Below are 144,179 nucleotides of genomic sequence, written 5' to 3'. Positions count from 1 at the left end.
TCTAAATCATATTCTAAGATAGTAGCTATCCACTTTCCTCTTTTGTCATCAATTCCATTCTGAGTCAGGATGTCTTTGACTACTACATTAGGAACATAAGCTATTATATGAGAATATAAAATATAGACCCTTAAATCTTTAAGAGCTTTTACCAATGCAAAAGCTTATTTCTCCATTATTTGTATTTTAACGATGCATCTCTAAGAGCTTTACTAAAAAATGCTATGGGTTTTTCACATCCTTGATCATCTTTTTGTAGTAAAACTGTAGCTATGGTGTGTTCTGATGCAAAAGAAAAAATGATGAAGTCTCTATCAAATTGTGGGCTTGTGAGGACTAGTGTTCTTGTTAAGGCTATTTTGATTTCTTCAAATGATTATTTAGCCTCAATTGTCCAATTAATGGTTGAATCCTTCTTTAACATGTTATTTAATGATCTAATGAGTTCAGCTAAGTTAGAAATAAACCTCCTTAAAAAATTAATATTTCCTAAAAATGCCTGCAACTCTTTAATGTTTTTGGGATAGGGAATTTGTAAAATAGCTTCAATCCTGGAAGGGTCAATTCGAATGCCATCCTTAGAAATGATGTGGCCTAACAGTTTTCCTTCCTCCAAACCAAATAGACACTTCTTTGGATTCAACGAAATACCATATTTTCTGCACTTTAAAAAGACTTTCCTAAGATTCTCCAAGTGCTATTGATCTTATTTAGAAAAAACAGTGAGATCATCAAGATATATAATAAGAAAATCATGAATTTCTTTTTCAAAGGCAATTTCCATTGCTCTTTGAAAATTTGCTCCTGCATTTTTTAGTCCAAAGGGAATTTTAATGTACATGAAGGTACCCCATGGTGTTGTAAATGTTGTTTTCTCTTGGTCATCAGGATGAACTAAGATTTGGTTATACCCTGAAAACCCATCTAAAAGTGAGATTCTTGAAGAACCAACTACCCTTTGCAATATATGGTCCATTTTGGGTAACAGATAGTTATCTTTCAGAGAGACCTTGTTCACATTTCTTAGGTCAACACATAATCTTATTTCACTTGTTTTCTTTCTAGTAGGTACCAAGTTAGATACTCATTCTGAGAACCTAATAGGGGCAATAATCCCTGCTTCATACATGCATTTGATTTCTTTCTCAATTGATGGTAATAACACAGGGTTAATTCTTTTGAATTTTTGTTTAAAGGGATTTTGATTTTCTTTCAAATGGATAGTGTGTTGAATAATAGAGGTGTCATAGGATTTCAAATCTTCATAACTCCAAGCAAATACATCCTAGAATTCCCTCATAAGTTCAACATACTTTAGCTTATGATCAGGAGGTAAAGATTTTTGACAATTTTATCAATTTGGGATTATCATGTGTTCCTAAGTTATACTCTTCGATGTTTGCCTTTAAAGGCTCCATTTTAGGTTTCTTTGGAATGTCATTAAAGTCGAACAAATCTTCCAGAGGAGTCAATCCTTTGGGTAAGTGATTGTCATTTAGGTTGATAACCTTTGTTTCTTATTCAATTATTTCATCTAGTTCCATTTGTTTCAGGTCTTGAATTTCTGTTTGTGTGAATTTGGTTGGGTGAAGCATATTTATTAGATTCTTTTCCGAAATGTTAATTTCTACCTCATTTATTTGATTATAATTAGTAGTTGTATCAACATCTATTTTGAGTTTAGAGAATTCCTCATCTAAAATTAAAAAATTAGTAATCTGCTTATCACTATCAAAAATTTGCCAGTTCTTAAGATTATCAGGGATGGCTGGTTTGTGCCTAATCTCAGCAGTATACTGATGATTAGGTTGAAAAGGAAATTTGTAGGTGCTAACAAACATGGCCAGACTGTGGGCTTGCATGTTGTGTTTTCTGGGAATAGTTGCAATCTGGGTTTCCAAAAAAGTGTTGAGGATTTCTATGACTATTCGTCTATAATATCCTAGTCTAGTATCCCTGGTTGAGTAAGTCCCTTTAATCTATTTTACTATTAATTCCGAGTCTCCCATGATGGACGCTCTTATAGCTCCTAATCTTTTAACAAGTTTAAGACCTAATAAGAGAGCTTCATACTCTGCCATATTATTGGTGCATCTAAAATTTAATCTATAGGCATGGCCTTCAACATGATCATTTTCTAAATTGTACACCCAAACTCCTACTCCTACTCCTAGTTTATTTACTGAGCCATCAAACTCTAAATGCCAAAGGATTTCATGTTCATAATTTGTGTCTAGGGTAATAGGAACTTGTTTAACCATGGCATTTGGGTTTTCATTGTCATCTGATTTTTCTTTGTTATTTGATATTTCCTGAATATGAACAGTTGATTTTTCTTTTTCAATTTCTTTTGGTTCTGCTGCTAAAACCTCTAAGGTATTTGAAGGACCGAATTCTGCATTATAAAGAATGAAAGAATCCATATCAGAGTGTACTGAGTAGATGGGAAAATTTTCGGGTTTTTCCTGACTACTTACTACATATTTCATCAATGTTTCTTCGAGGGGGCAACCTCCTTTACATTACATAAATGAACAATTCTTGGATGATACAAATGAAAAGACCTCATTTCTATATAGCAGTCTAAGTGGTCATAACATAATCAAAGCCGACATAACAATAATAATGTAAGGGCACAATAATAACAATAGTGGGCTTCTATGGGGCACAATAGTAACAATATGGGCACTACATGGGTACATCAATATAATAAGTGGGTTGTACTAATAACAATAAGGGGTTACACTAGTAGTATAGGGGCCTAACATGCCTCTCTCCTTCAAAAAGCGTTGTCCTCAACACTTGAGTAGTTCTTGATGCTTCTGTATAAAATTCTTGTCCTCCCATGTGGAATCTTCAGCGGGTAAGTTCTTCCACTTGATGAGATACTTTGAAATTGATCGATTTCGTAGCTGTCGGGTTCTTGTTTCTGTGACTGCTCCAGGTTCCAATATGATTTTTCCTTCCTCTTCAATTTCTAGCAATATTATTTGAATTGGGATATTTTGCAACTTTTGAATAAGTGGCCATACTTCTTCGTCCTTCTTCCATTCATCCCTTGCTTCGTTTATCCAATCTGGTTGGATAATAGAAATAACACAAAACAATGCTTCCACATCCTCATCCTTGAAGAGTCTTCCCATTCGGTAAGGTCGCCATTTTTCAAGTGCATGTAGTATTGCCAACATTTCCTTCTCATAAATAGCTTTCTTGATATGTAGCAGTAAAAATACCCAATCACCTACATCAAAAAAAAATTCACTACGATCTTGATCTACCTGTTGTTTTGTTTGATTTTGCACCGAAGTGGCGTTATAGTTTAAAAGTTGGAGAAATTGTTGTTGATGCTCGATGTGATCTTTCACTGCTTGAACCTTTTTCTTCTTGATATGTCCTTCTATCTCTAGAGTTTGAGGAGTGGTAATTTCTTCCAATCCCTTACAAGATATGGTCGGATTCATTTCTTGATGCTCGATGTGATCTTTCACTTCTTGAACATTTTTCTTCTTGATATGTCCTTCTATCTTGATAGTTTGAGGAGTGGTAATTTCGACCAATGAATTACAAGATATGGTTGGATACATTTATTTTCTCTCGATGTGATATTTCACTTCTTGCACCTTTTTCGTCTTGATATGTCCTTCTATCTTGAGAGTTTGAGGAGTGGTAATTCTTGCCAATGCTTTACAAGATATGGTCTGATTCATTTCTTCTTTCTCTGGGGTGGGGTCCTGGTGTATACCTTCTTATTTTAATGTTTCTTGATCCTTTTCTTCCTCCTATTCATATTCTATGTAAAATAATTTCTTCTCAGCACACTTATGACCTTTAGTGCATTTTCTATCACAATTGTAACAAAGCCCTTTTTCTCTTTTTTCTTCCAATTGTTGTGGTGTAACCCTTGTAGGTTGTGGAAGGCTAGGAGAAACAACACTTCCATCTTTATAGTTGTGAGGGGTATGCTTCTTGGTTTCCATAATTTTGCTTTCCACTATGTCACAAAGCCCTTTTACTCTTTCCAATTGTTGTGGTGTTGTTCTAAAGAAGGTGTTTCTCTTTGTATCCTTATAATGTGCTATCATTTCCTCCGTGAAAATTGACCACATAACAAGTTGTTTACGAGAACAAAGCCCTTCATACCATAAAATTGATCCGGTTCTAAATATGAAGATGCAATGCATACCTTTTGTAACAGTGGTACACCATGTATATCAAAATATTGCTCCATCTGAAGTATCCAATTTACCGGATCCTCGCCATCAAACTTCCTCATCTTGCTTTTTCTTGATTTTAAGAGCTCGATCTTGAAACGACTGTAACTCTGTACTTTTGGATCTTTAAGTTCTAAAATTGCAACCTATAGTATCCCTCTGTGTCCTCTTTCCAATGCCACTAGTCTGATCCAAAATGGATTCTCCAAGAAAGAGTTATGCACAATCTCCCAAGATGACCTGATTATAGACCTTTCCAGAAGAGCGAACTTGTATTAAGTGCCATGTGTCACTGTTTTGACCTTTGGATCTGAAAAAGATATACAAGAAATTACAGTCCGTCCTCTTTCTGTACCTTCTTACTAAATTTCAATCCGATGCTCAGAGAGAAAGTTATGACAATTTTCCCCAGGTCACCTATTTGGAATGTAATTCAGGAGTCTGCAAAAAGACCAACTTCCTCAGATCATATCTCCGCAAATATAGCGCTAAAAGCTCTGAAATTCAAACCCGATGTTCAGCGTGATTTCTTCTCAAATGGTTTTTTTTTTATCTTCTGAAACGTCACAGAAAAAAGTCATAGCGAAAATGCCACGATGACCTATTTGGAGCAGCGAAACCCTAGAATCCAAAGCTCTGATTCCAAATGTTATGAAACCAGCTCACAAAAAGATAGAAAAGATAGATCAACGCCTTAGAATTTAGCCTCTTCGAGGGGGAAACCTCCTTTACATTACATAAATGAACAATTCTTGGATGATACAAATGAAAAGACCTCCTTTCTATATATAGCAGTCTAAGGGGTCATAACATAATCAGAGCCGACATAACAATAATAATGTAAGGGCACAATAATAATAATAGTGGGCTTCTATGGGGCACAATAGTAACAATATGGGCACTACATGGGTACATCAATATAATAAGTGGGTTGTACTAATAACAATAAGGAGTTACACTAGTAGTATAGGGGCGTAACAGTTTCTCTGTATAGTTTCCTGGGTTGTCCAAAAACCGATATAGTAGCATATGACATATCCAGTTGAAAATATCCCTGAAGCTTAGCACCCCAAGATATTGACAATAGCATGCCATATTTGGGTGGTATATTAGCTACCACTATGTCCATTAATATTGTTTTTGCAGGATATTGAACCAATGAAACACATAAGTCTTTTATCAATCCTAAACATCTCACTTGGCTAGAATCAAAATAAAATAAATCTTTGTAGAGTTGAGGCTTCTGTGATCCATAACAAGTTTATGATAGATTTTTCGGCGAAAATCACATGAGAAACCATTTGTCGACGCGTTTCGAACCAACCAGTGTGGTTCATCGTCAGGACAAGTTGAAGAACAGATCCAGCTTTGCCTGTTTAAATAGCTAGAGCAGAGACACCAACGGTTACCTGGGCCAAAGGTTGACTTAAGGAGCAAGGTCAAATTTAGTTATATTAGGTAAAAATAAATAAATAAATATCTAAATATATACATGATAAATTATAATATAATAATAAAAATAAATAAAAATATATAAATTTATATATATAGAAATATAAATTTAGTTATATCGGGTGTAAGATACATACATAAATATATAAATATATACATGAAGAAATATAAAATAATAACAAATTATTTATTTATTAAAAATATGAAGAATAATAATAAACTATTTATTTATTTATGAAAATATAAATTAATAAATATAATAGTAAAAATAAATTATTTATTTAATTTATAAAAATACAAATAAATAAATAAAAATATATAAATTTATATATAGAAATATAGAATTAGTTATATTGGGAGTAAGATACATAAATATATAAATAAATGAAGAAATATAAAATAATAATAAATTATTTATATATTAATAAATATATAAATGAAGAATAATAATAAACTATTTATTTATTTATGAAAATATAAATTAATAAATATAATAGCAAAAATAAATTATTTAATTAATTTATATAAATAAATGGTATCATTATTAAGGTAAATACACAAATTAAGTTATATTAGGTGTAAGATAAACAAACAATTGAAGAATTATAAAACTAATAATAAATTATTTATTTATTAAATAAATAAAAATGTAAATGAAGAATTAGAAATAATAATAAATTATTTATTTATTTATTAAATAAAGGAGTAAATATAAAAATTAATAAATAAAATAGTAAATAAATTATTTATTTAATTTCTATAAATGGAAATAGAAATGGTATCATTATAAATACTAGTTTATAAATAAATAAATCACTAATAATTAAAAATGTAATAAATAATTAAGTTACTAAGTACATAACTACTAATAATAATATTCAAAATAATACTAGAAAAAGTTATTAAAAATAAATAATCAAATAAATAAATATAAAAAAATCAGAGATACGAGCAACGATTACTATACTAGTACTGTATAATAAATAAAGTAATTGTTTTAATTTGTATATTTAATGATAGTTGTCTACTAAATAATAGTAAATAAGAGTACTAATAATAAGAGTATAAATAATAAAAGAGACAGAAAAAACGACTAAGAAGAAAGCGCTGGGACCCAGCACCTGCTGATTTTCCAGCCATCATCTCTATTGAGATTGTTGGGTCTCTTTTCAATCTCAATAGCTTCCCTAAATTTCCAATGATGGAAATGCGAAACTCTAGCAATAACACTAGCTTCCTCAATGCAAACATGATGATTGGTTTTTTCTACATGCTCAGCCAAAGCGGAAGATTTAGCTCTCCTATGCTTAAGGTCAGCAGCGTGCTCACAAATCCTCTGATTAATGGAGCGACCGGTTTCACCTATGTAAGGGGTCCCACAGGAGCAGGGGATCATATAAACCCCTTTCATATCTTTGGGGTCAATAGGATCCTTAACTGATCTGAGGGACGAATGAATGGTGTTAAGGGGCCTAAAGGTCACGGGGACACTGTGCATCCTGAGAATCCTTGCAACCTTATCAGTGGTCCCTTGAACGTAAGGAAGATGAACGTCTGGAATCCGTTCCTTCGGCTCTCTTTTCAACGGAGAATTCATGGTGGCTTTTCGGAAAGCCTTCTGTCCCAAGTATCTACTATAGCCATTCTCAACAAAGACATCAAGGAGATGGGATTTTTCTTTCTCAAAACTCTTATTATCCGAGATCCTTAGGGCCCGAGTAGCAAGGGTATTGAGAACACCCATCTTTTGAGCTGGGAAATGGTGAGAACTGGCATGGAGATACTGTTCAGTATGAGTTTTCTTCCGAAAAACCTGGTGGGCGATGGAACCATCATCATTCCTTGAAATAAGAATGTCAAGGAATGGGAGGCACCCATCAACCTCCTGCTCCTTAGTGAACTTGATGGCAGAGGATTGATTGTTAAGATGCTCAAAGAAAAGATCTAATTCTTTCTGGCCATGAGACCAAATGACATTAGTATCATCCACATATCTTTTCCAGAGCTTAGGCAAGAGACGAGAAGAATTCAGAGCCTTAGACTCAAAATCTTCCATAAAGAGATTGGCAACGACAGGGGACAGGGGGGAACCCATGGCGACACCACAGGTTTGCTCGAAGAACTCCCCTTCAAAACTGAAAAAGGTGGAAGTGAGGCAAATCTCAACCAACCTAGCTGTGTCAGGGTCAGTTAGGCGGTAGATCACCTCCAAGGCCTCCTTAATAGGAATGCAAGTGAACAAGGATACAACATCAAAGCTAACAAGAATGTCCTCAGGGTCAAGCTTAATGCCCTTAAGTTCATCAATGAAGGAAGCAGAGTCTTTAACGAAGGACTCCGTACGACCAACTAGGGGCTTAAGCTTTAACGCAAGAAACTTAGCAAGAAGGTAGGTAGGACCTCCAATAGTGTTGACGATGGGCCTCAAAGGAGCTCCTTCCTTATGAATCTTGGGGAGACCATAGATTCTCGGAGTAATAGGGTTGCTCTCAATGAGTTTATGGTGAAGGGAACTCAACGAACTAATGGATTTAATGGCAAGAGCCACATTCCTAGAAACCTTCTTTAAAGGATTCTTGGGAAGCTTTTTGTAGCTACCACTATTAAGAAGATGATCCAACATTTTGCTGCGGTAATCAGCCCTGTTGAGGATGACAGCAGCACCACCCTTATCAGCCTTAAGAACAATGATATCTTTGTTCTGGTTTAAGGACCTGAGAGCTGCTGACTCTTCCTTGCTAAGGTTGCTCTTAGGGGGTTTAGCCTTCCTTAAGACAACCGCACAGTCCTGCCTAATAGTATCCTTGATCTTATCAGGTAAACCTTTGATCCCAAATTCTATGTCACAAATGATATCATCCACAGGGATCTTCTTAGGGGCTAAGGCAAAATTTAGCCCTTTACTCAGAACCTTAAAGACGCCAGGGGGAAAGGAGAAACTGGAAAGATTGATCCCCTGTCGTTGCCAATCTCTTTATGGAAGATTTTGAGTCTAAGGCTCTGAATTCTTCTCGTCTCTTGCCTAAGCTCTGGAAAAGATATGTGGATGATACTAATGTCATTTGGTCTCATGGCCAGAAAGAATTAGATATTTTCTTTGAGCATCTTAACAATCAATCCTCTGCCATCAAGTTCACTAAGGAGCAGGAGGTTGATGGGTGCCTCCCATTCCTTGACATTCTTATTTCAAGGAATGATGATGGTTCCATCGCCCACCAGGTTTTTCGGAAGAAAACTCATACTGAACAATATCTCCATGCCAGTTCTCACCATTTCCCAGCTCAAAAGATGGGTGTTCTCAATACCCTTACTACTCTGGCCCTAAGGATCTCGGATAATAAGAGTTTTGAGAAAGAAAAATCCCATCTCCTTGATGTCTTTGTTGAGAATGGCTATAGTAGATACTTGGGACAGAAGGCTTTCCGAAAAGCCACCATGAATTCTCTGTCGAAAAGAGAGCCGAAGGAACGGATTCCAGGCGTTCATCTTCCTTACGTTCAAGGGACCATTGATAAGGTTGCAAGGATTCTCAGGATGCACAGTGTCCCCGTGACCTTTAGGCCCCTTAACACCATTCGTTCGTCCCTCAGATCAGTTAAGGATCCTATTGACCCCAAAGATATGAAAGGGGTTTATATGATCCCCTGCTCCTGTGGGACCCCTTACATAGGTGAAACCGATCGCTCCATTAATCAGAGGATTTGTGTGCACGCTGCTGACCTTAAGCATAGGAGAGCTAAATCTTCCGCTTTGGCTGAGCATGTAGAAAAAACCAATCATCATGTTTGCATTGAGGAAGCTAGTGTTATTGCTAGAGTTTCGCATTTCCATCATCGGAAATTTAGGGAAGCTATTGAGATTGAAAAGAGACCCAACAATCTCAATAGAGATGATGGCTGGAAAATCAGCAGGTGCTGGGTCCCAGCGCTTTCTTCTTAGTCATTTTTTCTGTCTCTTTTATTATTTATACTCTTATTTACTATTATTTAGTAGACAACTATCATTAAATATACAAATTAAAACAATTACTTTATTTATTATACAGTACTAGTATAGTAATCGTTGCTCGTATCTCTGAATTTTTTATATTTATTTATTTGATTATTTATTTTTAATAACTTTTTCTAGTATTATTTTGAATATTATTATTAGTAGTTATGTACTTAGTAACTTAATTATTTATTACATTTTTAATTATTAGTGATTTATTTATTTATAAACTAGTATTTATAATGATACCATTTCTATTTCCATTTATAGAAATTAAATAAATAATTTATTTACTATTTTATTTATTAATTTTTATATTTACTCCTTTATTTAATAAATAAATAAATAATTTATTATTATTTCTAATTCTTCATTTACATTTTTATTTATTTAATAAATAAATAATTTATTATTAGTTTTATAATTCTTCAATTGTTTGTTTATCTTACACCTAATATAACTTAATTTGTGTATTTACCTTAATAATGATACCATTTATTTATATAAATTAATTAAATAATTTATTTTTGCTATTATATTTATTAATTTATATTTTCATAAATAAATAAATAGTTTATTATTATTCTTCATTTATATATTTATTAATATATAAATAATTTATTATTATTTTATATTTCTTCATTTATTTATATATTTATGTATCTTACTCCCAATATAACTAATTCTATATTTCTATATATAAATTTATATATATTTTATTTATTTATTTGTATTTTTATAAATTAAATAAATAATTTATTTTTACTATTATATTTATTAATTTATATTTTCATAAATAAATAAATAGTTTATTATTATTCTTCATATTTTTAATAAATAAATAATTTGTTATTATTTTATATTTCTTCATGTATATATTTATATATATTTATGTATGTATCTTACACCCAATATAACTAAATTTATATTTCTATATATATAAATTTATATATTTTTATTTATTTTTATTATTATATTATAATTTATCATGTATATATTTAGATATTTATTTATTTATTTATACCTAATATAACTAAATTTGACCTTGCTCCTTAAGTCAACCTTTGGCCCAGGTAACCGTTGGTGTCTCTGCTCTAGCTATTTAAACAGGCAAAGCTGGATCTGTTCTTCAACTTGTCCTGACGATGAACCACACTGGTTGGTTCGAAACGCGTCGACAAATGGTTTCTCATGTGATTTTCGCCGAAAAATCTATCAAAAAATAAATCTTTGTATGGTCTAGTGATGTCTAGGTCTAGCTTTTCCATGATAGTATTGGGCATAAGGTTGTGAGATGCACCAGAGTCTGTTAGGCACCTAAACTATAGTGTAACCCCTTATTGTTATTAGTACAACCCACTTATTATATTGATGTACCCATGTAGTGCCCATATTGTTACTATTGTGCCCCATAGAAGCCCACTATTGTTATTATTGTGCCCTTACATTATTATTGTTATGTCTGCTCTGATTACGTTATGACCCCTTAGACTCCTATATATAGAAAGGAGGTATTTTCATTTGTATCATCCAAGAATTTTTCATTTATCTAATGTAAAGGAGGTTTCCCCCTCGAAGAGGTTGAATTCTAAGGCATTGATCTATCTTTTCTATCTTTTTGTGAGCTGGTTTCATAACATTTGGTATCAAAGCTTTGGATTCTAGGGTTTCGCTGCTCCAAATAGGTCATCATGGCATTTTTGCTATAACTTTATTTTCTGTTATGTTTCAAAAGCTAAAGAAAAACCCATTTGATAAGAAATCGCACTGAACCTTAGGTCCGAATTTTAGAGCTTTTCGCGCTATATTTGCGTAGATATGATCTGAGGAAGTTGGTCTTTTTGAAGACTCCTGAATTAAATTCCAAACAGGTGACCTGGGGAAAATCGTCATAACTTTCTCTTTGAGCATCAGATTGAAATTTCGTAAGAAGGCATAGAAAGAGGATGGATTTTAGTTTCTTGTATATATTTCTCAATGCCAAAGGTCGAAATAGTGACACGTGGAACTTCATACAAGTTCGCTCTTCTGGAAAGGTCTATAATCAGGTCACTGTGGGAGATTTCACATAACTCTTCCTTGGAGAATCCAATTTGGATCAGACTGGTGGCATTCGAAAGAGGACACAGAGGTCTACTACAGGTCGCAATTTCAGAACTTAAAGATCCAAAATTATAGAGTTACAGTCATTTCAAGATCAAGCTCCTAAAATCAAGAAAAAGTAAGATGAGGAAGTTTGATGGCAAGGATCTGGTAAATTGGATACTTCAAATGGAGCAATATTTGGATCTAAATGGTGTACCATTATTACAAAAGGTATGTATTGCATCTTGCTGAGAGGATGACGCTGGGTCAGAAAAATTGGTTGTAATCCTCTTTGTTATTCTTGATTATTAATAAAGCTATTCAAGTTTTCCTCCACATTCTTGTATGATTGATGATATATGCATTTGTGTGGTCAATATATATTTGGTTGTATATTGTTTATGATAGTAGACCTCTGTTCTTGGATAGTGTTATGCTGCTTTTATTCCACAGGTGCTCTTTGAAGCTAGGTAGACGAGGAAGCGAGTGGCAAAGATCTATCAGAAGGGAGAGGAATCAAGCAAGGAATCAAGCACAAGACAGAGGTTGGTCTCCTTATTCCCCTCTTATCTACTTCTCATAAAGGAAAATGAAAGTGGTTTTAGTTTGTTTGTTTCTAAGGTAGCTACCAACCTTAGTGGGACTAGCAGCTCTGCATAGACACTAGATTTCCCGATAACAAAATGGCGATTCCGCTGGGAGCGAATAGATTGTTTGTTTGTCTATATTTTTTTGCTTTATAAACTTACAGACGGAGCCTGAAGTCAAGCCGGCTAGCCTTCGAGCTGCATTCGCTATGCAAGTGCAAAGTAGATCAATGCTGCTTCAGTCTATCTCCGGGTTTTGTTTAGAAACTGAACAATCGATTTACAAGCTCTCTAATTTCCCTTATGGTGGCTCTAGTAACCTCCTTAGATCTACCCCTGTGATTTATTTACTAATTACCACTTGCTCGGCCTAAATCCCTGAACTGTGCTGCAAACTGTGATCAAGAACTGGATCAAAAGTCTCGCACTGTACCATTTCACCCTCTCTTCAAGGATATCAATATGCATCGTACTTCCCGTGTGTTGTAGGTGGGATGCATATTGGAATCCGTGTGTAACAGGTGCGCTGATCAGAAAGGGCTAATTTTGCCTTCAGACTTTGGTTTTTTCACTCTTTACAGCTCTATTCAGGAGTTTTGCTGTCTGTAATCAGTATACCTCTGTTGGAAACCCCCTTCCTTGCCATTATTCCGCCTCCATTGTGCAAAGAACTATAAATGTTTTTATGTATTGTGAGCCATTTTCTGTTCTCTTTTACAAAGAAGTAGCGTAATTGAACTGTCGTTTCTTGATTCGGAAGTGTCGCAAGTGTCGTTTTCAGTCATAGAAGAGAATCCAATTGTTCTTGATAGGCGATTACACTATTACTCTTGTATTTGATTTGAATTAATATTTTTTCAAGTGTCAAAAGCAAGTTTTCAATTCCAAATAACAAAGTGTCGTCATTGTCTTCATTTTGTCTTGAAAAGAAACTTGTTAGTAATGTCGCTTTGAAAAATAATTTAGATTTGTGCTTAGCTTTCTTTTTATCATTCACACATTAAGAAGGCTGAAAACAAATACATGCATGTGAATTTTCATTTAGATTGTTTGTTGGTTTGATTTAGGACAGTGCATATAGTGTGTGCTCTCTGCTCTATGTTGAAAGAATATCGTCTCGCTTTCCTTAGTAGCTAGGATTTTCATTGCAAAAAAAGAAGATTAAACGATTGCTTATCATCTTAGATTGCATTTTAGGAATTGTATATCTACATCACGCGGTGAACCTAAAAGGAAAATTTCTTAAGCAAGATCAACTATAAAATAAGTTTAATGAATCTAAAAACGCTTTGGAACCTAACGCACAACATTTAGAAATCTAGGCTAGAGACGTATTCTGGCATCGTAAAGCTTGGTAACTGTTGTTTTCATTGCTGGTTGGGTGATTCCTCCACTTTGAGACGATAAGTGCCAGTACGGACTTGTGCTCCCACGTACCGTCGAGTATATATTGGGAGACCACAATAGGCTTTATCCTTTATCCACAGGAAGCCATGTCTGCCGCCCTATCGATCGCAATGCATTGAACACAACATTCGGGAAGATTGACTGCCGTACCATAAAAAGTATTCTACAGTTTTGCGATTGGTTTGGTAATCCCTCTGTCTAGATTTCCAGAGTAGTCTCTTTCATTCCTTTTTAGACTCCTTAAAGAAAAAGGTCCATCTGAGAACTTGTCACTTCAAGCTCATTAAAAATCGAAAGCGACTAGAGTCATCTTTTGCTTTTTCTCGACTCTTAAAAATTGAAAAAACAAGTTGTGTCAAAGCATCTAAAATTTATTTTAATCGGAATAATCACCTTTCCTACGTTGGTCTTAGGTTGAGAAAAATGGAGTCCACCGACCAAGGATTTCCCCTTGGAGGAAATCCTAGTCCTTTCTCCTCTTGGGGAGATGTTGGTGCACCCCATATGGCCACATTATCGCTTACAGGATTGACAATCGGCTTGCCCGTATGGCTCTTCTCGACCTCTGTCGTTCAGAACACCGTGATTCTTGAATAATCAAGTCAGCAACTAAATGATACCAAAGTTACCCCCCAACCTTCTACTTCGTCCAATTCTCCCTCTCCTCCTTCCTCTTCACTTGATAAAGCTGGTAAAGCCCAAAATCAAGTAACTGAGAAGAAGAAGGAGAAGAAGAAAAAAGAGAAGAAGAAGAAGGAGCCAAAGGCAAAAAGGGGCAACCAGGCATCGTCTAGCGAAAATCCACACACTGCACCGTCCAGGCCTAAATCGACATGTGTCATTTGCAAAGGAGACCACTGTCATCAAGATTGTCCTTGCATCCCTCGGATCTTAAGGGACTGGTCTCCTCGTTTCCACAATTCGGTGTCATCAACCTCTGATGATCATGTTGAAAATACACCGTCAACTAGTGAAAGTGAAGCCCCTGGACAAAAAGGAAAATGTAAATTTCCTTGTAAACTGTGTGAAGGCGATCACATCATCCACCGTTGTCCCTTCTTAGACGAGGCTAAAAGAGTTTTGGACGACCTTCCGGTTTCACCATTACAGCGTCCTCCTCGATATAAGAAGCTCTTGCCGAGTTCATCACTAGTTGAAAATCCGGCTGACACGCCATTGTGGTCGGCTGAAACGTCTATCATTGAAGATAAACCATCTGAATCCACACCAGACGAAAGTCAAAATGTCGAGGCTACAGTTGACCCAATCCTGCCTTCAGAGGATCCATCTTCAGATGATACAGTCACCGGAGAGAACAAGAATGACACCGTCCAAATTCTCTTCGTAAGCACAAACTCCGATGAACATGGGGGCAGTCTACCCATTCCTTTACCGAAGGAAGGAAGTTCATCAGAGTCATATCTGGCTATCTATTCGGTCCCACCTCCAAGCAACCTAGTTGTTTCCTTCGATTGGAATCTACTAGGCAGACCCCGCTTACCGACTAGTGTACCATTTCGAATCATTGCTCAAATATATAGAATGGTCATGGCCGGTACCATCATAGATGAAGGGGCTTCTGTGAGTATCCTTTCCTCAACTGCTTGGAAAGCGCTTGGTTTTCCATCGCTTTTTCCTGAAATGAGAAATCTAACAGGCTTTGACAAAGGAACCAGTCGACCGTTAGGGATCCTTCCCAATGTGCCAATAACATTGAGAAGGAAAACTGTTCACATGAATGTAATGGTAGTCCAAGGACCCCTGGATTATAATATACTCCTTGGATGCGACTATATTTATTGCATGGGAGCTATTGTCTCCTCACTCTTTAGAGTAATGTGTTTTCCGCATGAAGGAAGAGTGGTCAAGCTCATAGACAAGCTTTCATTCCCCGGTTCACACATAGAAAATAGTCAAATACCATCCCTGAATTGTCTTTTCACGCAAAGAATGTCTCATCAATACCCAGTCTGTCCACCTGATGAGCGTGAGTGATTCGGAGGACATGACTGAAACCCAGGGGGCATGCACCCTGGTCTGTTTCGACAGGAAAACCTTGGGTATAGGGTAGGTTTCCGCGAAGGATATATGACTAGTTTATGAGATTAGACTGGAATAAGATTCCTTCGTCAAAGTTATGTGAGTGGAGCCAATTGCGCCACTCACCTTTGTTTATTTCGGTAGACATCGCCGAGGAAGTGTTTTGTCCACGGTGCGGATAGAAAAATCTTTGGTAACTTGGAAATTTTTCACTATATCTGGGGGCATGCAAACCTTTTGGCGTGCAAGAGAAGAGCGACCATTTGTTTTTTAAATTTGTAGGTCCTCTAACCCTTTAAACTCGTAGGATTGATCGTTTCCTAACTTGCATAAAGAAAGGATGTGGGGCAAAGCTTTGAAAAAATGCCATTTTAAATGAGACATCCGTATTATACGACTGGATCGAGCAGTTTTAACACGAAATTCAAGCTTGTTAAAAAGTAAACATAAGAAATGAGCAAATGTTCCCCCAGAGTTTAAGCTCATTAAAAATTGAACCAATTTCCGGTAAATAACCATCGTGAATGTATTATCATCAGCCTTTGAAGCCTTGGTCGTGTTCTCATCATCACCTCCACTCTATTTTGGCCGATCATTCACCTCCATTTGATTGTTTACCCTTTTTGAGGAACAGCTGCGAAGAGGATCCAGTTAGCCATCCTTGTGACACTGTCGTGATTGGAAAATTCCAAACCTTACCTGGAATTAGCTGCTACCCAAATTTATCACTCATTCCTCAAAAAATGAGTATCCTTTAAGCTCTTTGAAATTGACTTGCAAAATATGTAAAGATTGCCGAGTAATTGGCCTCTCCAGCTCATTAAAGAGACTGGAAGTGCTATCCCTCCTTTAGATTTTAATCTTTTTGGACTTGAGGGATTATTACACAAAAATATCAAGCGCTTGTTTTGTTCGGCCTGTTAAAAGTACCGAAATTTCATCCCTTTTGTATTGTTTTATACTTTTTCGGACTCAAGGGATTATATGACGAAAAAAGATTATTGGAGTTTTCTTTACGTCCCTTTTCAGACTCTCTAAAATTGAAAAGGACCGAGTTATCTTTGTCGTTAAACTCATTAAAACCGAATAGCGACAAACTTGTCCATACAGACAAGAATGAGTTTCACTATCGCTGGGCTCATTAAAACATAGCGATGGGTTTGCCTGAAGGGTAAATTATAGAACAAGCATATGTTATCCTCCTCAAGCTTGACAAAAATAAAGAGATACTAGTTAGAAATGACTGGGGAAAAATTGGGAAGAAAACTTGAAAAAACTTTATTGGTAGCAAGTCGCTCTTGAACATGACACTTTCACTCTGCATCTGAATCGGGTTGGGTTGTTCCGTTCACTAGTCATATAACCATGGGTCCGTCACACCATCCACATTTGGGGTTAATGCTACCAATCCATCATGTCAGTGTCACCGATATGTTCAAGAGAAGTCGCTTAGAGAATTCACATGTGTCTCATCCACTGCAACACATTTACGCTCCGTTCTTTCATGACCGCCACCCTGAACCTTATATCATCAGATCATTTTCAACTCCATTAAAATCATTTGCTCCATTCTGTGTCATTGATGTGGGATTCACTAAGGCCCTCCTATGACATATCGCTTCTTGTTGACATCAGCTCATTATCCAGGAAGTTGATCTAGGAACAACCCTTTCAGTACTTTGAATCTTGCATGCCTCAATGGCAAGTTTCTCACTTCCGATGACAGGTTTACATCAATGGCCTTCGACCGAAAGATTTTGCGTGGTGTTCGACGCCAAGTCCCTTATTCACACCACATAAATTGTACTGTAGTACCTTGAGGGTCATCATCATTATCAGTGATTCCTCTCGCGCCTGTTAACAGCTTACATCATTGGCTGGTAATCAGACGATGTCTTTCCATGTTCGACTCCAGAACATCTATCACATGGATCGACTTGTACTTTGAGTGAAGATCGAACGAGATTGAAGAGCCTAGATCTAGTTTCATCCATCCGGGCTGCGATATATATTCAGGAAAATAAAGACATCAAATGTACATCATTACTGTACAGATAATCATCCAACCTAAGGGATGATGGCTCTACCAGAATCATCAGTCTGCACGCAGACGATTGTCTATCTTATGTACATGAAAATGAATTTATAAAGCTGAGCATGGGAATGCCCGCCTCAACTAGATCATAAAAATATTATGAAGATAATGTATTGTATTGTATCTTATTACAGGTCACCTTCCATCTCGAAAAAACTTCGGATCCTCATGATAAAGCATTTCACCCGACATCAAAACAATTAACGATCTCATGCTTTAGGGGGCAACTGCTATAGACATTTTTGGGCATTGCAACCCCAATCCTAAATGTCCATAAACCAAGGGCTCTTAAGTCCCTAAAAGTGTTGTTCCAACCCCTAAAAGAACAAGGTCAGCTGATTACATCATCTCCCAGAAGTTCTCCATGAAAAAATACTCAGAACTGGTCAAAACTAGACCATCTCACCTACTCCATGGTCAAAGTGCACTGCATCCCACCTAAATGCACATGGGAGGTGCGATGCATACTGAAAATCCCTTCTATGGGGTGCAATGGGCGAGAATGGACAAATGGCAGGGTCAATCTGCAAGGTGGAGAATCATGGAATCTTCCAGAAACTTCTCCTGTGACACTTGCCTCTCTACATTCGCCCAGGGATGAGTAAGAGATCATCAATCTCCAAGTGGAATCAAGAACTATCAAAGAGAGGACACTAATCAAATCTCAAAATTTGACTCACCCCCCTTTCAAACATCTATATATGGATCCCTCATCCCAAAGATCCAGAGGCTGGAATTTTGTATCTTGTAAGGAACTGCTACTGGTTTCTTGGTGTAACATCATAGTGTTGGGTGATCTAAGCTTTTCATGAGGTGAAGAAGGGCTTTCTTGCTGAGAGGATGACTTTGGGTCAAAACAATTGGTTGTAATCCTCTTTGCTATTCTTGATTATTAATAAAGCTATTCAAGTTTTCCTCTACATTCTTGTATGATTGATGACATATGCATTTGTGTGGTCAATATATATCTGGTCCTATATTGTTTATGATAGTAGATCTCTATTCTTGGATAGTGTTATGCTGCTTTGATTCCACAGGTACTTTTTGAAGCTGGGTAGATGGGGAAGCGAGTGGCAAAGATCTATCAGAAGGGAGAGGAATCAAGCAAGGAACCAAGCGCAAGACAGAGGTTGGTCTCCTTTATTTCCCTCTGATCTACTTCTCATAAAGGAAAATGAAAGTGGTTTTAGTTTGTTTGTTTCTAAGGTAGCTACCAGCCTTAGTGGGACTAGCAGCTCTACATAGACACTAGATTTCCCAATAACAGGGTGAGATTTCTTCTTTTAATGGTATCCTTCTTTCACTCCTTGCTTTGGATCTCTTAGAGAGCAAGTTGGCTTCAATGCTTACTGCTATGCTTTGCATGTCTTCCAATGTAGGAGGGTTTCATTCTCTCTGCTGGAAAGCCATATTAGAATCAAATCCAACTGGGAATTTAATTAAGGCTAAGCCAGAGGGAGGCCTTAGGTCAAGGGGAATAGCACTATACACACTATTAAATCTAGTGCAATAGTCTTGCACAGTTTCTTGTGATACTCTTTTGAGGTTCTCGTATTCAGATAAGACCTAAAGAGGGTCTTTTATTTTCTCTCATCTATTCAGGAACTGTTGATAGAGGGTTCTTAGACTGTCTATGTTATTGACTGTTAAGGCTCTGAACCAGGTTATAACATCTCCAGTAAGGCTTTGCACAAAAATCCTCATTTTCACATTAGCAGTGTCTATTTCATACATTTCGAAGTAATCAATCATTTTCCTAGTATGTTGTTGGGCTGTATAAGATCTAGTGCCATCAAAGGATGTGATCTTACTTTGATAGTCTTGGGGCATGGCACCTAAATTGGTTGGTAGTACCAGGGGAGCATTTCTGTTGGCCATTGCTACAGGTAATGTTGAAACAAAGGCTGGAGTTGGGGTAACAGTGGATGTTTGAGGTGTAGATGGAGGACCAGGGGTTGAAGTCAACTGTGGAGTGGTTTGAGGTTAGGAGATATGAGGGACAAATGAGGAGCTTGCAGAAAAATAAGTGACTACAGAAGGGTTAGGAGTTCCTTCAGTGGTAAGATCAGATTGAGGTGAATTCTGCAAATGTTGGTCAATTAAAAAATTAGCTCTTTGGATCTCGAGTTCTCTGATGAACTCTGGGTCTTGTACTAGGTCTATTAATTCATAGCTAGATGAAGTCCAAAACAAAGAGGTTTCAAAGTACTCATCAAAGGGTAGGTCTTCTAGGTAAAGCCACTTAGCAGGACAAGATTGAGATCTAAATATGGGTCGAGGGCTAATAGAGCTTTCTTGTCTTCTAAGTATTCTGGGGATCAAATTGGGGTTCTCAAACACTAGGGGTGGATTAGGGTCAGGATTAGCCCTAGTGTATCGAGTCCTTTCTGAAGCTAGATTTTAGGTTTTTCATTTTGCAATTTCTTATAAAGACATCAAAATAACTTCTATGAACTCTTTAAGATGCATATAATCAAACTTTTTGTTTCTTAAAGATGTGTTTTGACTGAGGAATTGGTTTCCCCAGTGGATTCACCACTATGTTATCACTCAGATTTTCCCTTCGAAGTTATCAAAAGAAGGGACACTCCGAGATAACCACAAACCAATCTTTTAAGTACAGAATCTAGCCAATATGTACTCATAGAGGGATCTCTCTTTATGATTTAGCTTTTTTTTATGGGATATTAGGCTAGTTATGAAAGCTGGGGGGTTTTGATTTTGTTTGGTGGTGGAATTCGAGAGCAGATGGATAGAACAAGGTATTTTAGGCCATTTGGCTATGGAGTCAACTAAATGACAGCTTAACTGGATCAGGTTGATTTAACAAAGGAGGAATTTCACAGGGCAAGATAGCTAAACAAAAGACAAATGATAGTTCAAATGGGTAAAATGGTCTTGAACAGGGAGGAAGGGCAACTAAGAATCCTTCAACAGGGTCCAAGATGAGGGAAAGTGGGTGCTCATTAACAAAAAGCAATTAAGTATTCTTTGTTAAAAGGTCACAGTGATAAACCATGAAAGTAAGGAGCAATTAATAATTCCCTACCTATAATAGTATGGAAGAAAACATTAAGAAAATAAACAATTTTAAAGACAGAATGCAATAAAGCTCTTTCTGAAATATAACTTTTTGTTTATCATTCAGATATGAAACACATATGAATATTTATTAAACCAGAAAACTGTAAAAACACAAGATATAGAATACTTTTTGTTTCTCGTTTGACACAGGTATCTTGTAAAAGTCATTTTCTTTATTACTTTGTTCCATCCAGCCATATAATAGTTGTTCAATAGCACTTCAATTCCAAAAGTAAATTATCTAAAGAAATGTCTAAGAATCCACCCCTAATACTTCGAATGAAGAAGTATTTATACAAATGTTTACATCAAAATATCTCCTAACTAAGAGAGATATATTCTATGGAAACTAAATATCTTTTACATGAATATAGAGACAAATGGTCTCAATTGTAGAAACACAATGTGAACTGACTGTTGTTGTCCCTATTTTTGTTGAAGGAGCTGGAGGCAAGTCCTATGAATATGCATCTTGTTGTAGTGCTAGTAACTCTGTGCTGGACATCTAATTTTATCTTTTCACTGATGCTCTTTCACCTGTATCTGATACTCTTTACCTGTTCACCATTTTTCACCCTATTTACCAATATTTATTGTGGTAATTATTTCTCTTTACCTCACTTAAATCATGTTAATTTACAGGATTTCAGTCATGCTGGATCACCAATCATCTTTTGGTATTCTTGTCCTTGTCAGCTTCGTGTGGATTTCATCTGCTTCAGTATATTTCACAAAATTGGGTTGCACTCGGAATAGGTGCTTCACTTCATGTTCAATGTAAAAAAGGTTCTCCAAACCATCATAGAGAACTTTCCCTGTGGGCAATGCCTTGACTGCAGATGAACTGGCTTGACTGTCAGCTTGCTGATGCAACTTGTTGATGTAGTCTATCTGAACCATTAGCTTGTCATTGATGACTAAAGGACTTGGGAGTCCTTTACTTTGTAAGATGCCAAATTTACTCATGAACTCATCGATATCTTCCTACATACTTTGACATCTGCGTTCCAGGCCTTGCATTAGATTCCTTTTGGTCAACACTTTCTTTATTTCAAGGATGGTAGCAATCCTATCCTCAATGTTTAATTGTTCCAACTGTTGCCTGTTTCTATTATTTAGAAAATTGATTAACTAGATTGCCTCTTCAGGCTTTCTACCCAATTCCTCTCTGGTCCTTTGAACTTCTTCAAGAGCAGGCTTAACCAAATCAATTTGTTCAAAAATAATTTGAATGGATGACCAAATGTTGTTGATGGAATTAATGATATTGGTCCACAATATTCTCCTGATCTCTATCAAGGGATTTTCAAATTTAAGGTCTTTCTCTAGTGCTCTAATATGTTGGGTTAAGCCTTTGTTTTTCCTCATCTCTTCTGCAAAATTGATTTTTGATACATCATATTTCTGCTCCAAATTCATGAATTTCTCTTTCACTTTCTGCAGCTCTGTGACTTGGAGCTTCATCTCCTCCATGGACTTGATCAAGTCTTCTGTACTCTGTGTTGGTGTACCTATCTATGATGTACCTGTTACTTTTATGGGTGTAGTTGTTGCCAAAGGAATATTTGGTGCTAAAGCTAATACCAATGTAGAAGGGACTGCTATTGAAACTATAGGCACTACAATCTGGGGTTGTGTGGTTGACTCACTCTACCTTGACTGTACTGCTTTCTCTAATTCCTGCTTTGTTTCTTTTAATTGCTCATTTAGCTTAAGGACCAAGTCCATAAGCTCTTCTTCATTTTTCTTCTCAATCACTTCAGCAGTCTGAGGGTGAATGAGTGGTGGAAATTTCAATTGTTTCCTAAGTGCAGCTATATCTTCATTTTTCTTCTTTATTAGGTTTTTTGCTGCCTTGACATCTTTTGGGTCATGGCCCAACTCAATAATCAACTCCTCCAATGATTTGATTATGTTGTCTTTTGCCTGTGAGGAGGCCTTTTCTAGTTGCAATTGGGTAGTAGTGTTGCTCAGTGAATTTTGCAACCTATGTGCCATCATTGCCTTGCTAGTCAATGTAGAATAGACCATCTCTCCTATTTGTTTGTGTAGTTCTATCTGGTCTATTGGGTGGATGTCTTTGGCCATGACTTCAAAGTCAGTCTTGAGATAATCTGCCAAGGATTTTGGCTGTAGCACTGTGGGTTTTAAGAAACTCATTTGCATTTTGCCCTCTTTGATGTCAAAAGCTGACATCAATCTGGTTTGATTTGTAGGGGCCATCTTTAAATATTGAGCATAGGCTTGGGCCTTCAGCTGCTCATTCCTAGTCTTTATTTCTTTGAATTTCCCCTTTATGTCTATAATATTTTCAAAAGAATATCTGAGGGAGGCAACTTCTATGCTCTATTGCATTTTCGGTTCTTTCTTCTGGGAGCTTGAAGGTGTCCCACCTATTGGGGATGTATGTAGACTGTCTGCTCCTTCCTTATTTATGCTCTCTTTGGTTTCATCTATGAACTCCTCCTCTGAATAAGGATTCAACCTTTGCCTCTTAGCAAAGGTTGGATCTGTAGGTCTACTAGAAGGGGTAGCTACTTCCCTTTCTCTTTTCAAATTCTTTTCCTCATTCAGAGGAGTCTACACAACTGGGGGATTTCCCATGTTATTCTGAACTGGATGTGGCTGTGGTGGAGCTCTTTCTTCAAAGATTTTAGGCTGCTCTGATATCTCTGGCTGTTTTGATGCTAATGGTTGTCCTGTTTGTTCTGATGGAGGAACACTAGTTTCCTGTGTTTGTCCTTATGATTGCTCTGCTGTGGGAGCACTGGTTTCCTGGGTTGGCCTTTGGAAAGACTCGATATGCACTTGTACAAAAGAGTCCAGTTCAAGTGTCTTCTCCAAATCTTTCATTACATTCTCAACTTCAACTTTATCACTATCTTCCTCTATCAATGTCCCTTCTCTCCATTCATCTAAATTGGAATATTGTTCTATCTCAAGGATTTTGTGATGGATGTAGGGTGAAAGCTTATGTTTTTTCCTCCTGTCACTAATGAAACCATGAGGGTCCTAAATCCAGGAAAAGCTTTTCTTTAGTCTCATTATTGTTTCTATGACTTCTTCTTCTCTTTTCCCTGCTTCTCTATTGTTGCACACAAGTGGGCCTAAGTGATCTTTGATCCTCAATTGGGATTTCTTCTTTGCCTTGGTGAAATGAATTTGATCAGAGTTTAACATTTGCCTGTAATATTCCAGTGCAAACAATCTCATAGGAACATACTTAGGCAGCTTGAAAGGAGGGAGTTCACAACCATAGATTCGGATCTCAGTGTGATTCTAGTACATGTACCAGTCACCTATCTTGTATTGCTTTGAGAGTTGAAGTATTCTCTTGATATCATCATTGATTCTTGGGGGAGAATGTCTTGTCAGCATGGTGGTTACAGGATAGACAAATTGATCTATGAATTCATTGTATGAATGGGGAGAAGTGTATGAGTACTCAAAGATATAAGTCTAGAAAATGACTGATCTAGGATTACCTCTAGTATTAAGCTTATTCACAGAGAATGGGAATTTTTCAGTTTGGTAATACAGGAAGAGGTGATACAAGACTTTGGAATACTTGAACACTCTCATTTTCCAATCTCATGAACTGATCAGGGATTTTGTCAGCTATGAATGTAGCATAGTCATACATGGCAGCAGGGGGCTGGCCAGGGGTGAAGATAGTCATATAGGAAAAAGTCATTTCATCCACATATTCATTGCTTGAGAAACCAAGAACATAGGAAATCATGGGAGATTTGATTCCTATAGACCAATATTTTCAACATTATTGAGGTAAAGGTTTCGGTATTTACAATGCAGTATCAGGGGGGAGTCATCAAAAGTGAGGTCTTTGATTTGGAAATCTTTATTTGCTAAGGGAAAATAATCCAAATCTCTATGAGGAGTAGTGATAGGACGTACATTGAGGGCTACAGGGGCTTCTATTTCTGGTTCTTGTGGATTCAGAGATGGAAATGGGGTTTTTGAGTGGAATAGGTGAAACAGAGGGTCCTGGGAGCCTTTAATTTTAAGTTTCGCAACTGAATTACACTGAATTTTGGGGTTTTCAACGTAATTACAGAGGAAATTAAGTATTTACAGGGTTTCTGGAAGGAAACTGGTAAATACTTGTTTATGCAGTGATTGGCAATGGAGTACTGGTTCACTGGGTGCAAATGGTGGACTGGAGCAATGTCGAATTGCAATTTTCGGGGCAGTTGATGGTTGGAGTACGAGCTGGTCGAATTCACATTTTGGTTGCATGCATGACTTTTTAGAATAATAACAGAAAAAAATAGATTAACTTTGTTTTTTATGCAAATTCAAAGTTTTTGGCAAGTTTCGTGATACGGACAAGTGGCGTCAACGAGGAGGCGACTTGACATTTTGTCGTTAGCGAGAGGCAGTAAGCGGGTTTCATTGCATCGCTTTTGGAGGGTAAGTGGTATTTGGGGGGAGCAGTGTGATGCCATACATCTTTCGACACATAGCATCGGCACTGTACATGAAACCGCTCACATCATGCGCTAAAGGTCGACCAAAAGGCCCATGCGATATGAGCGAAGGCCATCGGATTTGAAGGATCCGATCAGATGGTTGTCAGGGTAATGACATGATTGATGGATAACAAAGGCGGGCCCAATATTAATTAAAGGATTTAATGGCATTGGGGGCAATTTGATTGGTTGGGAGAGTTATTAATTAGTCCCGATGACTAAATTAATCCTCATTAAATGGTGGCGGGGTCAGGTTCTTAACCAACTATAGATTAGTCAATTAATCCCATATATTATTTTTTTTATGGTCATACTTAACCATCGGGGCGGGATATGTAATAACTTGGGGTTTTACATAGTATAATAATACGGGCATGGGTAATTTTCTTTTATTTTGGAATTATATAATAAAACATTAATAGTTAATATGACCGAATGAATAGGAAAGCGCTAAGTCCAATGTTTTCCGAAAGTATTTCATCATATAACATATTGACTTAGGCTAAAGTGTATAAGAGGGTTTTTATGAAGATTTATTTCAATTTCCCTATGTAAAATAGGATTTTACTTAGGAAAATTTTTATCAAAGGAATGTGTGATCTTTATGGGGGGGGTAATGTTGATGAAAGGGATTTAAGTACTTTAGGCATTTCCAATTATTGGGCCGAGGGTCCAATCCCTCCAAAAGTTAGAGAAATGCTCTGAGCCCCTTTAACTATGACAATTACCTTTAGCACTTAGGGATTTAGTGAAGATTTTAGGGGGATGAGTAGGGAAGTTAATTATTGTGACTTTGAATGTTGATGTGCCTTCCATGTGATACATGCCTTTTCCTAGTGATGAAAGTAAAAGATTTTAAGCATTTAAACTTAACATTCACCACACATTTATTTTGCAACCATCATCTACTTACCCTACATACTTTACCCTAACATTTTCACTTCTTTATTAGGGTGCACTTTGACTGGAAAACCCTTCTCAAACTTTCTTTTCTTTTACATAGTGATGCCTATCTAAATCTAACCTTATTACATCCAAGGGCTCAGATTACACTGTTGAGCTCCTTTTATTTACTTTACCTATCTACTTATCTGCCAAGATTACACTGTTTGGTTAGATCTTTATTCTCTACTTCTAAAACATGAAATTGAAAATATGAACTATTCAAGCTTAAACTATTTGATTATTCATGAATTGTGGCATAGGTGACAAGCTGCACACAATTTTTACTATACAAAAGCAAAAAATTAGTGGCATTTAGACTTGCACACTTTCCTGGTCTTTTCTTTTTTGTTGGGGTTCATTTTCTTTTCTTTTTTGACCTTTTCTTTATTCTTTTTACCCTTTTTACATTTTTTTATTTTTTATTTTATTTTTCACAAACGTGGAATACCTTTTCAACAAGTAAAGGTATGAACATATTTCAAAGCTAAACCAAGTCAATCATGATATATGACACCTATTGGTATAGGGGCATAACAAATGGCATGTATTGAAAATAGTCAAAAATATTTTGATTGTGATATAAGATTATCATAGTTCTTTCAATTAAAATTTGAATTAAAAGAATTAATTTATATCGTCTTTCAATTTTGAAGTAAATGATTAAATTCTTATTCATCTACTAAGGAAAATTATTCTAGATCAAAATCAAACTATTAAGAAATAACCTAGGTAATAAGTAGTTTATTTTCATATGTTTTATCTTTTAGTCATAATCCATTCTAAATCCATCTTTTCCATCCCATTATAAGCATTTCATATTCATTTTATTACCTCTCATTGGGAAACTGGTCCCACCATATCCATTCGGAGCAACTAACCCAAACAGAAAAGGAGTTGTTTAAGGTCCGAACTGGGTGGTTATCCCCCATGTTGGTGCAGCGAATTTCAAGGCATCAACAAGATTCCAGGGGTGTTGTGGGCATATAGGACAATATGCAAGAAATTTACAGGTTTGACACCTTTTAGGTTGGTATATGGACAAGAAGCAGTCCTACCTATGGAGTACATTGTGCCATGTTTAAGAATTCCAACCTTCATAGACATGGAATATTTTGATATTATAAAGGAAAGCATGGCACAATTGCTTTCTTTGGAGGATGAAAAATTTATAGCAGGTTTTCATCAGCAAGTACAAAAAGCAAGGGAAAAAGCCTAGTTTAATAGACACATCAAGAAAAAGACATTTCGGGAAGGAGATATTGTACTCTTATATGATAGAAAAGTCACGAAATTCCCAGGGAAATTTAAGACACATTGGTTAGGGTTGTATATCATCAAACATGTCTATGATGGTGGCGCATTTTAGCTTGCGAAGCTAAACAGTCAGTTGATTCTAGGACGAGTGAATGGTAGAAAATTAAAGGTATACAGGGACGACTCTGTCCATGGAGCTTCGCACTAAAAGATGAAAGGAGAAGAGTCTTAGTGCCACCTTCAGTTGAAAGTGGGTACTAGACTACAAATTACTCTACGGAAGGGGCATGTTGAAGCTAAAAAACACCACGCCGAAGAAAGCTACTACATGATATTCAGGGGTATGTCAAAGTTAGAAAGAACCGCGTCGATGATGGCTATTGTGCAATATTTATGAGTATGCCGAAGTTAGAAAGAACCACGCCAAAGGAGGATTACTACACGATATTCAGAAGTATGTCGAAGTCCGAAATAACTGTGATGAAGGGTAGATTAATGTTCGATTGTCGAAGATAGCCGGAAAAATATGACCATTGGAAGGAAAAAGTTTTCATTAAAAGGCGCGAGAGAAACACATTTATGAAGCACAACTGGTCGGATCTAGCGCCATACCTACATTAAATGAATAAGATCTAAGCTAACTATGAGGTTTGAAATTCAAATTCGTTATAAAAGCTATGTCCTGCTCCACATTTTACACTTTTCTACCTGGAGAATTCAGTTTGAGAATTTGCAATCAAGAGTGAGTCCAGTGTATGTCTGCGAGAAGATTTGAAGAAATTGCTCAAGAATTTATAGAGAAAGCGCTAGCAGGAGTCATGGAAGCCTAGGCTAGAGCACCAAATGCACCCCTTCCCACAAGGCACACGAGGTCACTGCGAAAACATGTAGTTACAAAAGAACAACCCATGAAAAGACCTGAAAAGAGGCCAACTGAAGCCTTTTGAATAGAGCTAAGAACGTCCCCAAGGAAGAAGGAATAAAAATAGTAGTGGACAAAGACAAAGCAAGATAAGAAACCTAAGGAGAAGGTGAAGAATCCAGTATGGCAGGAAGAACCAAAGGAAATCCATGACAAGGAGGAAAAAGAACCAGAGATGCACCAGATAGAGACAGAGGGTGCCGAAATTCCATCTGTGTTGTTTCAGTATTTGCCACCTAGGAAACTAGGTGCCAAGCTAGTTAAGGACCCGAAAGACACAAATTTCAACACTTTCACACTGTTGTTACTAGAAAAAAGTGGCATTTGAAGGAGAAGTGCTAGGGAAAATCCCACAATTAAAAATGGAGGATTGAGACTTTAATGACAGAAGTAAATATCTGCAGTTCAAGCCGAGCAAGTACCTAAACCAGGTCTATTATCCATAGAGTGGAGTTATGAGGTTGGAGCCACACCAGTGGGCTACAGGATTGCAGATATCGGGCTTACTAAACATGTTATATGTGCCACACTTCAATAGAATAAAATCCAACATAGCTTGTGTTTGACAGTTACTAGTATTGATGCATGATGGATGCCTATGGTTAGGGAAGAGGATCCTGATTGATGAGATGTTCATAAGAAGAATTTTGGGACTTCCCTACCAAGGGAAGGACCCTACCAAAGATTCATCAGCTAAAACCAAGACAGGCAATGACATAGACCATGAAGGATAAGTTCGGGATTATCAAGAAGTCGCGTGGTTACACTATCAATTCTATTAGCAACCAAGGAGTTCACTTTGCCACATACATTTTAGCAGGAAAAATAATGAGGAAATGCAGAGAAAAATAATTCCCCACAACCATGGTTTCTTTGGTTGCGTAGTGCAATCTCGAGGTTCAGATCAACTAGGTCAGGTACTTATTCAAGGAATTTTTGGAGGATTTCTGCAAGGCATAGGAGGAAGGAAAAACATTTCATTATGCATGGTTGATTTTGATCATCGCGTTGTGAGGATGGAAGGACATGGACAACTCATAGTTTTTGTGAGTCGAAACAGATGCTTGTGAAGTCGCATGCGTATGCCTCCCTGTGGCATACCAAGGAGTCATTGCAAGTGCCGAAGAACAAAATTTTCTTTGTGCTATTGGACATGGATTTGCACATGGTGGTGAACCAGTATCCCAAGTTATCACCTAGAGTTTATGACCACTATCACAACATCGCAACATTCAAGGCAGATTTTCATAGAGTATACATCAAGGCTCGGAAGGATCCAATGGAGACATGGCACCCTCTGCCATATTTGGTCACTGCAAATGACCTGCTCGCAATAATACAACAATGATCAGCCGAATGGATGACTCCAACCATAGACGACACTAAAGTTGTGGGGGGCACTGTGCAGCATGAGTGTCCAAGTGGGACAGATAAAGGAAAAGAAGCATAGGAACCAAAGACAAAGAAAAAACATGATACCCATGACCCTCTCAACAACATAGATCCAATAGAGGAATCACCATTCATCATAAAAAACAAGGTACCTACAGTAACAACACTAGGCACATGGAAGAAATAGAAGGCGAACAAGTCCAAAGGCGCAGTAGCGCTTATCCTCACTAATGGGGACATTGACGATATTAGAGAAAAGGTCCAGGAAGTAAACACAGAGACCTGGAACAAGGTCGAATGATCTTGACAGACCTGTAGCAAGACATCACAAAGTTAAATGCACTAGTGCACACAGCCAGACAACCGACACAAATAGGTTAGCTACTACTGCCAAAGCGATGGATAGAGCTGAAAATTAGATTGAGGAATTTGCAGATACCAGGTGTAGCGTTACAATTTGAATCCGCTAAGGACAGAGAGTAAGCAAGAGGGTGGGATCGTGTTAACATGAACATCGTCGCACTACCAACTCAGGTATTACATGAGTTCCATCAAAGTATTATAGATGAACTACAGGAGCAAGAACAACGCACTTTGTTGTTAAGTATTTACGTGGAAAAGGACAGAGCTTCACTAAAGAAGGAGATTGATCAATTGATCAAAGAAAGGGATGAAGTGCATTGGAAACATCAGCAGCTAGAAGAAACCATTGAAAAAAAATTGTAGTGAAGTTTTAGATGCAAAGGTCCGTGAAGAAGAATCGCCAACAGAGAAGATCGTGAAGCTTGGCCTCGTGATAAAGGAGTCAAAGAATAAGCTCGTAAAAATAAATTTTGAATATGAAGTGAATATTTTTGAGCTGTAAATAAGGTTGCAACCAGTCACGCCACTAGAAGTACATGAGAAAAGGGAGAGAGATCTAAAAACTATAGTGAAAGGCATCTCCGACACAGTGACGAATTGTGGAAAGTTACTAGATGAGACCATGCAGATTTGGACCTCACTGATGGAGGATCCAAACATTCAAAGGATTGACTAGGAGCTATAGGTGAAGCAGAAGCAACGAGAAGAGATCTTAGCAACTTCAAAGACCCTACCAGTCTCATAGAGGCTTGCTAGCATCACTAAAGGGAAGAATCTCCATAAACAAATTGAATATATTCGAAGGAAAGAACATATTTTGATAGAGAGGACTCAGTTGTGGTGGGATGAGGCCCTCCAGCTTTTGAAAGTAGTAGATGAAAGGCTCAGGGAGCTACGACAGAGGGAGAAAGAAGTGTTGTAGAAGACTATTGGACCAATCACAGAGGCATTACTGGAAGAAGTGCATTGAGAATAAAAGTAGGTAGAGGAAATAGTCCAGCAGTACAATGTCGTCTGCAATGGAATCGCAACAAAGATCAAGGAAACCGTAGTTGAGTGACTCGGGATGAGTCACATGTGAGCATTGGGGGTTTGTTGGGCGTGGCCCAACTTGGTCCAGTTTGGTCAAAGAATCTGTATTTTGAGGAGCATAGGCGCAAAGTCTGTGAAGTTCTATTTACTGCGCATGTCTAGGGGCTTCATGGTGGGTGGAAGCCCCTCATTTTGTAACAGGTACAAAGGTTTTAGATCATTGTTTTGTTGATTCCGCAGTATGTGGACCATGATTTTTTTGCTAGCAATGTAATGTATTTAAGGACATGTAATGCTTTGTCGAAAATAGGTAATAAGAACACATCAAAGAAAGAGCACAAGTGATCGAGTCTTTTGTTCTATTTTTTGGGCCTAGGGAAAGGCTCCACGACTGAGTGCATTGAGGCTTTGGAAGAGTCTGCAGCTAAGTGCACAGACTACCTACAACTAGGTGCACAGGTTGATAAGTTGTCTGTACTAGAAGATCTATCTTAATAAAGAAGAAGAATTTTTGGTGAAGTCTTTTTTATCTATATCTGTTATTTGTGTTCTATATCTTTTTGCAAAGTAATTGCAAGTAATTGGTATGTTAGTGCAATTGTTATTGGTTTGTAATGTGTTTATATTAAACTAAATGTTACAAAATATGTAGTTAGAATAAACTGTGCAGTAATGTTATGAAAGTTAGAAGGATGATTAAAGTGCAGAAAAGCGAAGTTAAGAGCCACTCTGCGTTGTCCCTCAAAGGTTGCAAAAATTTGGTTTTGCAATCACCCATAGCCACCTCGGGTGAGACTTCAGCCTACTTGGGGGTCGTTGTTGAAAAGGCCGGTATCTGAGGGTTATGTTGGTGCGAAGTACAAGCCGAACCTAGGACAAGCCCAACCGAGCCAAAAAATGGTTCCGTTTGAGGGATGTGGATGTGGCATCCATTAAATAAGGGTACAAGATTGGGTAAATCAAAAAGAATGAGAATTCATAGTTAAGGAAAATAGAAATCCGCGATTATCGATTGAAGCCTGGTTGTAGAAGTATCTATTTACAGAATAACAAGAGATCTTCTTCACGATGTTTGCTAATGAACTATATGAATGGGTATCAAAATCTATCTAGCATTAGACTTGGTTCAAAAACGACGATCCTACTGTGTGGAGCCCTGAATTGATACAATGACTCAAGAATACTAACAACAGTATCTCAAGAGTGGTTGATTTTTGGATTGACAATATCCTGGGAGGATTTATTACTGAGTTCGTAATAGACACAACTATATCTTACAACGAAGCTGAGTGAAGATTTTTCAAGGGTCCGCGAGGTAAGTACCTAAATTCTTTGAAGTTGTGGATTAAAATGTTTTTGTGTGAAAAGGGTGTACTACGAATGTAGTCAGATTAATGTTTGGATGAAGAGGGAATAAGTCTGAACTAGGACCGGGGTCTACGCGAAGTGGAAAGCGATATAGAGTAGAATGTGAACCAAAGAACTTTATTGAGACTAACTATAGTCCCTTGTTAGGTGGGTCTGAGAGTGAAGAATAAGGAAGTAACTTGGCAGCCTTGCAGTATTCCCCTCCCATCCTGAAGGTGCGTCAAATTTAGGAGTTGAGAAAAATCAAGGCATCTTTGGGATTCCCCATCCATCTACACCCCTTACCCCGCATCCCCCTCCCCATAATTCCCCTACGCCCCCTCCCCCTAATCTTCCCCCTCCACCTCCCCCTAACCCCCCAATAAGAAAAATGGTCGATGACAATAAGCTACCTATATTTAGAGGACTTGGATCAAAGGATATTGAGCAATTCTAGTTTGTAGATGATGCCGTATGGAAAGTAAGAAAGATCACTGATGAATATGTAAAGAAGGCGCATCTCATCATGACGTTGCGAGAAATAGTGTTGACATGGTACATGAAGTATTCTATGACTAATCATCCAACTTCATTGCATGATATTAAGAAAGCGTTGGTATAAGAATTCAAGAAGCTGAAATCAGAATCCCAGTGCATTATGGAGCTAAAGGAAATAAAATAGAGTCTGTGTGGGAGTTGGATCAATGATTCGAGGTGTTAATGGGACAAGTAAGCTTTAACATACCCCTAGAACAACATAAAGAATGGTTTATAGCTGCGTTGTTTCCACATATCAGGTTACCCTTGACGCAATAGAAGATAGCGACTCAAGTCAGAGCATTGGAGATTGCAATGAAGTTGGAAGCCTTGCCAATTGGAGATACTCATGCAAGAGTACAGCAAATCCAGAGTCAGCTAGAAAATTTGACCTTGGAATTTCAAGATCTCAAGAATAGTAAAGAAACCAGATCAAAAGTGTGGTGTACAAAAGCAGAGGGCCATTATAAGGATCAATGTCGTGTGTTCATAGATTACTTGCCAAGTGGATCACTGAATCCAGTAAACCCAGGATCAGGTTTATGGTGAGATATTTGTAGAAAGAGAGATCAACATCACTCTAAATATTGTTATTTATTACAAAAGTACGTGTAGACCCCAAAGTAGTTGTTTTGTAACTTTTGTAGATTAGTAGGCCATGATGAGAGAAAATGTCGAATTTATGACTTGATGTTGGAGCGCACTACTGATTAACTGTGTAGATCAGGGAATATGATATGGATCAGGTAATCTTGAATTAAGGATCTGATGCCAATTTGTTACCTAAGAAAACTTGGGAGTTAATGGGAAAACTGAAGTTGCAATGGTTGCCGACATAGTTGAGGATGGCTAACCAACAAAATATCGTCCCTATGGGAAGGTTACCTGGTGTCTTAGTAGACATCGAAGGAGTCCGAACTGTTGCAAAGCTCAAAGTGATTAAAATTTTCAATGATAGCAACCCCTATCCTGTGCTGCTTAGATTGGATTGGGATTTCGATCATTTGGTGATAACCGATTTGAAGAGGAGACAAATGGTGTTCGAAAAAGATGATATGAGGGTCATTGTCCCTCTAGACCCCTCAAAAGGAGTACGTTATGTAGACCCTTTCCATGATGAGTATTAAAACACATATGTCGACAACATTTATCAAATAACATCTAATGAGGAAGATTTGATTAATCCCACTATATATGGAAAATTTGGTTAGGAACATGATATTTCTTGTACTTTAGATTCTGAGGAAGAACTGGAAAATTGGGAGAACATGTTATATGAAGTTTCTACCACAAATTCACTTCGCTACATAACTTCTTAGGCATGTGATATTCCTTATTATGATGGGATCAAAGATGTAAGCCAATTTCTTGACGAATATGAAAGAGAAATACCAGAAGAACATAGGTTGCAAGATTTAGATGTAGCCCTGAAGGCTACACCTTCTATAAGGTGGGGTACTCATAAACGAAATATAGCAGATTAGCAGCAATGTCAAAGATTAATGTGGATACATTTTGGCTCAATCAACATAGAAATAGAAGTAAAGTATGATGGTAAGGTTGATCCCCAAGAGCTTATTTGTCACTGCACTTCAGTTTAGAAAGAAATTCCAGAACAAGAGTGGGTACATGGGTTTATCCACACACTAGAAATGATTCCTATGAATTGGTATCTTGAAATATAACTGCAACATGGAACTACAAACTAGAAATATTTGGTTAAAAGGTTCATACTAACATTCAGTTTTGATGATGATTTCCCGTGTATAGACTCGGCTCTTCAGGAAATCAAAATAATTTTTTTTTGGGAATGAAGCTCCATTAACTTGGCAGCATGATTGGACTGCGTAGTTACAAAATGAATTGGAATGTTATAATATCAATACTGAACAAGATGAAGATCCATGCAATATTGATATACCAGAATCAAAATGACATCATGAAGTTGTTGGACCAAAACCAGAAATACTAGATATAACGCAGCTAGTAAGAACACAAAAAGTGAATATTGGGGAAGAGGAAGATCAATGTTCGCAAAAATTGGAGACTATTGGGACACAGATATAGTTAGTAAAATCACAGAGCTACTACATGAATACCAAGAGCTATTTCCTATGAAGTTTCCAGAAATGAAGGGAATATTAGGGGACTTAGGAGTTATGAGGATCCCTCTTAAACCTTACGCAAAGTTTGTGAAGAAAAGACCCTATAGGTTGAATCTGAAATAGAAGGAATAGGTGAAGGGAGAATTAGAAAAAAATGTTATTATTAGGGATCATTGAGCCTATCGAACAGTCTAAATGGGTAAGTCCCATGATAGTTCAAGAAAAGAAGACTAAGCGAGATATCAAAATTTGTGTTGACATGAGGAAACTAAATTATGCATGTGTGCATGACCCATTCCCTACACCATTTACAGATGAAGTATTGGACAATGTAGGAGGTCATGACTTCTATTCTTTCATAGATGGCTTTTCGGGTTACCATCAGATCAGAATTATGCCAGAAGATAGACATAAGACAACTTTTGCAATAGAGTGGGGCTCATTTTAGTACATGGTGATGCCTTTTGGCTTGAAGAATGTGGCTGCCATATTTTCTAGAATTGTAGTCGTAGCATTTAAGGATACATACACAAATTATTGGAAGTTTACTTTGATGATTGGACAATATTTGGACTATTAAAGAAGCATATTGCGAGCTTAAGGCTTATGCTGGATACATGTAGGCAACATCAAATTTCACTAAACTTGAAGAAGTGTATATTTTTTGTGCCTTGTGGCATACTATTAGGACATATTGTGTGCAAACAGGGTTTTCTGGTGGATCCCACGAAGATAGCAATCATTGTGAACTTGCTAGTACCAAAAATAATGAGACAACTATGCATGAAACTTGGACACATTGGCTATTATAGAAACTTTATTAATGGGTATGCACAGATAATTGCACCAATGGAGAAGTTATTGAAGAAATATGTCACTTTTAAATGGGACGAAGAATGTCAGAAGAGTCTGGATATACTAAAGGATAAGATGGTAACTGCGCCAATCATAGATTTTCCAGACTGGAATAATGAATTTCATGTACATGTCAATGCATCTTGCATTATGCTGGGTAAAGTGTTGGCACAACCACGATCAGGTGAAGTTGATCACCCCATAGCTTTTTCAAGCAGAAAATTCTCCAAGACGTAAAAGAGCAATACTACAACAAAAAGAGAAGGGTTAGCTATGGTTTATGCATTACATAAGTTCAGGCACTACTTGTTGGGAGCACATTTCAAGATGTTCAATGATCACTCCATGCTGAATATTTGGTGAACAAACCCATTTTAGGAGGAAAAATATGTCTATGGTTGTTGTTGTCAAGCTAGGAAGATTGAATTTCGGGCCCAATAATTTATCGAGATTTGAGATAGGAGAAGAACCCACCAGTATTGAAGATAACCTGCCCAACGTGTAGTTTTTCGCAATCAGGGTCGCAGATAATCACTTCGCCAATATTATTCAATTTATGGCCACAAGAATGGCGCCCACTTAGTACAATATGCAGCAGAAGAAGCAGTTGGTGGTAAAAGTAATTGATTTCATGTTGATTGTGGGGCACCTCTAAATAATGGGACTGGATGAAATAGTACGAAGATACGTCCTAGAACATGAAAGGTAGAGTATTCTAGTAGAATCTCATGGAGGAGTTGCAGGTGGACATTATGTAGGGAATGCCACTGCACAGAAAATCTTGAGAGATGGGTTATGGTGGCCCACAATACATAAGGATACAAAAGTGTTTTGTTGAGTGTGTGATATATGTCAAAGAATAGGAAGGCAATCTAGAAGAGATGAAATGTCATTAAATCCATAGGTTACGTTGCAAGTATTTGAAAAATGGGCTATTGACTTTGTTGTACTTAATAACCAACCAGGAAAGAATACTGGCACAAGATACATAATCACTACAACTCATTATTTAACGAGGTGGGATGAGGGATAGCTAGTGAAGGATTGAAGCACAGATACCGCCGCGAAGTTCATTTTTTAATACATTCTGTCAAGATTTGGGTGTTCAAAGAAATTAATGAGTGACCAAGGCTCACATTTCTTGAATCAGACTATTAATGTGCTGACTAAAGAGTTTCAAGTACCCCGTGTTGTTAGAAAATTATATATTACGGAGCAATGGAACACATAAAATATTGCAGAAATATAAAACACAGAAAACGCACAAAACAAGAGAGACACAGATATACGTGGTTCACCCAGTTTTGGCTACGTCCACCCCGAATAGCCAGTCCTTCCTTTCTATTATCTAGCAAAATGAAGAGACACAACCTACAGCAAATCCATTGTAATATCCTCTGTTTTCTCTCACAGTCTCACCTCTCTGTTTCTCGCTCACAGAATACACATCTATCACACAGCCTCAAATACAATACCCTCATACAAAGAGAGGGGTTGCCTTCTAGGGCAAAAAACCCTAAACTAAACATAAGTTCTACCGTCAGATTATCCGCCTAATGAACGGCCCAGATTGACTAGAAATTACTATACTTTTACAAGGTAATTTTACAGTTGTTTTTAGCTTCGGGGGCGCTGCCCCTAAAACCCTCCACCAGGGGGGGGGCTCCCAAAGGTCGGAGTTTCCCCCCCCCCCCTGGACCCCCCCTGCAGCGAATATTTTTTGAACTGGGGTCCTATGTGGCGATACCTTTGAATATAGAAGATAATCAGGCTCCACACCCAACACATATCACCCTCAAGTGAATGGGACAGTTGAAGCTTTCAATAAAATTTGGGAGAATGCACTCACAAAAGTGTGCAATGTGAACATAAATTACTGGGATCTAAGTATTCCAACGGTGTTGTGGTCATATAGGACAACATGCAAGAAATTGGCAGACCAGGCAACTTTTAGGTTGGTATATGGACAAGAACCAATCATGCCTATGGAGTATATTGTGCCAAGTTTAAGAATTTCAACCTTCATAGACATGGTAGATTCCGATATAATAGAGGAAAGGATGACACAATTTCTTTCTTTGGAAGAGGACGTATTTATAGCAGGTTTTCATGAGCAAGTACAAAAAGCAAGGGAAAAATCTTGGCAAGATAGGCACATCAAGCAAAAGACATTTTAAGAAGGAGATGTTGTACTCTTATATGATAGAAAAGTCACGAAGTTCCCAAGGAAATTTAAGACACATTGGTTAGGACCGTAAATCATCAAACATGTATGTAACGGTGGCACAGTCTGTTATGAATCCAGCTCAAGAAAATATAGAAAAGATAGATCAATGCCTTAGAATTCAGCCTCTTCGAGGGGGCAACCTCCTTTACATTACATAAATGAACAATTCTTGGATGATTCAAATGACAAAACCTCCTTTCTATATATAGGAGTCTAAGGAGTCACAATATAACCCAGCCGACCTAACAATCATAATATAAAGCCACAAAAATAACAATAGAGGGATTTTATGGGGCACAGTAATAACAATATGGGGATAATAGGGGCACAACAATGTTCATAAGGGATGCAACTACAATATTAATGGGGTAATCACTAGTATTATAGGGACCCAACATGCCCCTCTCCTTCAAAAAAGTGTTTTCCTCAACGCTTGAGTATTTCTGGATGCTTCTGTATAAAATTCTCATCCTCCCATGTGGAATCTATAGCGGATAAGTCCTTCCACTTGATAAGATACTCCGAAATTGATCAATTTCGTAGCTTTCGAGTTCTTGTTTCTGTGACTGCTTCCAGTTCCAATATAATTTTTCCTTCCTCGTCAAGTTCTAGCAATATTGTTTGAACTGGGAGCTTGTCGCCTATAACCTTCTTTAAAGATGAAACATGGAAAACTGGGTGCAATTGAGAAGCTGCAGGAAGCTCCAATTTGTATGCCATAGTACCAATCTTTTGCAACACCTTGTACGAATCATAATACTTTGGTGATAATTTATTATCCTTCTTAGCTTGCTTGAGGTACATTTTCTTATATGGTTGTATCCGTAGGAATACCCAATCACCTACATCAAAACTTCTTTCGCTGCAATGTTGATCTGCCTGTTGTTTCATTCTATTTTGTGCAACCACGAGGTTATACTTTAAGAGTTGGAGGACTACTTGTTGATGTTCGATGTGATGTTCCACTGCTCCTTAGAATTTTCTCTTAAATATGATGTGATGGATGGTGGTTGATATCCATAAAGTGCCATAAATGGGGTCATTTTTGTTGTTGTATGGAAGGAAGTGTTATACCACCATTCAGCCAGAGGCAACCATTTGACCCATTGTGTCTATTTATCAGATACAAAACAATGAAGATATCCTTCCAAACATTTGTTTACTATCTCAGTTTGCCCATCAGATTGAGGATGATAAGATGAGCTATGAGCTAACTGAGTACCAAGACAAGAAAATAATTTTGTCCAAAAATTTCCAGCGAAAATGGGATCTCTGTCACCTACAATAATCTTTGGGTTTCCATGTAGCTTTTGAATTGTTTCCATAAATGCAATAGATATTGTACTGGATTTAAATGGATGTGATAATGCACAAAAGTGTGCATACTTGGTAAGTTTGTCAACTACCACCATGATGACACTCTTTCCCTCGGACTTGGGTAAACCTGTGATAAAATCCATTGAAACCTCCTCCCAATGTTGGCTTGGAATGGATAAAGGTTGTAATAGACCTGGGGTCTTAATTGTTTCAACTTTATTTTGTTGGCAAACCAAACATTCTGCCACAAACTTTTGAATATCCGATTTAAGGCCATCCCAAAAAAATTCCTTCTTAACCCTGTGGTAATTTTTTTAAAATCCTGAGTGCCCTCCTAAGGGAGAAGTGTGCAATTCCATAAGAATCTTTTGTTTTAGTTGGGAATTCTTACAGAGGTACAAGCGATCTTTGTACCATAAAGAATCATTTTTCCAGCTAAATGTATCAGACGTACTGGAATCTTGTTGTAACTTTAAAATAAGTGCCCACACTTCTTCGTCATTCTTCCATTCCTCCCTTGCTTCGTTTATCCAATCTGGTTGGATAATAGAAATGGCGCACAACAATGCTTCCACATCCTCATCCTTTCTTGAGAGTGAATCTGCCACCACATTTTGCTTCCCTTTTTTGTAGATGATTTCAAAGTCATAACCCAACATCTTTGTGACCCACTTTTGTTGCTCTTCAGAGGATAATTTTTGTTCTAAAAATTATTTAAGGCTATCATGATCTGTTTTTACCTTGAAGTGTCTTCCCATTAGGTAGGGTCACCATTTCTTAAGTGCATGGAGTATTGCCAACATTTCCTTCTCATAAATAGCTTTGTGTAAAAACTTTCCCTTGATTGGACAACTTTCAAAAGCAATGGGTCTTTCATCTTGCATTAAAACAACACCAATTCCATTTATTGAAGCATCACATTCCACAATAAAGGTTTTTGTGAAGTTTGGTGTAGCTAAGACCGGTGCTTGGCACATTGCCTCTTTAAGATGTTTGAAGGCCTTGTTGCTTCTGGAGTCCATGAAAATGCATCTTTCTTCAATAATGTTGTTAGAGGTGCTGCTATTCTCCCATAATTCTTAACAAACTTGCGATAATACCCTGTCAACCCAAGAAATCCTCGCAGATGCTTTATGGATGTGGGGATTTTCCATTCCTTAATGGCTTTAATTTTGCTAGGGTCTACCTTAACTCCTTCATGAGATACAATATGACCCTGATATTCCACCTCTTATACTCCAAAGAAACATTTGGATCTTTTTGCATATAATTGTTTCTCCTCCAATAGTTGTAGCACCCTGTCAACATGTTCAACATGATCCTTCCAAGACTTGTTGTAGATTAGTATATCATCAAAAAATACTAACACAAATTTTCTAAGGAATGGTTTGAAAATGGAATTCATCAAACCTTGAAATGTTGAAGGTGCATTGGTAAGGCCAAAAGACATGACCAAAAATTCATAATGACCCTCATGAGTTCTAAATGTTGTTTTCGGAATGTCTTCAGTCTTCATTCTGATTTGATGATATCCTGAAAGAAGATCCAACTTGGTGAAGTAAATTGTTCCATGCAATTCATCCAGTAATTCATCAATGATAGGAATCAGAAACTTATCTTTAATAGTGAGCTTGTTGAGCTCCCTATAATCCGGACACATGCGCCATGATCCATCCTTCTTGTGCACTAATACTACTGGAGTAGAGAAAGAACTTTGACTCGGTTGAATTATACCAGCCTCTAGCATTTCTGCAACCATACATTCAATTTCACTCTTTTGGGCATAGGGATATCTGTACGGCCTGATGTTTGGAGGAACACTTCCTGGAATCAGATGAATAGCATGATCATGATCACGAATAGGTGGGAGACCTTTGGGAGTCTCAAATACCTTGGAATGATTGTTCAAGATTTTTTGGAGATCTGGAGAAATAGATGATTCCAATGTGGAAACATCTAGTGAACATAATTGTGCAATTACACCCCTTTGTTCCTTTCTTAGAAGCTTTGTCATACTATTAGAGCTGATTATCTTTCTTGGTTTCCCTGCAATACCCCTTAATTCAACTTCCTTTCCTTCCACAGAAAATTTCATGAAAAGTTCTTGAAAATTAAAAGCTATTGTACCCAAGGATTGTAGCCATTGGACTCCTAGTACAACATCAGCACCTCCCATTGGAATGGAAAGCATTGGGCTAGTCAATACATATTCTCCCATCGATAGCTTGATATTATGGCACTTTCTAGAGCAATTTATTGTTCCTCCATTTGCAACCATCACTTGAAATTCTGGTGCTAGATATAAGAAGCAATTCAATTCTTTTGCTACGTTACAATCAATAAAATTATGGGTACTTCCTTAATCAATCAACACTATTACCTTTTTCTTCTTGATTTGTCCTTCTATCTTGATGGTTTGACAAGTGGTAATTCCAACCAATGCATTACAAGATATGGGCAGATTCATTCATTCTTTATCTAGGCTTTGTTCCTGGAGTATATCCTCTTCTTTTGACCTTTCTTGCTCCTTTTCTTCTTCCTCTTCGCAATCTATGTAGAATAATTTCTTCTCAGCACATTTATGACCTTTAGTGTATTTGCTATCACAACTATAACAAAGCCCTTTTGCTCTTTTTTCTTCCAATTTTTGTGGTGTCAACCTTATAGGTTGTGGAAGACTAGGGGCAACAACACTTCCATCTTTATAGTTGTGAGTGGTATGCTTCCTGGTTGTCATAATTTTGCTTTCTATTTTTCTTGCTAACCTGAATGCCTTCTCTAATGAATCAGGTTCCCAAAGGCGAACATCATGTTGAAAATTATCCTTTAAAGACCCTATGAACACATCAATCCTATGCTCCTCTAGAATATTTTTTACCCTTATGTTCAATTTTTGGAACTCCTCAATGTGCTCCATTATTGAACCCTTTTGTTTGAGACTTATCAATTGGCTAAAAAAAGTGTTGCTTTTTGTATCCTCATAATGTGCTGTCAATTCTTCCATAAAAATTGCCCAAGTGATAATTTGTTTACGAGAGCAAAGCCATTGATACCATACAAACTGATTTGGTTCCAAATATAAAGTTGCAATACGTACCTTTTGTGTGTTTTGCACATTATTGAGATTGAAAAATTGCTCCATCTATAATATCCATGTTGCGGGATCCTTGCCATCAAACTTCCTCATATCGATTTTTGGAATATTGTGGGTCTTCGATCCCACATTGGAGTCTATGAAATCATGATTAACATTTCTTTTGTTCGCATCATGAGTTTCCTTTACAACCTTTTCACCATTAGTAAGTATTTCTTGTAGAAAATTTGTCAAATATGTCTTCAAATCTACCATGTCTCTCTTCAAATCTGTCTTCAAATCTATCTTCAAATCACCCATCTTAGCTTCCATGCCCTTTATCTTAGATTCCACGCCATTTATCTTAGCTTCTGTTAGCTTTTGTGAGCTTGACATTTGTTGCACTTGTTCTTGTAATTTTGATATATCATGTAGCATTTCTTCCTCTTCTTCATGAGTCATACTAGGGCTTTCAGGTTGCTTACTAGGTGTTTGCATTTTATTTCCTTAGGGAATCTATTACCGATAATAATGCTATACTATGCCCTTTGAATTCCTTCAAAATAAATTTTCAAACCAATCTTAAGCAAAAATTTAAAAGAATCTACACACCGTTTTTTCACTTTGTAGGAGCTCGATATTGCCTCTGATGTATCTCTGTACTTTCAGATCATCCAATTCTGAAATTGCGAGCTGCAGTAGCCCTCTGTTCCCTCTTTCCAATGCCACCAATCTGATCCAAATTGGATTTTCTAAGGAAGAGTTATGCAAAATCTCCCACAGTGACCTGATTATAAACTAGTTCAGCAGAGTGAACTTGTACGACGTGCCACGAGTCACTGTTTCGACCTTTGGCTCTAAAAACTATATACAAGAAACTACAGTCTATCCTCTTTTTGTACCTTCTTATGAAATTTCAATCAGATTCTCAGAGAGAAAGTTATGACAATTTTCCCCAAGTCACCTGTTTTGGAATGAAATTCAGGAGTCTGCAAGAAGACCAACTTCCTCAGATCATATCTTCGCAAATATAGCACGAACATCTCTAAAATTCAGACTCGAGATTCAGCGCGATTTCTTCTCCAATGGGTTTTTTTTTAGCTTCTGAAACGTCGCAGAAAAAAAGTTATAGCGAAAATGCCACGATGACCTGTTTAGAGCAGCGAAACCCTAGAATCCAAAGCTCTGATACCAAATGTTATGAAACCAGCTCAAGAAAAGATAGAAAAGATAGATCAACGCCTTAGAATTCAGCCTCTTCGAGGGGGAAACCTCCTTTACATTACATAAATGAAAAATTCTTGTATGATTCAAATGACAAAACCTCCTTTCTATATATAGGAGTCTAAGGAGTCACAATATAACCCAGTCGACCTAACAATAATAATATAAAGCCACAAAAATAACAATAGAGGGATTCTATGGGGCACAGTAATAAAAATATGGGGATAATAGGGGCACAACAATATTCATAAGGGATGCAACTACAATATTAACGGGGTAATCACTAGTATTATAGGGACCCAACACAGTCCATCTTGTGAAGCTAAACGATCAGTTGATTCCAGAACAAGTGAATGGTAGCAAATTTAAGGTATACAAGGACATCTATGTCCCAGGAGCTTCGCACTAAAAAATAGAAGCAGAAGACTCTTAGTGCCACCTGGAGTTGAAATTGGGCACTAGACTATACAATACTCTACAGAAGGGATATGTCGAAGTTATAAAGAACTGCGCCAAAGAAGGCTACTGCGTGATATTCATGGGTATGTCAAAGTCAGAAAGAACCACACCGAAGACGGCTACTACGCGATATTCAAGAGTATGTTGAAGTCAGAAAGAACTGTGCCAAAGGAGGATTACTACGTGATATTCAGAAGTACGTCGAAGTCTGAACTACGACAGAGGGTAGATTACTATGTGATTGTCGAAGATAACTAGTAAAATATGACCGTTGGAAGGAAAAAGTTATTGTTAAAAGGCGCGAGAGAAACTCATTTATGAATCACAGCTGGTCGGATCTAGCGCCATACCTGCATTAAAAGAACAAGATCTAAGCTAACCATGAGGTTTGAAATTCAAATTCACTATAAAAGCTATGTCCTACTCCACATTTTACACTTTGCTATCTGGAGAATTCAGTTTGAGAATTTGCAATCAAGAGTGAGTCAATTGTATGTATGAGAGAAGCTTTGAAGAAATTTCTCAAGCATTTGCAGAGAAAGGGCTAGCAGGAGTCATGGAATCCTAGGATGGAGCATTGAATGCACCCCTATCCCCAAGGCACACGAGGTCACCTCGAAAGAAAGTAGTTACAGAAGAACAACCCAAGAAAAGACTCGAAAAGAGACCAGCTGAACCCTTTGGAATAGAGCTAAGAAAGTCCCTAAGGAAGAAGACAACAAAAGAGCAGTGGATGAAGACCAAGGAAGTTAAGAAAGCTAAGGATAAGGTGAAGAAGCCAATACAGTAGGAAGAACCAGAGGAAATCCATGACAGTGAGGAAGAAGAACCAGAGATGCATCGAATGGAGATAGAGGGCGCCAAAATTCCCTCTATGCTACCGATGCATTTGCCACCAAGGAAACTAGGCACCAAGCTTGTTAAGGAACCAAAAGACACAAAGTTCCAAACTTTCACATTGTTGTTACCAGAAAAAAGTTCCATTTGAAGGCGAAGTGCTGAGGAAAATACTACAATTAAAAATGGAGGATTGAGACTTTAATGACATAAGTAAATATCCACAGTTTGAGTCGAGCAAGTACCTACACTAGGTCTATTATCTAGAGTGGAGTAACAAGGTTGGAGCCACACCAGTGGGTTGCAGGATTGCAGATATCAAGCTTGTTAAACATGTTATACATGCCACACTTCGGTAGAAGCACATCCAATATAGCTTTCGACAGTTACTAGTATTGGTACATAATGGATGCCTCTGGTTTGGGAAGAGGATCCCAATTGATGAGATGTTGATAAGAAGAATTATGGGACTTCCCTACCAAGGGAAGGACCCCGCTGAAGAATTCGTCGGCAAAAACCAAGGCAAGGAAATGACACAGACCGTGAAGGATAAGTTCAAGATTATCGAGAAGTCACGCAATTACAATATCAACTCTATCATCAACCAAGGGGTGTGCTTCGCCGTGCACATTTGAGCACGAAAAATAATGAGGAAATGTAGAGAAAATGAAGTCCCCACATCCATGGTTTCTTTGGCTACGTAGTGTAGTGCCTGGGTTTAGTTCAACTGGGTCGGGTACTTATGCAAGGAATTTTTGGAGGATTGTCACGAGGCACAGGAGGAAGGCAAAATATTTCATTATGCGTGGTTGATTTTTATCATCACATTGTTAGAATGGAAGGAGTCAGAGGACTCACAATTTCTTCCAATCGAAACAAATGTATGTGAAACCACGCGTGCATGCCTCATTGTGGCATACCAAGGAATCGTTGCCTGTGCAAGAGAACATGATTTTCTTTGTGCTATTGGACATGGATTTGCACATGGTGGTGAACTAGTATCCTAAGTTATCACCTAACTTATATGAGCATTATTGCAACATCGCAACATTCAAGGCAGATTTTCACAGAGTATACATCAAGGCTCAAAAGGATCTAAAGGAGACATGGCATCCTCTTCCTAAAGGAGACATGGCATCCTCTTCCATATTTGGTCACTGAATACAACTTGCTCGCAATAATACAACAATGGTTAGCTGAATGTATGACCCCAACCATAGACGACACTAAAGCAGTCAAGGGAACCACGCAACATGCGGGTCCAAGTGGGAAAGACAAAGGAAAAGAAGCAGAGGAAACAGAGCCAAAGCCATAGCCATAGATACAACATGATACCTAGGACCCTCTCAACAACATGGATCCAACATAGGAATAACCATCATCATAAAAAAGAGGGTACCTACAGTAACTATGTTGGGCACACAGAAGAAACAGAAGGCGAACAAGTCTAAGGGCAGAGTACTCCTTGTCCTCACTTATGGGGAGATCGACGATATTGGAGAAAAGGTCCAAGAAGTAACAACATAGACTTGGAATAAGGTTTATGATCGCTACAAAATGATATTTAAAAATATGCAGCAAGGCATCGTGGGGTTAAAGGTACTAGCGCAGACAGCCAGACAACTGGCACAGATAGGTCAACTACTGCCACCAGAACGATGCCTAGAGATGAAAATTGGATTGAGGATTTTGTAGATATGAGGTGGAGCATTATAATTTGAATCTGCCGAGGACAGAGAGTGAGCAAGAGGGTGGGACTGTGTTAACATGAACATCGCTGCACTGCCAACTCAGGTATTACACAAGTTCCATCAAAGTATTATAGATGAACTAAAGGAGCAAGAACAACGCAATTCTCTATTAAGTATCCAGGTGGAAAAGGATAGTGCTTTGCTGAAGAAGGAGCTTGATCAATTGATCAAATAAATGGATGAAGAATGCCAGCAACAGAAGCAGCTAGAGGAAGCCATTGAAAAAACTTATAGTGAAGTTGTGAATGCAAAGGTCCACGAAGAAGAACCGCCAACAGAGAAGGTCGTGAAGCTCGGCCTCACGATAAAGGAGTCAAAGAATAAGATTGAAAAAATAAAGTTTGAATATGAAGTAAAGATTTCTGAGCTACAAATAAGGTTGCAACTAGTGACACCACCAAAAGTACATGAGCAAAGGGGGAGGGATCTAAAAACTGCAGTGAAAGGAATCTCCGACACAGTGGCGGATTGTGGAAAGTTACTAGATGAGACCATGTAGACTTAGACCTCATTGCGAGAGGGTCCAAACATTCAAAGGATTGAAGAGGAGCTACAAGTGAATTAAAAGTAGTGGGAAGAGATCCTGACAACTGTGAATAATATCTAGAAATAGATTGAAGATCTTTGGAGGAAAGAGTATATTTTGATAGAGAGGACTCAACCATGGCAGGATGAGGCCGTCCATATTTCGCAAGCAGTAGATGAAAGACTCAGGGAGCTAATACAGAGGGAGAAAGAAGTGTTGTAGAAGACTATCAGACCAACCACAAAGGCATTGTTGAAAGAAGCGCCGAGAGGAAAAGAAGGTAGAAAAAATAGTCCAGAAGTACAATGTCATCTACAATGGCATCACAAGAAAGATCACAGGCACCGCAGCTGAGTGACCTGGGACGAGTCACATGTGAGTGTTGGGGGCCTGTTGGGCACGACCCAACTTGGTCTAGTTTGTTCAAAGACTCCACATTTTGATGATACAAACTTAAATAGGAACACAACAACTTATAGATATAATCATAAATACAAAGATGCAGTAGAAAAACACTTCATTTCATTAATAGAAACATATTGAACTATGCTTACAAACGGAATGGAAATAAGATAGCTCAGACAATGGTAGCTTATCTCTGAGAAGAGATGTGGCGGCAACATGCCTCTGAACTGTGTTACAATGAGGCTTAAGGGCCTATTTATTATTGGAAAACATGAGAAAACCCTAAACAACCAAAACCCTAACCCCATGAGATGTAACACCAAGAGTGTTTGGGCCCCATTGGGGTTAGTTAGGCAGCCAACTTCCCGAGGTCGTAACTTGGTCATATTATCTCCATTTGGCACATACGATACCTTGTTGTAAAGGTCTCTCTGAGTACTAAAGGTTTCACCATAGGCCCCTACCAATGGGTATGGGCCTATCGTGGAGCCCAAAAAAATGTCGTTTAGTGGGTCCAAACTACTCCGGAAGTTCAAGACCTAAAAAACTGCTAAAAATAATAAATGCTGAAATGAACAAGGAAACAGATGGAACTGACTGGGGGTTCTAGGTGGAATAGGTAGGTGGCCACCAATATCCTCCCGGATCATTCCTCACCCATTAGGAAGCAATGGTCTCCATAGCGTGTAGAGCCTCCATGAGTTGAGTAAATTTATGTTGAACCTGGTCCCTGGTGAACCACTTGCCCTGGTGAAGGCGTTGGCCTACTTCGACAACTCAATATAGTTGTATCCTCTGTTAGCGAGTGTTCTTGATCTATGTGTCCATGATTTGATTAGTTGTGGCTTGTTCCATGCACTTTAGGTTGATCTTTGTTGGTGTGAGTTGTTTTGTAATGTCAGATGTGTCCAACAATGGTGGAAAGTATGGCTGAAGGCGATCTACACTGAACACTAGGTGCAACCCAAGGAACAGTGGGATGTTGAGCTCGAAGGCATTGTCAATGAAATCCTTAGTGATGGTGTATGGCCCATATCAGAGTGGGCAAATCTTGCGGTGGGGTCTAGTAAGTTGCTCCTTCTATAAATGTAGCCAAACTTTTTCGCCCACTTGGAACTTGTGCGACACTTGATGTTGATTATGGCACTGGTTGTACTTAGCATTAGCTCTATCCAATATATCATGGACTTGGTCGTAGATGTGTTGAATGCACTAAATAAAGTTGTTATCCCTTTCAACTTCAGACTGAATGTGAGTCGAATCTACCAGAGTGGATGCAAATGGTATGGATACATCAAAGGGGCATAGTGGCTGAAATCCCAGCCCTACCTCAAAGGGGTTGTGACCTGTTGAACTGTGGAGAGCTCTGTTGTAGATGTGTTGGACATAGGGGAGACTTTCATCCCACGTGCGTGGATGCTTCGAGTTTTACATGTGTAGAATGTGTACGATCATATTGTTGACAACCTCTGTTTGGCCATCATTTTGGGGATGGAAAGTTGTGGACTTAGTAAGTTTTGTATCCAGCATTGACCATAGACTTGACCAAATTGCACTCAGGAATTTTTTGTCCCGATCTGAGACAATGGACCGTGGGATCCCAAAGTGTACCCATACTCACTCAAAGAAGAGATTAGTAGTGGCCTCTGCTGTGATACTCTTCTTGTAGGCCACGATGATGGCCATCTTACAGAATCTACTGATGCCCATCAAAATGAAATTGTTGTCGTGCTTAGTAGAATGAAGGCTCGACATGTAATCCATGGATATAGATTCCCAAGGCCGACTAGGAGTAGGTAGAGGAGTATACAGGCCTTGCTTCTTGATGGTTGGTAATCGGTGCAGGATCTATTGTACTTCCCAACATCTCAACGAAGTTTCGGCCAATAAAAATACTTCTGCAATATCGTCACTATTTTCTCTACTTCGAAATTTCCAACAACTCGACTATAGTTTGCCTCCCAAATAATCTTGGCATGCTCACTTGAAGCAACACAGATGTGTCCCAGGTGGCATAATAGTGCATCCAAAAGGTAAAAATTTGGAACTTGCTTCCCTTCCAGGAGTGTCTGGTATATGTTGTCGAATTCTAGATCGCTCCTGTAAAGATGTGGTCACCTTGATGTCTCGTGCCCATAGGAGTCGAGCACGGTGATCAGTGCCATGACCGGTGGTTGGTTGACGTAATCAACAACATTATTGGTGTTTCCCTTCTTATACTCAATGTTCAAATTGATCTGTTGCAAATAGGTGGACCATTTCTGATGGTGATCATTCTGCAACTTCCCTTGTGTCTGTACAAACTATAGAGGTTGGTGGTCTATGTGGATGACCGTTTCCTTCCCCATAATGTAATGCTTCCATTGATGGCAGGCCTGCACAATGGAATACATTTCTTTGTCGTAAGTGGGGTACTTTCGGGCTGTGTCTAAAAGTGTCTCACTATGGTAAGCTTGTTGTTAGGTTTCCGACCAAAAAAAAAATTATTTCGCTCTGCCCTTGGTGACTTGACTTGAAGGCCAAGTGATATGAGAGAACCCCAAGACGAACCTATGGTAGAAATTGGCAAGACCCAAAAAGTTGCAGAGCTCTATTAGAGTGGTTGGGGTTGGCCAATCTTGAATGACTTGTCTCTTGGATGGGTCCACGCGCACACCTTTCTCATCAACGATGTACCTTGGATATTGAACTTGGGTCAGGCCAAAGGGGCATTTCTCCAAGTTAGAACACAACTTGTGTTGGCACAGGGTTTGAAGGACTCGTCGAATGTGGAGGTTCTCTTCCCAACTTTGGATAAATATCAAGATGTCATCTAAATACACCACCACAAATTTATTGGTGAAGGGTTGCAAGACGTCGTCCCTTAGTCTCATGAAGGTTGTAGGGGCATTGTCAATCTGAACGGCATGACCAACCATTCGAAAAGGCCCTCCTTGGATTTGAAGGAAGTCTTCCACACATCAGAGGGTTCAATAGGCACCAGGGAAAATTTTAAGGATGGATATATATATTAAAGTTTAGAAACCTTGGAAAATACCACTAGTACATAATATGCAATCTGTAAAATGTTTGGAGGTATTTTTGTAAAAATATTCAAATTTATAATAATTTTATATAGTCTCTATATAATACCTTAGTGATTTTTAGGGTAAAATAATTTCATACTATAAACTTTGGGCAAATCATTTTTAGAAAAAAATGGAAATTAGCGAATCTTTTTATGGAAAAAGTATAGAAAATTAGCCCACCTACGAATATTATCCCCTAAAATTTTCCCTAATAGGCACCTGGTGATAACCTGACTTCAAGTCAATCTTGCTGAAATATTTGGCCCAGTTGCGCTGGTCAAGAAGGTCATCAATCCACAAGATTTGGTACTTATTCTAGACAGTTATCTTGTTCAAAGCACGATAGTTAATACAGAGCCTCCAGGTCCCATCCTTCTTCTGTACCAATACAATCAGGCTCCCACAAGGTGATGATATTTGCCTGATGTGACCTTTATACAATAGTTCCTGAATCTGCCTCTTTATATCATCGTTCTCTAGAACAAAGCGTCGATAGATCGGTCCATTGGGAAGCGACGCGCCCGGGGTCAGATCAATGGAGTGCTTGAACTGATAGTGTAGAGGTACCCCTGTGGGTGAGATGAAAATATCCTTGTACTCCTCCATGACCTTGTCCATCTATTGTTGTTGTGCAAAGGAGCCCTACCTAGAAGTTGTGGCCACAACCTTCCTCTTTCCCTAGGGGAGAATCATAAAGAAAACAAATTTGCTGGTCTGGGAAATGATCTTACTACATTTCTTTGCAGTGATCAAAGAGATGGCAGTAGGTGGGGCTACCTCAAGTATCCTGTACAACTTATTAGCCAGAGTAATAATCAAAGAGCAAGGTCTAGACTCATATACAACATGCTACTTCCACAAGTATGGTTGTCCTCACAATACATCACAAACTTCAAGAGGAGCAAGGTCACACAGTACCTCATCCGTGAAGGGCTTGGTGTTATAGGGAAGGTGGAAATGTTGGCTGACACAAAGATCTTGTCCTTGGTGAAGCCACCCGATGGTGTAAAGTCGTGGATGTGATATAGTCTTTAGGCCCAGCTGCTTCATGACCTCTATTGAAATGAGGTTCTTTTGGCTCCCGCTGTGGACAATGAACTGCAGTGGAGAACCTTCACCCACATTTGTGAGTGGAAGAGGCATTCCCCCTCCTTTGGATCTTCAGGCTCAATCTACTGGATCTTAGTGATGGCCATGGTGGCACTAGGCTCGACATCAATTATCTGCTTCCCTTTGCCAATTCCCTTATATGGTTATTATTCAGAGTCGGAACCTGCGTCTAATTCAAAAGCCTTTAGCTCGACCATCAGTTAATGCTTGGCCCGACACTCACTTGTATTGTGAGTGTAGCTCTTATGGAATTCACACCATTCTCCCATGTCCTTCTTCATCTTCGGGGTTTTGTTCTTTGCTTGTGGCCTCAGTGGGTTGTCCTGCATAGCGCTGCGTTAGCTTGGTCCTTTGTTCTATGGTTTGGGAGCACCTTTTCCTTACTTTGGATTCGCAGATCCAAAGTCCTGCTTCTTTTGTTTAAACTTCTTCTCAGTCTTGACAGCATACCGATATGTCGTGTTGAGCAAGGAAATGTACTGGAACTCCATCTCGTCCTCGATGTACTTGTGTAGACAGTCACGGTACTTGAGCACCAAATTCCACTCAGTATCCTTGATACCCAACTTCGTACGAAGCGTATGGAAAGTATTTGTGAACTCTGGCACATCTTGGTCCCTTCCCTACCGTAGCGTGGTCCACTTCATGTATTTGTCTTCATAGCTCCCGATAGGGTAATATTGTTCCTTGATGGCATCTCGGAAAGAATTCCAAGTGGGTGCGGCTGAAAATAGCGAGGGTTCACTCTCGTCCTTTTGTTCACAGTAGGTTTCCCACCAATCCTTGACATGTGGAGCGTCTTTAAGAAGAGAAAAATTAATATTTTCCCGATTGGAAAAGTCATGAACTGAAAAATAACCTTCCAATAGATTTAACCATTTATCTACGGGGCATGCATCTATCAAGCCTTCGTATATGGGAATATTGAAGTTAACTTGTACCTTAAAAGGAGTGGTGCCTCTAGAGTAGCTGTTGGATGAAGATGCATCGCTTGTGAGTAGTTGTCGAAGGATCTGGGAAAATTTATCCATCATCACGTCCCTCTGTCGCTCGAGGGATTCCTCAAGAAACATTTTTAAAGGATCTCCTACCCCCTCGTCTTTATTTTCTTCCGTCATGGGAGGTCATCGGGTTTTGCAAGGCTGATCTTGCAATGGTTCAACCAAATCAATCCCTAACTCGTTATACCCTAACCTCGTTGGGGACATGCAAAGAAAAATAGAGAAAGAGCATACCACTCTGATACGACTGATCTGAACTTAAACATAAACATAAAAAATTACAGATATAATCATAAACACATATATGCAACAGAAAAACACTTCATTTCATTAATATAAAAATACTAAACTATGCTTACAAACATAATGGAAATAATATAGCTCGGGTGAAGGTAGCTTATCTCTGAGAAGAGATGTGGCAGCTACATGCCTTTGAATTGTGTTACAATGAGGCTCAAGGGCCTATTTATTATTGGAAAACATGAGAAAACCCTAAACAACCAAAATCGTAACCCCATGAGATGTAACACCAAGCGTTTGTGGGCCCCATTGGGGTTAGTTGGGCAGCCAACTTCTCAGGGTCGTAACTTGGTCATATTATCTATGTTTGGCGCATATGATACCTTGTTAGAATGGTCTCTCTTACTCCTACAGGTTTCATCATAGACCCTTGCCTATGTTTACAGGCCTGGCTCATACCCCAAAAAAACATCGTTTAGGGGGTCAAAACTGCTCCAGAAGTTCAGGACCCGAAAAACTGCTAAAAATAGTAAATGATGAAATGAACAAGGAAACAGATGGAACTGACTAGGGGGTCTAGGTGGAATAGGCGGGTGGCCACCAATATCCACATGGATAATTTGAGGAGCAGAGTTCGCGGAGTCCGCGAAGTTCTATTTACCATTCATGTCTAGGGGCTTTGGGGTGGGTCGAAGCCCCTCATTTTGTAACGGGTATCAAGGTCTTAACTCGTTGTTTTGTTGAGTCCATGGTATGTGGACCATGGTTTTTGCTAGCAACGTAATGTATTTAAGGACATGTAATGCTTTGTTGAAAATAGGTAATAAGAACACATCATAAAAAGAGCACAAGTGATCGAGTCTTTTGTTTTGTTTTTTGGGCCTAAGGAAAGGCTCCGCAACTGAGTGCATGGAGGTCTTGGAAGAGTCTGCAGTTGAGTGCGCATACCACCTGTAGCTGGGTGCACAGGCCAAGAATTTGTATGTATTGAAAGATCTATCTTAAAAAAGAAGAAGAAGTTTTGGTGAAGTCTCTTGTATCTGTATATGTTATTTGTTTTCTATCTATTTATGCGAAGTAATTGGTATGTTAGCATAATTGTTATTGGTTTGTAATGTGTTTATATTAAACTGAATGTGACAAAATATGTAGTTAGAATAAACTGCACAATAATGTTATGAAAGTTAGAAGGAAGATTAAAGTGCATAAAAGCGAAGTTAAGAGCCACTCCGTGCAGTCCCTCAAAGGTTGCAGAAACCTGGTTCTACAATCACTCATAGCCACCTCAGGTGAGACTTTGACCTGCTTGTGGGTCGTTGCCGAAAGGACCGGCGTCTGAGGGTTTGTTGGTGCGAAATACAAGTTGAACCTAGGTTAAGTCAAACCGAGCCAACAACAGAGAAAGATAGAAGAAACAATAGTTGAAGATGCATTGATTTCAGTGTACACGTTAATTTTTGATCTAACGTAAATAGATGGATGATGCACATTATTTTGAAAGTAATTGAATTAATAGTGTACATTGATTTAAATGTATGCACAAAGTAATTATTATGTTCGACATGCATTAATATTTGTGTTATAGTAATCATCAGCCTAGATCCATATTAAATTGAAATGAACAATAAAGAGCCTAGATCCATTTTCATTATCACCTTAGATCCATCTTAAGTAGAAATGAAAAAAATCGTAAATTGACAGAGAAAGACATAAGAAATGGCAGTTACTATGGAGTGGAAATGACAAAGAGAGAAGCAAAGAGCATATCAACAAAGACAATCACAAAAAATGACAACTAAACAACCAAAAGAACAAATGACGGAAAAAATTGATTGACAAAAATCATATTAAAGAGAATATCAAAGAGCATATTGACAAAGGAGGGCACAAAAAAAGGCAATTGAATAGTGTCAAAAGTAAATAATACAAGAAAATGCACAATGAAGAGGAAATCAACTAAAAAAGGTAGAGGGAATGACAATTGAAGAGTGTAAAAAATAGAGGAAACGAAAGATGAATAACAAAGAGCATATAAACAAAGAAGACAATATTCAACCAACATAGACATTGTATAAGAGACAAGAAAATCCTATGAAAAAATGATGTTTATAAGATATCTATGCCCAAACTCAACATGTAACTCTCGTTGATACAAATATCGCACATAAAAAATTTTGTGACAAAAATTATCGATTAGCTCAAGTTCATGGAATTCAAGTATTTAATACAAATATAAGCCAATGTGCATGAGATGTAGAAAGAAGGAAACCATCATATTAATCGTAGACTTATTTAACATATTTAAAATGATTAGATTAATTATATGTTAGACAAATTTTGTGGCATTGTGCACGACTGAAACAAACATAGATCAATCTTAACTTATAATCTATCAAGTGCCGAGAGGGATCAAATTTTTCGAGGTGCACCTTCCCTCAAATTTTGCATTCAAAAAGTGGTTTGCACCTTGAGAGATTTGATCACTCTTAGTGCTTAATAGATTCAGAGTTAGATGAATCTAGGCTACTTAAACATGAATAATACAACAAAATTATTTTGTAGCTCTTAAAGATATAGTTCCATCTATTAATTTTAATTTCTTTAATATTTGAAAATCAAATTATCTAAATAAAAAAATATAATGTCTTTTTTAATATAAATTGAAATGTAAAAAAATATTCGAAAGTTATAAAAAAAAATTTCAAATTCAATTTTGTATTTATATTTAAAATATGATTAATGATTTTAGGATGTAGATTAGTTTGAATGATAAGGTAACACATTGTTAACAAACTCCTTATCTTCAAATCTCACCTATTTCATTAAGTTATAATAATAATAATAATAAAATAATGAGAAGTTATAAATTTTATTAACTTTATGGGAAATTTTATTATAAATTAGTAGTGGGGACAGTTATTACTGGCTACTATCCAGGAATGTAAGTTGATTCATCATTGTTATTTGAGGAAAACTACGACACCCTAAATTACTTGATGGTGGTTCATAAGGGGGTAGACTCTCACTCCTACTAGATGTTTTCAGGTCTTGGGCCATTAACATGTTTCCTTGCATCTCAGGAAGACGAGCTCTTAGTCAAATAAGAACAATTTTAAGACATAAAATATTTATCTTGAATAATGAGAAATCTTTTAGTAAAATTCACACCATAAGTGTTTTGTCGACGCATTTCAAACCATCTAATATGGTTCATCATCAAAACAAGATCTATTTATCTTATTATAATAATCTATTTTTCACTCTATTCTCATTTAAAAAAAATAAATACTACGCTAAAATACTAAGAAAACATGTCCATGGAAAAGTTTAAATGTTGATCGGTCTTACCGAGAAAAGTCCATATGAAATTTCGTTCCAAACAAGACTGCATAGCTAGCGTTCCCTACCGCTTAGTTTAATTACTAAACTTTGAAAGGTATGAACCAACTCCCACATTTAAACAAAGGCTACAGAGTGGCTACTTTAGCTTAGTTTAAATATAGTTAAATTAGAGTAAAAAACAATAAAAACATACAACTTTATATTGATAAAAACTACAATTAAAATAGCAAGGTAATGCATGCAAAGATAATAAGAATTTTATTTGTGGATGATTTTTTTATAAACTTTAATATCATATTTGTTCATTTTAATCTATTATTTGTATAGGTGATAGAGGAAACACACTAGACACATGAATGCTATATAGATAATTTATAAAATATATTGTATCAAGAAGATACTTCTAAAACATTTTTTTGATTAGCCGTTAGAATAAGCTATGGGCATGGTCATCTATAGATCTACCATTGATCTAGTTGTATCATCATTAGTTGGCAAAAAAGACAAGAGAGTATCTAAAAAACCCTACAACTAGGAGGAAGTGTAGTTGCATGAATTTGACCAAATTTGTACCCCTTCCATAGGTCACTTAAGTAGTCAACCAAGTTATAGAACCATACTTAAAACCAATAGCAAACAAATAAATCTTATAAGCAAAATAGAAGCTTCTAGATTTATTCTATTTATTTATAGAAACAAAAACATTAAATTAAGTAACATTTTTTAATTTTTCTTTTAAAATTAAATTTAAATTTTACAATTTGTTTTATAATCAAATAAAAAATTACATATCATTATTATTAACTAATAATGAATTCACATTTTTAAATTTTATAAATTAAAGATATATTTGTTTTAAAAAATTAAAATTAATAAAAAGATTAACTATTTTTGAAATGTTTTACACAATCACAGATAATAATTCAAATTTAAAACTATTTCACCTACAAATATTTATAATAAAATAAATTTAAATAATAGTTATTATAACTATTTTATAAACAAATATATATTTTTATATGAAATATATTCCAATAATAATTTTTAGAAAATAAATCTAAAATTTGAATTTATAGAAATATTTTCTGAAAAATACATCAGAAAATTTTATCTTAACAATGAGTCATATTCGTTAGTTCGAAACATGTGGACAAAAATATTCTAATATCATTTCCCTGAAAATATCTCTATAAACTCAGATTATGAATCACAAAAGCTTGAATTCAAAAATCTAAAATTTATTTGTTAAATAATGTTATAAAGTAGATTCGAGAATTAAATTAAACATATATCTGCATGACTCTATTATTGCTTTTGTGAAAACTCATTGACTGCGAAATCAATCAAAATTCTTTAATCACATAATACGACATGCGGGGGCCATAGCCTCTTGCATGGTATGGCTTCACAAAGACTATATGGCTATGCTGAACGGCTCCAGGCGTATCAAAATTCAAGAAAAGCGTTTGGAAGCAAGTTCAGGGAGGACACGTGTGCCCGCCCAGTGGCTACCGTTAATAGGGATTAAATTTGACGGGTCCCCCACCTGTCGAGAAATTTTTTTATGACAGTTTAATGGGTCAAATTTTTTTATAACAGTTTTATTTTTAGAGTGAGTTTAATTGGACTTTTAATATTTACTTTTCTCCTATTCTTTTATAAAATCATAATTAGACGGATGAGTACCCTACAGGGAAATTCTGCTGGGTATAATGAAATATTAGTAAAGTTCAAAAAAAAAAAAATGGAAAATCTGCTTATTTGCATTTTTTTCCAAGTTATTATAATTTGGAGGCTTGAAATAATTAAATTAGAATATTCATAATAATCAAAGATAAATTTAGTATATTTCATAGAAACACCAATAAATGGGAGAACATTGGAAATGAATTCTAACCGTGGTATTTTTTTGTTTTTTCACCGAAATAAATAAATGCAATATAACATTGTTGAATTCACAGGTATTTTGCATTCCAAATCATACACTTTTATAATCAGTGATATTTCAAACAAATCTTGGGCCTTCGCATGGTGATACTGATAAGGTCAAAGATTCAAATCAGGTCAAAGGTTCGAATCAAAACAGAAAGTTTGAGATTTCTCATAATGGCAAAGCATGTTGGTGAGTCCCAAAGATGGTCCACTCTCCAATGACTTCAGACTCATTTATTATACAAGTTTAAGCATAAACTTCCTTTATTTTTCCATGAAACATGGTTCTAGTGATTGAAAATGATGAAATAAACACAAGTAATCAAAATTTTAATGGTATCCAACATTCATGCTAAATGTTTTCTAACACATGGCTCCATTGTTTTTTCCCTAAGTTCCTTTAATATAATGATTCCAAAAAAAAAAATTGGTCAAAACAAACCAAAAAATAAAACCTATTATGTAAACTTCTACACTGCCCTACTAATAAATGCATAGACGATTTAATATTTATAATAAATTTGGTACTGAAACTAAGAGTCAAGAAAGATCATATCATGTTGGAGAGGAAACATACATGCCTATACACCATTCTCTCACAATAATAAATTTGGTACTGAAACTAAGAGTCAAGAAAGATCATATCATGTTGGAGAGGAAACATACATGCGTATACAATGAATACATCGAAGCATTCTCTCACAATAATAAATTTGGTACTGAAACTAAGAGTCAAGAAAGATCATATCATGTTGGAGAGAAAACATACATACGTATACAATAAATACATCGAAGCATTCTCTCACAATATAGTATGTAGAACTAGAAATATCAAGTTGAAGTGGGTTGTATAGCAAGGACCTACAACAGAAAAACGCGTTATCTTTCTCTTGAAACATTGCATAACCTCAAAATATTTGTATACATGTGGAGAGAAAACATACATACGTATACAATAAATACATCGAAGCATTCTCTCACAATATAGTATGTAGAACTAGAAATATCAAGTTGAAGTGGGTTGTATAGCAAGGACCTACAACAGAAAAACGCGTTATCTTTCTCTTGAAACATTGCATAACCTCAAAATATTTGTATACATGCACACTGAAGCTCAGAAAAAAACATTACATATTTGGGAGAGTGGGAGAGTAGACCAGGGAAGTGCAAAGGCAACTTCAACATTTAAATCAACCTAAACAAACATATAGTTGTTGGGCGTTGCTAGAAAACTACCAAACTTTGAGTCTAATTTTACTCATTTGTAATAAGTACACATATAGGAGCTGCTACAATAACTATACATCTATAAATTTCACATCAAATCCACCCTTTTTCACAAGGATATTGCATTAAATGAGATAGTACACACTTCACGTTTCTTAGGGATGATTTCTACTCATTCATGTTGCAAACAAAAAATGTGGGTAGCCATTACGATTTACGAATCTAGATAATGTAATCTAAGTGTTAGCATCGTCTAAATAAATAAATAAATAAATAAATATATATATATATATATATATATATATATATATATATATAATATGTTTATTAATTTGACATTTTTCTAAATTATGTGCCAGTCAACAATGATGTGTTTATTTTTAAATAACTTGTATTTTACAGGTAAAAAAGAAAAGAAAAGAAAAGAGTTGTCTTTATTGCTATTTTTTGGACTTTCTCGTGCATTCGGTGGAAAAATTTGCGGTGAAATCTTGATTTGCGTTATTTAAACTAGTTTTTTGCGATTTGCGTTATTTAAACTAGTTTTTTGATTGTATATATGGATTCACACCCTGGAAAATCCCTAAGGCACTTTGATTGCCATTACGCATCAAACTTGTAATTTCAATAAAATTCTAAGGGATTTTAGAAAAATTACACCAAAAAAACACACTATAAAAGCGTTAAAAAAAGTACTAAAGACAATTCCAAAAACAACAAGCAAATGAGAGCCAATTTTAAAGCCTGACCGCTAACAAATTAAGACCATTTTAATTGTATATGGATTCAGCACCTTGGAAAATCCCTAAGCCACTTTGATTGCGATTACGCATCAAACTTGTAATTTCAATAAAATTCTACGAGATTTTAGAAAAATTACACCAAAAAAACACACTGTAAAAGCTTAAACATACTAAAGAAAATTCCAAAAACAACAAGCAAATGAGAGTCAATTTTAAACCCTGACCGCTAACAAATTAAGACCATGGAATCATGCCGACCCCTGACTCTCGATCCCTGACTCTTGAGCAAGAAAAGAGAAAGTGGTGTCAGAGAGTGTGCGGTTAAGCAGAAAATGTACAATTCCAAGGTGTACTTCGAAGCAATTTACAAGTCTGGAACAGCACAATATGTGTAAACATAAAACGGCTGAAAAATAATTACAGAATAATATTGAAGTCATATGAACCAATCAAGATTTAAAAAAAATAAAAATCATTTCATAGGCTAATCACTTTTATAAAATCTTTTTTAATTTTTTGTAAATGCTCCATTAATAGAAGGTCAACCCATAAAACGAATGCGTTATACCGCGGCAGGGGTAATAAATACACATTACAAAGAAGATCAAATGGAAAATAGTCCATAGAATTGAAGAGATTCGTGGAAATTTCTCATGACATCTAACATATTCTTAACACAATTGGAATGGCGTCATATGTTCTTTTGGTCAAACAAAATTTGGTCTTGTCGAGACGGAGAATAAAAATAATTAAAAGTCAACGCATTGAAAGGTGGAATGTTTGACCAGATTTCGGTCGAGATTTGGTCTTCTCGAAACGGAGACTAAAAATAATTAAAAGACAAGGCATTGAAAGGTGGAATGTTTGACCAGATTTCGGTCGAGAAAATTTTTGCGGAACCTAAAGTAAACGGTAAAGTCAAAAAAAAAAACTCTTTAAATATGAGTTGAAAAGACGAGTAAAGGACAGGATCCAATTGAATGAGAGGAATAAAGTAAATGGGGCCACTTCAGTGACTTCACGCTTTGTTGCGATTCGCGGAACTGGAATGGGCACTCCGCGTACTAGCCTTCCACAGTGTTCGTCAGAGATCTGTGTTCACTGTTCACCATACTTTGAATAAAGGCAGTGAACACCCATAGGTATTGACTAGAGATTTATCACATTATATATTTATTCGACCTACAGGAGTGCCAATAGCTATCTGTAATTTGACAGAGGAGGCTTTTATGTTTTGAAATTGTGTTCTGAGGTCTGGAGTTCGAATCACATGGCTAGGTGGCTTCCAATTTTGGCCCTGAGAGTAGGGCCGGGCACAGCGAACTGGTTGGCCAGCGTGATCGGTTTCCTGTTGGCAGTGGCCATGATGGCTGTGGTTACCGCGTCTTGCGCAGCGCGCTTCCACCGCAGCAGGAACAACAAAAATTATGTGATTAGGGATTTCAAGTCTGCTCGCAAGTTCCCGGGTCGGGCGCTTATCAACAGCAGCAAAAAGCTCTTGATTTCTAGGAAATGGGGACCAAAAGAGGACGAAGAGGAGGCATATGACCGTGCTGTTATGGAGGAGGAGGGTGGAGGAGATTTTGTGTGGCAGAGGAGCATTCTGATGGGCGAACGGTGTGAGCCCCTTAATTTCTCAGGTCTCATCATTTACGATGATAAGGGCAACCGGCTGCCTCAGTTTCCTCCGCGCTCAGCCGAGCCCAACATACTTCAACCGTCTTAATAGTTACAGTGTGCTTGGTTTTGCATTTTATTTAAACGATGGTATGGAGTCTGGACCAATTCGTTTCAGCAGCCTTAAGTGGGAGGCGGACTGAACGGAAAGTCCCCCTTCTAATATTTTCTCTTGTGGATGGCTTTTCAGATGAGTAAAATGTAAAGCTAATGCTTTCAGTGGTAGCTGCGACAAGCATACTTAAGAGGATATTCATATAACAACAATATTTATGTACAAACACTCTGAATGACTAAATACATAAATTCATGTAGGTATAATATCAATGTGGTTTGTGATAATTCATTAGCAATCCTATAAGGTGGGTTGGGAATATGTACATATGACTATGATTGATCCAGTGTTAAAGATTATTGTATATTTCGCATCTAAGGAGAGCGAAAATAAAATTAGAGATGCTTATTAATATTGAGCATAATGAAGGCATCAAGCATAATGCAGGCGTCAAGGTAATATATATTTATAGGGTGGAATTTTTTATCAGTAAAACATATTTGCCCAACTTCCAATTTAGGCTTATCCAAAAACACTCGCAGTCCATTAGAGCTAAGACTACGATATAGATCAGTGGTGAAGGTAGTCTTTACATTTGGGCCACAATAGTTTATAAAAACGTCATAGCTCTCGTAAGAAATTGAGGAAGAACAAGAGGCCACATAGTAGGAAGACACAACAGAAGCATGGCCAGTTGCTTGGTCCACCTTCAACCATTAGCTTGTTGAATCCCATAGTCTAGTAGCGAGAAGGCCATTTTCAAGGTAATATATATTTATAGGGTGGAATTTTTTATCAGTAAAACATATTTGCCCAACTTCCAATTTAGGCTTATCCAAAAACACTCGCAGTCCATTAGAGCTAAGACTACGATATAGATCAGTGGTGAAGGTAGTCTTTACATTTGGGCCACAATAGTTTATAAAAACGTCATAGCTCTCGTAAGAAATTGAGGAAGAACAAGAGGCCACATAGTAGGAAGACACAACAGAAGCATGGCCAGTTGCTTGGTCCACCTTCAACCATTAGCTTGTTGAATCCCATAGTCTAGTAGCGAGAAGGCCATTTTCTAAATCAAATATCTCAACAACATTCTGGCATTGAATCCCATGGAGCTCGTTAAGATGTAAAGTGGGTGACTTTCATAGTCCTAAAATAGATCACCATAACCCAATGCACAAGATTTCCTTTGGATGCTCTATCAAAGTTATGCTTAAAAAACTTGTTTGGGGACCAAACATAGTGGCATGAGGGAGTGAGGGAAGGATGGAAGGAGAGTGGGCAAAGAGGGGTGGCTAGAGGGAGAACTTGGGAGATTTTGTTGGAGCTACTAACCAATCCTCGGGAGACCAAGGTCCTAAAAGAGTGGATTATCTTATATTCTGAAGCGCTCAAAATGTCAACAACGTTTGGCGGAATTTTTATATGTCTATCTAGTGGATCTCTTAGGTACGACACTAATGTGAAGCAAAACTTTCATATGTTTGTTTAGTGGATCTCTTGTGTATGCCATTGATGCCAAGCAGAACTTTCATCTTTCTATTTGGTGGATCTCTTATACAAGTTTGGCATTGATGATTGATAGAACTCTTATGTAGGTATGAAGGCTTTAATGTTGGATGTCTACCTATTAGATGATGCAAGGAAAATTTGAATTTTGTGCTATAAAACATCATTTGTGCTAACTTGTCCCAGCAAGCCTGTGTAATTACATTGAGCAATATTATCAAGCTTGTGTAATTTACACGTTCTTGTCTATAGCCCATGCAAATGCTGCCAAGAAGAGAAAACAAATCTACCACCATCAGCACCTCAAAAGATCTCACAATAGCTCATTGGTTTCATGTCGGCTTGATTCTAGTGAAAATTACCATGGTAAATGCCCAAGGTATTGGTGGTTGGCTAAACTGATCAAGAGGATTGATGGTTATATAATAAATGTCGATTGACATTCGTAGTGCAATGTTGGTGTGATTAAATTCCTAGTTTGTGATTTGGAGACCGCAGCATGGTTCGACCTTTAGTGGTTTTTCTTGTTCTAGTATAGGTGTAATGCTAGGTGAGGTTAAGACTATGCATTGGGTGCATGATCGAATGGTGAATGACAACAAATCAGTTGATATTTTATTCTACCACAGTGTCGATCTGAGGGGAGTAGGACCAATTGTTGACTTAGTTGTGGCAAATTCTTATGGTGTGATGTGGGATCACATGGTATTTTTCTCTTATGGATGCACGACTGGTTATAAGGACATTATATCTAATATGGTGTGATCGCATAGTTTTTCTTGTTTGTTCTGGTATATGAGTGAAAGGAATGCACTTGTGATTTGAAGACCATGCCTGTAGGGCATGCGATGAGGTTGATTGGTCATTGATCATATATGAAAGGTGTAATGACAATTTCTTACCTCATGTAATCCGTGATTCAAAATCTCATGTGGTGACTATTTAGGCACGAAGGCATTTAATCGATCTGGAGATTGTTCTGGTGCACGAAGGTATTTTAGTTGTTAAATTTTTTTATAGGGGGTAGAGGAGAGGAGTTTGCTTCACAAATCAATTGCAGAAGTCAAATTTCCAGTTGCAGCAAGCAAATCGCAACTAGACAGAGGCTTAAAAAGCACAAAAATTTACTCACGATAAAACAGAGTAAAACTAGAGTAAAAGCTTGAGCAACACCATAAGACTTTAGATTATATTTCTAATGCATGAAAATACATTCATAAGAGAGTACACCTCTTTCACCATGTAAATAAAAATTCGTCCACCAAAATTTGCTCCACGATTTTCTCTTCACCGTTCAGACTTACACCTTGACTCTCAACTAACTTATGCAAATGACTTTGACATTCATATTTATCAAAACATACAACTTTGACTCATTAATACATGACAAAGAAAATATTTAAGACACGGGATGGGTGATTATACAAAATGGATGATTTTCTGAACTTGCATAGGTTGCAGACTGCAAGTAAGAGTTGCGCAGTAAATGTTTTCCCATACATATTTACCAACTCTTCATTAAGTGCTTTAACTATGTGATGTGTTGCGGAATAGTCAACTTGTTCTTCTGCTTAGAACTTTAGTCAACTTATTGTCAGGCTAATTAACGCAGTGGTTGGGATTAATTTTCCAACACTGCCCCTTAATCACAACTGCCACCATTGACAATTCCCAAACAGTCTCTAAGATAAACAAAATTTTCATGTGCCAATGGCTTTATGAAAATATCAACAAACTGTTCCTATGATCTACAATGTTGCAACACAATTTCACCATTGTTAATCAACTCTCTAATAAAATGATATTTAGCATCAATGTGCTTTGTCCTCTTATGATAAATAGAATTATTTGACAATGAAATTTCAGAAGTGTTGTCGCAGAAAATAGTTGTTGTTCCCTCTTGGTCGTGGCATAGATCCCTCAACATCCTTCTCATCCAAACTACTTGACATGTTGTTGCTATTGCGGTGACATATTCAACTTCTGTTGTTGACAATGACACTATTGGTTGCTTCTTGGAGGCCCATGAAATGGTTTCAGAACCCAAATGAAAAACATATCTTGATGTTCTCTTTCTGTCATCAACACTTCCTACCTAGTCACTGTCAGTGTAACCAACCAACCTAAAATCATTTGGAGCAGTGTATAAAATACCATACTATTTTGTCCCATTGACATACCTTAGAATCCTTTTCGCTGTTTGCAAATGCATCTCCTTGGGTGTCTCCATCAACCTCGAAACCAAACTCACTACATACATTATATCCGGCCTAGTGGTGGTCAAATACATCAAGCTTGCTACAATACTTTTGTATAATGTTAGATTGACATTGTTGCTGCAATCTTCGTTGTTCAACTTCAATCCCATGACAGTTGGAGTTGGTGCAGGCTTGTTGTTTTACATATTAAACCTCTCCAAAATGTTTGCTACATACTTTACTTGAGAAATAAAAATTTCATTTTCTGTTTGCTTCACTTCTGTGCCTAAAAAATATCTTAACAACCCCAAGTTAGTCATTTCAAATTCACTTTTCATGACTTCTTTGAAATCAATGATGAGGAAATCATCATTGCCTGTAAAAATCATATCATCTACATGTAAGACAATAATAAGAAGCTTACTATCACTCTCTTTGATGTAGAGAGTAGGCTCTGCATCACATTTGTCGAAACCATTGTCCATCAAGTAAGCATCTATTCTACTATACCATGCACGCGGTGTTCGCTTCAGCCCATAAAGAGATTTCCTCAACCTATACACTTTGTATTCTTTCCCTTCTACCTCATAACCAAGTGGTTGCGCAACATACACTTCCTCTTTCAGCACTCCATTCAAGAACGTTAATTTTACATCCATTTGATACACTTTCAATCCATGTTGTGTGACAATAAACACAACTGTACGCACTATCTCCATCCTCGCGACTGGTGCAAACATCTTCGCATAATCTCTTCCATGTTGCCGCTTGTACCCTTTGAAAACTAGCCTTGCTTTGTGCCTTTCAATCTTCCCCTCAACATTACTCTTGGTCTTGTAGACCCACGTCATTCCGATGACTTCTTTTCCTTGCGAAATGTTCACTAACTCCCATGTGTGATTCTTTTCTATTGTTGCTATTTCTTCCTCCATTGCTGCAACTCATTTTTCTTCTTTCACTGGATCTTGAAAATGGATTGGACCGTCTACTTGACAAAACAATGCAAATAAGGAATTCAGACTAGCGCTACTATCAACCTCATCTTGCTCATAAATTTCATTTGAATTTTGGTCTTCTTATGCTTGTGGAAGATGGGCTTGACATATTACTTGGTGTTGTGCTTTGCGGAGTGCTTGGAGAAGCACTTTCTTGACTACAAGATGATGTTCTATTATTTGTTGACGGTGTTACTTGTTTCCTGCTTTGTTGGGCTTGAATAGGAGTAGAAGGAATCATTGTTGAGGAATTTCTTGTTGATGCCAATTCCTCTTTGCCCTCATGTGGTATACATGTTTTAACATTGACTATCTTCTCTAAAATTCCATCTCATGCTTCCTCTTCTATGAGCTACACATATCTGCTGATTACGACCTTCTTGGTTGATGGATTATAGAGCTTGTATGCCTTGGATTCATCACTATATCCAACAAATATGAATTTTTCCCCCTTGTTGTCTAACTCCTTCCTCAACTCATCTGAGACATGTGCATACGCCACACATCGAAACACTTCATGTGAGTGACATCATGCTTTCTTCCACTCCATGCTTCTTGAGGAAATACATTCCTAACACTTTTGGTTGGGCACCTATTCATGATATATGCTGCATAAGCGAAAAATTCAGCCCAATAATCATTTGGAAAATGTTTTGCCTTCAACATACTCCTTGCCATTTCCATAATGGTCTTATTCTTCCTTTCCACGACACCATTTTGCTGAGGTGTATACCTTGTTGCAAATTTCTTGTGAATTCCATGCTCCCTACAAAATCGAAGGAAGTCATTTGAGATGTATTCGCCACCTTTTTCAGTCCTTAAGGATGTGATGTAGTGTCCACATTGCTTTTCAACAAGAGCTTTGTACTGACAGAAGTGCTCAAACACTTCACTTTTCCATTTTAGGACGTAGACCCATGCCTTCCTTGTGTAGTCATTTATGAAAGTAAAAAAATAATGGATGCCACCAATTGATGGTGTCTGCATTGGTCCACATAAATCTGAATGGACAATATCCAAAGGTGGCTTTCCCTTATTGAATTTCCTGCTAGAAATATCTCCCTATGTTGTTTGCCCAAGATACATCCTTCACATAGGTTGTCCGGTTTTTCTATGAGTGGCAATCCCTTCACCATGCTTTTCCTATGCAGCAAATTAAAACTTGCAAATTTGAGATGACCAAATCTCAAATGCCATAACTAATTTTCATCTTTGACCTCTGCTTGATAGTTTACTTGTGTGACAGCTGCAACTTTTCTTTCATCCTCTTGTGAATTCATTGACATTTGTGCTTGTGCACCTTCTTCCTTCAAATATGATTTTATCTTTAAGGGAAACATTCTATTGCTTGTCATATGAACTTTTACAATCAATTTTCTACTTGGAGGCTTATTCAAAATTGTGCATTCATCATTTTTGAAAAAGACATTGTAGCCCTTTTGCATGAGTTGTCCAATGCTTATGAGGTTATGCTTCAAACCAGGGACAAAATAAACAACTAAAATATACTTCTTATCCCCCTTCTTTGTTAGGATATTGACTCTTCCTTTGCCAATGACATAGACTTTACTATCAGTCCCTAATGTCACTTCAAATTTCACACTTCCATCTAGACTGGAAAACATTTCCATGTTCCCTGACATGTGGTTTCTACACCCTGAATCTAGAAACCATACATCACTTTGTTTTTGTTGTGTTATATTACAAGCTAAAAACATGCTATCATGGTTCTGACTTTCCTTTGTGAAATTTACACTTGGTTGGTTACTTATGTCATATTGCTTCTTTCTACATTCATTTGCATAATGACCATACTTCTTACAGTAATGACATTGAACTTGAGCTTTATCATACCTCTGACCTTGTGCTTGATTTTGTCTTGGGCCTTGACTTGGATTTTGATTGTTGCCTCTTCCACTTGAGCTTGAAGGGCTGCTTCTTCCACCTCTGTGTGGGCTTCTTCTTCTTCCTCTTCCTCTAACATTTGATCTTCATCTGCCTCTACATTGACCAAATGAAACTTGTATCTTGAAGGCATGCTCCATTGAGGAGTTTGTTGCTCTATTCAGTCTATGTTTACGAGAAATCGTTGATGCATGAAGCTCGTCCCTGAAAACTATGAGAGATCCTTTGTCTCTTCTATGGCCACAACACTGGCATCAAACCTTGCCGGTAGACTTCTCAAAACTTTCTCAACTATTTTCCTTTCCTCAAGTGTCTCACCATGAGACTTGATTTGAGTAACCAACCCAATTACATGTGTTAAAAATGAGTCTAAATTCTTAGACTCTTTCATACAAATTGTCTCAAATCTCTCCTCAACATTTGTAGCTTTGTTGTCTTCAGTTTTTCCATGCCTTGATAGGTTTTCAGGAGGGTGTCCCATGCTTTCTTAGACTTTGTTGCTGCTACAATCCTTGGGAAAATACTTTCATGAATTGCTTGGAAAATGTAGAACATGGCTTTTGAATCCTTCTTTGTGTTGTCCCTCAACAAATCCCTTTCTGTTTGAGACAAGGCATTATATGTTGTTGCATATCTTGGTTCTTGGAACCCATTCTCCACCAAATCCCAAATGTCTTGAGAAGAAAACAACGCCTTCTTTGTTAGCCCAATAATCATATTTTTTCCCATTAAATTGAGGCATCTGAGGGTTGGGAAAGCTTGTGCTTGATGCTTTCATTTCTGAGTGTAAAAAAAACTTTCTCCTTGCAGAAAATATGGTCAAAAAATAAATATGTCCTCAAAACAAATTTTTAACTACTAGTAAAAACACTTTCTTTTACACTAACAAAATTGAACCCTCTCTGATACCATGCTAATTTTTTTACAAGGGGCAGAGAAGAGTAGTTTGCTTCACAAATCAGTTGCCGAGGTCAAATCTCCATTTGTGGCAAACAAATCACAACTGGAAAGAGGCTTAAAAAGCACAAAAATTTACTCACAGAAAAACAGAGTAAAAGCTTGGAGCAACACAATAAGATTTTAGATTATATTTCTAATGCATGAAAATACATTCATCACATAAATAAAAATTCTTACAATGATTTACACTTCACCAACGGTTGGTGAATAACACACAGTAAAACAATAATTGTTGTTTTCATGCACCCACCAAAATTTTCTCCACGATTTTCTCTTCACCTCTTAGACTTACACCCTTGACTCTCTACTAACTTATGCAAATGACTTTTACATTCATATTTATCAAAACATACAACTTTGACTCATTAATACATGAAAAAGCAGATATTTAAGACATGAGATGGCCAATTATACAAAATGGATGATTTTCTGAACTTGAAGAGGTTGCGGATTGCAAGTAAGAGTTGCACAATAAATGTTTGCCCATACATATTTGCCAACTCTTCATTAAGTGCTTTAACTATGTGATGTGTTGCAGAATGGTCAACTTGTACTTCTGAGCTTAGAACTTCAGTCCTTTAGCCTACAAACAAAATAGCAACCTGCATTTGTGGTGTAGCATACATATGGTCATTGTCAATCTAATTAAGGCAGTGGTTGGGATTAATTTTCCAATATTAGTGTCTGTTATGGTGCCCAAAGGTTGAGTGTATTTTTGTTCCTGAAGCAAGAGTTGTTGGTACAATTGCATGATCTTAGTTTTGGCATTGTAATTGTGGTTTATGGTGGTATCAAATGTGCCAAATTATGAGATGGGTCTAACACTATATATTGATTAGCCTTGGCATGCATATCAGCTCATAAATATGGTGTTATGCATGATTCAAAGTGAGAGGTGATCCAGTGTAATGAATATGTAATCAAGGCACTTCTTGGTAAGTCAACTATGAAAGTTTCTGATGAGAGTGTGGGTAGAATGAAGTATGTGGATGGTATAAGCTTATCCTTTGCTCTGCCTAATGAAGTTGATTAACGGTAATACAATGGTATGCAATCTGGTACCAGGTAAGGTGAAATCACACTAATGTCCAAAACTTGTATCTAATATATGTAGTCTGAAGCTAAGATCACTTAAGTCATTGTTCCTAAAGTATATTATATGATCATGTTGTTGTATGCTCAAAATTGATATTTAGATGATACACTATGTTTGTTGCTACTATTGCATGGTGTATGGAATAAGATCAAGACTGATATAAGAGACTCTCAATATTACAAGGGTTGTCGTAGGCCTTGTGTAGGTTTCCTTAGCCCTTTCTATTATATAATGTATGGTGTGTTGAATCTTTGCGGACATAGTTATAATTTGAAGTTTGCTTTTACCTACTATCAAAATATCATATGGATTAACTTGGAGAAGTGTTTATGAGGCTTTAAAGTACTTGTTGGTTGATTTGTGCACTATTGTAGTATATGTTGTTGACTCATAAATTGTTGACTTGCTAAGGATGATGTTGAATAAGATGTTGATAATATGTTGTTGATGCCCAAAGCTCCAAGAAAGTTTTGTTAGATTGTTTTTCATTGATCAAAGAAGATTTTTTCTTAGGGTTTGTATACAGAGATGTGTTGTAACCAGTATGTCGATGAATTTTTATGATTGTTGAGGTATACTACCTATTGTAGTGTATTGCTAATGTGTGGTTGAGTAGAAAGAAATTGAGTTAATTATGAAGTTTGAGCTAATGGGAGTGGATCTAGTTTGAAAATGGTTGAAAGGAAGGTCCACATTGATTTTGGGGGTCATTGCCTCTAGCTGATTGGTGCTAGTGAACTAATTTGAGGGAGTAGGTGATTCACGCTAGTGGGTGCTAGGGTAACTGTGAAGGGAGTGGGTGTTTCTTGATGGTGGGTGTTAGTTAAACAATATAAGGTAGAGAGCACTTCCTATTGGTGGGTGCGAACAAAATAATGAGAGGGAGTGGGTGCTTCTTGCTGGTGGGTGTCAACAAAATAGTGCAAGAGAGTTGGTGCTTCCTGTTGGTCAATAGCAATGAACATATGTAAGGAAATATTTAAGAAGAAAAGAAGAAAAATGGTGATTTCTCCCCTTATCAGTTTCCACCTTAAAAAAACATCTTTGTCTTATGTGTTGCTCATGTGATTTGTCTTATGGTTATTACTCTATTCATTTCATCCATGGTATTTTTGATGACTTATCTAATATTGTTATTAAAAATTGGTTTGAATTTAAATTGGTAATCAAAGTAGCTTTATACTGGTGATCTCTATTTTTGCTGCACACGCGCCTGCTAGGTATCCACTGCCTGCGTTTTCTGCATCGACCCTCAGCCGCCTGGCATGGCCCCTCCAGAGGCTCCACCAGAGCAGGCTGCTCTTCAGCAGGCTTTCTCTAACTTGGTCAGATCATTACCGCCTCAAAGGCCTCGCCCCACAGTTTCTAAGTTCATGAAAAAACTTGATGGTTTGCAGGAAGTAACCTTACCTCCAACCTTGCCTCGAATGGTTGCCCTCACTTTGGCAGAACGGGGACACATTGGGAAATTCTCTGGTCTCTAGCCTTCTCGAAAAACAGTACAGAGATGGGTGGAAAGGAACTGGTTTGATAAAACACAATGGAAAATCTCCATTAGATTTTGTGGGAAAGGATATTTCACCTTTCATTTTGAAACAAAAGAAGATAAGGACTTAATCTTCTGTAATGGGCCTTATTTCATGGATTCCAGAGGATTATATCTCAACAAATGGACTCCGGACTTTGATCTAGAGTTGGACATTCCTAGTGTTATTCCTGTTTAGGTCTGGCTTCCTCACCTTCCCCTTCACCACTGGGGAGATGAATCAGTTCGAGCTATTGGAAATGCTATAGGAAAATACATTGATCGAAGTGAACCTAAAGACAACATGTACGCCTATGCTCACATCTGTGTAGAAGTCGATCTGGGCAATGGACTGCCAGAAGCCATCAAACTCAAGGTTGACGATTGGACTCATATTCAGCAACTAGATTACGAGCAGATGCCATTCAAGTGCAAGGTATGTCACGAATACGGTCACTTTTCTAATCATTGTCCTAAATTACTTGATGTTGAAAACACTCCGCAAGAAGAGTAATGGGAAACAGTAAAAAAAAAGAAATATGCCCCTAACCCCAAACCAAATCCTGAAGCTGGTCCTTCTTCTCATCCTCCCCCCAATCCCCCATCCTCCTCATCCCTCCCTTCTCTCAACCCTGATCGCCAGCCTGACCCTCAACCCTCCTCTCCTTCCTCCAATCCCTTCCACATCCTCTCCCTTCCTGAGGATACTCCCACTCCCGCGATCCAATCTGACCCTTCAGAATCCCCCCTCCCTCTGATCATCTCTTCCTCCTTTCCACTTGATCCTCCCCCTCCTAGAATCACCAGAAGCAACTCTAAGGAGCATGGGGCTACACTTGACAACCAAAAGAAGCCCGGAAGAAAATCAGCAAAATAGCATAGAGATGAAAATGCCCAGAAAGATATAGCAATGGGTATCCAGAACCCCATAGAGTCCTATATCTTAGGACAAATTGATAAGGACTTAGTAAACAAGGACCAGGGAGGGAGAGCAACTCCTCGCAACCTTCATTTGAAATGATGAAAGTACTTTCATGGAATAGTAGGGGACTAGGGCACCCCTCCAAAGCAAATGCCTTAAAAGACCTAATAAATCAAGAGAAACCAGATATTGTTTTAGTTCAAGAAACAAAGCAAGAACATCTAGAAATGAACAAAATTATTACATAGCATAAGCAGTACAAAGGAAGTGTTTGTGATTCTAGAGGAACCTCTGGAGGAATTGCTACGCTCTGGCATCAAGCTAACTAGAGCAATACAACAGAAACAATAGAAAAGCATTGGATAAAGATTTTCCTAAAGAAAAATTTGAGCAACCAACAATTAGTCATCTACAATGTCTACGCTCCTAATCATTATAGGGATAAGGAGCAATGTTGGGACTCTCTCAGCACAAATATAGAGGAAGAAGATAATAGCAACATCATTTTAGGAGGAGATTTAAACCTCATTTTGCATGCTAATGAAAAATGAGGAGGTAGCTTCTACCCTGATCCTTTTAGAAATCAACTGGAGAACATAATGTAGCACAGTGATCTTGTAGATTTAATTCCAAAGAATCGCAAATTCACCTGGAGTAATCGTAGATTGGGGAAAAGCAATATTATGGAAAGACTTGATCGAATACTGGTGAATGTAAACCTTCTATCCACCTTCTCTGTTGTTCATGCCTTCGTTCTTCCCTTCGTATCCTCAGACCATTACTCCACCACATTGAACCTCGAATCCCATTGCCCTCTGGGCCCTCTTCCCTTTAAATACAGTTCTCTATGGAATGACATTGCAGCAGCCAAAGAACTGATTCAGCAAACCTGGCGACAGCACATTGAAGGTTCTCCAAGTTTCATTTGGGAAAGTAAACTCAGAAATGTAAAACATGCTCTTAAGGACTGGGCAAAAATCCACTACAAAGAGCCAGAAACGAAGAAAAAATAATCGAAAGCTAAGATCGAAGAACTTCATCACACAATGGAAAAGCGAGAATACCAATAGGCAGACAAAAATCAGGAAGAAAACCTCTACAACCAGCTTTATAGCATCAAAAGGGAAGAGGAACAGAAATGGCGGATTAAATCGAGACAACTATGGTTGAAGGGCGGGGACAGGAACACGGCTTTCTTCCACAAGCAAGCCATAGTTTGAAAAATCAGAAATAATATAACATCTATCATAGATAGTAAAGGCAATCAGCAAAACAATCAAGCTGTCATCAAACAAGCAACCTCAGAACATTATAAAGAACTCCTAACTGAAAAAGGAAAAGAAGAAGACTATGTAGACCTTCTGCAGCATCTGCTAAATAAGATCACTGCATAAATAATTGAAAGCTTGAACAAAGAGATAGAGGAAGAAGAAATCAAAGGAGCCATCTGGACCCTTCAGCCAGACAAAGCACTAGGACCAGATGGCTTCCCAATTTGCTTCTATAAAGAGCATTGGGAAACTGTTAAAAAAGACCTCATCAAATTAGTGCATTGGATCCAGCGGAAAAATAAAATGGGAGGTTATACAAACTCAACCCATCTAGCTCTAATACCCAAGGAAAACCGACCCTCCAACTTCACCTATTTCCGCCCCATATCCCTTTGTAATTCTTCTTATAAAATATTTACTAAAATCCTTGCAGCTCACCTTAAGCCTTTGCTGCCAATGATCATATCTGAAAATCAAGGTGGTTTCATGACAAATAGACAAATTTCAGACTCCATCCTCCTAGTTCAAGATTCTATTCACTCTAGCCATTCTAGGAATGAAAAGGGATTCATCCTAAAGTTAGATTTGGCGAATGCCTTTGATAGGGTCAGAAATTCTTTTCTGTTTGTTGTTATTCAAAAAATTGGTTTTGCTACTTCTTTTTTTGACCTCATTAGAGCTTGCATCACTGGACCCTGGATAGCCCCACTTATTAACGGCCAGCCTGGACCTGCCTTTCAATCTTCAAGAGGACTGAGGCAAGGATTTCCTCTTTCCCCCTACTTATTTATCATGATGGCTGAATCCTTTAGTTGTGCCCTTGATTACAAGCGGTGGGCCGGACTCATCACTGGCATCAAATATGAAGATGGAGTCAAAAACATCAACCATTCCCAATTTGTTGATGACACCCTGTTAATAGGAGGAGCATCTACAATTATAGCTCGAAGATTCAAAGTTCTTTTGGACAAGTACATGAGATATTCTGGAGGCATGATAAATCATCTCAAAAGTTGCATATATGGTTGGCATGCCTTAGCACAAACACTTCAAAGCATGGCCAACATCTTTGGGGTGCCTTGCAAATTAAATTGGGATCAGTTCAGCTATTTGGGAATGCCAGTGAGTATAGGACCCACAAAAGCTGAAGTCTGGGATACAACTCTTGATAAATTAAAAAGAAAGTTTAGCAATGGGGATCCACTTGGCTTAATTCGATAGGTCGATTGGTTCTCCTCAAATTTGGTCTCATTTCTCTCCCTCTTTATCAATTCTCCCTTACATAGGCCCCAACCACTTTTCATCACAAAATGGAAAGCATCCTTAGGAATTTCCTCTGGCATGGAGGGAAAAATGATAAGAAAAAATTTAACTTGGTAAGCTGGAAGCAAGTTATCTAATGCCAGGAAAGAGGAGGACTTGGAATCAGATCTCCTAAGCTTACAAACTTAGCCTTTGGAGGCAAGATAGTATGGAGATTAATTGATGAACAATAAGCTTGGTGGAAAAGAGTTCTTGAAGCCAAATACCTCAGCAGCCCAAGGTAGCAGCTCTTAGAAAGTGAAATACCCGCTAGAAATAGCACAAGAGTTTGGAAACTTTGCAAAAAAGTTATCCCCTTCATGGCACAAAATATCTCTAAGGTTCCCAAAGGTGGCAGCAAAATCAACATTGGAGCAGACAAGATTATGGGGAACCAACCAATTAGCAGCCAGCTAGGTGTGGATCAAATTCTCCTCTTCCTACACAATAAAGGAATATACCATTTGGATCAAATTTTTCAATGGGACATAATATATAGGCATGGAAGGGATGGAGCTTCCCTCCCATCCCTAGAAACTTGAAAGAGAGCATCGACAGTCTTCAAGTCCATCTTCACAACATTGTTCCAATCATTAAAAATGGCACTGATGGCTTCCGATGGGATCCCTAAGGATCTAGTTTCTCAATTAAAGCTGGCCATCATTATTTGTGCAGTAATGACCATCTTGCCCCTCCCTGGATGCATTGGAAGATCGTTTGGGAGTCTGAGGCCATCCCCAAAGTAAAATTTTTCATATGGGCCCTCCTAAAAGGGAAAATCCTTACCTCAGACAATTTGCAAAAGAGGGGAATTGTGGGGCCCTCCCGATGCCCAAATTGCCTTGGGGCATAAGAAACTGTCCAGCACCTATTCATTTCATGCCCCTTTGCAATTTCTTGTTGGAATGGTATCTCCCCTTTTGGCCCGCTCACTTAGATCTCTCAGCATTCTATTGGGGAGACCTTAAACAAATGGAAGAAGAGCTACCCCTGGCAACACAAGAAAAATATCATCGCTAAAAGGGTGTGGGATGCTCTCCCCTATACCCTTCTTTGGAAAATCTAGGTTGCTAGGAATCGCAAGATTTTTAGAGATCAGGAGACTTTCACCAAGCAATTATGCAGCAAAGCTAAAAGTCTAGCGATTGAAACCATCACTGCTAAGAACACACAGAAAATTGATACTGCCAGCCTTTGTGTAGAAGAAAGAGACTTTATCAGTAGCTTGATAGACAACAGTAGGGGCCCTCCAACAACAAACATCTACAACAATCATTCCAGCATTCACAGTCACAGTTGGAAAATCAGAGTTAAACAGGATGAATTTACAGAATGGCTTCGGAACAGCAACTCTCACTCCCTCTTCTTTGATGGAGCCTCCAAATCAAATACGGGAGCGACAGGGGCGGGGGGAGTAATTTATAACCCCAATGGAGATCCAATAGTATCATTTGATTTGGGATTTGGAAATCTATCCAATAACGGAGTTGAAGCACTGGCACTCTATCAAGGCCTTATCCAGCTCCAAAAAATTGGTATCAAGAATGTGATGGTTTTTGGAGACTCTGCTGTCATTATCAGCCTTATGAACAACAAGCGTAAAGCCTCCAATATTTTCATTCATCAAAATATAAGCAGATGTCAATCCTTAATCCGCCAAAATTGGGACCTTCGTTTCTTCCATATTCTCCATGCCATCAACAAAGAAGTAGATAAACTGGCCAGCCAAGTGTGCAATAGATCTAAAGGGAATATCCTTTGCAACAATGTGGATCATTATCAACACATTCCCTAATTTTTCTCATGATTTTTGGCAATCCTCCCATTTTTGACCCCTGCAGTAACTTCAAGGAGTACCCTGATAAGATCCAATACAATCCCGATGCTATCAATTCACTACCATCAAATTTCTTGCCTCCTAATCTTGTAGCCTTCTCTGCTCTCTCGATATCTGATAGCCCTTGTGATCTTTGTGATCCCCCCCTTCACTGCGTGAACGTTTCCTTCCCCTCTTGTGGTCCGCTCCCCATAAATCCTCTTCCCCCTCTAAATCTCAGTATTAGGATGCTAAGCCTCGTTTCCTTGCCTTCTTGTCTATCAGAGAGTTTTTTGTTACCTCTGAGATCTTCCTCTTTCACAACAGCTCCTCGGCTTTTTCCCCTTGTGCCTCCTGCAGCGTTAGTCCCCTTCATTTTCATTCTTCATCTCTGAATCATCACCTCTGCCTCCCTGTTTTACTGATCGATGTTGGTATCAATCCCTTCTATGTTCTTATCGTAGATACTGCTCCTTCTGATTGTCGTTGGTCTCTGCTCTCAATTTTGTATCTCATCAAGTCGTTATTTATTCCATCGTTCCCCCACTTGCATTACAGAAATCAACAATTGAGGACCAAAACTCCTGCATTTAAGTTTTGTTTTCTGTTGTCTCTGCTATCTCTCTCTTTTCCAGTAGCTCATCTGCTCCCTCTGTTCGCGCCCTCTATAGTGAAAGCCTTCCTCTCTCTCCTCTCTTTCCCCTGAAAGCTTATCTCTCCCTCTCCCCTGTTTTTCTCAACATTTGTTCCAGATCCATCACTGTTTTAATAGCTGGAGCAATTCCTTGTCGTAGCAAGTCCCTTCTCCCCACGCAGCATCAGAATAGCACTAAGGATACAAAGATGGCTAGGAGTGAAGACTGTTTACATTGTGTAGACCTCTAGGCAGAGCTGGAGCAGATCAGAGCGCACCAAAAAGTTCTGGACGCGAAAATTGAATCAAACGCTCGGATGACCAATGCAAAATATGATGCTTATCTCAATATTTTTTTCCATAGGGTCTCCTCCCTACATGAGCAGTTCAACAATCTTTCCAATCAGTGAACCCATGCTCAAGAATCAATTGAAATTCTCAAATACATGCTGGAGAAACATAATGCACCTAGCACCAGCACATCCAGCTACAAGAATCCCGAAGTGGATAGTAAACCGGAGGAGTCAATGGCTCGCCAAATCAGCCACATCAGCCACATGCATTGTAAATTTTGTCTTCTTTTATTTTAGTTTGTCAAAATCTACACATGTATTTGCTTCCTCCAAGTCAGAAATGACAATAGATTAGGGGAATTTTGTAACTCAATTCGACTCCAAGCTCAGTCTATGAGCTTCGATCTTGTAACTTAGGAGCTTAGCCTCCCAAATCTTTTTGGAATATAATCGGCAACCGACTATGTTAAAAAAAAAAAAAAAAAAAAAATCAAAGTAGCTTTATACTGATTCAGCCCCCCCTTAGTATAAAAAATATTTCTACAATTGGTATTAGAGATAGGTTCCTTTAAGACTCAACTTCATCTCTAGAAGGAAGATCTAGTGCAAATGGCCAGTTAGGAGGATGTCTTTTCAAGAAAACCTTATTTATTCAATGGAAAAAATTTTACATTCTAGAAAATAAAAATGAAATCATACCTAGGGTCTCTTGGAGTAGACATATGGGAAATTGTTGAAAAGGGGTATCAATACCCAAGAACCACTCTAACAGATGAAGCAGGCAAGAAGAAGTACAAAATTAATGCTAAGGAAATGAATGTCATTTTGGGAGGACTTGTTGAATCGAATTTTGTAAAGGTAATGTAGTACGAAACTGTTACTCTTTTATCGAATTGAAGCCCTCAATATTCATATAAGCATTGCGGATTTTGATTTGGAGTAAAAAGAAAATATCTGGAGAGTTATGTTATTGTCCTAATGATATTTTTTGCAAAAAAAAAATAGTGTAGTATAATATGTCATTTTTCCATTAAATGGAATGTTTGTCCTTGTAAATTTTCGCATATCTTAAGAGGTAAGAGGTAACTTAGCCTAAAATGTGATATATATATAGATAGATAGATAGATAGATAGATAGATAGATCTATCTATCTATCTATCTATCTATCTATCTATATATATATATATATATATATATATATATATATATATATATATATATATATATATATATATATCTAGATAGATAGATAGATAGATAGATATATATAGATATAGATAGATATCTATCTATCTATCTATCTATCTATCTATCTATATATATATATATATTTGATCATGAACTACACAGAGAGAACTAAGTTTTTCATATTAAAAAAGTATTGTTTATACAAATTATATTTTTTATTATTTTCGAAGTTGGCGAAGTAATATTTCAATTGCATTTTGTAGACACGTGTTCAAGTAAGATTTTTTTATACTATTTAAATAAATTCAAAAACCAAGAGTACACTTTTGAATAAGACTGGTAGACGAAGATATTTCTACTTTTTTTTTTTTTTTATATATATTTTATGTTATTGATTTTTTATTCAACCCCTTTGAAGTTGTCCAAAAAAAAAGTCAAGAATTATGTTTAAAAGAAATTAGAAAAAAAATATCATATGAATTTGAAAATTTCAAACTCATATGCCATTGGATAAGGATTCCTTCCCGGATCCAACATGACGAACTCCTCCTGTTAAGGACAATTTTTTCATAGAGCCTGCTAGGGTACAAATTGGTGTTGCAGATAAATTTGCAGATGAGGACCTAAAACTCTATTTTTGAGGCCCTTCCTAGCTCAATCGAGCGCTTAAAACACTTGATCGAGTGTTTGAGGTAAAATTTCAAGTAGCTTAATCAAGCCCTTAATGTGGTTAAATAGAGGCTCGATCTATCATGATTATCTAAAAAAAAGGAGATTAAAAAATCAAGCATCTCAATACTTCTTTTAAGAGAATTATAAAATTTATCCATAAAAATATTTTTTATAAATATTCAAATATATTCCAAACTCTAATTTTCCTTAATTGAAAATCCAAATATTGTTTGATTTTACAAAAAAAACAATTGTAATAATATATAGATAACTTTCTATAAGAGATAACTTTTCTTTTTCAATTGTGAAATTCTTAAAACTGATAATTTGTTTATTATTTTAATTTTAAATATAACATGTTTTTATACTTGATCATTTTATAGTTTTTTTGTGTAAAAAATTTCGATAAAAATAAATCAAATAATAATAATAATAATAAACAACAAACTAAACTAAACTATTTCTCACTCACATTTATGAATTTGTGACCATCCACTTAACTTGAAATATGTTCATAGTATAATACAAAATTAAACGCTAATTATAAAAAATCTATAGTAGATTGCTCATTAATCATTAAACAAAATCATATATTGTATCTTTTCAAATCATTAGTTTAATTTTTTGTAAATTTTATAATATTATTATTTTAAAAAGTAGTTTCTTATGCACATTTAAATCTAGATTACTCAAATTCAAATTAGTCAAATAATGTTTCAAAATTTATGATTTCGTTATGTTTTTATTATTTTAAAAATATATATTGCAAACCTAAGACGAGTAAATTTGTTTATATATACTTCGCACTTGTGTAGATTGAGGACAAAGTTGAGTGCAAACACATTTCACAGGTTGAGAGATAAGGGTTGAGAGATATTTATAACAACAGATACCATTGCAGCTGTTACAAATATATTAATTATACTTACAAATATACTAATTATATCTTACAACTACAAATACGTTATTTATTATTGCACTCCTTTCTTTCCCTAAGCAAGTGGATATTACTGCTATATATATATATATAGAGAGAGAGAGAGAGAGAGAGAGAGAGGTTTGATTTTAATAGATATGGTTATGATTGAGGGAATCATGGTTCATTGTTTATTAAATCTTTAGTGAATTTTATAAAACATACATTTCTAGCAGTGTCAAATTCACATTTTTGAGTTAACACTTATTCATATAAAAAATTATAATATTTATTAAAATCAAATTAATAAATTTTCTTTGTTTAATAAATTTATTATTTAAATTGTAAGATTGAAAATTTAATTCATATTAAAAGCTAATTTTTAAGTTTTCAAATTATGGAAGCTCTGGATCATTAGTCAAAATAGGTAATAGTTAGGAGCTCTGCAACCCTAATGGTCATGCGGTCATGAGTTAAGTGGCACAGGGAAAACCAAAGACTGCAGCAAGCGACAGATGCAGAAACCAGAACCAGAAGAAATGACAGAGGAGGAGAGGAGGGGAGAGATCTCCTCCTGTCGAGATGTGGCGGCAGGAGAAGGCCAAAACACCAGGAACTAGGCAGAAGAAACAAGAAAACTGGGACTTGTCCTTGGAGCACGATGGCAGGCAGGCAGCAGAGGCAAGTGTTTACCATATGCGATGGAGAAACCAAGATTTATAATCCCAATGAACAAACTGGAGCGATACAAAAGCTACATGAAATACCATGCACTAATTTGTAAGTTCATCGGAGTATGGTTGACGGAAAAGGACCTCACCAGATGGATCCAGCAAAAATGGCAACCCTGAGGCCATATCAAGCTAAATTTGGGAGCAAGAGGCTTCTTCACAGTAATCTTCTCGAACCTGCAAGATAAAGAAAATGTGTTTGAAAATGGTCCTTACTTTCATTATAGTTCTAGACTGTTTATGAGATACTGGGAAGAATGTTATAACCCCGATAAGGAAAAATTCTTGGCAGCCCCGGTATGGGTGAGGTTATTCGGGCTACCAATGGACTTCTGGGATCCGGAGATCCTAGAGGGTATAGGAAACACAATAGGAAGCTTTGTTAAAATAGTTGAAACTACAAAAAAGGGAAGATACACCTCATATGCTAGAATTTGTGTCTACATGAATATAGCTGACCCTATTCTAGATATAGTCGAGCTAGAGTATCATGAGGAGGTATGGCAAAAAACCCTCGACTATGAATACATTCAATTCAAATGCAGAAGATGTCATGAGTATGGACATATATTCAAGGAATGCCCACTCAATACAGAAGAAGAGGAGTGAAGGAACAAACAACAGAGGAAAAATCAAGAAGACAAGGAAGGGTTTCAAGAAGTAAAAAGCAAAATAAGGCACACAAGAGAGAACCCCAATGAAGGAAGGAAAGAACAAAAAACCTAGCCAAGTAATACAAACAACTTTGAAATCCTACAAGAAGAAGAAGAAGATAACAACGAGACCCAAACAATGGACTATCAGGGAGAAAAAGGAAAGGAAAGCAGCACAAGCCAAGGCAAATCACATACCAAGAGGAAGGCACAAAGTGAACCAACAGAGAAGGAGGAAAAGGAAGCGAGGGAGAAGATGGACAATGCAGTAATGGATATTGACACAAGCAGAGGAGAAGAACTAAGCTCAAAAGAAGAAGTATTGCGGAAACTACTAGATGAATGGAGACACTTGGATGAAAGATTCATTCCAGAAGAGCAAAAAAGAATATACAGAGAAACTTTTCAACAGTACCAAGAGAAACAGGGACAGGGAAAGATGGAAATGGTAGAACAACTAGGCCTTCAATAGGATAATACTCAAGACCATCAAAGAAAAGAAAAATGCGGGAGAAAAAGAGGTCAGAGAAATCTATAGGAATCGATACAGATCATGGGAGAAATGTTAGTGAACACTGAGAGAGTAGTTCCGCTCTCGATGGTATTCCACTAGACAAGCCAAGCACCCCAATGATAATCACATCCTGGAATATAAGAGGCCTTAATAGTAAAGGCAAACAGAGACACTTAGCAGAAAGGCTAAGAAAAGAAAAACCCCAACTAATGTCGCTATAGGAAACAAAAATCTCAGGAAGGAAAATGGAATATGAATGTATGACCATAGATGTGAAAGGAAGTGCGAGAGTGTTATGAAACCAACTCAAGAAAAGATAGAAAAGATAGATCAACGCCTTAGAATTCAGCCTCTTCGAGGGGGCAACCTCCTTTACATTACATAAATGAACAATTATTGGATGATTCAAATGACAAAACCTCCTTTCTATATATAGGAGTCTAAGGAGTCACAATATAATCTAGCCGACCTAACAATAATAATATAAAGCCAGAAAAATAACAATAGAGGGATTCTATGGGGCACAGAAATAACAATATGGGGGTAATAGGGGCACAACAATATAAATAAGGGGTATAACTACAATAGTAATGGGGTAATCACTAGTATTATAGGGACCCAACATGCCCCTCTCCTTCAAAAAAATGTTGTCCTCAACGCTTGAGTAGTTCTGGATACTTCTGCATAAAATTCTCATCCTCCCATGTGGAATCTTCAGTGGATAAGTTCTTCCACTTGATAAGATACTCTGAAATTGATCGACTTCGTAGCTGTCGAGTTCTTGTTTCTGTGACTGCTTCTGGTTCCAATATAATTTTTCCTTCCTCGTTAAGTTCTGGCAATATTGTTTGAATTGGGAGCTTGTCGCCTATAACCTTCTTTAAACATGAAACATGGAAAATTGGGTGCAATCGAGAAGCTGCAGGAAGCTCCAATTTGTATGCCATAGTACCAATCTTTTGCAACACCTTGTACGGACCATAATACTTTGGTGATAATTTATTATCCTTCTTAGCTTGCTTTAGGGACATTTTCTTATATGGTTGTAGCCGTAGGAATACCCAATCACCTACATCAAAACTTCTTTCACTGCGATGTTGATCTGCCTGTTGTTTCATTCTATTTTGTGCCAACATGAGGTTATCCTTTAAGAGTTGGAGGACTTGTTGTTGATGTTCGATGTTCCACTGCCTGAACCTTAGAATTTTCTCTTAAATATGATGTGATGGATGGTGGTTGATACCCATAAAGTGCCATAAATGGGGTCATTTTTGTTGTTGTATGGAAGGAAGTGTTATACCACCATTCAGCCAGAGGCAACCATTTGACCCATTGTGTCTGTTTATCAGATACAAAGCAACGAAGATATCCTTCCAAACATTTTTTTACTATCTCAGTTTGCCCATGAAATTGAGGATGATAAGATGAGCTATGAGCTAACTGAGTACCAAGACAAGAAAATAATTTTGTCCAAAAATTTCCAGTGAAAATGGGATCTCTGTCACTTACAATAATCTTTTGGTTTCCATGTAGCTTTTGAACTGTTTCCATAAATGCAGTAGAAACTGTATTGGCTTTAAATGGATGTGATAATGCACAAAAGTGTGCATACTTGGTAAGTCTGTCAACTACCACCATGATGACACTCTTTCCCTCAGACTTGGGTAAACCTGTGATAAAATCCATTGAAACCTCCTCCCAACGTTGGCTTGGAATGGATAAAGGTTGTAATAGATCCGGTGTCTTAATTGTTTCAACTTTATTTTGTTGGCAAACCAAACATTCCGCCACAAACTTTTGAATATCTGATTTAAGGCCATCCCAAAAAAATTCCTTCTTAACCCTATGGTAAGTTTTTAAAAATCCTGAGTGCCCTCCTAAGGGAGAAGTGTGCAATTCCATAAGAATCTTTTGTTTTAGCTGGGAATTCTTACAGAGGTATAAGCGATCTTTGTACCATAACGAATCATTTTACCAGCTAAATGTATCAGAAGTACTGGAATCTTGTTGTAGCTTTCGAATAAGTGCCCACACTTCTTCGTCATTCTTCCATTCCTCCCTTGCTTCGTTTATCCAATCTAGTTGGATAATAGAAATGGCACACAACAATGCTTCCACATCCTCATCCTTTCTTGAGAGTGCATCTGCCACCACATTTTGCTTCCCTTTTTTGTAGATGATTTCAAAGTCATAACCCAACATCTTTGTGACCCACTTTTTTTGCTCTTCAGAGGATAATCTTTGTTCTAAAAAGTATTTAAGGCTATCATGATCCGTTTTTACCTTGAAGTGTCTTCCCATTAGGTAGGGTCGCCATTTCTTAAGTGCATGGAGTATTGCCAACATTTCCTTCTCATAAATAGCTTTCTTAAAAACTTTCCCTTGATTGGACGACTTTCAAAAGCAATGGGTCTTTCATCTTGCATTAGAACAGCACCAATTCCATTTCCTGAAGCATCACATTCCACAATAAAGGTTTTTGTGAAGTCTGGTGTAGCTAAGACCGGTGCTTGGCACATTGCCTCTTTAAGATGTTCAAAGGCCTTTGTTGCTTCCGGAGTCCATGAAAATGAATCTTTCTTCAATAATGTTGTTAGAGGTGCTGCTATTCTTCCATAATTCTTAACAAACTTGCGATAATACCCTGTCAACCCAAGAAATCCTTGCAGATGCTTTATGGATGTGGGGATTTTCCATTCCTTAATGGCTTTAATTTTGCTAGGGTCTACCTTAACTCCTTCATGAGATACAATATGACCCAAATATTCCACCTCCTGGACTCCAAAGAAACATTTGGATCTTTTTTCATATAATTGTTTCTCCTCCAATAGTTGTAGCACCTTGTCAACATGTTCAACATGATCCTTCCAAGACTTGATGTAGATTAGTATATCATCAAAAAATACTAACACAAATTTTCTAAGGAATGGTTTGAAAATTGAATTCATCAAACCTTGAAATGTTGAAGGTGCATTGGTAAGGCCAAAAGGCATGACCAAAAATTCATAATGACCCTCATGAGTTCTAAATGCCGTTTTCAGAATGTCTTCAATCTTCATTCTGATTTGATGATATCCTGAACGAAGATCCAACTTGGTGAAGTAAATTGATCCATGCAATTCATCCAGTAATTCATCAATGACAGGAATGGGGAACTTATCTTTAATAGTGAGCTTGTTGAGCTCCCTATAATCCAGACACATGCGCCATGATCCATCCTTCTTGTGCACCAATACTACTGGAGCTGAGAAAGAACTTTGACTCGGTTGAATTATACCAGCCTCTATCATTTCTGCAACCATACGTTCAATTTCACTTTTTTGGACATAGGGATATCTGTACGGCCCGATGTTTGGAGGAACACTTCCTGGAATCAGATAAATCACATGATCATGATCACGCATAGGTGGGAGACCTTTGGGAGTCTCAAATACCTTGGAATGATTGTCCAGGACTTTTTGGAGATCTGGAGAAATAGATGATTCTAATGTGGAAACATCTAGCGAACATAATTGTGCAATTACACCTCTTTGCTCCTTTTTTAGAAGCTTAGTCATGCCATTAGATCTGATTATCTTTCCTGGTTTCCCTACAATACCCCTTAATTCAACTTCTTTTCCTTCCGTAGAAAATTTGATGAAAAGTTCTTGAAAATTAAAAGCTATTGTACCCAAGGATTGTAGCCATTGGACTCCTAGTACAACATCAGCACCTCCCATTGGAATGGAAAGCATTGGGCTAGTCAATACATATTCTCCCATGGATAGCTTGATATTATGGCACTTTCCAGATAAATTTATTGGTCCTCCATTTGCAATCATCACTTGACACTCCGGTGTTGGATATAGGAAGCAATTCAATTCTTTTGCTACCCTACAATGAATAAAATTGTGGGTGCTTCCTGAATCAATCAACACTATTACCTTTTTCTTCTTAATTTGTCCTTCTATCTTGATGGTTTGAGGAGTGGTAATTCCCGCTAATGCATTACAAGATATGGTCGGATTTATTTGTTCTTCATCTAGGCTTTGTTCCTGGAGTATATCCTCTTCTTTTGACCTTTCTTGCTCCTTTTCTTCTTCCTCTTCACAATCTATGTAGAATAATTTCTTCTCAGCACACTTATGACCTTTTGTATATTTGCTATCACAACTGTAACAAAGCCCTTTTGCTCTTTTTTCTTCCAATTGTTGTGGTTTCAACCTTGTAGGTTGTGGAAGACTAGGGGCAACAACACTTCCGTCTTTATAGTTGTGAGTGGTATGCTTCCTAGTTGCCATAATTTTGCTTTCCATTTTTCTTGCTAACCTGAATGCCTTCTCTAATGAATCAGGTTCCCAAAGGCGGACATCATGTTGGATATTATCCTTTAAAGACCCTATGAACACATCAATCCTATGCTCCTCTGGAATATCTGTTTAGTCAATTTAGTGTTGTCTAAATTGCTATCATAAAATGTCAACCCGGGGCGCGTAAGCTGATGAAGTGAAGGTGTACTATATGTACTTAAGCAACCTCTTAGATCTTTTTGTCGTTTGGGGTGTTGTTTGTGGTCAATTTTATCTTCCTAAGATGGAGTGATGATTTTATAAACAGATGAGTGATAGTGTGTGTAAGGTGATTTCTAAATGAGTGAGTGTGTGTTACTGGTGGTTTCTAACTACCTTCTAAACTTGCAAAGAAAGAGCTTGAAAGAAATAACTTGAAATGAAACTGAAAGCAAAGAACCACTTTCTAATGGAACTAGTCACTACTCATGCTGCTGCAAATAAAAAGGTAAGAAAAACCACTTTAAAGACAAATTATAATGTTCATCTCTTCCTAACACTCTGCTTCCAACATATAGTACTATGTGAAACACGATTAAGAAGTAGTTAGAGATAAGTCTAAAAAGTGATCAAGCTCTAAAATGACAAATTATAACACCACTGTGCCTTTCTCCAGCATTCTGCTTCCAACATACATTGTTATGTGTAACAAGTGAAGAAAGAGTTAGTGATATAAGTCAAAACTACTCAAAGCAAGCTGTAATTTATTAGTATTCTGATCTCTTGAAGATGAACAACTTATGATAAGGAGACCATCAATATGTTAGCATACAACTTGAGAAACTAAACTAGAAATTAAGCTAGAAAAACAGAATAAAGGCAGCAACTATGAATATGACAACTGAAAATACCATCAGAGATAAAGCAAATACAACAAAGACACACAATCCCGGGCTAAAACCTGCAGAAAACAATCCTGATCAGTTAAATTGAATGCTGGAAACGAAAGTAAATCAAAACTGTACATGTATTAAAGAAAAGGAAAATTGCTGAATTCAAAAGAAGGAAATGACAAGAACATAAAGGCAAATTTACTGTACAAAGGCTGTTATGAATGGGGGCCCTCCATCCACAAAACCCAAGGAAAGATCAGCTACTTGAAAGAGTCAAAATAGCACAGTCTTCTATTAACTCATATGCAGAAATTACAGTAAAAAGTGCTGGAACAGCAGCTTCAAAACAGAGTTTCTGGATACGCTAAAATTGCAGCAATTACATAAACAAAATAACTAAAGACTAATCCTTAAGCGTACGCAGACGCTGGATTTATAGGCGTATGAACAACTGCCTACTGCGTAAAACATGAAACGAGAAATTAACTAACAGTCATGCTAATTAAAAGGTTCAGCAACACGTAAACAGGTCCGTGTGCTTTTCTGGAGGGTACGGTCATCATGGAGGTTGAATCCAAGGTTGGATCCTGTCTCCCATAACCTGCGTAACGTGGAGGAATCGCCATCTGGAGTGACGTGACCTTTCGGCTTACGCAGCACCGTTTGAGCTGGCTTTGTTGACCGAAGTTTGTTCCACGTTGACCGGAGGTGTGCGTGGCATTGCTGGCCGAACCAATAGCATAGGAACCTTTAACACCTTCATTCCCACGTGCCCATGTGATTCATTTTTCAAAATGACACGTGGAACATAGAGATCAATGAAAAGGCTGCGGAATGACTAGATAGCTGCGGAATTGCTGAATGGCTGCGGAATTGCCAGACAGCTGCAGAATCTCTGTGCATATGTCAAAAATCTAGACAAACAGTCAAACATTAGCAAAGTTAACCAATCATGCTTAAAGACATCAAATGTAATGATCTGGGTAGGTTTATGAGGAAAATGGGGCAAAAGAGAGGGATAAGTGAGGAAAAGCTGTAGGTAATGATAGATAATTAGCTGCAAGTTAGAGGCTCTACATACCCCCACTACGAGGGTGTTGCATGTCCTCATGCAACGAAAACATTGTTTAATCTACCTGCTGAGATGCCTCTGCTAGGACATCTAGTCTTCTCCTCTTCCTCTGTGTAGCCACATTGACTCTTGGTTTCCTCACCAAGCATCTGAATTTTAGATTGACCAAAGCTCCGCTTAGCTTCCTGCATTTCTTCTTTAGCTTTCTGTTTTTCCTTTGCCAAAGGCCCAGATGAAGCATGGTATTATCGTGGATCATCTTGTCCACCTTAGCTTGCTCCTTCAATTTTTCATTCTCTTGTATGATGTGGCGATTTAAAACTTCAAGCTCAAAATTTTCCTGTTTGAGTGAGTGAATTTGCTGCTCAAGAGGTAGAACAGTGCTTGGACCAGCAGCAACTTGTTCTAACGTCTCCAGGTAATTATAAACCTTCTGCTGATCTGGGTCAATCTCTGGTGACCTCTTTGGACTAGGCTCATGCTCAAATTCGGGTTCATGCTCAAAAGGACTTTCCTCACGTGGAGGACTAGTCTCAACCTGCTCAACATGTGGAGGGCTTTTCTCAAAGTCAAGTCTTGTAGCAACCTTTTCAGGTGTGCTCAAGTCAATAATGAGTGACTTTTTATCCTTTGTGGTCCCCACTTTGCCTTGTAACCTGCTGCTCCTCCTCACGGTGGTGATGCTCTGTTTTTCTTTTTGTTGCTTTTGCTTTTGTTTTTGCATCTTCTTGGAAAGGGCAGCCTCATGAAGTTGGGCCAATCTATGTGCCAATGGCTGAGTGTCCTCTTCACTGGAATTTTCAGGAGTAAGGTAGGTTTCTTGGGCTATAGCTTTTCCTTTATCTTCCTTTTGTCTCTTCCTACTCTCCTTTTTCTTTTGAGCAGCTTCTTGGACAATTTCTTGCAGGGTTTCTGTAATGATTTCTTGGGCTGTTTGGTCAATATCTACAGCAGGCTCAGGGTCATTTTCTTCTTCAGAATGATGTGCAGCAATTTCTTCTTGGACAACAATTTCAGGGACAACAGTTTCTAATTGGACAACAATTTCTGGGGTAATTTCCTCTCTTCTTTTCCTTCTACTCTTTTTAGGCACTTGAGGTGAACCACCAGAGGCTTCCCCTATCTCTTGGAAATGATTCCTTACAAGAAATCTTTCCCATGTATCTCTTTTTGCTTTCAATTGTTCTTCAACTAGTATTTTGACAAGCCCATGATGATACAAATGTGGCTCAATGTTTCTTGGGTTTCTTTGGACTATTGAGCACATTTTTCTAAGGCTTGAGAGTAAAAAGTATGGAAGGTTAATGTCATGCTCTCCTAAGAAATGCATCATAATTTTGGCATGGTAGACATACAAAACTCCAAATCTTCCTTCACATGTAAAGAATTTCTGTACTAACAGAAGCAAAGTTGTCCATTCTTCTTTGACAAGACTAACAGGGATTCCCTTTGTAAAAATGCTAGTGTCCATACCTGGATTTTTCAGAATTTGCTTCCATTGCTGGTCTTGTACTGATCGGTTTTTGAACCATCTCTCCCCAGTTTGTGGTAGTGAAGTGGCCTGTGCCAAACTGCTTTCGGTGACTGTAAATTTCAGATCTCCTATCTCCACTTGGTTGTCTTTGTCTCTGAAAGAACGTGCAAAAGCCTTTGTGACCTCTCTATGGTAACCCTTGAATTTTTGGATGCACTGGAGCCAATTTGCCTTCTGCAAAGCGTCTTTGACTTGGGGATATCCTTCCAGAAATTTAGAGCCCTCTGGCTCTGCCCTCAAAAGTTTACCCATTAACTCTCTGGCTTGCCTTACAGCTCTGTTTTAATACTTTGGAGAAAGGGTTATACGGCTTCAATAGTGGCTTCAACACAATAGATTTACGGATTCAACACAACAGTCGTAATACACTCACAATAGTGGTCGAAGTTTAGCAGAGGAGAAAACAGAGTATGGTTACGGTGGCAGAGTAGTGAATAAGGCAAAGCAGTGGAAAACAAGGGAAATGCGGAAGTGAATCAACAGCGTGAATGAGATTATGCGTAGGAGGGTTATGAATAATGGGAAGAAACGGTTAAGTCCCTTAGACATCGGTCATGAGTGTACATTTGGCTGCGGAATCATAACGCAGAGAGCCGTAGTACAATTGTCTACGTCACTCAGGTACAGGAATTTAAATGGAAGAGCAGCCGTGCTTGAGTTTTAAAAATCGTGATGAATAGGGACTGTCAAGGTTGAGGGATACGTGGATTTCCGGTCGAGTAATGGAAAGGACTGGTAATCATTACATTAAATGGCTAAAAACACAATCCGTAAACCATGCAAAATGTTATAACCGTAGGTTTAGAAATTAGATCATACCTCATGTATCCGCGCTTTGATTCCTTTTGCTCATCTGTGCTAACCTTTCATTATTTATTGCTGCTACATGACCCTTTTTTTTTCAATTTTTGCTGATGACTTTTGGACTGCAGATTCCTTCTTAAACAGACTGTGTTTTTTTATGCAGGTGCAGAAAGTGTATCGGCTGCGGAATTGGGATGTTGGCTGCGGAATTGCTCCTCAGCTGCGGAAACTGCAGTGATACCCTTCTGTCTGCACAAAACAACTTTAGCTGTGTGAAATAAATCTGACAATGACTTTATTGGTGAGATGGAATGTAATGGATGGATGGATGGAAAGAAATGAGGTGGAGTGAGAATGATTGGATGAATGGGATGGTGAATGAAGTGGATGAAATGGCGAAATGAGATGGAACAAGGAGGAGAGAGAGAGATTTTTTTTTTTGGAAAATGTGAGGTGTCAGGTGACCCTGATTTTCACCTCAGATTTTCTGCATAGGCCTTCCAATCAGAGACTGGTTTTCAGGCCTATACATTTATTCTTTTTTTTTTTTTTTTTTTTTTGAAAGACCAAAGATTAGGCTGATGGAGGAGAAGAATCCTTCTCCACCAACCTGATTGCATAATCTTCTTTAAACAACTTGACAAATTCCTCTTTTGAGAGTGGCTTCTGGTAGATCTTCAAGCGATGGCCATTCACAATAAGAGGAGTATGAAATTCATCAATAGTTTTCACTCGAACTGCTCCATTACTAAAGACTTCATCAATCTCATATGGCCCAAGCCAATGAGTTTGAAATTTTCCTTTGAAGTCTTTAAACTTTGAATCAAACAATAGAGCCCAATCTCCTTTCTGAAACTTTCTTTCTTTGATATGACGATCATGCCATTTAGTTCTTTGGTGCTGAACTAGATCGGTCCTTAGAATTGCATCTTGTCTTATTTCATCTAGCTCATTTAGCTGGTCCATTCTGTGTTTTTGGGCTTCCGAGAGGCTCATCCCCAATTGGACTGCCATCTTGAAGGTCTTGATTTGGAACTCAATGGGGAGCAGGACTTCCTTCCCATAAACAAGTTCATAGGGAGAATGTCCTGTGGTGTTCCTCCATGTAGTTCTATAGGCCCATAAGGCTTCAGGAAGCCTTTCCGCCCAATCTCTTCTATGAAGATGAACAGTCTTGGTGATAATGCCTTCAAGAACTTTATTGGTAGATTCCACTTGGCCATTTGATTGTGGATGGTATGGAGTAGATGTTCTGTGCTTGATCTTATATTCCTCCATCAGCTTCTCCATCAATTTAGATGTAAATTGGCTTCCCTGATCTGTCACAATTTCCCTTGGGACACCAAAACGAGTGAAAATATCCTCAAAAAGAAATTGAACAACTGAATTTTCAGTGGCAGAAGGCAAAGCTTTTGCTTCTACCCACTTAGTAACATAGTCAGTACAAACCAATATATACTTCTTTTGCTTTGATGGTGGATTAATAGGTCCAACGAAATCTAGAGCCCATTTCTCAAAGGGTTCGATGCATACCTATGGCTGTAGTGGCATTTCATTTGAAGGAGTTGGTCTCTCAACTCTTTGGCAGCTGTCACACCTTCTAACATACTGCTTTGCATCTTTAAAGAGAGAAGGCCAATAATATCCTAGAGAAAGGATTTTATAGGCTGTCCTCTTGTCAGCAAAGTGCCTGCCGCATGGTTCATCATGACATGCCTTAAGGATGTCAGGCATTTCATCTTCCCGAACACATCTTCTGATTATACAATCTGGCCCTGTTTTGAACAATTCATTAGAAATCCAAGAATAATGTGAACTCTCCTGAATGATTTTCCTTTTCTCATTAGGAAATAAGTGTAGAGGTAGCTTCCCTGTAACTAGATAATTAGCAATATCTGCATACCAAGGAGTCTTGGTAGTTACTGCAAACAAGTATTCATCTGGAAACTTATCTTCTACTGGAGAATCTTCATTAGTGTTTTGGATTCTAGACAAGAAATCAGCTACTGTGTTTTGTTTTCCAGGTCTATCTAACACAGTAATGTTGAATTCTTGTAAAAGTAAAAGCCATCTTGTAACTCTGCCATTAGTAACAAGTTTGTTCATTAAATATCTTATGGCAGAGTGATCAGTATGGACAAAGGTTTCATAGCCGGTTATGTAGTGTCTAAACTTATTGATCGCATGTACCACAGCTAAGAACTCTTTTTCTGTAACAGTATAATTTAACTCAGTGGGAGTCAAATTTTTACTGGTGTAATAAATGGCATAAGGGATCAAATCCTTTTGTCCCAAAACAGCTCCTAGAGCTGTATCTGAAGCATCAGTAGAAATGTGGAAAGGGAGTTTCCAATTTGGCCCCCTTAAGATGGGTGCTTCAGATATTCTAGTCTTTAAAGCTTCAAAGGTAGACTGACACTCAGGATCCCATTTGAACTCACAGTCTTTGGTAAGCAATTTTAAAAGAGGAGATGCTATCTTAGTGAAGTTTTCAATAAATCTTCTGTAATATCCAGTAAACCCAAGAAAACTTCTAACATCTTTCTGGCAATTTGGAACAGGTAACTTAGAGATGACTTCAACTTTGGACCTATCAACCTTAATCCCATCTCCTGAAATATGATGTCCTAAAACAATCCCTTCAGTAAACATCATAAAACACTTTTCATGACTTAAAGAAAGATTTGTTTCCTTACATCTTATCAGTACTTTTTCCAAATTTTCCAAAGCTTCTTCAAATGTATTACCGTAAACTGTAAAATCATCCATATAGACCTCTACACAATCATGGATTAGATCTGAAAAGATACCTAATACAGCCCTTTGAAAAGTAGCAAGTGCATTGCATAATCCAAAAGGGAGTACTCGGTAGGCAAAAGTTCCCCATGGACAAGTAAATGTGGTTTTGTCTTGATCTTCAGGTGCTACCTGAATTTGATTATACCCACTAAAACCATCCAAGAATGAGAAATACTTTTTACCTGCTAAAGTGTCTAGTACCTGATCAATAAAAGGTAGAGGGAAATGATCCTTTAAGGTTGCCTTGTTCAATTCTCGATAATCAATGCAAACTCTCCATTTACCATTCTTTTTGGGTACTATAACCAAGGGAGAAACCCATTGGCTATCTGAAATGGGGTAAATGAAGTTTACCTTGAGTAATTTCTGGAGTTCTTCTTTCACGATTTCCCTAAGGTTTGGATTCATCCTTCTCTGTGGTTGCCTAATAGGTCTGCTGTTTTCTTCAATATAGATGTGATGAATACAAGTCTTAGGATCGATTCCTTTCATGTCAGTGTATTCCCATGCAAATGCAGTGGAATGTTTTTGCAAAAGTTTGGTTAATTCTTCTTGTTGTGGTCTTTCCAAGTTTATGTTAATGTTCAGTGTTTTTCCTGGAAGGATTTCAACTGTAGAACTACCAAACTCTTCCATTGAGAAGAGAGACATCTGTCTAGAGGAGAGATATTCAATGTCTGCATCTAATTGAAACTCTGTAGAGTCATATTCTAAAGGTATTTCAAAATTTTCTAATGTATTTAGAATTTGACTGTCTTCACTGATTTCAGAGATGGTTAGAACAGGTTGTATAGTATCCTCATCATCGACCCACTCATCTTCTCCTATTTCTGTTATTGCCTTTGCTGGAGGATACAAGTTGAATTTCTTGGTGGAATTACCATCTGATATGTACATGTCCCCAGACCTACAACTGATAAAAGCATCAGCTGTTGCTAGCCAAGGTCTTCCTAAGATAAGAGGATGTCCTCCTAGATTGTTCTTGGGAGTTAAAATCATAAAATCAACTGGATATTCCCAAGAGTCTAGGGAGACTGGAATGTCTTCCAATACACCATCAGATTTAATGATTGATCGATCTGCAAGTTGCAGTAAAGTAGGTGTAAAGAGAAGGTTAGGAAGCTTTAACTGATCCATGGTCTGTCTACTCATGATGTTGATAGCGACTCCTAAGTCAATCAAAGTATTTGGGATTTCAACCCCATTAATATGAGTCTTGACAATAGGGCTACCGGGATCCACATACTTTTGCATGGTAATCTTACCCATCATAATGTCTGCAATTTTTCCAACTAGATGTATCCTTTTGGTATCTCTGGTTCTCTTTCCTGTTTTCTTCAAACTCAACTCCTTTATTGTCTTTGCTAGAATGGGAATTTCCTTAATGGCTTGTAACAAGGGGATCTTGATACAGACATTCTTCAATTCATCTAGAAAACTATAGTCAGGCAACCAAATTTGCTTTTCCACTCCTTTATCAATTTGCAATCTTTCAGGAAAAGGAGGTGTAGCTGAAGATGTCGGTTGCTCAACTATAGGAGTTGTGGGGATTGATTCTTTTTCTTTTTCTTTTTGGATATTTTGGTTTTGAAATGATACTTCAGAACCCTTATTGACTTTGAGAGATTCTTCCTCAGAAATGCTTGGTTGTTGAACACTTATAGAAGGTTGATCTAGGATTCTACCTGATCTGACTTCATTGAGAGGAACAACCATATAGGTAGGGAATGGTTGACCTTCCATCATGTAAGCATTTTGAGGGTTCCTATTATTTGGATTTGGTAATGGCTGAGAGGGAAGTTGATTTGACTTCTGTTGGGATTGAAGCAAGAGTTGAGAATTTTGATTTTGTGGAGGAGGTTGTTGTTGTTGAGGGTATGGCAATGATAATTGTTGACCTTGATTTGGAAGTTGTGGAGCTTGCTGATTCTGAAAAGATGGAGGATATTGATAGAATTGAGCAAATCTCCCATAAGGATTTTGCATGCTTTGCATCCATGCTTGAAAAGGATTTTGAGGTTGAGGCCAAGGTTGTTGCCAAGGATTCCAATTTGGTTGGGATTGAAAATTCATAGAGTTGTTAAACCCTTGATTCTGTTGCCCTTGCCAAGGTCTCCTTGCAACAAAACAGAGAGATTCAAGTGTATTTGGATCCTCTTGAAAGACTGCTTTGAGGCCAGGAATTGAAGGACAATCCTTGGTCTCATGAGTTTCTGAGCAAATTACACATGTTTCTACAACGTGTGCATCCAAGGGACATTCCCTTAAAGCATGTTTCTTTCAACATTTCAGGCAAAAAATGGCCAAAGCCTCAGCTTCTGCTTTTTGTTTATTGTGAATCTTAAGGGTATCTAACTGTTCACTAAGACTCCCTAAGATGTCAGTTTTGAATTCATCAAGCATATTGCCGATTTCAGCCCTACTTACTGATCTTGTTGCAGATTTATTTGCTCTAAGGAGAGAAGGATCTCTAGGCCCTTTTTGAGTTTTTGATTTGCCCCTTGAGAGATGGATACATAGTTCTGCTATATCATTGAGTGAAAGTTGAGATATATCCCCTTTCCCCATCATATTCAAGATATCTATCCATTCATCTCTAATGGATTTTAATAGGAGGGCTTTTAAGGTCTCTTCATCCAAGTTACTCATTTTTGCTCGTTTCAGGTTATATTGAAATCTTTCAAGTAAATCTTCTAAGCTCTCATCTTCTCTTTGTATCATTTTAAATACCTCGTCCTTGTGATTAGTAGGCATACAATAGTCCAGATACCTATCCAAAAATGTTTGTTTCATTTCATCCCAAGACCTAATGGATTGAGTGAGTAACCCCATGAACCATTTCAAAGCTTGATCTTTCAGTGTTGAAGGGAACAATTTGAGTTTCTGAGAGTCATCCAAATAGTCATAAGTTCGACACACAACTTCAAACTCAAATAAAAATGTTTCAGGGTACTCAGTCCTTAACCCATGGAAATTTGGGAGGACAGATGGCGATATGTTTTTCATAGTAGCTCGGGAATCCTCATTAACAATGGGAAACCCAAATGAGTTATCCCCATCTCTATTTCCTCCTCCAAGGGGACCTCTACCTCCTCCATTATTGTTGTTGTTTCGTCCTCCTCCTCTACCTCTACCACCTCCTTCTTCCTCTGCCATGATGGTTCCCCTAGGGATTTCAAGGTCTTCTGGTTCTTCTACGAAGGGTGAATGAGAAGAGATTTCTCCTTCTTCTTCAGATGATTCTACTTCCTCAATTACAATTGGTCTTTCTGTAAGAGAAAGAGAAGGGTCTCTTCCTGGTTCAAATTCAATAGAAGGTGTGGGAGAGTCAATTCTTGGCTCTTGAATTCCAGGAATTCTAGGGCTAGGAGTGTCGGTTGGAGATGAGGGAGGTGTCTCTTGTCTATCCCTTGAAGCAGATGGACTTGTAAAAATTGAACTTCGAGCTCTAGCTAAAAACCGTCCCCTAGAATCTCTAGCTCTATGCATGTCATTTTTTTTTATTATTATTTTTCTTCAAGTCAAGTTAATAGTCCTTTTTCTGATCTTCCAGGTCACTCTAGGTGCAAGAAGAGAGCATACTCAAGAAACTACTAAATCAATAACTTTCTCTTTTCTGATCCTCCAGATCACTTTAAAGTGCAAGAGGAGAGCATACTTTGATAGGTTATCAACTTCTTTCCTTGAAATTTTATGTTTTTTTTTTTCTCTAAGAATATGGCTACTTAATTTCACTTCCCCGGCAACGGCGCCAAAATGTTTAGTCAATTTAGTGTTGTCTAAATTGCTATCATAAAATGTCAACCCGGGGCTCGTAAGCTGATGAAGTGAAGGTGTACTATATGTACTTAAGCAACCTCTTAGATCTTTTTGTCGTTTGGGGTGTTGTTTGTGGTCAATTTTATCTTCCTAAGATGGAGTGATGATTTTATAAACAGATGAGTGATAGTGTGTGTAAGGTGATTTCTAAATGAGTGAGTGTGTGTTACTGGTGGTTTCTAACTACCTTCTAAACTTGCAAAGAAATAGCTTGAAAGAAATAACTTGAAATGAAACTGAAAGCAAAGAACCACTTTCTAATGGCACTAGTCACTACTCATGCTGTTGCAAATAAAAAGGTAAGAAAAACCACTTTAAAGACCAATTATAATGTTCATCTCTTCCTAACACTCTGCTTCCAACATATAGTACTATGTGAAACACGATTAAGAAGTAGTTAGAGATAAGTCTAAAAAGTGATCAAGCTCTAAAATGACAAATTATAACACCACTGTGCCTTTCTCCAGCATTCTGCTTCCAACATACATTGTTATGTGTAACAAGTGAAGAAAGAGTTAGTGATATAAGTCAAAACTACTCAAAGCAAGCTGTAATTTATTAGTATTCTGATCTCTTGAAGATGAACAACTTATGATAAGGAGACCATCAATATGTTAGCATACAACTTGAGAAACTAAACTAGAAATTAAGCTAGAAAAACAGAATAAAGGCAGCAACTATGAATATGACAACTGAAAATACCATCAGAGATAAAGCAAATACAACAAAGACACACAATCCCGGGCTAAAACCTGCAGAAAACAATCCTGATCAGTTAAAGTGAATGCTGGAAACGAAAGTAAATCAAAACTGTACATGTATTAAAGAAAAGGAAAATTGCTGAATTCAAAAGAAGGAAATGACAAGAACATAAAGGCAAATTTACTGTACAAAGGCTGTTATGAATGGGGGCCCTCCATCCACAAAACCCAAGGAAAGATCAGCTACTTGAAAGAGTCAAAACAGCACAGTCTTCTATTAACTCATATGCAGAAATTACAGTAAAAAGTGCTGGAACAGCAGCTTCAAAACAGAGTTTCTGGATACGCTAAAATTGCAGCAATTACATAAACAAAATAACTAAAGACTAATCCTTAAGCGTACGCAGACGCTGGATTTATAGGCGTATGAACAACTGCCTACTGCGTAAAACATGAAACGAGAAATTAACTAACAGTCATGCTAATTAAAAGGTTCAGCAACACGTAAACAGGTCTGTGTGCTTTTCTGGAGGGTACGGTCGTCATGGAGGTTGAATCCAAGGTTGGATCCTGTCTCCCATAACCTGCGTAGCATGGAGGAATCGCCATCTGGAGTGACGTGACCTTTCAGCTTACGCAGCACCGTTTGAGCTGGCTTTGTTGACCAAAGTTTGTTCCACGTTGACCGGAGGTGTGCGTGGCATTGCTGGCCGAACCAATAGCATAGGAACCTTTAACACCTTCATTCCCACGTGCCCATGTGATTCGTTTTTCAAAATGACACGTGGAACATAGAGATCAATGAAAAGGCTGTGGAATGACTAGATAGCTGTGGAATTGCTGAATGGCTGCGGAATTGCCAGACAGCTGCGGAATCTCTGTGCATATGTCAAAAATCTAGACAAACAGTCAAACATTAGCAAAGTTAACCAATCATGCTTAAAGACATCAAATGTAATGATCTGGGTAGGTTTATGAGGAAAATAGGGCAAAAGAGAGGGATAAGTGAGGAAAAGTTGTAGGTAATGATAGATAATTAGCTGCAAGTTAGAGGCTCTACAATATCTTTTACCCTTATGTTCAATTTTTGAAACTCCTCAATGTGCTCCATTATTGAACCCTTTTTTTTGAGACTTATCAATTGTAGGGATTGACAGGGTAAGTTCCTAAGACAGAACACCAAAGGACACCGCTCACAAACGGATCACAGATCAATACACCAATATTTTGACGTGGTTAAAACCCTCAAAGAGAGAAACAGTCCACGATCTGAGCCAACGCGGCCAATTCAGGAAATTTATTAACAAAATAATGAAAATTTACATAAGCTTCTCTCATAGATGGATTACCCTACAAATGACCCTCCATGCGCTTTAAATAGAAATCATGGACCAATCGGGTGTTAAGCCACGGATCAAGTGTCGGTAATACCGAGGAGAGAATGAACTGTCGGATCACTACATATCGTGACCGTCGGATTGTAAGTTACAAAATGTACATAGTAAAGAAACACACTTTACCTAACTCTATACCTAACTCTATACTAGACCAAGTTGTACTTAACTATTTCCTATGTGTCAGAATATCCTAACATCCCCCCTTAAGAACAACTTGGGATAGGATTGAAGGATTTACAAATATGACACAATAGGAGAAGGAAGGAGGCACTAGAGCCTATCCCCCCTTAGTGACAACTTCCTGAACTCCAACCATAAATCGAAGTTTAGTGAACTTTGCCTCTGTGAGAGCCTTTGTAAAGATGTCTACAACTTGATCATCTGTTGAACAATATTGCACTTCAAGAACATGGTCATGAATGAGCTTTCTGATGAAGTGCATGTGCAGTTCAATGTGTTTGTTGCGCTGATGTTGGACTGGATCTTTTCATAGTTGAATGGCACTTTGATTATCACACCAAAGTGTAGTCGGATGCTGCTGTTGAAAGCCAAACTCTGACAGGATCTGACGAAGCCACAAGGCTTCCTTACTAGCTTCTACGGCACCACGATACTCTGCTTCTGCTGAAGAAAGAGAAATGGCACCTTGTTTCTTGCAAGCCCATGTAATAGGTCCTGAACCAAGAGTGAACACATAACCTGCAGTAGACTTCCGATCATCAGGGTCACCAGGCCAATCGGAATCAATGAAACCAACCAATAGAGGAGCTGCTTCGGCACTGTAATGAATCCCAAACTGAACTGTACCTCGAACATAACGAAGTATTCTTTTAGCTACTTTCCAATGACTTTCACATGGGTTTTGCATAAACCGAGCAACAAGGCCAACAGCAAAGGAAAGGTCAGGACGAGTATGGGTTAGATACAAAAGTTTTCCTACAAGTTGATGGTATAAGGTAGCATCAACTTCAGGAGAAGTACAAGTGACTGAAAGTATGACTTCAGACTGAAAGGGAGAAGGGGCTGGCTTACAGTCTTCCATGTGAAAGTGGCGTAGAATATCACAGGCATACTTGGATTGAGAAATGGAAATACCTTCCTTGGATTGCAAGACTTGAAGATTGAGAAAATAATGTAAGTGTCCTAAGTCTGTCATTTCAAACTTCCTTTTAAGGCTAGACTTCACATGGTTTATAAGGTTGGGATCACTATCAGTCAGGATAAGATCATCAACATAAAGAACAAGAATGATAAGAGACTTGCCCACTTTCTTGGTGTAGACAGTATTGTCAGAATGACACCTAGAGAAGCCAGATTCTAAAAGAAGGTTATCCATTTTGGCATACCAAGCTCGAGGAGCTTGCTTGAGACCATAAAGGGATTTCTTAAGCCGACATACAAGGCTGGAGTCTGTTTGTATAAAGCCAATAGGTTGTTCCATATATATTTCTTCATGCAAGTCCCCCTGCAAGAAGGCAGATTTAACATCCATCTGATGGACTTCCCATTTGGAAGAGGCAGTAAGGGAAAGAACAAGGCGGATAGAGTTCATTTTAGCAACATGGGAGAAGGTTTCAGTATAGTCAATGCCTTCAACTTGTGAAAAACCCTTAGCAACAAGATGAGCTTTATATTTATCAACTTTCCCATCTGGTCCATACTTGGTTCTGTAAACCCATTTGCATCTAACAAGTTTTCGTCCCTTTGGTAGAGGAACAAGATCCCATGTATCATTGGCCAATAATGAATGATATTCTTCATTCATAGCTGCTTCCCAATCTGGATGGCCTGAAGCTTCTGCAAAGGTGTCAGGATCATAATTCGCTGAAGCTTGAGCCAGTAAAGAAGAGGCTCTCTCGAACTGAGAATGTGTACGTCGCTGATCTGTAGGATCACCGGCAAGATCACCTGCTGCATCCCAAGTAGCACGGACCCATTTTGGAAGCTGAGGAGCTGAAGGAGGATCTTGAGAAGGTGGGAGAGGATTTTCATCCTCGCTTTCATCATCTGAAGAAGAAATATTTTCAAAAGTAGAAGAGATAGGGAGAGGTGGCACATCCGCCGAACTAGGCTCGCAGGCCGATATATTTTCATCAAACTTTACATCTCTTCTAATGATAACATTTTTGGACTTAAGTGGAATAAGTCTATATCCTTTGACATCTTCAGAATATCCAACAAAAATACATTTTTCACTCTTTGGTTCTAAAGCTTTATGTTTCTCATCTGGAATATGGTCCCATGCTTCACTTCCAAAAACACGAAAGTGACTTACATCTGGTTTGTTTGAGCTCCATGCTTCTTCTAGAGTGATATTATTTAAAACCTTAGTAGGAGTGCGATTTATTATGTAATTTGCACAGTTAATTGCTTCTGCCCAATAATTAAGACTAAGTCCTTTAGATTGAAGCATACAATTAGCCATTTCCTTTAAGGTGCGATTCTTCCTTTCAGCTACACCATTTTGTTGTGGAGTATATGGAACAATATGTTGCATTTGAATTCCATTCTCAGTACAAAAGTTGATGAATGTGTTTTTAACATATTCTCTGCCATTATCAGATCTTAGCTTAAGAATTTGATGTCCAGATTGTTTTTCAACAAAGGCCTTAAAGGCCAAGAACATGTTAAATACTTCACTCTTGAGTTTTAAGAAGTATACCCAAGTGCGTCTAGAGAAATCATCAATGAAAGTTAAGAAATACTTGTAGCCAGAGAATGAAGCAACTGGAAGTGGACCACATAAATCACTATGCACGAGCTGTAAAGGGGTTGAGGCGTGCCAAGAGGCACGTTTTTCAAAACTGTCCCGATGATGTTTTCTGAGTACACATCCGGAACAAACACCATCTCTGCAAGATACCATTGGAAGATCTTTCACCATATTTTCTTTACATAGATTCTGAAGAGAACGATAGTTTAAGTGACCAAATCGCTCATGCCAAAGTTTGCTCACTTCATCATTATGAGCAACAAATACTGAGGGAAGATTTGATGACCCAAAGTTGTGAAACTTATACAACCTTGTAGAATCATCAACAATGCCAGTAGCTAAAATCTGTCTAGGATCTCTTAGGTCCTTAATTACAACATCGTGAGGTGAAAATTCAACGATTTTACCTTCACCTGGATGGGTTATCTGATATACAGATAGAAGGTTGCAGGATAAGGTTGGAACACATAATACATCATTAAACTGACCATTGTCTAGATGAACAGTTCCAGTCCCTACAACACTAAGAGATCTATCATCACCAACATATATATTTTTGGTGTTACAATCATTTAAAGAAGAAAACATGGCTTTGTTTTTGGCCATGTGATAAGAAGCTCCAGAATCAATGAGCCACTCATGAGAATGAGAAGAAGAGGATACATTTAGTGCATAGCCAGACCGAGATGCTTGAGAACCACATGCAGAAAGTGCCGTTCCTGAAGATGAAGTTGAAGTTGAAGATTGCTCCAAATGGATGTTATGCTTCTTCATTGCTGCTTCCAAGGCTTCCATCTTCTTAAAGCATTTGGATTATAAGTGGCCATCTTGATTACAAAAGTTGCAATGTCTATCAGTCTTCTTCCATTTGTTTTTATTTGTCTTATCATTTTGTTGAAATGATTTTTCATTTTGAGGCTGAAATTGCTTAGGACCTGTTAGCTACCTATACCAATAGGTTTCATATTTCATGATTGACAATGAAAAGTTCCAAATATGCTCTGCTTTGATCATGCAAAGATCACATATTTCCAAGAGAAAACAATCTGTGTATATAGCTTGATGTTGTCTCATTTTGATGGATGGTCCAACAGACTAATCTGGATCATGCCATGTTTTGAATTTCCAGTTGTAGAATAGAGAAAGAAGTCTGTCCAAACTGTTTAATCTTGGCAGAAAAGTAGTTTAGGTAGAGAAGAAAGGCTCCCAACTGCTTAATCTGGGACCATGGAAGAAATAAAGGCAGTCTTAGATAGATGATCAAAAGAAAAGCCAATGAAAAGAAAAGGCACATAAGGGTCTACAAGTTCAAGTGCACCCTCCAAGAAGAAACAAAAAATGCTAGGCAAAGTAGCTGGGTAAGTAGATGGGGTTGCAGAAGTGATATTCATTTCAGATTGAATCTTGCTGGTCAAGATAAGAAAATCAAAGCAAAGAAGCATGTCTAACTTCCCAAATTTTCCCCTCTTCCCATTCATTTACTAACATCCCAACATCAGTTGAGATACATGGAGGAATTGATGGTTTTATAGTGATTCTTAGTCCTATTAGAAGCCACATTTCTTGTCTAAAAGTCTTTTTATTTTGATCTACTCCCTAAGCTAAGTTATTTTCAAATAAACTTAGTGTTATCTCCCCCCCCTCCACTCCTTTCATCCATATTAACCCTAACTCTATTATATAATTCCCCTATGTTACCCTTTTCCCTACTAGTATAACACCATGGTGTATAAACCCCAAACATAGTATAAATATCCCTCCCCTTGGCACTATAGCCAAATAAGTTGTTTAAGGAGACTTCAGTCCACCAGGGGCTGTGGTCAACCCTGTCTTGGGGCTGTTCTAACCTCTAGTTATGAGCAACAACCTTTCCCCTAAGCCCTCACCTTCCCTCTGCTCAAAAAACACAGAAAACCCCTTTCCCCCTGCTAAACCCACTCCTAAAAACCTCTTTTCCCTTATAAAACCCTTGAAAAACCCAAAAATCCCCAAAAACACATCAAAAACCCTTAACTCTAAAGTTTTCCGCCTAAAAATATTAAATTGAATATTTTAATAGGCCAGCGGGTCCCCCCAACTTGCACGATCCGTCGGAGGGCCCGCCAGCCGTCGATCTTCCGCCACCCATGATCTAACGGTGGGCGAGTATTCTTGGGCCCGGACCTGCCGACCTTTAGCGTCCGAGGAAAATGGTTTTGCGCCCCGTACAGGGACGCGTGGCAGGCGGTGGGGTTGTTCGGAGCCCCTTCCCCGATACCGCCTTTGGCCCAAAGGTGGTGCGGGGAACCCGCTTACCGCCTCTCCATTACCACCCATCTGGCGCACGTCACCCTCACGTCAGCCTGACATCATGTCGCTTCCGCCCGCCCCCACGTCCCGTGGCCCTCCACATAGCCTTGCCACCGCATCTACCCGCCACCGTGTCCTGCCACCCTAGCCTACACCTCAGCAGCCACGTCACCTTCGTACCCGGGCCCCACCATGATGTCATGCTGACATCATCGGTGGAAAAGCGCCAATGGCATGTTTTGTCCAAATTTGGCGTTATAAACGACTAAATTAGCCGTTTGTGGTCATTTTCACGCACAAACGACGTAGCCGTTGTCAACCAACTGCCGCGAAAATTCGTTTCCAGCCACCAAATTCAAGATTCAAACCGCTACAAGTCAAGAATTCAGCTACATTGAGCCTGCGCAGTTTGGCCCGCAGGCCTGTCGAGCGTTTTTCCAGGTATTTCACCAGATTTCCCCATTTTGCCCATGCATTCCATTTCTCTGTAAATTCACCATTGAAGACTGGTCAAAATCCACAGTCTAGCTCTGTCTGCTAACTAAGAGTCAGCTAAAGTAACTTGCATTGCCCCCAGAACTAAAAATTGGCATTAAAACAGTCGTTCCGCGGGCCAGAACCATAAAATTGTCCTCGAGGTGCTCGGCATTGTTCCCTTTTGCCGAGTACAGGCCAGCTGCAATTTCTACCAAAGGAAACCTCATACCCTCTGCAACTTACCCTTAGCAATTCACATCCCTGTGAATTTGCAACAAACTACAGAAACCAGTTTGCATTTTCCACTGAGAAAAACACTTCAAACTTGGTCTACATTTGGCCTATTACTTAAGCTCTTAAAGAACTTTGCAAACCATTGCCATCACCTTATTTCAAAATCAAGTTTTACAATGGCTGCTTCTGCATCCTCATCCCTCAGTGTAGCTCCATTAAATCCACCAAATAAAGAGCTGGAGGCCTTGGCATTTGCTGACAAAGACTACCTTATTGAAGACTTTGAGGGTAACAGGGACTTCTTGCAGACCTTCTGTCAATTAAGAGAGGACTATAAGGATGGTCATGGTACACATGGGATATGGGAGTCAAACCTACCATACTATTGTCTCCCAGCTGTAAATGTCTTCCCTGAAATCATTCACCTATGTGCTGAAAACTATGATGTGCAGCACAGAGCTATTAGCACTCCATCTGGGAGGATCCTTTTCTACATTAATGCTGAGTCCATCAACAAAATGTTACATTTTGATCAGACAGAGTTGCTAATCCCATTTTCCATGAACTATTTGCTGGACACTGGTGAGAAGATGACCAGTGAGGAGATCCAAAAGGTCACCAGGACATTCATGAGACCTGAGTGCCAGCCTACAGGGCCACCTCCCTACCAGGATGTCCATTTCAATGATGTAGGCAGGCTTTTACTGGACATGATTGCCTATGTGTTGGGATACAAAAACAGTGAGCATGTGGATAAAACAATGCTGGTATTGCTATCTGCTTACAGCCCACGCCAACCCCCTGCCCGCAAATATAACTTTGCTAAGTTCATAGCTAACAAGATTCATGATCAGTTGAGCAGAGTGGACAGACAGGGGGTCTTCAAGTACTCGGCCTATATTTACCACCTGTTCATGTACTATCATTCTGAAGCCTTCCCATGCTACATCAAAAAGCTGGATCACAGAGGGGAAAGAAGATCTGTCATCTTCTGGACCTCTGTCTATCACAAAGTCACAAATTCACCCTATACCTACTGTGAATTTGTTGACCAATTTGTATACCCAGTCTCTTGCCTGTTGATGAGGTCCCCTCCTCCCAGAATATCAAATGAGATAAAGAAAGCTCTGCAGCTTTCCAAAAAATATAAAATAAGTGACTGGTACCTATATGAGAACCATACTGTCATCAGGATCTATGGCTGTGAGCTCTGTCCATACAGGCTCCCAAAATATGTACCAATGAGGTTATTTGCCTTGGAGTATTACAGGCAGTTGATTCAGTCCGACCTCACCCATTTCCACAGCGCCAAAAAGAAGGCCCACCTCAAGTTCAAACACCAGTTGGGCCCCTTCATCATGAACAAGAAAGAAGGGTGGGAAGATGCAGACCTAATCCTTAAGGATAAATACAAGTTGTCCTATAGTTTTCGATGGGTCCATTATGACCCTGAAGGTTTCATCACTGCTAGAATAAACAAGTATAGGCTTATAGGCATTAAGCATTGCCAGTACCCACACATTGAAAAATATGCCAACCTGCAAGAATGGCAGATGGATACTCTAGTTGAAAATCTAACTGAGGAAGAGACAATGCTAAAGAATGTGAAGGAGCTTGAAAAAACTATTGACCTAGACTATGTGCAGCAGGTACCTTTCAGACCGCCTTATTCAGTGGGAGAAGGTACCTCAGCCTCAAGGACTGCACCAGTAATAAAGGCATCTTCCACAGCAGCACCAGTGTTAGATAAAGGCAAAGGGATAATGGGTGTAGAAGAACAAACAATGAAAGAAAAGTCTGCCCCTTCAGGTGAGCAGCAGCAAGAGCAGCAACAAGAACAGCAGCAGTTTGTGTCCTTCCACAAATTGAGCTACCAGCAGCTCCAGCACTGCAAATTCCACCCCCACAAACTGAGCCAGTAACTGCTCCAATTTTACAGACCCCAGCACATGAGGAAAGGGGGACAAAAAGAGATAGAGAAGAGTCCACTCCTCTCAGTGGATCCTCCCACCAGCCAGAAGCCAAAAGGCAAAGTGCAGACTCCCCAGAGGTAGAAGACATTACTGAAGATGTCTTGGACAGTGCAAGAAAAGACAGGGAGGGCAGTCAGCATACAGGTACAAGCTCCTTTCAGCAGGAGCAAACTTTACAGCTCGGTTTGGAGGTGTCCTCTTCTTCCCAACAAAGCAAGAAGCCCAAGAGCACCAAGGCTTCTTTCAAACAAATAAAAGCTCAGAATGAGCTGCTAAGGGCTGAGGTCTACAAGAAATTCCTAGATGCAACACCAGCCCAGCAAGAAAGGCTAATGTCGGTATATGACATTCAGGAGGAAAAATTGCTCCTCAGCCACTTTAAGCCCAACGGGCTGCAGCCTAAGACAGTTACAGATTTTGTAAAGACAAGGGTGGAGGTCCTAGCCAGAGATATACATCCCATGGACCAGATTGAACTCCATAAGCAAGCTGGGGAGATGGTCTATGCAACCTTGGTGGAGAAGGCCACCATGGCACATGAGCTGAAAGAGTCCCTCAAAAACACCAATACCCAGTTGGACTTTGAGAGAATGTCCTCTCTGGCCAAAGACAATAGAATAAAGTCTCTGGAGGAGATCATCATTGATCTAGGACATGATCCTAGTGATCCAAAGGGTGTGAAGGCCCTTATGAAGAAGAAAGATGATGACCTCAATGCCTTGAAGAAAAGATTGAAGTTGCAGCCCACAGAGCACCCTCAAACAGCAGAACTTCAAAAGCAAAAACAGGCTGAGGACCAACTGGACCTCCTAATGCAGCAAGACCAGAGGATCAGGGAATTGGAGAGAGAGCTAGAAGGAGCATTACAAGATAAACAAGCAGAATCCACTTCCCAAGCTCCTCCAACTACTTCAACAATAGCAGCAACTTCAGGAGCAGCAGTGGCCCCCACAACAGAAGCAGCAGGAACAGCAGCAGCTCCAGATGCCAGCCCAAGTATAGAGGAATTGACCAAGGCCGTCAAAGCAATGGAGCTCCAGGCAGATGAAATAAAGAAGGCCAAGGAGAAGTTGGCAGAACTGGATGCCAAGTATGACAAGTCCAAAGTGACTGTAGCAGAACAGAGCAGAGAAATAAAGGCCCAAAAAGAAAAGATAAAGGCCTTAGAGAAAGAGCTGAATCTGGAGACTGCTATGGCCGACATAAAGAGAATCCTATGGGCCAAAATTGGCCAATCCATCAAATAGCAATGGAGGTCAATAAAAATAATGCATGAGCAGATGGATTTAATGGGCCAAGCTCAAGCAGAAATTCAGAAGGCCAAGACAGTGCTAGGGCACAGAGCAGAGCAGGCAAACAGAATGATAGACTTCTTGAACATGCAAGAAAGGGAGGAATTGGCAGCTATAGGCATTCCCAACAGAACATAGGCTGTCCTCTCTGCCAAGAAGGTACTAACTCTCAGGAACTATATACAAACAGTGGAGAGGAAGTACTATGAGATACAAGCAGATGTGGAGGAATACAAAGTTAAAATGGGAATGCTGCAAGCAAAAGGCCTGCCCAGCTTATTAAGTGGTGCAGGAAAACTGATCTCTCCAGATCAAATGGCCAACAGAATGGCAACCACAATTGAAAATCAGATTATTGCATCTGGCAGTTCATCTGAACAAGCAGGGCCTCCCACAGGACAGAGCTTATATGACAAACTTGGAGGCCTGTTCTTCATTGAGAATGAAGTAAATCACCTGTTTGAAACCCCTCCCAATCTTTATAGACATACAGAGGCCGAGGAAACATTGATAAAGATGCGCAGACATCAAATGCCTAAGGAGGATTGGTGGCAATTTATGCTTCAGATTTTGCCACGATAGCTTCAGTCATTCGGCCACTGCCAGCTCCAAGTCACTGCAAGACAAATAACATGACAAATGTCAGCAGTTAAAATAGCTTAAAAAGTGACTCATCACATAGACAATGACAGCTATCCAAGTTTCAGACAACACATCTCCAGCCGACTCTAACAGCCATAAAGTCCAAATATCTTCTGACTATTTTGACAGCTGAGGCATTAAGGAATTACTGCAGCATTCACTCCTTCAGCTATTGCATTCCAGAGATTAGCATATCATAAATGAAATATTAAATCATTCGCTGATATTTTTGATGTAAATTTTGTATATATACTCCCCTGAGTAACTCATAAGGGGTTGGTAATTTTCTCTATGAGACAAATGCATTGTACACTTTCAGAATTATCTAATACAAAGGGCTGGATGAGCTCAGTGATTTCCTGAAATATTTGATGTCTGGATGATGCTCCATGTGCTGATGCAGAATTTCCTGTGCTGTCTGATGAAATAACAAGTTTTCTCCAAACTCTGTTCTTGTTTTACTTATGTTTGTCAAAATCATACTCATCTTATACTAAGCTAGCAGTAAAAAGAAAGAATAGTGCAGGACTTGTTTCGCTACACCTTGTACTCAATTTTTACTACTGTAAATGTTTGTCTTCAGGATTACTATGCACATGAATTCTTAATTGCTCATGTCTATATTGATTCTATAAGTATGAATACTACCTAGAAATTCTTAATTGCTTCTAGGACAATATTCCCCTTGTGTTTCTTTAGCAGTTCACTGCAAGATTCTTCACTGCCTTGCATTAACTGGATACACTCCACTTAATCATTATTATAAACGTTGTTCTCAAACACTAATCTGGCTCTGCAGCATCACTACAGCAAATCACTCAGCACCTCAAAATAACTAAAGGACCACTGACTCCATAGCCCAATGGACTAGAACACTTTGGAGAATGCATAAGCACCTTGACTGAAATTATCATCCAACCAAAAACTTAAACAAACCTGAACTTATAGCTGGCCTAAAATAAGTACATAACAGAGATAAATATTAAAGAGAGAGCCCTCTCCGATCACAGTTTGGCTAGAAGCTGTAATCCAAAGATTGGTTAGTGGTTACCCCGGCCGTATTCCCTTAGAGTCAAAGGGAACAACCTGGGTGTTAACATAAATGGCGACTCCACTGGGGACCTCTTAGGATTTTCCAATTTCTATACATCTCTCAAAGCTACAAATCAAGCCTGAAATCAGTCAGGAGGCCTTCAAAACTGTTTCTGTGTCACATTAACAGCTTTAGGGAAGAGCTTTTTCAGTGAATCTTCATCTCAGCTTTGAAATATATATAGCCATTCCAAAATCTTTATCCAGTCCTTGCAGATATAAAAACTTCCTATAAAATCCTAAAAACAGTTAGAAGCTGGCTCCCAAGAAAAATCCATGGCATACTAGGGCAAACCCTGACCCTAATCCACCCATCATTGTTGATAATCCAAATACTATACCTAGAAACATTAGGAGGCAGCAAAGGCAGGAGCAGCCTGCTGATTTAATCTCAGATTCAGATCATCCCAGCCTCATCTCTACTCCATGCAAGGTCCTTTTCCGGTCTACCCCTAGTTCCCCTAGTTCACCATCCACATCTCAAAGTCCTCCTCTCACATCTTCATCCACTGCACATATCCCCTTGACCAACACTCTAGGTGCTACCACACCTGTTACCCCTATAGTACACACCGTTCCTTTTATCCCAGTTGCCCATGTAAATGCCCCAAACCTTGTGAATATGGCTAACAGATATGCACCCTTGCAAGTACCAGCTAATGCTGCAGCTCTACCCCAAGACTACCAAACCAAAATCTCATATTTTGACTCCACTGGCCCTTTGACAGCTGTTCAGCATGCCAAAAGGATGCAAGACCACTTCGAAACCTATGAAATAGATGATGACAGTGTGAGAATGAGGATGTTTGTTCAAAGCCTAACTGGGGATGTAAGGACTTGGTTTAGATCCCTGAATGCAAACTCCATCACAACTCCTGATGAGCTTTATCAAGCCTTTACCAGCAGATGGGAGAAGAAGAAGGATCCTCTGCACATACTTGGTGAATATGACACTATCAAAAGAGGTCCCCAAGAGACTGTTTTGGAGTACTGTGCAAGATTCAACAATGTATATAATGCAATCCCACAAAATTTAAGACCCCCTCCTGATTTAGCTTTGTACAAATTCCCAGATGGTTTTGATCCTGACATGGCCTATCAGTTAAAGGAGAGAGACCCCCAAACCCTTGCAGAGGCCCAAAAGGTTGCTGTCACAGTGGAAGCTAACCTGATTGCTAAAAGAAACAGAGCAAGATTGGAAAAGAGAATAGTTTTCAAAGAGGAACCCTCTGCTTTTGATCAAAAGCTGGATGCAATACTCAATGGAATGAAAAGATTGGGTGATAGAGTGGAATCAGTTGAGAGAAAAGCATCATGGGAAGCACCACAAAACAACCCTATCAGGAATCCCAATTTTAGGAGAAATCCAAACCCAAACGTTGGCAAGGCCAATGCTGATCCAGAAATCAGACCTCCATTTCAAGAAAACTATGCTGAAACATCTACTTCAAATGAGCAAGAAGATGACACCCACATCAACCTGATGGGTTTGAATGATGGGCATCAAGTTTTCCTAAGTCAAGAAGATCACAAAGATGATGATATTCCACAATTCCAAACCAAATCAGGTGAGTCATTTGACTTCAAACAAGGCTATGATACAGCTATTTATGAAGTTCATAAACAGTACAAATTAAGGAGCAGAACTGTAAATATAACACAGCCTGAGAAACCAAGGGACAGGCTGCAGCCTAAAAAGGCCATAGTCACTGAACCAATCAACATAACTGATTCACCTGTAACAGAGGAAATTGTGGAAGAGACTACTGAACAAATGTCCTCAACACAACAGCCACTGGCTGTACCTTCTTTGCAGCCTAAACCAACGGATAATCCTCAAAAAATGAATGACAGACATAGGCCCCAAGATCAAGACAAAGATCAAGAAGAAAACGCAGTGAACAAAGAAAAGGTTGTTGCCCACCACACTAAGGTTCAAACTGAAAAACCTTTTGACTTGGAGGCTGAAATTGGCAAACTGAAAGTGGCCATTCCTCTCTCAGAATTAGCCAAACATGACATCTACAAACAGCAGATCAAGCAATCCCTTCAACTCACTCATAGTAAAGATAATGTCAATGTGTTGGATGACACCCCAGAATTGTTGTTCGGTCCAGAGGTTGATGGAAAAATAGCTGTCACAGGGATATTACCTTTCTATGTTAGTTTACATGTGCATGACAAGATACTACACAATGCAATGTTTGATTCAGGTGCTTCTCATAACCTTATGCCTAAATCAGTGATGGAGAGGCTCAACCTAGACATTACAAGACCATATAAGGACCTATTCTCATTTGACTCCAGCCAAGTCAAATGTTTAGGCTTGATAAAAGACTTGTGTGTATCCCTTGTCCAATACCCAAACAAAACAATCCTAATGGATGTTGTAGTTGCTGATATCCCACCCAAGTATGGGATGCTGTTATCAAGATCATGGGGGGCTAAACTCCAAGGTTCCTTACAGTTAGACATGTCATATGCCACAATCACAGTCTTTGGTCAACCCAAGAGACTATATAGAGAATCCCTCATGAAATATATGGTCAGCAGTGAAGAGAAACCTCAAAACTTTCCCATATATGCTGTCCATTCTGATATAGATTCATACATTCTCTTCAATAACAGTTCAGGTCTAACAAATAATGATGAAACCAAGACATCAAAACGAGAGCAGGGCTATAATGAACAAGATACTGCTGTCCTAGAAGTAAAGCTGATCCAAACAAGTGATGAGACTGTTCTAAAGGATGAACAAAATACAAAACCAGAACTTCAGCTCACAGTCCCTGACCACAGAGAAGTTGTTAAGTCTCCCCTAGACCAACAGATCTTATGGTTCATGGAGTTTGATGGGTCAGTCAACAAGTTAGGGGCAGGAGCTGGAGTCTGGATACATAATAAACAAAACAGTCATGCAGAGGGCAGAGCTTATAGATTGAACTTCAGATGCACTAACAACATGGCTGAATATGAGGCTCTTTTACTAGGTCTCAAGCTAGTAAAGTCCCTACAAGCTATAAAAGTTTCAATCCTAGGAGATTCAGACCTAGTTATCCAACAAGTCAAGGGTAATTTTGTCACCAATGACAAAAGACTGAGGTCCTATAGGTCTGCTGCTGCTGAATTATTAAATTCGTTTACTGAATTTCAGATTACCAAAATTCCTAGGACTCAGAACCTTCATGCTCATAGCTTGGCCACATTTGCAAGTACCTGCAAGCTACCTTTTGAGCCCCACCACTGCTTTACAGCCGAGATAAAACACAGACCATCTGTCCCAAACAATGTTAAGGATTGGCAAGTGTTTGATGATGACATGCAAATAAACAACTTCTTGACTTTGCAGCAAGAATTTTCAGGACTAAGTATTGACAATGATAGAGCAAGTCAATCACAAATACTTGAAAGAGCAAGTCAATCACAAATACAGGATCAACAGAATAACAAAGCAATATCACCTAAAACAGCTAACCAAATGCTACATCCTACAATTTTTAACAAAGACAACATACTAGAAATTCAACAAATTGATTGTGAAGAGACAGCTGATGATGAAGCTGAAGTTATACAATTGAAGGACAATTTTCTTCCCACTGGCTTAGCCCCACTAGAAGACATTTTTGATTCCAATGATGTTCCCAGCAAACCAAAAATGCAGCCCCTCAACACTGCCATAGAAGAGTGCAATATTGGGACTACTGAACAACCCAAAATCATAAAGCTGTCTGTTGCTTTACCCCCTGATCAAAAGCCTAAATACATTGACCTTTTTAAGGAGTTCCGAGATGTCTTTGCCTGGAGTTATGAGGATTTAAAATCCTATGACACCTCTGTAATTCAACACACCATCCCTCTCAAACCAGATCAAAAACCCTTTAAACAAAAACTTAGGAGAATTAATCCTATGCTTCTCCCAGCAATGGAATAAGAAGTACAGAAAATGTTTAAGGCAGGTATCATAGCACCAATCAGATTCTCTGATTGGATTTCAAACTTAGTCCCTACAAGAAAGAAAACTGGTGAAATAAGGCTTTGTGTTGATCTAAGGAACTTAAATCAAGTATCCTTGAAAGATAATTACCCCTTACCCAAGATGGATCACATCTTGCAGAGAGTAGTGGGGGCCTCAAGAATTTCTCTACTTGATGGATTCTCAGGTTTCAACCAGATCTTAGTACATCCTGATGATCAGGACAAAACAACATTTACAACCCCATGGGGAACCTTCAAATATGTTAAAATGCCTTTTGGGTTGAAAAATTCAGGGGCCAGATTCCAAAGGGCAATGGATATTGCTTTTGCCAAAGAGATTCATGACTTCCTTGTCATTTATCTAGATGACCTCACACCTTTTTCCAAATCTGACCAAGAACATTTGAAACATTTGAGACAGATATTCATAACTTGTAGGAAATATGGGATTTCCTTAAATCCTAAAAAATCCCTGTTTGGTTTGGAGGAAGGTAAACTGTTAGGTCACATCATCTCTAAAGATGGAATTAGGATTGATCCAGACCGAATCCAGGCCATCTTACAAATGCCTCATCTAAGAAATGTGAAGGAATTACAAGCCTTCTTGGGGAAAATCAACTTTCTAAGGAGATTTATCCCAAATCTGGCCGAATTAAGTAGGTTACTCAATAATATGCTTAAAAAGGATTCAAAGGTAAAATGGTCAGTAGAAGCAAGTCAAGCATTTGAAGGAATAAAGGGGGCCCTCACCCAAACCCCAATTCTAACAAATCCACAATTTGATAGGGAATTTATCATATTTTCCTTTGCCTCCCAACACACAATTGCCGCTGTTTTATTACAGAAAGATGACCAAGGAAATGAGAAACCCATTGCTTTCTTTAGTAAAGCTCTTACAGATGCACCCCTGAAATAACAGATCATGGAAAAGCAAGCATATGCCTTGGTCAAAGCAATTAAAGACTTTAGGATCTACATCCTGTACTCCCATGTTATAGCCTATGTACCAAGTCCTATTGTAAAAGACATACTCACTCAAGAAAACCTAGAGGGCAGAAGAGGAAAATGGATTGCCAACATCTTGGAATTTGATATTGAGATAAAACCTACAAAACTAATAAAAGGGCAAGGTTTGGCCAAACTAATGACAGAAGCAAACTTCCAAGCCTTAGAAATCAACCAGCTGGACAGTGAACCGGAGCTGGCGACTCCAAAGATCAATGTAGCCTTTGAACAATCCCCTTGGTACTCTGATATATGTTATGTATTGCAAAACCTGTGTGCTCCCCCAGGATTGTCCAGAACTAAATGTAGGTTCTTAAAAATGAAAGCTTCTAAATTCTGTGTTATGGATGGAAATTTATTTTGGAAAAACCATGAAGGGATATTGCTAAACTGCCTAATTGAGAATGAAACTGACAATATCATAAAAGAATTTCATGCAGGTGACTGTGGTGGACACTTGTACTGGAAGTCCACCGTGGATAAAATACTAAGGGCTGGTTACTACTGGCCCACCATGTTCTCTGATGTCAAGAAATTTACCACCTCATGTCATAAATGTCAAGTGTTTGAGGGAAAGAGACAGTTGCTGCCACTTCCCTTGAGGCCTATTGCAACAGAGAGACCTTTTCAACAATGGGGCTTGGATTTCATTGGGGAAATTCATCCCTCATCTTCAGGCCAACATAGGTGGATCTTAACAGCCACAGACTACTTCACCAAGTGGATTGAAGCTGCTCCATGCAGACAAGCAAACGATTCAACAATCATTCAGTTTTTGGAGAATAACATATTAGCTAGATTTGGTTGTCCTGACAAAATAATAACAGACAATGCTGCTGCTTTCAGATCCAAGAAGATGGTGAATTTCTGCCATAAATTTCACATTACCTTGGGCCATTCTACTGCATACTATCCCCAAGGAAATGGCCTTGCTGAGTCATCTAATAAAAGCCTAGTGAACATCATAAAGAAGGTGCTGGAAGAAAATAAGAAGAATTGGCATAAGAAGCTGGTTAATGCCTTATGGGCAGATAGACTAACAACCAAAAGATCGATTGGGACCAGCCCATATGAGTTGGTTTATGGATTAGAAGCCAAATTTCCTTCATCACTAGGGGTTCCTGTTATGAAACTTCTTCAAGAAAGCCAAGCTGAACCAAATGATATGCAAAGAAGGATCAATCAAATAATATGTTTACAGCAAACTAGAGATCAAGTCTTCAGCAGAGTTCAAGTTCTACAAGAGAAATTAAAGAAGGCCTTTGATAGGAGATCTAAGGCAGAAGATTTCAACATTGGTGACAAAGTCCTCAAGTGGGATGCAAGAAGAGAGGATAAGGGAAAACATGGAAAATTTGATTCCCTTTGGAGAGGACCATTTGCTGTCCAAGCAGTACAAGGAAACAACACTTATTTCCTTAAAAGTCTTAATGAAACTGATTTGGATGAAGGTCCTGTGAATGGCAGGATGTTGAAGCACTATTTTGACAACTACCCATGAGTGCAGCATGAGTTTCCATTGTACATATCCAAGTGTATATATTACTTTCTGTAAGGATGTAGAAATGCAGTTTTCCAAGTTTATTAACTATCACCAAAAGGCAAATAGGTTCAGAGGTCTACCAAGAAGGGAAGTACACTATTTTGGAATTTCAAAGCAGCATACTTCAAGCTTGGTAAAAGCAGTCAAAGGCCGAGGCATTCTGACCTGCTGTTCTTGGTCTTTCAAATGAAAAACCATCCCCATGTGGAGCCACTATTAGCTACCTATACCAATAGGTTTCATATTTCATGATTGACAATGAAAAGTTCCAAATATGCTCTGCTTTGATCATGCAAAGATCACATATTTCCAAGAGAAAACAATCTGTGTATATAGCTTGATGTTGTCTCATTTTGATGGATGGTCCAACAGCCTAATCTGGATCATGCCATGTTTTGAATTTCCAGTTGTAGAATAGAGAAAGAAGTCTGTCCAAACTGTTTAATCTTGGCAGACAAGTAGTTTAGGTAGAGAAGAAAGGCTCCCAACTGCTTAATCTGGGACCTTGGAAGAAATAAGGGCAGTCTTAGATAGATGATCAAAAGAAAAGCCAATGAAAAGAAAAGGCACATAAGGGTCTGCAAGTTCAAGTGCACCCTCCAAGAAGAAACAAAAAATGCTAGGCAAAGTAGCTGGGTAAGTAGATGGGGTTGCAGAAGTGATATTCATTTCAGATTGAATCTTGCTGGTCAAGATAAGAAAAGCAAAGCAAAGAAGCATGTCTAACTTCCCAAATTTTCCCCTCTTCCCATTCATTTACTAACATCCCAACATCAGTTGAGATACATGGAAGAATTGATGGTTTTATGGTGGTTCTTAGTCCTATTAGAAGCCACATTTCTTGTCTAAAAGTCTTTTTATTTTGATCTACTCCCTAAGCTAAGTTATTTTCAAATAAACTTAGTGTTATCTCCCCCCCTCCACTCCTTTCATCCATATTAACCCTAACTCTATTATATAATTCCCCTATGTTACCCTTTTCCCTACTAGTATAACACCATGGTGTATAAACCCCAAACATAGTATAAATATCCCTCCCCTTGGCACTATAGCCAAATAAGTTGTTTAAGGAGACTTCAGTCCACCAGGGGCTGTGGTCAACCCTGTCTTGGGGCTGTTCTAACCTCTGGTTATGAGCAACAACCTTTCCCCTAAGCCCTCACCTTCCCTCTGCTCAAAAAACACAGAAAACCCCTTTCCCCCTGCTAAACCCACTCCTAAAAACCTCTTTTCCCTTATAAAACCCTTGAAAAACCCAAAAATCCCCAAAAACACATCAAAAACCCTTAACTCTAAAGTTTTCCGCCTAAAAATATTAAATTGAATATTTTAATAGGCCAGCGGGTCCCCCCAACTTGCACGATCCATCGGAGGGCCCACCAGCCGTCGATCTTCCGCCACCCATGATCTAATGATGGGCGGGTATTCTTGGGCCCGGATCTGCCGACCTTTAGCGTCTGGGGAAAATGGTTTTGCGCCTCGTACAGGGACGCGTGGCAGGCGGTGGGGTTGTTCGGAGCCCCTTCCCCGATACCGCCTTTGGCCCAAAGGTGGTGCGAGGAACCCGCTTACCGCCTCTCCATTACCACCCATCCGGCGCACGTCACCCTCACGTCAGCCTGACGTCATGTCGCTTCCGCCCGCGTCCCGTGGCCCTCCACGTAGCCCTGCCACCGCATCTACCCGCCACCGTGTCCTGCCACCCTGGCCTACACCTCAGCAGCCACGTCACCTCCGTACCCGGGCCCCACCATGACGTCATCGGCGGAAAAGCGCCAATGGCATGTTTTGTCCAAATTTGGCATTATAAACGACTAAATTAGCCGTTTGTGGTCATTTTCACGCACAAGCGACGTAGCCGTTGTCAACCAACTGACGCGAAAATTCGTTTCCAGCCATCAAATTCAAGATTCAAACCGCTACAAGTCAAGAATTCAGCTACATTGAGCCTGCGCAGTTCGGCCCGCAGGCCTGTCGAGCGTTTTTCCAGGTATTTCACCAGATTTCCCCATTTTGCCCATGCATTCCATTTCTCTGTAAATTCACCATTGAAGACTGGTCAAAATCCACAGTCTAGCTCTGTCTGCTAACTAAGAGTCAACTAAAGTAACTTGCATTGCCCCCAGAACTAAAAATTGGCATTAAAACAGTCGTTCCGCGGGCCAGAACCATAAAATTGTCCTCGAGGTGCTCGGCATTGTTCCCTTTTGCCGAGTACAGGCCAGCTGCAATTTCTACCAAAGGAAACCTCATACCCTCTGCAACTTACCCTTAGCAATTCACATCCCTGTGAATTTGCAACAAACTACAGAAACCAGTTTGCATTTTCCACTGAGAAAAACACTTCAGACTTGGTCTACATTTGGCCTATTACTTAAGCTCTTAAAGAACTTTGCAAACCATTGCCATCACCTTATTTCAAAATCAAGTTTTACAATGGCTGCTTCTGCATCCTCATCCCTCAGTGTAGCTCCATTAAATCCACCAAATAAAGAGCTGGAGGCCTTGGCATTTGCTGACAAAGACTATCTTATTGAAGACTTTGAGGGTAACAGGGACTTCTTGCAGACCTTCTGTCAATTAAGAGAGGACTATAAGGATGGTCATGGTACACATGGGATATGGGAGTCAAACCTACCATACTATTGTCTCCCAGTTGTAAATGTCTTCCCTGAAATCATTCACCTATGTGCTGAAAACTATGATGTGCAGCACAGAGCTATTAGCACTCCATCTGGGAGGATCCTTTTCTACATTAACACTGAGTCCATCAACAAAATGTTACATTTTGATCAGACAGAGTTGCTAATCCCATTTTCCATGAACTATTTGCTGGACACTAGTGAGAAGATGACCAGTGAGGAGATCCAAAAGGTCACCAGGACATTCATGAGACCTGAGTGCCAGCCTACAGGGCCACCTCCCTACCTGGATGTCCATTTCAATGATGTAGGCATGCTTTTACTGGACATGATTGCCTATGTGTTGGGATACAAAAACAGTGAGCATGTGGATAAAACAATGCTGGTATTGCTATCTGCTTACAGCCCACGCCAACCCCCTGCCCGCAAATATAACTTTGCTAAGTTCATAGCTAACAAGATTCATGATCAGTTGAGCAGAGTGGACAGACAGGGGGTCTTCAAGTACTCGGCCTATATTTACCACCTGTTCATGTACTATCATTCTGAAGCCTTCCCATGCTACATCAAAAAGCTGGATCACAGAGGGGAAAGAAGATATGTCATCTTCTGGACCTCTGTCTATCACAAAGTCACAAATTCACCCTATACCTACTGTGAATTTGTTGACCAATTTGTATACCCAGTCTCTTGCCTGTTGATGAGGTCCCCTCCTCCCAGAATATCAAATGAGATAAAGAAAGCTCTGCAGCTTTCCAAAAAATATAAAATAAGTGACTGGTACCTATATGAGAACCATACTGTCATCAGGATCTATGGCTGTGAGCTCTGTCCATACAGGCTCCCAAAATATGTACCAATGAGGTTATTTGCCTTGGAGTATTACAGGCAGTTGATTCAGTCCGACCTCACCCATTTCCACAGTGCCAAAAAGAAGGCCCACCTCAAGTTCAAACACCAGTTGGGCCCCTTCATCATGAACAAGAAAGAAGGGTGGGAAGATGCAGACCTAATCCTTAAGGATAAATACAAGCTGTCTTATAGTTTTCGGTGGGTCCATTATGACCCTGAAGGTTTCATCACTGCTAGGAGAAACAAGTATAGGCTTATAGGCATTAAGCATTGCCAGTACCCACACATTGAAAAATATGCCAACCTGCAAGAATGGCAGATGGATACTCTAGTTGAAAATCTAACTGAGGAAGAGACAATGCTAAAGAATGTGAAGGAGCTTGAAAAAACTATTGACCTAGACTATGTGCAGCAGGTACCTTTCAGACCGCCTTATTCAGTGGGAGAAGGGACCTCAGCCTCAAGGACTGCACCAGTAATAAAGGCATCTTCCACAGCAGCACCAGTGTTAGATAAAGGCAAAGGGATAATGGGTGCAGAAGAACAAACAATGAAAGAAAAGTCTGCCCCTTCAGGTGAGCAGCAACAAGAACAGCAGCAAGGGCAAACTGTCCTTCCACAAACTGAGCTACCAGCAGCTCCAGCACTGCAAATTCCACCCCCACAAACTGAGCCAGTAACTGCTCCAATTTTACAGACCCCGGCACATGAGGAAAGGGGGACAAAAAGAGATAGAGAAGAGTCCACTCCTCTCAGTGGATCCTCCCACCAGCCAGAAGCCAAAAGGCAAAGAGCAGACTCCGCAGAGGTAGAAGACATTACTGAAGATGTCTTGGACAGTGCAAGAAAAGACAGGGAGGGTAGTCAGCATACAGGTACAAGCTCCTTTCAACAGGAGCAAATTTTACAGCTCGGTTTGGAGGTGTCCTCTTCTTCCCAACAAAGCAAGAAGCCCAAGAGCACCAAGGCTTCTTTCAAACAAATAAAAGCTCAGAATGAGCTGCTAAGGGCTGAGGTCTACAAGCAATTCATAGATGCAACACCAGCCCAGCAAGAAAGGCTAATGTCGGTATATGACATTCAGGAGGAAAAATTGCTCCTCAGCCACTTTAAGCCCAAAGGGCCGCAGCCTAAGACAGTTGCAGATTTTGTAAAGACAAGGGTGGAGGTCCTAGCCAGAGATATACATCCCATGGACCAGATTGAACTCCATAAGCAAGCTGGGGAGATGGTCTATGCAACCTTGGTGGAGAAGGCCACCATGGCACATGAGCTGAAAGAGTCCCTCAAAAACACCAATACCCAGTTGGACTTTGAGAGAATGTCCTCTCTGGCCAAAGACAATAGAATAAAGTCTCTGGAGGAGATCATCATTGATCTAGGACATGATCCTAGTGATCCAAAGGGTGTGAAGGCCCTTATGAAGAAGAAAGATGATGACCTCAATGCCTTGAAGAAAAGATTGAAGCTGCAGCCCACAGAGCACCCTCAAACAGCAGAACTTCAAAAGCAAAAACAGGCTGAGGACCAACTGGACCTCCTAATGCAGCAAGACCAGAGGATCAGGGAATTGGGGAGAGAGCTGGAAGGAGCATTACAAGATAAACAAGCAGAATCCACTTCCCAAGCTCCTCCAACTACTTCAACAACAGCAGCAACTTCAGGAGCAGCAGTGGCCCCCACAACAGAAGCAGCAGGAACAGCAGCAGCTCCAGATGCCAGCCCAAGTATAGAGGAATTGACCAAGGCCGTCAAAGCAATGGAGCTCCAGGCAGATGAAATAAAGAAGGCCAAGGAGAAGTTGGCAGAACTTGATGCCAAGTATGACAAGTCCAAAGTGACTGTAGCAGAACAGAGCAGAGAAATAAAGGCCCAAAAAGAAAAGATAAAGGCCTTAGAGAAAGAGATGAATCTAGAGACTGCTATGGCCGACATAAAGAGAATCCTATGGGCCAAAATTGGCCAATCCATCAAACAGCAATGGAGGTCAATAAAAATAATGCATGAGCAGATGGATTTAATGGGCCAAGCTCAAGCAGAAATTCAGAAGGCCAAGACAGTGCTAGGGCATAGAGCAGAGCAGGCAAACAGAATGATAGACTTCCTGAACAGGCAAGAAAGGGAGGAATTGGCAACTATAGGCATTCCCAACAGAACAGAGGTTGTCCTCTCTGCCAAGAAGGTACTAACTCTCAGGAACTATATACAAACAGTGGAGAGGAAGTACTATGAGATACAAGCAGATGTGGAGGAATACAAAGTTAAAATGGGAATGCTGCAAGCAAAAGGCCTGCCCAGCTTACTAAGTGGTGCAGGAAAAATGATCTCTCCAGATCAAATGGCCAACAGAATGGCAACCACAATTGAAAATCAGATTATTGCATCTGGCAGTTCATCTGAACAAGCAGGGCCTCCCACAGGACAGAGCTTATATGACAAACTTGGAGGCCTGTTCTTCATTGAGAATGAAGTAAATCACCTGTTTGAAACCCCTCCCAATCTTTATAGACATACAGAGGCCGAGGAAACATTGATAAAGATGCGCAGACATCAAATGCCTAAGGAGGATTGGTGGCAATTTATGCTTCAGATTTTGCCACGGTAGCTTCAGTCATTCGGCCACTGCCAGCTCCAAGTCACTACAAGACAAATAACATGACAAATGTCAGCAGTTAAAACAGCTTAAAAAGTGACTCATCACATAGACAATGACAGCTATCCAAGTTTCAGACAGCACATCTCCAGCCGACTCTAACAGCTATAAAGTCCAAATATCTTCTGACTATTTTGACAGCTGAGGCATTAAGGAATTACTGCAGCATTCACTCCTTCAGCTACTGCATTCCAGAGATTAGCATATCATAAATGAGATATTAACTCATTTGCTGATATTTTTGATGTAAATTTTGTATATATACTCCCCTGAGTAACTCATAAGGGGTTGGTAATTTTCTCTATGAGACAAATGCATTGTACACTTTCAGAATTATCTAATACAAAGGGCTGGATGAGCTCAGTGATTTCCTGAAATATTTGATGTCTGGATGATGCTCCATGTGCTGATGCAGAATTTCCTGTGCTGTCTGATGAAATAACAAGTTTTCTCCAAACTCTGTTCTTGTTTTACTTATGTTTGTCAAAATCATACTCATCTTATACTAAGCTAGCAGTAAAAAGAAAGAATAGTGCAGGACTTGTTTCGCTACACCTTGTACTCAATTTTTACTACTGTAAATGTTTGTCTTCAGGATTACTATGCACATGAATTCTTAATTGCTCATGTCTATATTGATTCTATAAGTATGAATACTACCTAGAAATTCTTAATTGCTTCTAGGACAATATTCCCCTTGTGTTTCTTTAGCAGTTCACTGCAAGATTCTTCACTGCCTTGCATTAACTGGATACACTCCACTTAATCATTATTATAAACGTTGTTCTCAGACACTAATCTGGCTCTGCAGCATCACTACAGCAAATCACTCAGCACCTCAAAATAACTAAAGGACCACTGACTCCATAGCCCAATGGACTAGAACACTTTGGAGAATGCATAAGCACCTTGACTGAAATTATCATCCAACCAAAAACTTAAACAAACCTGAACTTATAACTGGCCTAAAATAAGTACAAAACAGAGATAAATATTAAAGAGAGAGCCCTCTCTGATCACAGTTTGGCTAGAAGCTGTAATCCAAAGATTGGTTAGTGGTTACCCCGGCCGTATTCCCTTAGAGTCAAAGGGAACAACCTGGGTGTTAACAGGACCCTTGTTTGGTTTAGGACCATTCTTTTTAGGATACAACTTCTTAGGATTCTTTGGATTTGGTTGCTGCTGGGTGGCTAACGCTTTCTTAGAAGAGTTTCTAAGATGAAGAAGACCAAGGTGTAAGAGTTTTTCTTTTTCTCTTATTAAAGAATCACAAAAGGAATCAAAGGAAGGGGACTTGTAGGTTTGTCCTTGAGAAATGAAGGCTTCTCTTGTAGAATGGAAGGTGGAAACAAACACAGAATAGGCTGGTCCCAACTTAGTAAGAATGGAGTAGATAAGCCTACTATCTTCTTTCTTAACCTTAACACCTTCCAAGAGAAGTCTAAGGGTCTTGAATTTGGACAAAAAATCTTCAATGCAAGAAAAATTATTGGGGTCCAATGTAAGCAATTCATTTTCAAGTTGATGGGCTTTAAGTTCATTTTTAATTCCAAAGACTTTAGTAATCTGTTGCAATGCTTCATCAGGAGTATCAAGTTCTGCAATATAGAATCTAAGATCTGGAGAAATAGACATCCCTATCAACCCACGTGCTTGGTCTTGCCTATTTTCCCATTTAGCTGCCTTATCTTCATCTTTCAGTTTGGTCTCTTGGCCTGTGGCTATTCTGTAAAGACCTTTACTTCTAAGTAAATCCACAATGTAGGACCACCATTGGAAGTAGTTAGTGCTATCAAGAATGACTTGGCATGGACTTTCCATTTTTAACAGAAACTGAAGCTGTAGATGCTAAAACTAAGTGTACCAATGGAAAGATCTCAAAAAATTAGGCCGTTTCAAAAAAAACGGTTCTAAAAACGGCTTCCGGATGAAGAAGTTATGGCTTTTTGAAAAAAAATTGACGAAGTCGCCGACGAAGTGTGGGAATGTGTGGAAATGAAAAAATCCGCCCCCACAAAATGGAGACTTGAACCCAAGACCTCTACTCTCATAAATTAGCTTTGCACCAAGTGAGCTATACAAAAAGTTTGAGAGAGAGAGAGAGCTTCGGGTTGTGTGCTTGCTTTGAGAAAGCTCTTTTTCCCTACAAAACAAAAAACACAAAACCCAACACGGAAATACAAAAAAAACGAACCTTGCGGCTCAAAGTTAGCTTTAGCCGGAAACTAAATATTTTTAAAAACGAACCTTGTGGCTCGAAGTTAGCTTTATCCGGAAACTAAATATTTTCCTTAATGTTTCTGATTTTCCGAGATCACACTAAGGCGCAGCGGAAAAGAGCATACGCATGCGAAAAATCCTTCCTTTCTGTTTCTGATTTGCCCAGATCGCACAAAGTCGTAGGGAAAAGAGCATACGCAGAAATGAAAGGTATAGATCCGGTAATAAAAAAGGCTAAATAAACCGAAACCGAAATAAACAGAGAGAAAATAACTGTAAACTGCAAATAAACACTTTATACCTCCAGATATTAAAAATGACACAGCTAGGGCTACCGGAAACCTTTTCGCGTGAAACGAAAGGGGTTCCTCACTGGAATAGATGCTCCCAACACAACAGAGCAGTCCTCTCGGCCCGAAAGCAGTCAGAAATAGTAGATCTAGGAAACGACAGTCGGATGCAGTTCTACCAGCTTCATATTTGGATCACCAACGGACACAGCCCTCAAATAGCTCTGATACCATGTAGGAATTGACAGGGTAAGTTCCTCAGACAGAACACCAAAGGACACCGCTCACAAATGGATCACAAATCAATACACCAGTATTTTGACGTGGTTAAAACCCTCAAAGAGGGAAACAGTCCATGGCTTGAGCCAACGCAGCCAATTTAGGCAATTTATTAATAAAAGAATGAAAATTTACATAAGCTTCTCTCATAGACGGATTACCCTACAAATGACCCTCCATGCGCTTTAAATAGAAATCATGGACCAATCGGGTGGCTTGGATCAAGTGTCGGTAATACCGAGGAGAGAATGAACCGTCGGATAAATTGTTTACGAGAACAAAGCCATTGATACCATACAAACTGATTTGGTTCCAAATATACAGTTGCCATACGTACCTTTTGTGCGTTTTGCACATTATTGAGATCGAAGAATTGCTCCATCTGTAATATCCATGTGGCGGGATCCTTGCCATCAAACTTCCTCATATCGATTTTTGGAATATGGTGATTCTTCAATCCAACATTAGCGTCTATGGAATTATGATTAACATTTCTTTTGTTTTCATCATGAGTTTCCTTTACTACCTTTTCACCATTAGTAAGTATTTATTGTAGAAAAATTGTCAAATCTGTCTTCAAATCTGCCATGCCTGTCTTCAAATTTGTGTTCAAATCCATCTTCAAATTGTCCATCTTAGCTTCCATGCCATTCATCTTAGCTTCCACGCAATTTATCTTAGCTTCTGTTAACCTTTGTGAGCGTGACATTTGTTGCACTTGTGCTTGTAATTTTGATATATCATGTAGCATTTCTTCCTCTTCTTCATGAGTCATGCTAGAGCTTTCAGGTTCCTTACTAGGTGTTTGCATTTTCTTTCCTCGGGGCATCAGTTACCGATAATAATTCTTTACTATTCCCTTTGAATTCTGTTAAACTAAGCTTACACAAAAATTTTAAAAAAACTACACAGCTTTTTTCACTTTATAGAAGCCTGATATTGAATCTGATGTATCTCTGTAATTTCGGATCATCCAGTTCTGAAATTGCGACCTGTAGTAGCCTTCTGTGTCCTCTTTCCAATGCCACAAGTTTGACCCAAATTGGATTCTCCAAGGAAGAGTTATGTGAAATCTCCCACAGTGACTTGCTTTTAGACTAGTTCAGTAGAGCGAACTTGTATGATGTGCCACGAGTCACTGTTTCAACTTTTGGATCTGAAACATGCATACCAGAAACTACAGTCCGTCCTATTTCTGTACCTTCTTTCGAAATTTCAATCCGATCCCCGGAGAGAAAGTTATGATGATTTTCCCCAGGTCACCCGTTTTGAATGTAATTCAGGAGTCTGCAAAAAGACCAACTTCCTCAGATCATATCTCCGCAAATATCATGCGAAAAGCTCTGAAATTCGGACCCAAGGTTCAGCGCGATTTCTTCTTAAATGGGTTTTTTTTACGACTTCTGAAACGTCACAAAAAAAAGTTATAGCGAAAATTCCACGATGACCTGTTTGGAGCAGCGAAACCCTAGAATCCAAAGCTCTAATACCAAATGTTATGAAACCAGCTCAAGAAAAGATAGAAAATATAGATCAACGCCTTAGAATTCAGCCTCTTCGAGGGGGCAACCTCCTTTACATTACATAAATGAACAATTATTGGATGATTCAAATGACAAAACCTCCTTTCTATATATAGGAGTCTAAGGAGTCACAATATAATCCAGCCGACCTAACAATAATAATATAAAGCCACAAAAATAACAATAGAGGGATTCTATTGGGCACAGAAATAACAATATGGGGGTAATAGGGGCACAACAATATAAATAAGGGGTATAACTACAATAGTAATGGGGTAATCACTAGTATTATAGGGACCCAACAGAGAGGCATAGCAATACTATGGAACCCTACAAAAATCACAGCAGATTACTGGATAGGCATGAAAAGAATACTCACGGGGAATTTCTGGTTAATCAGAAATAGAGAATGGTTTCTAGTTTCAGCAGTATACGACCCTCATACACTGACAGAAAGAGGAAGCTTTCTCCTCCAACTTCAATAGCTAGGAAACCTTCATGAAGAAAAACTGTGGTTGATAGCAAGAGAATTTAACTGAAAACCTCAAAAGATGAGAAGAAAGGTGGACTGTAAAGAGCAGCCAGAGATGGAGAGATTCAGGGACCTTCAAGCAAAACTAAAAATGGTAGATATCCCAACCATAAATGGAAAATACACGTGAAACAATCAAACAGGAGGAAGCAGAAAAATAACATCCAAGCTAGACAGAGTCCTAGCAACAGAACACTTCATTGGAAAAGATATCTTCTATGAAGAAAAAATCCTCCCGTGTTTAGGGTTGGACCACTGGTCCATTAAAGTAGAAATAGCTATGAATCAGCAGAACCAGAATAGACCCTTTAGGTTTGAGGCATTCTGGTTGAGAGAACCCACCTTCATAGATAAAATGAAGAATTGGTGGAAGGAGACTGAGACTGGGATGGAAGGAAGAAACAAAATGCACACCCTCCAACTCAGATTAAAAGACTTAAAAGGAAGGATAAAGAAGTGGAACAGAGAAGAATTTGGAAATATTCAAAAGGAACAAGAAACACTCCAGATAAAGATGAAATGAATACAATAGAAAATCATAGATGAAGGAAGAAATGAAGAGCTGGCAGAAGAAGAAGGACTGGTGCTAAATAAACTGGAGGAAAGAAGAAAACAAGAGGAAATCTTATAGAAACAAAAATCGAGAATCCAATGGCTAAAAGAAGGAGAAAGAAACACGAAATTCTTCCATAAGGCAATGGTACAACACCGACAGCAAAATAGAATATTCTCCCTAAGAGACCACCAAGGCAACAGGCTAACACAGAAAGCTGAAATGGAGAATCTGATGGTACAACATTTTAAAGAGCTCTTGACAAAACCCAATATCAGAAGGGAGGACGACATTGATAAAATTAGTCAACATATCCCTAAAATAGTGACTAGAGATCAGAACTTGGCTCTCCTAAGGGTCATAACGAAAGCGGGGGTGGAGGAGGTAATAAAAAAGATGGCAAAGAATAAAGCACCTAGGCCTGATGGATTCACCTTAGAATTTTATCAAGCCACGTGGAACTTCATGAGCCAAGATATAGTGAATGCAGTAGAAGAGTCTCGATGCACCAAAAGAATGCACCCGACCTTGAATGCTACATTCCTAGCCCTGATACCAAAGATAGAGAACTCAGAAGAACCACAAGGATTCCGACTGATAGCGCTCTGCAATGTTATATACAAAATACTAGCTACAATCATGGTGAATAGACTAAAACCAATATTACCAGAGTTGATATCCCAGGAGCAGACAAGGTTTTTCAAAGGCAGACAAATAATAGATGGCATAGTGGTAGCACAAGAAGCAATTCACTCATTGAAAAATTCAAAAACCAAAGGGATGCTGATAAAACTAGACCTAGCCAAAGCTTATGACAGACTTAATTGGGGATACCTCCAACAAATCCTAAAGGCATATGGCTTTGATGACAGGTGGATAAACTAGGTAATGTCAATGATAACTATGCCAGTTATGTCAGTACTACTAAATGGGTCACCAATAGAAGCCTTCAATCCATCCAAAGGGCTCAGGCAGGGCGACCCGATACCCCCGTTCATGTTTATCCTCACAGCAGATGGACTCAAAAGACTAATAAAAGCTAAAGTTAATAGCGAACAACTGAAGGGATTAAAACTTTGGGGAAATGACCTACCTCTAACCCACCAACAATTTGTCGATGATGGTATGTTATATGGACAGACAACACTCAAAGAAGCAAAAGAAATAATGGAAATCACAGACTTCACAGGGGCCTCTGGGACAAAGATAAGCAAAGAGAAATCAGAGATTTATTTCTTCAATACCCAAGCTTCCTCCCAAGCCTTCTTGGCAAGAACCATGAGATTCAAAGTCAGGAACTTACATACTAAGTACTTAGGCATCCTGTTAAATGACAAGCAAAACAGAGTTGTTAATTGGGGTAACCTGATGGGTAAGATTCAATGGAGAATGTAAAACTGGACATTCAGGGCGGTGAATGTCCTGAGCCGCATAATCCTGCTAAAATCGGTTCTTCAATCCATACCAATCTATCAACTTACCAGCCAAGCCACACCAAAAACAATATGCCAGAAAATGGTAGATAGGTTTAAAAAGTTCATATGGCAAGGGTCAAGTAAGAAAAAAAATGGGCACTTCTATACTGGAGTTGGCTAAGTAAATCCCTAAAAGGAGGACTAGGCATGAGAGACCCATACATCCTGAACCAGGTAATGAGGGAAAAGTTGTGGTGACGATGGACACCGGGAGGGGACGACCTGTGGAAAAAACTATGGAAGAGAAAATATGAGATGCCTAGGTCTCTAGAAGGAAAGCTGAGAAGCAAAACCGAGAAGAAAGGCTCTGCAATCTGGAATTTGGCAAGTGCCAACAGGGATCTGATCAGGGAGCATAGCTTCTGGGAAGTAAGAGGAGGGGATAAAGTCAATTTTTGGGAAGAAGCATGGCAATAGAGAGAAAAACTCAACAACCAGCCGCTACTCCAAGAGATCCACCAGTTCACCAGCATAAATGAGGGCGATACAGTACGAAACTAGTGGAGTCCGGAATTTGATGGATATTGGAGAAAGTGGAAATAAAAGGAAAACTAGCCAGAAGCACCTATAATAGCCCACTGGGAAATATATGAAAAAGAAATGGCAACAAGGAAAATAGCAATCAAAGAAGGGATGGACACTCTAAGATGGGGACATAGAATCAAAGGTATGTTCACAATAGCAGAAGGATACCATCTAAAAGCAGGTGTTATGAAACCAGCTCACAAAAAGATAGAAAAGAGAGATCAACGCCTTAGAATTCAGCCTCTTCGAGGGGCCAACCTCCTATACATTACACAAATGAATAATTCTTGGGTGATTCAAATGACAAAACCTCCTTTCTATATATAGGAGTCTAAGGAGTCACAATATAACCCAACCGACCTAACAATAATAATATAAAGCCACAAAAATAACAATAGAGGGATTCTATGGGGCACAGTAATAAAAATATGGGGACAATAGGGGCACAACAATATTAATAAGGGATACAACTACAATAGTAATGGGGTAATCACTAGTATTATAGGGACCTAACATGCTCCTCTCCTTCAAAAAAAGTGTTGTCCTCAACGCTTGAGTAGTTCTGGATGCTTCTGTATAAAATTATCATCCTCCCATGTGGAATCTTCAGCGGATAAGTTCTTCCACTTAATGAGATACTCCAAAATTGATCGATTTCGTAACTGTCGAGTTCTTGTTTCTGTGACTGCTTCCGGTTCCAATATAATTTTTCCTTCCTCGTCAAGTTCTGGCAATATTGTTTGAACTGGGAGCTTGTCGCCTATAACCTTCTTTAAACATGAAACATGGAAAACTGGGTGCAATCGAGACACTACAGGAAGCTCCAATTTGTATGCCATAGTACCAATCTTTTGCAACACCTTGTACGCACCATAATACTTTGGTGATAATTTATTATCCTTCTTAGCTTGCTTGAGGGACATTTGTTTTTATGGTTGTAGCCGTAGGAATACCCAATCACCTACATCAAAACTTCTTTCGCTGCGATGTTAATCTGCCTATTGTTTCATTCTATTCTGTGCCAACACAAGGTTATCCTTTAAGAGTTGGAGGACTTGTTGTTGATGTTCGATGTGATGTTCCACTGCTTGAACCTTAGAATTTTCTCCTAAATATGATGTGATGGATGGTGGCTGATATCCATAAAGTGCCATAAATGGGGTCATTTTTGTCGCTGTATGGAAGGAAGTGTTATACCACCATTCAGCCAGAGGCAACCATTTGACCAATTGTGTATGTTTATCAGATACAAAGCAACGAAGATATCCTTCCAAACATTTTTTTACTATCTTAGTTTGCCCATCAAATTGAGGATGATAAGATGAGCTATGAGCTAACTAAGTACCAAGACAAGAAAATAATTATGTCCAAAAATTTCCAGTGAAAATGGGATCACTGTCACTTACAATAATCTTTGGGTTTCCATGTAGCTTTTGAATTGTTTTCCATAAATGCAGTAGAAATTGTACTGGCTTTAAATGGATGTGATAATGCACAAAAGTGTGCATACTTGGTAAGTCTGTCAACTACCACCATGATGACACTCTTTCCCTCAGACTTGGGTAAACCTGTGATAAAATCCATTGAAACCTCCTCCCAACGTTGGCTTGGAACGAATAAAGGTTGTAATAGATTCGGGGTCTTAATTGTTTCAACTTTATTTTGTTGGCAAACCAAACATTCCGCCACAAACTTTTGAATATTTGATTTAAGGCCATCCCAAAAAAATTCCTTCTTAACCTTATGGTAGGTTTTTAAAAATCCTGAGTGTGCTCCTAAGGGAGAAGTGTGCAATTCCATAAGAATCTTTTGTTTGAGTTGCGAATTATTACAGAGGTATAAGCAATCTTTGTACCATAACGAATCATTTTTCCAGCTAAATGTATCAAATGTACTGGAATCTTGTTGTAATTTTCGATTAAGTGCCCACACTTCTTCATCATTCTTCGATTCCTTCCTTGCTTCGTTTATCCAATCTGGTTGGATAATAAAAATGGCGCACAACAGTGCTTCGACATCCTCATCCTTTCTTGAGAGTGCATTTGCCACCACATTTTGCTTCCCTTTTTTGTAGATGATTTCAAAGTCATAACACAACATCTTTGTGACCCAATTTTGTTTCTCTTCAAAGGATAATCTTTGTTCTAAAAAGTATTTAAGGCTATCATGATCCGTTTTTACCTTGAAGTGTCTTCCCATTAGGTAGGGTCGCCATTTCTTAAGTGCATGTAGTATTGCCAACATTTCCTTCTCATAAATAGCTTTGTGTAAAAACTTTCCCTTGATTGGATGACTTTCAAAAGTAATGGGTCTTTCATCTTGCATTAAAACAACACCAATTCCATTTCCTGAAGCATCACATTCCACAATAAAGGTTTTTGTGAAGTCCGGTGTAGCTAAGACCGGTGCTTGGCACATTGCCTCTTTAAGATGTTCGAAGGCCTTATTTGCTTCTGGAGTCCATGAAAATGCATCTTTCTTCAATAATGTTGTTAGAGGTGCTGCTATTCTCCCATAATCCTTAACAAACTTGCAATAATACCCTGTCAACCCAAGAAATCCTCGCAGATGCTTTATGGATGTGGGGATTTTCCATTCCTTAATGGCTTTAATTTTGCTAGGGTCTACCTTAACTCCTTCATGAGATACAATATGACCCAGATATTCCACCTCTTGTACTCCAAAGAAACATTGGGATCTTTTTGCATATAATTGTTTCTCCTCCAATAGTTGTAGCACCCTGTCATCATGTTCAACATGATCCTTCCAAGACTTGTTGTAGATTAGTATATCATCAAAAAATACTAATACAAATTTTCTAAGGAAGGGTTTGAAAATGGAATTCATCAAACCTTGAAATGTAGAAGGTGCATTGGTAAGGCCAAAAGGCATGACCAAAAATTCATAATGACCCTCATGAGTTCTAAATAATGTTTTCGGAATGTCTTCAGTCTTCATTCTGATTTGATGATATCCTGAACGAAGATCCAACTTGGTGAAGTAAATTGATCCATGTAATTCATCAATGACAGGAATAGGAAACTTATCTTTAATAGTGAGCTTGTTGAGCTCCCTATAATCCAGACACATGCACCATGATCCATCCTTCTTGTGCACCAATACTACTGGAGTAGAGAAAGAACTTTGACTAGGTTGAATTATACCAACCTCTAGCATTTCTGCAACCATACGTTCAATTTCACTCTTTTGGACATAGGGATATCTATACGGCCTGATGATTGGAGGAACACTTCTTGGAATCAGATGAATAGCATGATCATGATCACGAATAGGTGGGATACCTTTGGGAGTCTCAAATACCTTGGAATGATTGTCCAAGACGTTTTGGAGATCTAGAGAAATATATGATCCAATGTGGAAACATCTAGCGAACATAATTGTGCAATTACACCTCTTTGTTCCTTTTTTAGAAGCTTTTTCATACTGTTAGAGTTGATTATCTTTCCCAGTTTCCCTGCAATACCCCTTAATTCAATTTCTTTTCCTTTCACAGAAAATTTCATGAAAAGTTCTTGAAAATTAAAAGCTATTGTACCCAAGGATTGTAGCCATTGGACTCCTAGTACAACATCAGCACCTCCCATTGGAATGGAAAGCATTGGGTTGGTCAATACATATTCTCCCATGGATAGCTTGATATTATGGCACTTTCTAGAGAAATTTATCATTCCTCCATTTGCAACCATCACTTGACACTCTGGTGCTGGATATAGGAAGCAATTCAATTCTTTGCTACCTTACAATGAATAAAATTGTGGGTACTTCCGAAATCAATCAACACTATTACCTTTTTCTTCTTGATTTGTCCTTCTATCTTGATGGTTTGAGGAGTGGTAATTCTAGCCAATGCATTACAAGATATGGTTGGACTCATTTCTTATTTATCCAGGCTTTGTTCCTGGAGTATATCCTCTTCCTTTGACCTTTCTTTGCTCCTTTTCTTCTTCCTCTTCACAATCTATGTAGAATAATTTCTTCTCAGCACACTTATGACCTTTAGTGTATTTGCTATCACAACTGTAACACAGCCCTTTTGCCCTTTTTTCTTCCAATTTTTGTGGTGTCAACCTTATAGGTTATGGAAGGCTAGGGGTAACAACACTTCCATCTTTATAGTTGTGACTGGTATGCTTCCTAGTTTCCATAATTTTTCTTTCCATTTTTCTTGCTAACCTGAATGCCTTCTCTAATGAATCAGGTTCCCAAAGGCGAACATCATGTTGGATATTATCCTTTAAAGTCCCTATGAACACATCAATCCTATGCTCCTCTGGAATATTTTTTACCCTTATGTTCAATTTTTGGAACTCCTCAATGCGCTCCATTATTGAACCCTTTTGTTTGAGACTTATCAATTGGCTAAAAAAAGTGTTGCTTTTTGTATCCTCATAATGTGCTGTCAATTCTTCTGTAAAAATTGCCCAAGTGATCATTTGTTTATGAGAGCAAATCCATTGATACCATACAAATTGATTCAGTTCCAAATATAAAGTTGCAATACGTACCTTTTGTGTTTTTGCACATTATTGAGATCGAAAAATTGCTCCATCTGTAATATCCATGTTGCGGGATCCTTGCCATCAAACTTCCTCATATTGATTTTTGGAATATGGTGGGTCTTCGATCCAACATTAGTGTCTATGGAATCATGATTAACATTTCTTTTGTTCTCATCATGAGTTTCCTTTACTACCCTTTCACTATTAGTGACCATTTCTGAGAGCAACTTATTCATATTTATCTTCAATTCTTCCATCTTATCATCCATGCCATCCATTTTAGCGTCCATGCCATTCATCTTAGCTTCCATGCTATCCATCTTAACTTCTACGCCTTTCTTTAAACAATCCATCTTAGCTTCTACACCTTTCTTTAAACCATCCATCTTAGCTTCTACATCTTTCTTTAATCCATCCATCTTAGATTCTATTGCTTTTTGTGCAAGTGACAATTGTTGCACTTGGTTTTGTAATTTTGATATATCATGCTGCATTTCTTCCTCTTCTTCATGAGTCATGCTAGAGTTTTCAGGTTGCTTACTAGGTGTTTGCATTTTCTTTCCTCAGGGCATCAATTACTGATAATAATGCTTTACTATGCCCTTTGAATTCCTTCAAACTAATTTTTCAAACCAAGCTTATGCAAAAATTTAAAAAAAAAAAACTACACACCTTTTTTCACTTTGTAGGAGCTTGATATTGAATTTGATGTATCTCTGTAATTTCAGATCATCCAGTTCTGAAATTGCGACCTGTAGTAGCCCTTTGCGTCCTCTTTCCAATGCCACCAGTCTGATCCAAATTGGATTCTCCAAGAAAGAGTTATGCACAATCTCCCAAGATGACCTGATTATAGACCTTTCCAGAAGAGCGAACTTGTATGAAGTGCCATGTGTCACTGTTTCAACCTTTGCCACTGAAAAATATATACAAGAAACTAGAGTCTGTCCTCTTTTTGTACCTTCTTACAAAATTTCAATCCAATGCTCAGAGAGAATTTTCCCCAGGTCACCTGTTTGGAATGTAATTCAGGAGTCTACAAAAAGACCAACTTCCTTAGATCATATCTCCGCAAATATAGTGCGAAAAGCTCTGAAATTTGGACCTGAGGTTCAGTGTGATTTCATCTCAAATGGGTTCTTTTTTTTGCTTTTGAAACGTCACAGAAAAAAGTTATAGCGAAAATGCCACAATGACCTATTTGGAGTAGCGAAACCATAGAATCCAAATCTCTGATACCAAATGTTATGAAACCAGCTCACAAAAAGATAGAAAAGAGAGATCAACGCCTTAGAATTCGGCCTCTTCGAGGGGCAACCTCCTATACATTACACAGATGAATAATTCTTGGATGATTGAAATGAAAAAACCTCCTTTCTATATATAGGAGTCTAAGGAGTCACAATATTACCCAGCTGACCTAACTATAATAATATAAAGCCACAAAAATAACAATAGAGGGATTCTATGGGGCACAGTAATAAAAATATGGGGACAATAGGGGCACAAAAATATTAATAAGGGATACAACTACAATAGTAATGGGGTAATCACTAGTATTATAGGGACCTAACAACAAGATACAACAAACACCCAGAAACCAAAAAAATGGCAAAGAATATGGAAAACAAAAACATGGCCGAAGGTAGCATTCTTTACCTGGATCCTGAGCCACGAGAGAGCACTAATATGAGACCAATTGAGGAAAAAGGGAATGTAAGGCCCTTCAAAATTTGCCCTCTGCAAAGAATAGAAAGAGACCATGGAGCATTTAACTAACGCTTGCAAAGTTAGCGACAACCTGTGGAGACAACATCAACAACTTTTTGAAACGAGTGACAAAGATATAAACAATATGAAAACAACGATAGAGAACTAGAGGAATAAATCTTATCAGAATACGATCTTGAATAGGGAATGGAGACTCTCGATAAGATTCGTTCTGTGGAATATCTGGAAGGAATGGAACTGCCTGATTTTCAAGGAGGTTGGTAGAGCAAATACAAAGATATGGAACCAAATCATATAGAATGTCAGAGAGACCATTCTCATAGAGAGGTGGTATGAGGGGGATTGGAAAACTAACCCAGCAGAAACAAGAATAATAACACACCTGCAACTAAAGCCAAGTATGATGCAAAAGACAACAAGGAAACACCAAACTAACGAGGTGGAGGAGGTTAATCACTATAGAAATCCTCAACAGGGGTTTATCAAGTTGAATTTCAATGGGGCTGCAAAAGGAAACCTAGGCGAGGTAGGGATTGGCGAAGTATTCAGAGACAACAGGGGAAGGCCGTTCAGAATCTACGTGATGGACTGCGGCAATGCTACAAATAACGAAGCAGAGCTCCATGCATTGAAAAAAGGGCTGGAAATTTCCATAAGGGAGGAATACCAAAATCTACAGGTTGAAGGAGATGCAAAAATGGTAGTGGATATAGTCAAACAACTACAACAAGGAACCCAAGCGGAGAAAATCAGTCGTAGCTAGAGAACCACCTGGTTGGTGCAGGAGATAAGTAAACTCATAAGACAGGTAGCCTACATCCTTCCCACCCATGTGAGAAGGAAGGGCAACAAACCAGCAGACAACCTGGAAAATTGGGGGTGCAGGAATGGTGGAAGAACTCTGGATGCAAGTGAGGCCGAGCTAGTCCAGATGGAGGAGATGGAAAACTTAGTGCAACTCCTCGCACAAGACAAAGGAGGAGAGAGGAACCCCAGATCAAGGAACATCATAGAAAATCTAGAGAGACCAGGGAGACGTGGTCGGGAAGGGGAAGGAAGAGGACAGGTGGGGGAAAGGACAGACGTGGAGAATGAAGTGAGTAGACAGGTAATCTGGTAGGTGATGGAGCAGGGCAGAGAAGGTACAACTCCCGAGAGTATGAGGGCGGTGACGGAAGAGAACGACAGAGAGGAGGGCAGGGCAGAGAGCAGGAGGGCGGGCAAAAGAATGATAACAAGTGGCAGGACAAGGACAATAGGAACACGGCAAGAGCAGCTGGGAGAAAGTGTGGATTAATGAGAGGAGATGGCAGTAAGGATAGAAGGGCAGCATCCCGAGATGAGGGTGTAGGGATCCATGCAGGTAATAAAGCCAGACAGGTGGCAGTAAAGGCAAGGGACCGGAGGGAGAGAGGAATAAAACTTAACGAAAATAAGAATATAGAAAAACGCATGCAGACGAAGACGAGAAAAGCTGGCGAGAGGGAAGGTGGCCGAAGAGCGAAGATGCAAGCGATAGATGGAAGAGGCAACAGATTGGCAAGTTGGTATGTAGTCCTTTCGATCCACATCCCTGCTAGGCTCAGAATTATTTTCATTAGGAAAATAGGAAGTCTGAAATGGAACATGCATAAGACTATAAAGAAGGATAACAGAACCTCCCACGACAATGGTAAAACCAATTTCGCAGTGCATTTGAATTTCCAGGGCAGGGAGATCGAGAGGGAGGGTTTCACACCCAGGAAGGGAGAGGGCCATCCTGTGATAGAAGCCTATAGTATTCCCCGATAGAACATGACCCTAGCCAGCCCTGTAGGAATTGATGGGAGTGAGCCAGTAGGCAAAATGGAAGAAACCTGGGGGAAAAAACCCAAGGATTATAGTGAACTAGGAAATCAAGCAACCTTGGGGGGAGAGAAGTAGAGCCGGCTCCAGGAGGAAACCTGTTGACAAGCCAGGGAGACCCTGGGAAAGGTGGAACAAAAATCTGACCTCATCCAGGGAGGATCCCATGAGGATGACCAAAATGGTAAGGTCGGGCGCAGACTGCTGCCACGGGAGGAAAATGGGAAGAAACCCAAGAAAACACCAAACCTTACCAAAAAAAGGACTGGCTCTAAACCCAATCTGACTAAAACCCTGAAGGTAGCAAACACTGGAAAGGGAAAGAAAACGAGCAATTGGGAAATTGTTTTGATTCAATATTACAACTTTGATAAATGCAACGATTTTGTGATAGGTATATTAACATACCAGGGAAAGTACAGTGAGAAAAACAGAGAACACCAGGAAGAAGATAGTTGTAGACAGGCAGGGAGCAAAATGGCCCCCAGGAGAGGAAAGAGAGAAACCAAGACAGAAGAAGGAACAAGTGGGCCGACCACGAAAAGAGGAAGGAAGCCAGGCAGTGAACATATGAAGACAATTATTAACGCTTACATGGCAGGGAATCTGCCGGACATTAGAGCCCAAATTGCAAGTTGGGAGAGGGAACTGAACGACAGTATCAAGCACCTGGACATCCCCATGGAAGAGTGGGAAAGCATGGTGCTTGATCCTGGGAATACTCGTGGAAGGCATTCCCTATTCAGGGAAACCATACAACAGTACTGGGTAATGAAGAACGTGGTGGCACGGGCCATGACCCTGCATCGAAAGAAAATAGTGGGTGATAGAGCAAAGGCACAAGAGAAGAACAAGGAAAAGGACCCAGTCAAGGAAGAATTACTTAGGGAGATAGTGACAATTCAGATACAAACCTATAGAAATAACTTGGCCCTGGGAAGAAATGAACAAAATCTTAAAGAGCTGAAGTGGAGAATTGAGGAACGGAGCAAGATGCCAGGGTCTATTGCCAGGGTGCCAACCCCAATAATATCCTTAGATGAGGATTGACGCAGTGATCCATTTTGATATCAAAAATTTTCTTTTGATGAAATGCATTTACATGTTTAATTTTCTTTCTAGAAATAGTAGTATAAACAGTCAAAAGAGTGATGCTATTTGATGCTAGATGGATAGCAATAAACCTCTTTAAATTTTGGATAGGGTTTAATTCTAACATGTGGTTTTCTAGTTTCCTTCGGGTAGGTAAGCCACTTGGAGCAAATGGTTGTTAAATATTTTGAAAAAGGAATATAAATAGAGGAAGAACTGCCAAGTTACAAAAAAAAATTGCCAAATTATGAATATAGGAATATTACAATTTCAATTGCAAGTGGGATAGGATCCTTTTTCAAATCTATAAACCAAAATGATAGAAATGTAATAAGAAATTAATCCACACCATTGTTAATTACCTATTCAAAAATAATTAGTAATTATATTTGGTTATTATTGTTGTTGTTGTTTTTTTTTTTAACTATCAAATACTTATAGTTTTAAAGTCTGCATATCACTATTGATATGTACATAAATTTCAAAATTTTTAATGATGATAAAATTAAAATTTTATCTAGCTTTAAGGCTCTATTGATCTTTATGGCTTGATCAAGCCTTAAATATCGATCAAGCTTCTAAGCCGGGGTTACATAGAATCTCGATCAAGAGTTCATTTTAAAGCTCGACTGATAAATATTTAAGCGCTCAAACAACTCGATTGAGGGCTCAAATATTTCTCGATTGAGTACTTAAAAAGGCTCGATCAAGCTTCCTTTTTTCACCCACAATGTGCCCTCTCTTGCAAAAATTGGTAACCCATCTTCATGCATAAACCCCTGATACAATATGATAATTTGAAGAAGCATGAAGATGAAACGGTTTTCAGGTTCTTCCTCAAGGTAGATGAAGTAGTAAACACTATGAAAGGCCTTGGTGAAAAGTTCGAGGATTCTACAATTGTTCAAAAGGTATTGAGATCACTAACTCCCAAGTTCAATGCCAAAGTTTCAACAATTGAAGAAATGCAGATTTAAACTAGCTATCTATGGAAAGCCTCCACAAAATTCTGATAGATTATGAAATGAGGACACTAAGGGACCAATCTGAAATTAGAGAAATTTATTTCAGGGGTTCAAGCAAAGGAAAACAAAAGAAATGACAAGAGAGCTTCAACCACATCTCAGATGACGAGGAGGAAAACTTTGTCAAAAAGCTACAAAAGGGAACTAGAAAGTACAAAGGTATGTTTTCATTTAAGTTTTTTAATTATGGAAGAATAGGACACTTTGTTGCTAAATGTCCATACAAATATAGTGTTGATAAGGAAGAGAAAGGTAAAAAACTCTTTAAGTGTTAAGAAGAATATCTCTAAGAAGAAAAGTTTTTATTCTCATGAAGCTAGTGATAATTCATCAGAAAATGAAATAGACTATGATTCTGACTCTAACCTTGATGCAAAGCTTCTCATGTCTCTTGAAGATCAATTTCCTAGTATAGATAATAGTGAATCAAAATATTGTGAGACAATTTTTAATGAGAAAGATAAATTATTGAATGCATTAAAAGAAATAGATAGGCTTAGGAATAAAAATAAAAAAGAAGAAATTCAAGCATACAAGGAGAAAGAGAATAATATTGATGAAGAAATTGCCCTTTTAAAGGTCCACTTAGAAGAAGATAAATGAGTGGAGGAAGTGCTAATGAAACAAATTCAAGAGAAAGAGAAGTATTGTGAGAAATTGGAGTCAGAAGTTGTAACTCTAAGGAAAGATCTTGAGAAAACTAAGTCACAACTAAATCTAAATCTAAGATTTGTAAAGGGATCTGAAACATTGGAGAAAATTATTAGTAATCAATGGTATCCATCAATTAAGATAGATCTTAGATACAATGGAACACAGAATTAGAATAACAAAGACTCGAGTCCCAAAACTTCAATAGTTGTAGGTCTGAAAAGCTATGTTAATTCTCTAAAGGGAATCAATAGTCAACATAACAAAGGAAGCAATAAAGACATTATTCATCAAAAGCATAACAAAGGAAGCAATAAAAATATTATTCATCAAAAGCATAATGAATCAAGCCACACAAATCATAGAAAATTAAAGAGGAAACAAATATCTAAAATCCATTCTTTTTACAGCCAAGGGCCAAACTTTCAAAGAAGATTCTACATTCCTCAGTACTCATATTTCTTCTATGGTCATTGTTTTGTTTGTCATAACTTTGGTCACAAGGTTGTTCATTTCTTAGCATACAAAACTATCAAGACTAGAGAAGCAAGGGTCAAGTCTAATTTGAATAAATCAACAAATTCTAAGAAATCCTTCAATAATGCATTTTCTCCTCTTATGGATGAAATTAAATGTTCTATCTGCAATAATTTTGGACATGAGGCAAGTGAATGCAGAAGCATAATTATATATTCGTATGAGCATGAAAGAAAGAAAGGTCCTTCAAAAAATTGGAAATAGGAGACTTCATCTTCATAAAGATGTGGGTTGGTTTCATCTCGAAGAAATTAAGAAAACTAGTGGCATGTTGAAAGTGGATGTTTGAAACACATGACAGATGATAGAAATAAATTTATTTCCTTTAATGAATTCAAGAGAGGAAACGTTACTTTTGGTAATAATGCTCCAGCAAGCATAAAATATAAAGAGACTATTACTTTAAGAGGAATATCCAAGGTGATTTATGGAAAATTCTCGTCCACAGACAAAAGTGAATCCACTAAACCTAGTGGCTGATCTAGAAACAAAAAAAACCAAAAGGGACAATGTTTTCCTTAGAGAAATTACTAAATGGAGAAAAGGACTACCTAGAATCCAACGCTTGTCTTCCTCTTCTCTTGGCTAGTAGACTTTAGGTCCAGCTCTAATTACTATAAATGGAACTTGCAAGACAATCGCAACAAATAAGAGAAATACAAGACATCCATAACATGAAATAATATCTCTATTCAATGATTCAAGCATGCATTGAAATACATATGCATCAAATAGACAAAAAGCATAGGAAAATAAATCTTCTTGTATTAATGAAATGTAGGAGAAGATTACAACCCTTTTTATAGTTCTTGACAATGTAGAATCTCCCACCAAACTTGTCCTTCCTTAGCCATAAGGCAAGCCTTCAATAACAACTCAACAATGGTAATGGATCCTTAGGTAAAAAGCAGTAGCATCAGGGCATAACTAAGATTCTCCAAAATCCAACCTAGACTCTATGGGAGGCAGTGAATTTATAGGGTAAAAGTGGTAGTTTAGGATTTACCAATCTAGGCTTGAGATCCACATATGAAGGAGGATAAGCTATAGGGATAAGAGATAAGACCTCTAGAGTAGGATAGGATAGGAATTTGAGATATAAATCAATAGTAAATGGTTAAAACCACCTTAAAAGCTTCTGGAAGAAGAATTTTCATAAATACTTTTTATTTTTCTCGAAATTTTGGAACCATTGCACCTATAA

At 38.4% G+C, this 144,179-nt stretch overlaps 1 protein-coding gene across 1 annotated transcript; it reads left to right on the top strand.

The window, feature by feature from the left end:
* Positions 1–61,684: 61,684 nt before the first annotated feature.
* Positions 61,685–62,624, top strand: LOC149174745 (uncharacterized). Its single transcript, XM_089422677.1, has one exon. It carries the CDS (start codon positions 61,946–61,948, stop codon positions 62,399–62,401), a length of 456 nt encoding a protein of 151 aa, XP_089278803.1. The 5' UTR covers positions 61,685–61,945; the 3' UTR covers positions 62,402–62,624.
* Positions 62,625–144,179: the final 81,555 nt, after the last annotated feature.

Source organism: Pinus tabuliformis, chromosome 4_1 (assembly GCF_031772625.1).
Source record: "Pinus tabuliformis cultivar Carrire ecotype Pingquan chromosome 4_1, CPIR1, whole genome shotgun sequence".
Classification (NCBI taxonomy): domain Eukaryota; kingdom Viridiplantae; phylum Streptophyta; class Pinopsida; order Pinales; family Pinaceae; genus Pinus; species Pinus tabuliformis.
This window is presented reverse-complemented; position numbering and strand designations above follow the sequence as displayed.

Excerpts from the sequence above, each read along its gene's own strand:
- LOC149174745 (XM_089422677.1), top strand. The coding sequence starts at position 61,946 with ATGGCTAGGTGGCTTCCAATTTTGGCCCTGAGAGTAGGGCCGGGCACA.